The sequence below is a fragment of the Rhyacophila brunnea genome, unplaced genomic scaffold (assembly GCF_057557595.1).
Source record: "Rhyacophila brunnea isolate RB1 unplaced genomic scaffold, BYU_Rbru_1.0 scaffold_20, whole genome shotgun sequence".
In the NCBI taxonomy this organism is placed as follows: Eukaryota; Metazoa; Arthropoda; class Insecta; order Trichoptera; family Rhyacophilidae; genus Rhyacophila; species Rhyacophila brunnea.
In genome coordinates this window covers 32,746,085-32,867,980 of record NW_028232860.1, presented here as the reverse complement: position 1 = coordinate 32,867,980, position 121,896 = coordinate 32,746,085, and the positions used below count along the sequence as shown (strand labels likewise).

General features: G+C 34.2%; 5 protein-coding genes across 6 annotated transcripts in view; 3 read left to right on the top strand and 2 right to left on the bottom strand.

The window, feature by feature from the left end:
* Nucleotides 1–4,709: 4,709 nt before the first annotated feature.
* LOC147071550 (CLIP domain-containing serine protease HP8-like) lies at nt 4,710–20,179 on the bottom strand. The gene is made up of 7 exons (XM_085948395.1): nt 20,051–20,179; nt 15,468–15,649; nt 14,309–14,480; nt 12,016–12,121; nt 10,333–10,523; nt 7,988–8,092; nt 4,710–5,147 (listed from the first exon to the last, which is right to left on the bottom strand). Exons 1-7 carry the CDS (start codon nt 20,169–20,171, stop codon nt 4,831–4,833), a joined length of 1,194 nt encoding a protein of 397 aa, XP_085804521.1. The 5' UTR covers nt 20,172–20,179; the 3' UTR covers nt 4,710–4,830.
* Nucleotides 20,180–23,951: 3,772 nt separating this feature from the next.
* Nucleotides 23,952–47,829, top strand: LOC147071549 (CLIP domain-containing serine protease B4-like). The gene is made up of 9 exons (XM_085947967.1): nt 23,952–24,168; nt 31,949–32,082; nt 34,089–34,242; nt 35,869–36,165; nt 38,314–38,491; nt 41,580–41,810; nt 43,785–43,936; nt 46,064–46,253; nt 47,589–47,829. Exons 1-9 carry the CDS (start codon nt 24,066–24,068, stop codon nt 47,827–47,829), a joined length of 1,680 nt encoding a protein of 559 aa, XP_085804093.1. The 5' UTR covers nt 23,952–24,065.
* Nucleotides 47,830–51,060: 3,231 nt separating this feature from the next.
* Nucleotides 51,061–77,930, top strand: LOC147071548 (uncharacterized). Of its 2 annotated transcripts, none has more exons than XM_085948394.1 (18): nt 51,061–51,479; nt 51,579–51,734; nt 53,769–53,869; nt 57,366–57,537; nt 59,418–59,591; nt 60,093–60,221; nt 63,102–63,199; nt 65,072–65,210; nt 65,609–65,709; nt 66,583–66,748; nt 66,857–66,952; nt 67,309–67,379; nt 68,244–68,354; nt 69,519–69,682; nt 72,465–72,630; nt 73,943–74,236; nt 76,216–76,393; nt 77,546–77,930. In XM_085948394.1, exons 1-18 carry the CDS (start codon nt 51,289–51,291, stop codon nt 77,778–77,780), a joined length of 2,742 nt encoding a protein of 913 aa, XP_085804520.1. In that variant the 5' UTR covers nt 51,061–51,288; the 3' UTR covers nt 77,781–77,930. The 2 variants fall into 2 exon arrangements, with proteins under 2 accessions (XP_085804520.1, XP_085804519.1); XM_085948393.1 differs by having other exon boundaries at nt 65,030–65,210.
* A 7,729-nt stretch (nt 77,931–85,659) lies between these two features.
* On the top strand, nt 85,660–112,643 carry LOC147071547 (phenoloxidase-activating factor 3-like). The gene is made up of 6 exons (XM_085948396.1): nt 85,660–85,930; nt 99,961–100,106; nt 102,907–103,132; nt 105,918–106,211; nt 109,160–109,337; nt 111,462–112,643. Exons 1-6 carry the CDS (start codon nt 85,834–85,836, stop codon nt 111,700–111,702), a joined length of 1,182 nt encoding a protein of 393 aa, XP_085804522.1. The 5' UTR covers nt 85,660–85,833; the 3' UTR covers nt 111,703–112,643.
* Nucleotides 112,644–117,591: 4,948 nt separating this feature from the next.
* LOC147071546 (melanization protease 1-like) overlaps nt 117,592–121,896 on the bottom strand; it is an 11,493-nt gene continuing 7,188 nt past the window's right edge. The window contains exons 4-6 of the mRNA XM_085948397.1: nt 121,736–121,896; nt 119,373–119,568; nt 117,592–117,896 (exon numbers count right to left, since the gene is read on the bottom strand). The exon at nt 121,736–121,896 is cut by the window's right edge and continues 118 nt beyond it. Coding sequence (XP_085804523.1) covers nt 117,653–117,896; nt 119,373–119,568; nt 121,736–121,896 — 601 coding nt within the window. The 3' untranslated portion in view covers nt 117,592–117,652. The remainder of the gene's footprint in view (nt 117,897–119,372; nt 119,569–121,735) is intronic.

Genomic DNA, 121,896 nt, shown 5'->3' with positions numbered 1-121,896 from the left:
CTGAACTGAAGTATCTATTGTATTATAGTGTTAAATGCTAATACAAAAAAAATACGCTTTTATTAAGACGGACAACGGTGAATATTGTTGTTAGATATTGATACCGACCAATTAGCGAATAAAATTTGTGTATGGGGGTGACAATTTTTTTAGATGCGCTTCACAATGACTAGTACAGGACCGGTAGTATTCTAGGAGACAGGAAGAAGTGTGTTAAAATGTCCCATAATGCATAAAGGATTAAAATGGTAGGCTAAAAATATTATGATGAATTTGATATGATTTTTTTAATGGGTATTTAATATTTTTAGCATACAAGAGAGATATTCAGACATGGACTCCACATCTTGAAGCGGGCCCCCTACCTATTGCTAAGGTCAAAGGCTGTGTGACAATTTACAGTTAGTAAAATGTAGGGTATTTTATAGCGATTTTTCAATACACCCACTTGAATTATGGAGACAGAACAGGTAATAAATAGAATTCCGATAGGCTATATACTCGTATCAATACAATAAATTTTGATGCAGGTTTTTGAATGTGTGAGTGTCCTACGAAAATGAACCACGCATTATAAACGTTCAATAGTGTGAATCCAGTGGCGAAGGGTGACTTTTGGAAAGAGGTAAGCTGTGGAGATCAGAGAAAAAGAGCACACTTGTCAGGTAACTTACGGGAAATAAGAAGATAATACTTACGATATTACTACTGATGAATAGGTGCACACTAATGACAACGACACACTGTTCATAGGTTTCACCGCGGAATTTGTCAAATTATTTAAATCACTTATGGCAGTAGAATTCCACGCATTCTTTTCTTTACCAAACAATACGCATCGCCAACAAAAAAGTTTGTTTAATGTATAACTGCCAGTTAAAAACAAATATTTATCATATAAATTGTTGTGAAAATGTCTAATATAAGTTTTTTTGCTGTATTCAAATCTAAATGAACCTTTTGAAGGTCAAACTTTGATAATTTTTAATTTTTGAAGAAACGTCAACCTTGGGAATGATTTTTTTTAAATGCAATCGTTCGCACATTTTCTATCGGGACACTATACAATTTAATAAATATTTATATATTTAAAGCACTGGCGACTGATTTCGGTACAATATGAGATAATTTATCCACATTCAAAACACAGTAACACACTGAATTTTGTATTATAAAATAAACCTTTATCACCGCTTTGAAATGTCAAAATGACATGAACTGTGAATAGCATGTTATGTTTGTCTATGACTGAAGTAACCTAAATAATAATCGCTAATTAATAAAATATTTATTTTTAATAACACTTTATAAATTATATGTGATCGAACACAATAGTTATTATTTTTTTTTTAATCATCCTTATTATATATTATTTGCTTTAAAAGATAAGCATAGACAATAAACAAATCAACATAGCGCATAAGCTTGTCCTGTTTACGCTTCCGAGTCGGGAACAAAAACGCAGACATGCATGAAGTTGGCAACTGAATTGCGGTAGAAAATTCGGCTTGGATTATCGTTGAAATAATTCTAAAAATAGCACTCACGTTGTGACGTTCCGTCATTTATTTTTGATTTGAAACTTGACTAAATTAAACGCTCTACTTATAAATAACGACGATAGATGACAATCAATATTTTTATTGTAACCTACAATATAGATATTTATTTATTTAAATTAAATACTTGAAAATAGAAGGTAAGCTTTAAATAATTGCTTAGTATGGAGCCTTGGCCACTGGTGAATAGAACAATATTAAATGATCGTCAATGCATAAATCGAGAGCAGTTGTCAGTATTCGATGTATGACGTATTCTTGATACGTGTTCAAATTTATCCCACATTCTTCCTTCCTCGAGATCGGTTGCCTGCTTCTCTTTACCCGTTAGGTATTTCAGTTCCCATTATTTCTGAGTTCCCTGATTATGGAGTTGTCGAATATTGACAATCAATAATTTAAAATTGAATCACACAAACACATATTTTTAATTTAAATGTTAGTTTGCTTGAAGTGAAATAGCGCCTCCGGCGACATTTTTTTACTATTAGTGGAATTTTGTGATGTGTGTTTATCTCACTAGGCTAGTCTATCCGCCACTCCGGGCCCCTCTTAAGCCCGGGCCCCCAGACTAGAGCCCTGTCATGGGGGCCATGTATTTGGGTCACTGTTTTCCTATTCTTTATACTTTAGCTTCATGATAGTGACTACTCTTAGATTCAATAGTATCTTGTGTATTTTTATTTTCTTTTAAGATTATTTATTATAAACTAGCTGAAGTACCCGGCTTCGCACAGGGTCGCTTCGTGGTTATATTTATCTTAGATATTTGAAAAATATTAAGAGGAAATTATTTTTTTAATATTAAAATATCTGTGTAATACAATATGGCAATATGAAAATAATTCTAATAGGAGTAAAGGTCAAACATAGGAACACTAAATTAAAATCGAATCCGAAATATGAAAACGTTATTAATGTTATTAATATGTAGTAAAAAAAAAATCAAAATTGGATGGAACAAACAAACAACAAACTTTGTATGTTATATAATAATAATTTAGAAACCTTCGCAGGTGTGCGCACACAAATGACTTAAGTTTCATCGCAATCGGATGAATGGTATAGGAACGCATACGAATAGTAGAATAAGATGATTTTCTAATTCTGAAATCTTCGTGGGCATGCGCATGACAACTCACCAAAGTTTCATTGCAATCGGATTAATGGTATAGGAACGCATACGAATAGAAGAAGAAGAAGATGGTTGTACTAATTCAAAAACCTTTGCGGGCGTGCGCACAACAACTGGTCAAAATTTCATCACAATCGGATGAATGGCATAAGAACGCATACAAATAGAAGAAGAAAAAGATGGTTGTACTAATTCAGAAACCTTTGCGGGCGTGCGCACAACAACTGGTAAAAATTTCATCGCAATCGGATGAATGGCATAAGAACGCATTCGAATAGAAGAATAAGATGATGGTTGTACTAATTCAGAAACCTTCGCAGGCGTGCGCACAACAACTCACCAAAGTTTCATTGCAATCGGATGAATGGTATAGGAACGCATATGAATAGAAGAAGAAGAAGATGTTTCTACTAATTTAGAAATCTTTGCGGGCTTGCGCACAACAACTGGTCAAAATTTCATCGCAATTGGATGAATGGTATAAGAACTCATACGAATAGAAGAAGATAGAATAGAAGAAAAAGAAGAAGAAAATGGTTGTATCAATTCAGAAACCTTTGCGGGCGTGAACACAACACTTAATCATATTTTCATTGCAATCGGATGAATGGTATAGGAACGCATACGAATAGAAGAAGAATAAGATGGTTGTACTAATTCAGAACTCTTTGCGGGCGTGCTCACAACAACTGGTCAAAATTTCATCGCGATCGGATGAATGGTATAAGAACGCATACAAATAGAAGAAGATAGAATAGAAGAAAAAGAAAATAGTTGTAACAATTCAGAAACCTTTGCGGCGTGAGCACAACACTTGATCAAAATTTCATTGCAATCGGATGAATGGTATAGGAACGCATACGAATAGAAGATAGAATAGAAGAAGAAGATGGTTGTACTAATTCAGAAACCTTCGCGGGTGTTGGCACAATTACTGATGAAAATTTTATTGCAATCGGATGAATAGAATAGAAACGAATACGAATAGAAGAATATAGAATAGAAGAAGAAGAAGATAGTTGTACTAATTCAAAAACCATTGCGGGTGTTACCACAATAACTGACGAAGGTTTCATCGCAATCGGATGAATGGTATAGGGAACATACGAATAAAAGAAGATAAAATGAAGAAGAAGAAGAAGAAGATGGTTGTGCTAATTCAGAAACCTTTGCGGGTGTTGGCACAATTACTGACGAAAATTTTATTGCAATCGGATGAATGGAATAGGAACGCATACGAATAGAAGAATATAGAATAGAAGAAGAAGAAGAAGATGGTTGTATTAATTCGAAAACCATTGCGGGTGTTACCACAACAACTGACGAAGGTTTCATTGCAATCGAATGAATGGTATAGGGACCATACGAATAAAAGAAGATAGAATGAAGAAGAAGAAGAAGATGATGATTTTTCTAATTCAGAAACCTTCATGGGTGTGCATACAACCACTTACCAAAATTTCATTGCAATCGGATGAATGGTATAGGAACCATACGAATAAAAAAAAATATAATGAAGAAGAAGAAAAAGGTGATGATTTTTCTAATTCAGAAACCTTTATGGGTGTGCATACAACCACTTACCAAAATTTCATTGCAATCAGATGAATGGTATAGGAACCATACGAACAAAAGAAAATATAATGAAGAAGAAGAAGAAGATGATGATTTTTCTAATTCAGAAACCTTCATGGGTGTGCATACAACCACTTACCAAAATTTCATTGCAATCGGATGAATGGTATAGGAACGCATAAGGGACAGACACACAGACATACAGACAGACAGACATTCATTTTTATATATTAGTATAGCCTATACTCTTCCCGCAAGTGCAAGCAATAAGTTTACAAAGTTTTATCGCAATCGGATGAACGGTATGGCTGCGCATTAAATACGAACAAACAAACACACAAATATTAATTTTTATATATTAGATAACAGAAAGGTGACCCATTATTGTTTCAAAAGAAACTAAATAATTTATTTTCACACTGTAGAAATAAAACGATGTGTACATATAGTAATTTTATTGTTGCTAATAAATACATAAGTATATTTTTTATAATTAAATATAAAACATTTACACAACCAAAAATTACGTGCTTCATCAGCGCTGAAATTGAATCAATGTTTTCAGGCCTCGATATTGGAGATTATCCAATTGCCATATGAGCCGACTTTTGTGTAAACACCAGGCCATCCAGGTGTCCCGCAATTTGACGGCCCGAAGCTTACAATGCCATAAATGTACCAGTTAGCCTGCCCCCCTTGGGTATCTTGGAATATCAGTGGTCCCCCAGAATCACCATTGCATGTATCTTTTCCTGCAAGACCTCCCGCACAGGCTTGCCCAATTCCAAGGTTGACTCCAAGCGAACGGTACTTAGACTGGCAGCTTGCCTGGTTTCTTATAGGTACACGAACTTTTAACTTAACATCTGATCGCGTTTCTGTGGAAAGAAGAAAAATATTACTTAAGGCTATACCTCAGTTGAAGCATGGTCTAAAAAGATCGTGGCTAGGCGATGAGCGGATTGCGGGTCGCGGCTGCAAATGACGCATGCCGAATGAAATATAATTTGTCATATAAATCCAACATGCGTTAATGTTCTGTTTATTGTTCTATTAGTAACAATAATAATATATTCATTAACGTGTTTTCTTTTTAAAGTAAATGGGTAACGTTTTTAGTCATCTTTTCACGATTTAAGAATTAAAACCCCCGTCGCCATCACGAAACAAAATGACGTATTGACACCTCGACGTTCGCTCTCAGACTGCCAGCGAGTCCAAAATATCGTCGCGCCTATACTTAATGATACACCTCCGAATGGTCCCCATTTGGGGATGTCTACTCTGTGGGTCTAAAGAGGCATGAACCATTATCAAGCCGACGCATAGTAAAGGTTGATTGCGAAAATAAATAAATAAATGAATAATAAAACCGGCAACTCTGTACTTTGTCAAAAATAAAAGTTACTGGCAACACTGCATTTTGTAGACCGCTGGCAGCACTAAATTATTTCAAAAAGCAGTGTCGACAATGCAAATATCTTGGCGCGCATTATTTCCACCATTCCTATGACTGAAAATGAGATATGAATGTAATTTAAACATCCTGAGTCAAAAATTGATTATAATATAATATAGTGGAAACAAAAGATTCACTTTACTCCGTAAACTCGAAATTGGAAATATCCGCTAACAGGATTGTGACAATAAAATTGTCGTGTGAAATAAAAAATAATTTTAGCATGGATACCCCCTAGAGACAGCCGGGAGCGGCGCCTCGGGGATGACGTGTAAACCCGCCCCCAGCAATTTATTTTATTAAAAATTTCAAGCTTTGTTTGCAAAATTTTGAAGCCTTATTATCTTTTATAGTTATTTTAAACATTTGATGACTGCATAAAGTATTTTTGTTACACAAAATAGTATCCTTTTAAACCTCTCGCTCTAATGTTTTAGAATATAGTCATATTTCGGTACATAACTGTGCAGTGGTGTTAAGATTTTTTACATTTATTAATTTTTAAACGCATTTATAAAACCATTAGTATAATTTATTACAAGATAATTTTTGTAAAATATTCACGATAAAAAATTATATTGATAATCTCTGTGATCCCAAATTTGACAAGAATTAGGCATTTTATTATTCAAAAAATCGGCAAGATTAACAGATTTGAAGATGATTCTAAAGATACTTATTATAAGCTATGTTTTTGACCATTCAAGTGTGATAAATATTTTCTGAATAATGATTGCTTTATAATAATTATTGACCTAAGAATAAGGTAGTGTTTTTTTGAAATACGCCATTTCTTTTGGCATTCCCCAGTGGTTAAGCTACAACATACGGCCATAGCCATAAATTAACAAACTAAAATTGAAGTAGGGAGTAAAATGATATTGACGCGCGTGTTTGAACATGTACCGTTTAAAAAAATTAAAAATAAATCAGTTAGGTACATGGTACAATGGTTTTATAAATGCGTTTAAAAATTAATAAATGTAAAAAATTTTAACAACACTGCACAGTTATGTACCGAAATATGACTATATTCTAAAACATTAGAGCGAGAGGTTTAAAAGAATACTATTTTATGTAACAAAAATACTTTATGCAGTCATCAAATGTTTAAAATAACTATAAAGGATAACAAGGCTTCAAAATTATATAAATAGATTATCTACAACGTTTAAGGAGTGTCCAGGATCATGGTTTGAAAATACAATAAAAACTCAATTTTGACCTACGACGAGCACGTGGGCCGTTAAGCAGAGACAAGTCGTTTATTTTTGTAGTCTTGATAATGTGCATGAGCAGTTTTTATTAGGTATGTAAGGTAAGTTCTCTTCATCAAGATGGTTTTCCGATATTCCTTTTGAGAATAATGTACTCTTACAGTTATTAATAATTTAAAGAATATATTTCCACCTTCAACACCGTTTTAGAACATTTTTTAATATAAATGTAGAGTTGTCACTTCATAACCTTGCACTCCTTAATATATTACCTATTTATTTATTACTATATATATTAATACAAGTGAATATCGTTTGATATAATTTAATGCGAGGTAATCACTCGAAGAGGCGTATCAGTGCAGTAAATTCATTTTTAAACGCATTTACAAAACGATTAGTAAAATTAATGTTATCACTATATAGTGACATATTCACGATAAAATATTATATTTTATAATCTTTCTGATCCCAAATTTGACAAGAATTAGGCATTTTATTATTCAAAAAATGGGCACGATTAACACATTTGAAGATAATTCTAAAGATATTTGATTATAAGCTATGTCTTTGACCATTCAAATGTGATAAACATTCTACGAATAATGTTTGCTTTATAATAATTATCGACCTAAGAAGATAAGAAGAAGGTAGTATTTTTTTGAAATACGCCATTTCTATTGGCATTTTCCAGTGGCTAAGCTACAACATACGGCCATAGCCAGAAATCGACAAACGATAAATGAAATAGAGAGTAAGATCATGTTAACGCGCGTATTTGAATACGTACCTGACCGAAAAAAAATATTAAAATAAATATAAAGGATAATAAGGCTTCAAAATTATATAAATATATTATCTACAAAGTTTAAGGAATGTCCAGGATCATGCTTTGAAAATAGCATAAAACCTCCATTTCGGTGCACGTCCCCCCTTAACTCAGGACTATATTATTATAAAATTTCATTACTTTCAAGCGATGTAGATAATATATTATAATGAACGCTTTTCGCATACCTAGTATCAATCCATATTTTATTACCTGTCTCAGTTTTTCCCCATCCAACCGCATACATTTCGTGGTCTATATAGTTTCTATCCAATATCTGCTGGTTGAAAATTGGCAGACAGACAGGCTGGATCCAGTCTGTAATTAAAAAAATAAAACCTATAGGATGGTTTTATTTATTTATAACATAGAAAAACGTTGGGCCCACGTTGGTCGCCAGTTATAGTATGTTATAATATTTATAAAATAGAAACACCTCTGGTTTTAGTATTTATTCCGAGTTCACAGAGATTAATTAAAAATAACAGAGAATAAATTCTTCAAACGTTACACCAAAATAGATTAACAAGATAAGATGACTCGCTCGACTAAATAACCAGATAAACTTGCCAAAAGATTAGTTCAGTTCAGGTAGCAGTGGCGAAGGGTGGAGGTAGGCTGTTAAGATCCGCCATAAATAGTGTACATTAAACTTTTTCAGACATACATATTTGTTTTCATTGAAATAAGAGTACAATTTACAGATAGTGTTGGTTAGATTTTAAAATTCAATTAAACCCTGAGAAACCAAGCCATAATAGATAATAGTCAAAAAATACATGTCTATCTATAAAATATCTAAAATTATGCAATTAAATCATACATAACTTTGAGTATTTTATAGATAGAATAATATTTTTTATTTATTCTAGTTTGGTTTACGCAGGGCTTAATGAATTAAAAAAATGAACCAACAATATGTCTAATATGTAGTTTTAATCCAACGAAAACAAATAACTATGAATGAAAAAGTGTGCACAATTTTGTCGTATCGCCCAAATTAGACCAAATCTATTATGGTTTCGTTTAGGCAGGGTTTAATTGATTTTTAAAAACTAACTAACACCATCTGTAAATTGTAGTCTTAGTTCAATAAAAACAAATACATATGCCTAACAAAGTTTAGTGTGCACTATTTATAGCGAATCTTAACAGCCTACCTCCACCCTTCGCCACTGTCAGGTAGGTATCACATTTGACAACTAGATACAACACTTATCACTAGAAATGAATATAAATAGTATAAGGTACTTAGTCTCAATATAGATAACCTGTATGATCAAAAGGGTCAGAGCTAATCAGACTAAACTGACTGGCTGTCAGACCGTGAGAGATCTGTGAAAGATACCAATTACGGAGTCAACATAGGGTTAAATCCTTATTATGAATGTGGCGAATTGCAGGATGCCGACCACATCCTCTGGGAGTGTCACCATATAATGGTTGCAAGAGAAGAGCTTCTCAAGTCGGTCCGACCCTCAGTTGGACCGGTCGACCGTTGCGACCTGGTATCTATGAGGAAAAATTTCTCAGCTATTAAAAAGTTTGCGGCATTTTACGACGAGCGAGAAGGTCTTTTATCGTCGAGAATTGACCGTAATACATTATATCGAAGTAGGAATCACGCACTATAGTACACGCTAACCTTGGTCTTGGAAAGTTGCTTCTGGGACACTTTTGGCACAAATTTGAGGATCGCCTACCATTCGTTACGTCACGGTATACTCCTGTATAACGGATGTAGAGTCGTGGCGGATGGTGGAGGGAAAAGCAAGTCACTCCGCTATATATAGAGTTAAATCATAATCTGCCTACATAGCTTGCGGCGTCCAGTCAATGGGCGGCGCCATCTATGAGTCTCTTTTCGAAGGAAAGCCGCCATAAACCATTTATTACTAAAATCTACACATAGCTGGTTTTTACTATTGACATTTTATGAACTTGGTTTTTAAGGACATACTCATTATAATATTATCGTCATGATGTCTGGTCCATCAAAAACACAGGTTCTCAAACTTATTTCGACCACCGCCTACTTATTTATTTATTTTAAATCTAGTGCCCCCCATATTTTTTAACTTACCTTTTTACATTACCATCTGTTGCGTATCTTTAAAACGGTGTTACTATTGCAAATATCATGTTTAAACATGCATTATTATATGGATATGATAGATAGGGTGTGACTCATATCCTATTTCTGAAACCAAAGAATGTTTCAGTGAGAGGAAATATAACTATTTTTATTAAAATTAAAAGAAGGTTTTTATTTTAAAACTTATCTAATGTGAAGGATGAATCTGATGCATTTCGATGAGTTTGTTAATATCTATATATACATAGGGGCTATCAGTTTGTTAAATCGCATCTGAAGCGGTGTCGTGTCTAGATTCTGTCGGATTTTTATAGATAGAATTTGTCTGCCGTCGCCCCTCTAGATTTTCTTATCGCCCCCTAATTTTCTTTGTGCCTTCTAGTGCCCCCTTGTGGGCGCGTTATTGCCCATTTTGAGAAAGACTGATCTAGAACAAGATTATTTTGATTTAGATAATAATTACCCGTAAAAACCACTGGTCTAACAAGCCGCAGCAACGCAATGTCATGACTTTGGTCCTTACTCCGGCCATTGTATCTCTCGTGGACGATGATTCTTTCGATGGGCATATCCAATACTGAATTAGCGCATAGACCATCCTGCGTGCAGTCTGGATCTGTCAGGATGTTCCATTCGCCGAGTCGGACGCTCGCCCTGAGAAAATCATAAAGTTAACTATTTATTGAAATCGCTTTATGTGCTGCTGAATTCTTCAAGATCTTGAAGACTAATTGGTGTGCTAAATCACCAACAAAAATAAGAAACTGGTTAAAAGAACAACTCAGTGAATTTATATTATTGCAGATTTAGAAAATATATCTTCCGACAGATTTTTTTTTGATAATTTACAATTTCAACTGTATCAATTGATAAATATGTATCTGAAAACATTAAAAAGATTTTTTTTAAGTCAAAGATAAACTTACAATTGTTAAAAAATGTGAATTAGTTACATAATATCATACGTTACGTTATTATTACATTATTTTCATGGTCATATTATTAAACTCATTTATCTTGTCGAACCGCCACGCCGGGCCCCCTGGCTAGAGCCCTGTCAGATCCCCTCCTCTTGTGGGGGCCATGATACAGATTGCCATGACAAAGTCCAGTGCAAGGTTTCTGTTGCTTAATAATTCATTGACCACTTCGAAATTACCGGGATTGAAATCTAGATTTTTACTCCAGGACATAATTTATTGCAGTGACGTCCCTAGACAAAATGCCGCCCCATTTGTTATACAGTATTTTTTATCACCAATATCTAAGAAATGTGTTATATGGATAGATTACTAACAAAATATATCTGACTAAAACATACAAAATTAAATTTATAAATATTTTCCCCTAAAAGTGGGGATTTTTTAACGTTGGTAATGCAGTGGATTCTTACATGCCATTTTGGAGAAACATTAATTTGCTCTATCTTGAGAAATTAAGGGTGATCCGAGTCGCTTTTTTTCTTCACAAAACTTGGCATTGTTTGTAATGACACGTTTCGCCTAAGATCGCAAAGGTTTAAGCATTATTAAATCGATAATCGATATAATGACGGCGCAACGGGGACGCTCTGTATGAAGGGGGTGCATCTTTACTTTCGACGGCCAACGCAACTTCCGTGCGCACTGGTTAATATGTCTGACTGTAGTTATTCGCAAATTTTCTCGTGTCGTTTCTAGTCACCAAGTATGATGAAAGCCAACAGAAGCAAAGTAGACATCGCGAACCCGACAAAAAAAACAGTCCTGTTAAACCTTTTACAGGATTCGAACCTGGGACCCACGGCGTTATAGTCCAACGCTTATGCCGCGCGACCACCGTGGGCAGTGAGCTATTAATGGAAAGATATTTTCGTCATTACTAAGTTTAAGTATCTATTTTTATATTATATACCAAATGATTCTCTTCGATTTCCGCCCTTCTAGTAACTACCGCCCCCAAGCGACGCTCAATCTGCCTACCCCCACGGGACTTAACTGGTTTATTGTGATATTATAATGTTTATTACCCGGTGTGGGTACGTATACATAATTATTATAAGAAGTTCCACTGGGTAACACCAAATAATATATATATATACTTACATATTTTATTAACTCACCACCTGATATCAATAAAATTACTTTATCGGAAATAATTAACTTACAGTTGATATGTTGAAGGCACTCCTGCTCCCTTGATGCAATGTGCTGCTGTCAGAACATACCGTGATGATATGAGGGCGCCGCCGCATAAGAAACTTCTTCCAGTCGCTGAAAATAGAGTAAGCATGTTGGGTTAAACAGTTAACGCTGTGACTGTATCTACAAAACTATATTATGTAAGGACCTGTGTTGCCATATTTTCCTATGCTGATTATAGTACAAAGACGTAAAAATTATAGTTTTTCTGAAAAATAAATAGTACAGGAACATTTTTCGTCTTGAATTCATTAAAATTATAGTATTTTGGTATATTTAGCGTAAAATTATAGTATTTTACATTTTTCGCAAAATCAAAATTATAGTGTTGTACTATAATTATAGTACGGTTGGCATCACTGGTAAGGACCCTAATTGAAAATAGTAACCGTAAAAGTATACATAATCTAACGTTGTCTAGTTGGACGAGGAGTGTTGAGATACTCAAGTTGTGGTATATGCATGGTGTAGCTCAGGGTGTGATAACGATCCCAATCTCGGATTGGAGGAGGATAGCAAAAAATATACCGGAATTGGGATCGTGAAGGCCGGGCCCTAACTCGGGTTGTTGTGGCACTTATGTATGTGAAAAATAAATATTCTTACTTCCCTACTATTTTCAATTGTATTGTTTTACAACATGGTAATACCTACTATCTTTGATAGTCGATTGAGGTTATCTATGAAAAACTTTTGACATTAGTTTCTGACATTGTTTACCATTTTTTTAATATAGTGCTGTATAAAATTTTCATAACGTTCCCAACGAACGTCAATCCCGATTTTGACAAAGAAATTGGAGTTAAGCAAAGCAAAATTGTCGAATCTTGGAGTATATGGATACTACATGGCGCTTCCAAGAATCAAACATTAGTGGTCAACGGCTGGTTGGTACCAAGTGGGCACATTAACACCAGTAGATGGGCGACTCTCGTGGTATAGTGGGTAAGGCGCTGGCCTTCCACCTGAGATTTCTGGGTTCGATCCCGGTGAGGGCATAATATATATGTGATTTTCTCAAAGTCTGGGTGTTTGTGATTGTTCAAAATTTCTAACAACCACCTTGTACGAAAAAGCAAGGACATGGTTATTAATAATTCTAAACAAACAAAAAACGCCAGTAGATGCACCCATTGCAAAAATTGGAAAATGCCATACTTCCATAAATTTTCATCTACGGGCATCCCCATGCTGACCTTCAAAAAATGCGAGTGACGCACCATAAAACTAGCCTCCTGGATAATGGAAGAAAACTCCTTACAGAAAAAGCTTGGCGAGCTGATTTTTAAGGCCCTCGACCTTCAAGCCTAGAGCTTGTGCTGCACTGACCATAAAATAAATGTCAACTGACGATTAGTTTTGGCCTCAATATTCGAGATGATAAACATGTGGTTTCAAAAATACGGCGCCAAATGCCATTCATCCCGGGAGACTTGATTTACTGAAGGAACATGCAAAGTCACTGGATCCATTAATATTAAAATCTATTAATATTATAAATATTCGCGAACAATTCTACCATTTTTTGTTGGATGTGATATAATGGAGTTGGTACTATAAGACAGCGCCCGGCAACCTATGCCACGCGTGCCACTCGATGGCACGCCTCGAAATTACGGTTTATTAAAATTTTCGGTTCTTTAAAAACTGTACCGTAATATTATGTGATGATACACTTTTGAACATTGAGTATGTTGATTTAGAGTTTATCGATTCAAACGATTCTGAAATTAAACTTCAAAACTGCCAGAGATAAAATTATGAAAAACGAAGACAATTTTCTTGACATGATAACCAAAACATGGAATGAACTCCCAGAACTGTTTTCGGTACAACTGTGAGCAAACATTCTCAGTTATGAAATATATTATAAACCCGTATCGAAATCGTTTAACCGAAGAAAATTCGGAAATGTGCATAACATTATAAACTTCAAACTATGAACCAAATATTGAGGTGTTAGCTTCCAAAATTGAGCCTCAAGGAAGTCACTAATGTTTAAATATTGTAATGTGTAGCGTGTATATTATAGTCAAATAAAATTGTCTTACAATAGATTTACTAGTTTTATTTCAGTGGCACGCTGAGTGTCCAGTACTTTGAATTACCTGTTTTGTGGCACGCCAATGTATTTGGGTTACCGACCGCTGCTGTAAGATATAACTGGACACGTTCAATGTGTATTTCATCGAGAATTGCATGGCTTTGGTTGGATGTGTTGTTCTTATTATTAATAGTAAAATAAGTTATTGTTATTACGTTTAGTATACTCTAATAATGCCATCCATGGATACTCGTATATTTCTGTGGCGTTTCCTCCAAATATCCTCGGTTCAGAACCGGCCCCACACACCGTGGAATCTGGTACAAGTAAACTTTGTCGTAAAGCCACGGGCAAAGTCACTGGATCGTTAACTAAAGGGCAACAAACCTGAAAACACATATTAAGGTTATTATTATATCAGTAATAAATATATTAAAAAAAAAAAAAAGCCTTCTTATTTAACTGAAGTTTAGATTAATAATGAAAAAAAATGAGTAAGTAAATAAATAATTAAAACGAGGCAAAAAAGACCACTGATTCTCATGCAAACTTTGAAATCAGTGACCATCGTTTATGTTTTTTTTCATATAATAATGCCACTTACATCGAACTTGAACTCACTTAAGCTATTGCTTATAGAAAAACCACAAAAGATTCAATCTGAAAGAAAATTCAGTATCTTAGCAAATTCAGTTATTTCTTAATAAACCATTTTTTATTCAACGAATTGTTGACAAGATTTGAAAATATTATGGGTAAATGTGTCGCAGAGGTTTACATGAGATTTCACAACATTCTTTTTAGACCAAACCAAACCTAACCTAACGTAAACTAACCTACCCGAAAATGTCCTGAATCTACCGTATGGTTTCCCTTTGGGTATCGCCAAGCTTAATAGCGCATGTACACGTGCATAAATTTACTGGCAGCAATAGTGCGTATTTTAAACTATAGTGACAATAACTGTTTACACATAAAAGTGCTGACTGTCTCTCCAATCTCATTCTTCAAGAGTTATCGGTAAATGTGCCGCAGAGGTGGACATGGGATTTCACAACATTCTTTTTAGACCAAACCAAACCTAACCTAACATAACCTAATCTAACCTACCCCAACCAAATATTACCTGATATAATCTTAGTTTGTGATAATAATGTATCAAAATGTATGAAAATTTCAAATGTTCAATTAATGATTATTGGATCGAAAAGCAAATTATAAAACCTCGCGTCCACCTCTGCAGCACAATTACCATATTATTATGTTACATTTTCAAATATTGTGAATTATTCCATTTGGTTATTATTATCTTAAGAGCCGCTCCTGTTGGTAACAATATAACCGGTAGGAGAGATTTTTGTATTGTTTACTCACTTTTGGTTTCTTATTATACGTTCCACATTGCGCCTTCCGTAAACTCTGAACGATGTGATCGGGAATAGGATTAATCCTTAGAAGATCCATCAAAACTGGACAATCCGTAAGACCTTTACAAAGTCCATTGCTTTGGGTTTCCGTTTTACAAGGAGTATCATATGGCCCGGTATCGTATAGTTCTGGAAAAAACGTATAATAATTGATGTATCAGTGGTTTTTTCACACCCACGATGACTGCACGGCTTAAGCGTTGGCCTATTGCGTCTGAATTGCGTTTGAATCCTGGGTCTGACAAGTACCTACACATATTGTTTTTCAATTTGTGTATGGTCAGAGTATGGACCTAATAGGTTGAAAATAATAGGCAGAAATGCAGGCCATCAGAGAATCCCTCGATTGGACACTGGTTAATTCCAGCAAACATCACCCCACCGAGGTAATCATATACTCTGACAGCCAATCCAGTCTTGTAGCTCTCCAAAACCCTTCATCGACACACCCACTCGTAAGAGCCAGCCTCACATTATGCTCACTCCTGAGAAACATAAACATCACCCCCAGGTTCATCTGGATAAGGAGTCACATTGGCATAGCCGGAAACGAAGAGGCAGACAAATACGCAAAACAAGCCACCACAGACAAAAGACCCACCACTTACACAAAATTCCCTCTCACGTTCGCAAAGAGGAAATTAGAAGATGACACCACATATCTATGGAACAAAAGATACACTGAATCCACCACTGGATCGACAACAAAAATATTCATACCAGACATAAACTCAGGAAAACACTTCACACACAACACCACACTCAATCATGAACTCACACAAATGCTGACGGGCCACGGGGCAATGAGAGCCTACCTGAAAAAGTTTAAGCTGAGAGCCGACGATCACTGTCCATGCGATGGAGTCGTGTCTCAGACAGTCAAACACATATTGGCCGATTGTCCTATACTTGAGAAAGAAAGGTGGACCCTCGGGGTACAGTGCCACCAGCAAAAAATCACAATCACAAACCAGACAAAATACTCAACAACAAAACAACACGAAAACTATTCACTGAATACCTAACAAAAGCGATCAAAAAAATAAAGACAGTAAACGGAGGGACATAAACATAAACACAACACAACACAGAAGGCACACACCCTCACAGTCTCATATCAATATAATGTATACTAATATTTTACTCTGTTATAATAACTAAAATTATTTCTGTGCTTTTTATATCATTAATTAACACATCTTTATTATTATTTATATTTTATATATCTCTGTATTTTTATCTCATTACTTTAACACAAATTTTTATATATGCTTTTCTTTTCTTTTATATTTTATACTTTAATATGTTATATATCTCTGTACTTTTTTTTTCTTTAACTTTTTACTTTAACACATATTTTAATATTCTTTATATTTTATATTTTCTTTATGCTTACAATACAGTGCTTAACTGTAAATTATGTAAATGAAATATGAATAATGTAATACTTAAGTAATAACCCTTGTACGAAAAAGCAAGGAATTCAATAAACGAATTAAAAAAAAAAAAAAAAAAAAATAGGTTAAGCAAGTGGCTGACATCCATTTCTCGTAAAAACAAAATCTGTCAATACAAACCTCCACTCTGTGGAGGCCCATATGATCTTATTAGGATCGGATATGGTCGAAAGAAAGAAGAAGTTTTTTCAGAATCTTTTTACATAGTCATACCTACAAAGTACAAACCATACCCTGCCCCAGGGTAGGGGCAAGTTGTGTACATTTGGACGCTCTTAGGTATGTTCCATTGAAACTGAGTCAAACAAATCCAACGAATCCAACCAACGGTAGGATTTCGGACCATTAGGCAGAATTTCCACAGGAACGCGATTTCTAACGACTAATAATTAGTGTTACCAGTACTTAAAATTAATTAAACAACTTATATGTCTCTAAAACAATAACACATTAAATTTATTGAAATGTCAACTTTTTATGAAATTCTATCGTCCTATAGCTCGTCGTCTACAATGACACATTAATTTATTTTAAATTTACAAAATATAAATAATGCTTCATGAATAGGTAGCCATTTAGTTCATTTATAAGATTTATAGGTAGGTACCTATGACAAAGATTTTTTAAATTTTCTTTTGCCCATCGCTTTTCATAATCGCCCACTTGTTTGATTATTTTCATGTCGACAATATGATATTGTGACTTGCGACATAAATTGATAAAATTCGTTAGATAATATAAAACCTGATCATTCCGAGTTGATTTAACACAGTTTGTAATTTAGAATCTCCATTACAAAATATAAATAAAATGAAAATAAATTGTTGGTCTGACATGATAATATAGGTAATAATATTAAATCGAACTCTTCGCATAGAAAATATGGCTAGAATTTTGGAATAACAATACCAAAAGCGGTTTTTTGTTTGCGTATGGTTACTTATGAATAATAGGTATTAATTATTAAGCTATAAGATACATAATTCAAGTGAACTCCTATACTTAGTTACTTCCATGTTATTACACATTAACAGTTCACGTAGCAATATAAATCAATAAATACATCCATAATATACTCGTATAATGTAAATTGTAAAAAAATCATTTAGAAACACGACTGGGAAAACTGCATTTTTTGCTCACGACCCACTTTTAAACTCGGGTTCAGATAATAAGTATGATATATTAATATATAGTTGAATTATCTTTTTAAAATGAACCAATGTAAAATAGTTTATACATTTTGATGATTTCACTTAAAAATTTAAAATATTAAAAGTATTAAATATTTATATATATTTCGTTTATAAACTTAAGTTTTATAACTATTTAATCAATAAATAGATTCCACAAAAACGAATGTTTTATTTTTCCTCTGGCTGTTCTATTTTTCCATCGTTCTTTTTTGTCATGTTCTGTTTTGTCACTGTTCCGTTTTGTCACGTTCTGTTTTGTCCGATTACCTTCCCATGTTAAAAATACATGTCAGATATTTTTATTATTGGACATAATATAGGTACCTACTTCAATACATCATTAAATAAACTGCTTATTTAATTATTTATTTTATCCATTGAAACCCGTCGCTATTTTATAGAGATATTTATAATTATTAAACAAATAAATAAAGCAATGATTGTAAATTATGTAATAACATAATAATGATTGCGCGGTACTAAAATAATTAATTAAATTAAATAATAAAATTATGCTCTATTTCACGGTGACATCTATGTATAAATTAAGAAAGCTATGGCGTCTATGTTTCGCTGACCGAGGGATGACGGGTGATTGCGCCACAAATGATGATATTTTGAAAAATATTACAGACGAATCAATCGTGTGCTTCCTGGAAAGTACGATATTACAGCATGTCGCAGTCAAAGCATCAGCATATTTTTAAAACAAAAATACAAGTTAATCAACAATAGTAATCACTAAATATTTTACAGTACATCTTTAGATATGTATTGTACACAATATTATGGAAGAAACTAATTTGTAGTTTAACCAATTAGAACAGTGTTGTATTCATCTCTATAGCTCCGAGATGAAAAAAATACGCGTTGTTCGTGGAGCATTGGAGACAATTATAATTATTCTCCTTCGAGAATGAAAACCTAACCTTACCTAATAAATAAACCAGTATGACGGCTATTTTTCAAAATTTGTTTGCCGCTGGCTTCCTGTAAACCGATTAGAGCCGTTTTTTATTTAGACATGAATTTTATCTCGGAACTATACAACCGAAAGCGGTCGGACAGTCTTTAATATACGACCATATATTTGCGATACAATATTTCACGGTGAAGTGTGATATGGTGAATTGTATATGGAATTGAAACTGTCGATATTTTAAAACAGCACTTATTTCGATAAACAAATAATTTATTATATATCCAATTCAGCTATTGACAGCGCTCGAAATGGAAAAATTTACGAACCGGAGCGCTCGACAGTTTTTTGAAGATTTTTAGATAGTAAAGTTATCAAAGTTTATGTGTTTTTTTTTCATAAAAATAAGTGTGTTAGATTTTCTATTATATGGCCTATTCAGCTCAGACGGTCAAATTATTTATTCCACGAGACGGAGCGATAATTTTACCGATTTCACGAACAGGAACGGCGCTCCGGTGCGTTCCGATCCATTTCGAGCCCTGGCTATTGACTAAACACTCACTACTCATGTGAACGACATCAGTCTCAATAAAGATTATTGTCAGTTAGTATTAAACACATTGTAAATATTTCTGTAAAGATAAAGCTGGTTAAGGTTAAGAAATAAAGACTTAGAATACATAAATAACAAAATGATGTTAGTACTTTGTGGTCGATTTATATATTATTAGTTTAGTCTTTCCAAAATTATTATAATATATATTAAAGATCGATGATAATATTGTATTTATAGTATACGTAAAATCATTATGAGCGCTGTAGAATTTTATTATTGATAACCTCAGAATGAATGCTTAAACAGGAAAATATTTGATAAAGTAATTTTAAAATACGTTTTTCAAAGGAATTTGAATACTATGAAGGCAATAATGATTTATTTTGATTCACTACTCACGTGCATTAGATCCTGGAGAAATAATAATTAAATATGATACCAAAAACACAATAAAAAACTGATTGAAGAAGTTATATAATATTCTCTCCATGATTTTACCGTGTGATCTTAGTAAATTCATTCGAGACACTGACTTGCTGATAAACAAAATACTTAGATACCTATATATTATTTTTTTATGTATAAACCACTATCTAAGTCAAAAATAAATAAATAATTACAAGATAAAAAGAAATTTTCATATACAACGTTTTTAAATTTTCTGTTGAATTATTATACTCAATATGCTCAAACTTGTACTTGATATGAAGTAAATAAAAAAACAAACAAACAAATAATATAGAATACTGAAATGTCATTTTTAAATTTCATTTTGATTTCCATAGTAACGCACGTATATATTAATAATTTAATTGTTTTAATGTATAAGTCTTTTAATTTTTACGAATTTTTCGTATATAACTTTCCATACAAAACAGAATTAACTGAAAATGAATTCAATTCTTCTTAAAGATGGCTAAAAGTATTAAAAGAATGCATTTGCATCGTGTTCTGATATATTCTAAATGTTAGAAATATCTACCTAGTCGGGAAGTTAGTTAAAAATCGATTGCAAGATTTGTACTGGATACACAACCACCGGACAAACAAGAATACGAGCTAAGAAAATCGTTGTAAAAATGAATAAATTCGTATTGCGATAGTACGAGTTCAATTGAAATTTATTTATTGATTTAAATAAAGCAAACGTTATAAAATTTTAAATTATTAGTCCACAATGAAAATAATAATTTTTCAATGATTAAAATGGCTTGCTAAAAATCGTTAGTCTTAAAAAAAGCGCCAATGTAAATACACTCATGCCTCTATTGAGATCTCCTTCAGTTCATTTATTTATTAAAAAAAACAAGACATTGTGGACATAACAAATTCAAAATTCAGGACGTTCATAACATGAAATTTAACGTTTAACGGCTTAGTGACACGTTTAAAGCGTCATGGAAAGAGGCCGTGCATATCCACGGCTGTGCATATATGACGGATGGTGGTGAGAACTTTAACGTAGTCTTTCAGCCAAACTTTCTTCTTTAAGCACTACAGTGTATAGTTGTAGCATCAGTCCCGTGCGGCTCCGTTTCGGGACGGAATGAGCACTTAAAATCACTTCTTCCAGACACATTTATAGCGTCATGGAAGGCAGCCGTACATACATGACGGGTGGAGGTAGCAAAACAAAGTAGTCTTACAGCCAGTCAGTTTAGTCTGATTAGCTCTGACCCTTTTCATCATACAGGTCCGCTATTTTTGAAACTAAGCACCTTACACAATCGAGATTCGTTTCTAGTGACAAGTGTGGTATCTAGTTGTCAAATGTGATACTCACCTAAAATGAAATAATCCTTTGGCAAGTTTATGTGGTTATTTGGTCGAGTGAGCCATTTTATCCTATTAATCTGTTTTCGTCTACCGTTTGAAGTATTCTCTGTTATTATTGATTAAATCTCTGTGAACTCTGAATAAATACAAAACCGGAAGTGTTTATATTTTATAAATGAGGCGTCTAATTACAAAAAGCGACAAGTCCACAATTCAATATTTTCAGCGTACAAAGTTTTTATGTTTCAAGCTTTAATTATTTGTTTTAACGGGAGATTATTTTTTCCGTTGTATTTTATGTCGAAATTAGAACCAAATGGCAATTTGTTTTAGGCGATTAACTCTAAAATGTTATAAATATAGGCAAAATAAAATTGGACGTAGCGCTATTTGTATCTCACTTTTTAATTTACTCCGCATAAGGCACATATTTCCGTGGCACTGTCATGAGTTTACCAGATGCTACAGTATGGGAGACGCCCTTTTCAATATTGAACCTTCCCTTATTGGTTGACTTAAACACTCGCGAAATCAATCAAGCTTTAAATAATATGAAACACTGACTTGGCGCTTTTTGTAATAAATCGAGACTTCAAATATTTTTTTTCGTAGGGTTATGTTGCATTTTGGAATTTATAGATCAATGCATATTGTGTAAAATTATACAAAGAATACGTGCGTACTTTTTTCTCGATTTTGACCAAATGTGGACTTATCGCTTTTTGGAATTATGGACGCCTCAAATACTATTACTGGCGACCAACGTGGGCCGAAAGTGTTTCTATGTTATAAATAAATAAAACCATCCTATAGGTTGTATTTTTTTTATAACAGACTGAATCCAGCCTGTCTGTCTGCCAATTTTTAATCAGCAGATATTGGATAGAAACTGGGTAAATACTGAGACAGGTAATAAAATATGGATTGATACTAGGTACGCGAGGAGCGTTCATTATATTATCTACATCGCTTGAAAGTAATGAAATTTTATAATAATATAGTCCTGAGTTAAATGCAATTTGTTCACTGCTTCCATAACACCATCATATAGAGCAGCGATGGCGAACCTATCACCCGCGGGTCAGACACTGACCCATGCGTTGATTTTTACAACGTTTTTCTTAGGTCGTATTCTTATTTGTCCGGTGGTCGTTGTCCAGTACAAATATTGCAATCGATTTTTAACTAACTTTCCGACTAACTAGACATTTGAAACTTTTAGAATATATCAGAACACGATGCCAATGCATTTTTTAATACATTTAGCCATCTTTAAATGGAATTGATTTCATTTTAAGTTAATTCTGTTTTGTACGAAAAGTTATTTCGATAACATTATTGGTTGTTAGGGGGTCCTAGCAACTAAATTATTAAATAATATATACGTGCGTTACTATGGAAATCAATATGAAATGACGTTTCATTTCATTATTCAGTATTTCTATCAAGTACAATTTTTTTTTTGATCGTTTAAGATAGTCAAGTCAAATTTATAATATGATTCAACAGAAAATTTAAAAACTTTGTATGTAAAAAGTTCTTTTTATCTTGTAATTATTATTAACTTATTTTTTATATCATAAAAGAGAACAGTCAATCAAAAATATAAAAAAAAAGTATATTTCTCAAATTATTGTGTTCTAAATATAAATATTTTAAATGTAGCCCTTTAGTTAAAAAAATAAAAACAAACGATACAAGTTCCAAACCACATCAAACAGAATGGTTTGATAAATATGGTGTGATTGAAAAGAATAAAAAGAGTGTGTGCAATTTTCCATGTAAACAATTTTATCAAAATGCAGGACCGGATTCGTCAGATTAAATGAACATTCTAAAATAAATCAATTGGTATCCAAGTGGATAGTAACCAAGTTAATTAAATCGAGTTTATTGATAAATTTGCGTTTATTTATTTTATTCTACACAACTATTTTAAACAATCGATAAAAAGGAAGGTTGGTATTTAAATAATACATTATTCCTATATCGACAAATACTATTGTTATTATTTTTTTATGTGTTTTAGTATTCAGAGGGGTCAAAATTGCCCCAACAATGACAGGGCTCTAGCCTGGAGGCCCAGCATGACGCGTCGACTAGTTAAATGAGATATAAACCAGAATTTTTCTCTAATAAAAAAGTATGTGACTCAGTGACCCACGAAAAAAAATAATGAACATAATTTGACCGTCTTCTCAAAAAGGTTCGCTATCCCTGCTATAGAGTCTACTTAGTTCATTTGGTGTACTTCCGTGAGCATTTTTAATGTTATTATAACCATGTATTTGATTTAAATATATTATTTATTATCACTTTGTTTTTTTATTGTAATTTTTCATGTTTTATATAATTTTTTATTTGAATTTGAATTAGAACACCTCTGAATACATAATATTTTGCTTAGGAAACAATGCCAGCAGCAAAAAAAGAAAACCAACGTACTGTCCACTAGTCCACTGTTGCTTATCAATATAAAAATGTTTCATCTCTTCCGGTTTTACCATCATTATACCGCGACACTCGTTCTGATCATCACTCCGAGGTCCATTTTGTCACAGTTTCTTGGAAAGTTTGGAAATATTTTTTGTACTACTTAATTAACTTTCTACAATATTATACGAACAGTGAAATTACAATGTGTTCTGTGATAAAATGTATAATAATTACTGGTATAGGGTGTTTAATAGCAGTGATAGTGATAATTGGATTGATAGTAAATTCTTTTCATATCAACACTGGTAAAATTTGTTTAAAATATAATAATTCTATTTTATTTAATATGTTAACAATTCAGTTAACAAATAATAAAAATTGAAAGCTGATGAAGAAATGACATAGTTATCTATTTAACACATATTTTTTATTTTTTAGTATTATATTCGCACAATAAAATACACTGTTTTCACTTAGTGCCGACAACATTGAAAGAGATAAAATGCACAAATGGTCGACAACTAACTGTCAAATGGTAGATTTTTGCATTGGAAAAAAATAGTTCTCACTTTGTCTTGTCAATAGATTATTGTAACACTCAAAAATGATAAACTGTATCAATGGAAAATATGGTTTAACTTACTTTACGATTAAATTAATTTAAATAACACACATTATATTACAACATGACTATAATTAATTGTATTGTACCCAGGGCTTTTTTTTAAAAACAAAGGTGCCGGAACTTACTTTTTACCAAATTTCTTACCTACTAAAGAAAATTATATTCAAATATCATCATAGCGCATAAAAAATTAATCAAATAAACAACTAAAGTTGTAAGAACATCATAATATATTTGTGTATAGTGATTTTCACTGCCCTCACAAACCTGAAACGGGCCCCCAGTCTAGGATTTTTGTGCGGGCCCCCTACCTATTACTAAGGTTAAAGGCAGTATGACGCTCTATAGTAGCGTTTTTCAGATAGTGTTCGAGGTAAAATTAAAGGTGTTCAGTGTGTCAACAAACATTAAACAAAAAATGCAATTACACAACCACATATTTAAAATTGTTAATAAGCTTGAAGAGAATTAGCGCTTTTACGATTAGAGCAAATTTGTGATGTGCGTTTATCTCACTTATCTGGTCGATCCCAGAGGTCACATGTCACATCCTTGTGGGCGACATGGTGATTTCCAAAGTTCAATCCAATTTTTATCTGGCAAATCGTCTCGATTCCCTTTTTTAGTGTTAGAGTCTATGGCCAAATGTCTTCCACTGAGTAACCACCGATCAACGTATTTGGAAGGATCGAAAAGTGTCAAAGGTGGTCCGACTAGTTTGATGAACAAAAGTGCCGAAACTGTTTTGGTTTTCAACGAAGCTCTTATTAGGGTAATAGTTAGATTTATTTGCAAAAATTTGCGTTCAAATTCACTTGAAGAAATGGTAATAGAATTCAATGCACATATTATCAAACGCGATAGTTTTTTGGGATATGTTTTTTTCATATTATGAGATGATTCAGGAAAATTAACTTGTGCTATGTAAGCGCGAACATTGTTTCGTCGAATTGCTTTTGAAACATTAAAAAAGCCATGAAAAAGGGTGCCGGAACACCATTTCACCACGTTACATGACAAAAAAAGCTCTGATTGTACCTAAGTATATATTATCATATTCAGATATAATATAAGTCTATGAACAAACTTATTCAAAAGGAAATGATCAATTTGATGAAAGAATACATCGTCTCTGTTCCGGCAGAACACACTAACTGGAGAATACTAGTTTTGAGTAATTTGACTTTGAAGTTGTTAAAAAGTTTGAAATAATGGTCTACCTTGTGAGTTTATTAAGTAATCGTAAAAATTATGACTTTAAAATAAAGACTGTTTATTTATTTATTAATAAGGTTATATATAATATGTCATTTTTTCGAATTAGTGTCTTCTGCCAGAACAGTGACGATATGATATCGTCATTTTTAAGGATAACAAGAAAAAACCATTTATATTACTTACAAGTTAGGGACTTATATTTAATAAAATGTGAAATATTATTTTTAAAATTATTTTCTAAGTGTTTAAATATTTTTTGATGGCGTGAATTTTGACTAGCGCGATGTGCGAATAAGAGGACCTGTGTTAGATGGACATTGCCCACTGTTACATATTATTGTGGGTATATATGTATGTATACATGGGTTCTCAATATCCGAGTATTCGTTATCCGAGTCCACGCAGTTACAAATTTGCAGTGAAATGCAAAAAAAACTATAAAAACACATTTAAAAAACACAAAAGCGCAATAGCACACAGTCGTTAATTAATTATCACATTCAATCTTTCAATCCCACACTCATACGAGATATCTGTCTTGCTCACTTCAATTTTATTACAACGTTTTTATTAGCTCATATTCTTATTTGTCCGGTAGTTGTTTATCCACTACAAATCTTGCAATCGATTTTTAACTAACTTCCCGACTAACTAGACATTTGAAACTTTTCAAATTTATCAGAATACGATGCCAATGCATTCTTTTTTTAGCCATCTTTAACGCATTCGCTGCTGAATAGATAATGAGATTTTAATTGCCCCCTTTAAAATGCACGTTAATTACATCGATCGGCCGCCTGGTCATTACGCGGCGTGTGCGTCTTCCGCGCCCAAAGTATTAAGTAGAATTGAATTCATTTTCAGTTAATTCTGTTTTGTTTGAAAAGTTATTTCGGAAGAAATCCGTAATCCAATCCACTATCATTGGTTGCTAAGTGGGTGGTCCTAGCAACTAAATTATTAATATATACGTGCGTTACTATGGAAATCAAAATGACATTTCAGTATTCTACATTTGTTTGTTTTTTATTTACTTCATATCAAGTACAAATTTTCACAAATTATAATTTTCTTTTCTAAACGAGCCCCAATTAAACCTATTTACTAAGTAATGTTGGTCCTCGTTTTAAGCAGAGTGGCTTTCAGAGGTATTTTTTCGGTCTTAATTACCCTCAGATAACGAGAACCTCTGTACATACAAATATTTAGAATACAGATGTCAGTGCTGAATAAGTATCATAGACCTGTTAGGCTTCATTCAATAGAGAACATTGTCTCCAATGGTTTTAAGGTATTATACCGATAATTGTGTGAGGACTTTCCATTTTACTTAGTAATTATAAAATGATGAATAATATACTAGTAAAATTAGTAATTAATGTTTTTAAAATGATAAAAAGAAATGGACGCAATGATAGATAGTAACCTAATCATCGATGTCACAGCGGATGTTGACTAAATCAGTACGAAATAATCTCTTCGTTTTTTCGTTTACAGCATTTTTTTTACAATAATGTATCTTTGTCATATGGTGATATACCATATGAATGATGTCATATGAATGAAATAAAAATGTTATTATTTTCCATGATGACCCGATCGAATTGATTGCCAATAAAATAATGTTTCTTTGTCTCGAGAAAGAGGAAGAAGGTACATAATTAATAATGCCGGGCCTTTCATTTCTGCATCAATACATTTAAGAAACACGAGTGATGTCTTGACCTCCCGGGCGTATTCGTTACGAAAAATTGCACAGCCGTAACGAAAAAGCCACAAAAGTAGCGCGGCCGCGAGAGACTCCAGCCGGCCGCGAACAGTGCTTCGGGAACGACGTGTAAACCCGCGCCCCGCAATTTATTTTATTTTCTTTTGAATTTGGACAACCAGCATTCAGAGAATCAATAGGCAAAGCATGTTCCATGTTTAATAATTTTAGCCGTCAGGGTTTAACTTTTTGTAAATATTTTATTCATATTTTTTTATGATATGAGGATTCAAATTTTTATTTTTTTATAATAATTTGATTAGTTTCTTTATATTAGTAGCTACCTGTAAGAATTGAATTCATAGTATTTCATGTAACGGAAAATTCTCAACCCTCTGAAAATATTTTATGCTGATAAGCTAATTTTTTATGACATGTTTTCATTCTATTCATTTCATCAAACTCCTTAAAGAATGTAAATTATGTATGTTCAATAAAGAATGTTACATTCCCAAATCTTATGAATCCTTCGTTGAATACTTACTTACTTATCGTGTCCGGGATCACACCGCTCTTTTCCAAAACGTTGCAGCGGAGACCGCCCTGTCATTGGCCTTCACCAGGTCCTCCTCAACACACTCAATCCCAATTCGAGGGCAAACCAACATATGCTTCGCATCCTGCACCTCCCCACACTCGCATGAGACATCCTCGCCGGTTAAGACACCCCACTTCTTGAGGTTTGTCTTGCACCTTGTGACACCGACTCTTAGTCTGTTCAGTGCCTTCCAGGCATCGAAGGGAAGTTCGTGTCCCGGCGAGGGTTCCTCTGTTGGCTCTATCCAAGGATTGCAGAGTCTTTCTTTTCATTTCTGGATACGACTCTCTTCTGGGAGGCAATCCACTTCCGTTGTCTTTTTAAGGAAGTTTTTTCTGGACTTGAGCCTTGAGGTCTCTGCTTGATGACCATGGAATGGGTGTCTGGGATCATGCGTCTGCTTCCTTCTAACGACATTCACCGCTACTTCTCTTCGTATATCGGGAGGAGCTATGCCTATGATGGGGTATATTTTATCAACGAGGGTCGGTCGCAGGCATTCCGATATGATGCGACCTGTCTCGTTGATTGATACATCCACATGTTTGGTATGCACAGATGCGCTCCATACTGGTGTCGCATATTCTGCGGCTGAGAAGCATAGGCTTAAGGCAGACGTGCGCAGGGTATGTGGTTGCGCTCTCCAAGATGACCCGGTTAGTTTCTTTATAATATTGTTCCTCGCGCACACTTTGAGTTTTGTAGTAATGCAGTGTTGCTTGAACGTCAGTGTGCGGTCGAGGAGTACACCCAGGTATCTCGGCGTTGGGCAGTGGTCGATTTTATCGCCTCTCCACGTAACACGTAGTTCTCTTTTGGCCTTTTTGTTCCGAAGATGAAATGCACATACTTGTGTTTTACGTGGGTTCGGTTTGAGGTGGTTGCTCTCGTAGTACACTGAGAGTTTCTCCAGCGTGACGGATAGTTAATTTTCAACATCTTCGAAAGTCTTGCCTTGAGCTGCTACGGCCGTATCATCCGCGTAAATAAACTGCCTTGTACTCGATGGTCTTGGCTGGTCGTTTGTAAAAATATTATATAGGGCTGGAGCCAGCACACTTCCTTGAGGCAGGCCGTTTTTTTGGGATCGCCATCAGCTATTTTTACCATGTAATGTTACGAAAAAACGTCTATTTTGCAGAAATGTCCCTATGAGCGTCGTTAAGTTGAGATCGCCGGTAAGTTCATAAAGTTCTCTCAATAACTTTTTATGATTTACCGTGTAATATGCAGCGGTAAGGTCGATGAATACTACGCCAGTTATTTCTTTTCGTTCATATCCGTCTTCGATATGCTGTGTTAGATTTAGAATTTGTCCACAGCACGATTTTCCAGACTTGAAACCAGCCTGCTCTTTGATTATGTTTTCATCCAGGAAATTTGAGATGCGATTAAGCATTAGTCTTTCAAACAGTTTAAAAAGATGGCATAGTAGCGAAACCGGTCGGAGGTGCTTTAGATCATTAGCTTCTTTACCTGGTTTAAGAAGAGCAACTACCCGTGCTTTCCTCCAGATTTTGGGAATCCGAAAAGTTTTTACGCATGTATTGAACATTTGTAGTAGCCATTGCAGAGCTTTGGGTCCGAAATGTTTAATTTGTTCTCCTCTCAGTTCATCGAATCCGGCTGCTTTGTGATTCTTCATATCTTTTATGACGCTTTCTAGCTCTGACAATGTAAGGGGGTTTTGAAGAAAGTTGTTTTCACTTATTTCGTTTCGTATTCTAACTTTTTCCTTCACAACGTTTTTGTCTCGTTGAATAAAAAAAATAGTTAATTGTTCATATTAAGCATATTTATATTTCAACATTTTTCGATATTTTGGCTCATTAACGCAATCTTTCAAAAGAGTTACATTTACTTTTATTCATTAAATATAGGTTCATCGCATCTATTCTATACCCATGACTGCTTTTAGCCGCTACGGCAGCTATCTAGGGTAGGTTTGTATTGAAATATTAGCACGTATTGTAAAAAATACTATAAGTTAGTTGTAATTATTATAATAAGTGCTTTGTTTTAACAGCACCTCTTTTGGCTGTGGTAAATTTTAGAGCGAGATAGACAATTTTGACTGTTTAGTCTTGTGTATAGAATAGATGCGTATATTTAGATAAAATATAAAACAAATAGAGTGAGCTCATAATATTGGGACAGAAAACAAAAATGTTTAAACCCTGACGGCTAAAATTATTAAACATGGAACATGTTTTAGCGTGTTGGCTGCCGAATATCTGATTTTCTACATACTGAATCTCTGAATGCTGGTTTTCCAAATTCGAAAGAAAATTTATTTGCAAAATTAACCGAATCCAAAGGATTTGAACAATTATACTTTTCTACAGACGAACATAATGTTGCACTGTTAGCAAATTAGTGAACAATAACAGAATAAAATATTAGGTTGCACCGCCAGCGAGCACCGCAGCAACACTGAACACTGCTGAACGATAAGCTTGCTGGCGCAGCGAGACTCCACTAAATTTTCGTAACGATGTTGGCTCGGAGAGTAAAACATGTTCCATGTTAAAATAATACATCGTGTTTCCCGCTGTAGTACCTGTTGCCTTCAGTATTCAAATATGGTTCAGCCAACCACTGTTTCGCTTATAGATCACGCGATAAAATTAGACAATAATTATATCCAATTAAATTTATAATAAATATTCTATGTGATGTTGTACTTCCGTGTGATAACTAATATTCATAAAAATGTTGTATATTTTCACAAAACAAAACAGCATCTTTTACAGTTGACTATCGAAATGTTCAAACTGGCATATTAAAATCGGGTTTATCTGTAGAGGTTTCGTATATAAACCTACAAGCTGGTCATTGATAGACCCTAGATAACTACGCAAAAACGGAAAAGGAAAAAGTTGCATCTCGACTGTCGTAGACGGTCCTAGAGCGATGCATTTAGCCTTTCAGCAACGTAGTCAATATATGCGCGCAACAAATTATAATATAAACCTTCCAATTCAACATAAAACCAATGTGATTGTCCTTTATTAGTGGCGTGTTTATCCAAACGTTATATCTACAGTATAAAACCAAGAAAATACCACCACTGTGTATTATTCTTCACCACCCGAATTTACCATATCACGCACACTCAACGCAGCCTTCTAAATAAGATAATCTTAACATCGGGGCTTCATCACCATCCTCGATAACCCCCGATCAATGACATTAATATGGACGAAGCATCTAGAAAATAAAATGACACTCACTTTGTGTCGGGTCTGCCGGATGGCGAAATTCATATTTTAATATCGGTATCCTACGCTCAAATGAACATTCTGCTTGCAAGCGGTCTGGCGACACCGCTGGGTCTGCCCATACAAAATTTCTGACTGTCAGGTTTCGACTCCACCGTTATTATTGTGTTACAAAATGCCAATGTGCCTAGTTAAAAATTGTAAAAAAATCTACTAAACACTCCAAGAAAGATGGAATATCACTTTTCATGTGTTAGTATTATTTATTATTTATAAAATGGCATTTTAAGATATTGATGAATGTTTATTCAATGCAATTGAATGACAGGAACCATTGGACAGTCAGTCGCCTGTGATTCGCTGGGCTCACTTGCGCCTAATCTCCGAGAAGTCGTAAGTAACCGAGAATCTGTTTCTAACGCAATGAGTCATGACACTAATACGCCATTACAATAAAGGTTATATTACTATAAATTCTCGAAGCTTGTATCGCATAATGGAAACGGATACGTCATATGGTCACGTGACATCTACATATACATCTGTGAATGACTTTCATGCACAATTTCTCGTGCGCGCCGGGTATGAAGTGAGTTGTCCATTTAATATGTCATTGCCCCCGATATATATTATGGAAAAGTGTATTGAAGTTATTCAATGTACCTAATTCTTTTCATTGAATTTACTCGTTAATAAATAATATATTGTTTTTCAGATTCAAAGCAATGCGTCACGGCTGACAACTATCTAGGAAAATGTATGGAACTGAATAAGTGCTTTCCGATGATTGATGATGGAAGTTCCATTTATGTTCAAAACGAATGCAGTGACGACTCTACGACTGCAATGGTTAATCATAATTTTCTTTTTCAATACCTAGTACCCACTACCCAGTGACGTAAGGTGGACGTAGGCTATTAATATCCGACATAAATAATGCAGATCAAAGCTTTTTGATTGAAAATATTTACAAGACTGTGTAAATGCATAATATAAATGTTCACATTTACCCATCAAAACACACAAATAAGAAATAAATCAAAGACGGAAGTTTCTATGAAAAAAATATGAATTTGATATAATAATAAAATAGTATTTATAAATTTTATTGTTGCTTATTATGTTATAATGTGTTTGAGTTCTCACCGTTTGTTTTTCTTGTTTGGTTCCTCGACGTTTCAAGCCCGTTACAGATATAATTTCAAGAGATAAAGTGTTTTGTTAGGCTAGGTTAGGTTCTGTTAGCGCCGATCTCGTAAGTATGTAGAAACGGATTCTGTTAATCTGAGTGCGAATGTTAGGGCTTGTTTACACGTCCTTTGCACCTTCTAATCATTTGGGCTATTTTACAACGTTTTTATTATGTCGTATTCTTATTTGTCCGGTACAAATCGTGCAATCGATTTTTAATTAACTTCCCGACTAGCTAGACATTTGAAACTTTTAGAATATATCAGAGCACGATGCCAATGCATTTTTTCAATACTTTTAGCCATCTTTAAGTAGAATTGAATTCATTTTCAGTTAATTATTCTGTTTTGTATGAAAAGCTATTTCGGAAGAAATCCGTAATCCAATCCACTATTATTGGTTGCTAGGGGTCTAGGGTCCTAGCAACTAAATTATTAATATATACGTGCGTTACTATGGAAATCAAAATGACATTTCAGTATTCTATATTTGTTTGTTTCTTTCAAAATAGAAAAAAAAATGATTTGTTGACAATTGCCTTATTTGTCCTAAATTATTAATACATAGAATTGTCAAATTTATTTGATTCAACAGAAAATTTAAAAACGTGGTATATAAAAAGTTCTTTTTATCTTGTAATTATTTTTCATAAATTTGCACTCAGGATGAATTATTCTAAAAATACATTGTTAAAAATACATATATTTTATCATCTATTTATTTAATTATTACTACATATCATTTGATCTAATTTTATGAGAAGTAATCAGACAAAGAGGCATATCAGTGTAGTAAAAAGTGCTAAGTCATAAAACGTATTCTCTATTATCAATGGTGAATCAATAGTCAATAGAATAATTCGAAATATTTGGCACGAATATTTATTTTTCGAAATATTTTAATTCAACGCGACAATTCTATAAGCATACTTGAGGGATTTCGTTTTCTTTTTATTCAACTATTGTTGGTTTCAGTCAATATATAAAGCGCCTTGTTTCAAAAGCCCCTAAAACGATTTTTGGTAGTTCTGAGAAAAATGAGAAAAACGATTTTAGGTAGTTTTGAGAAAAATGAGAAAAAATCATATCTATTAAATCTGTGAACTTTATGTATTTATTTTTTTATAAGTTACATTCTAAAGAGTATTTTGGCTTTCCATTTTAGCGGTATTTGAATAGCACACCCAACCATTTTAGCGGGTTTTGAAATTTACCCTAATTTTTGGTCATATGTATTGACGAATTTTGGCGTTTTTTTAAGTTGAATCTTAGGCCATCATAGGCCGTGCATATCCACGGCTGTGTATATATGACGAGTGGTGGTGGGAACTTTAACGTATGTCGCAAAAATATCCATCTAACTACATATCTAACTCAAAAATTTTCAAAAACCGTTTTAGGGGCTTTTGAAACTAGGCGCTTCATATTTGAATTTTGGCAGCAATTCAATAAAGTAGTAAGTAATGAAAAATTGACATTAAATTCATTTTCGAAAAACTTAAACATACATGCTTTCTTAATACCGATAATAACGGTGTTTTGGATTTTTGAAACCGGTATTTCAGTATCGATAAATAATTGAATACCGGTTTTGAAATACGGGTATTTTAACCCCTATGTGCAAGTACGACGTATGAAAATATAAATATTGTGTGCGGTTTTCAGGTGTGCTGTCCAAAAATCTCTCCGAATATTATTGATCATCCGAACCATGACCTAATTCCAGAGAAATGCGGTAAATCAATTGGAAGAATAGCTGGAAACACTACGTCTACACTCTTCCAACACCCATGGATGGCAATTATTATGCAATCTATAAGTAAGTCAATAGGACAATGAATATTTAAAGCACACCCACACCAGAAAGTCAAGAAGCCAGCAGTAATTTTCTTTTTTTTATTATTTTACATTGGTATCAGCGAATATTATTTTCCCTGCATTAATTAATTATAGTAGAAAAGGTTAACCATGAAATTTCGCATATTGCGATTTCTTCTACTACGCACTAATTACATAATATAGTAAATTAAATGAATGGTACTGTCATTAACTCCGATTGCTTTTACATAATGAAGTCTATATTCTTCTGGATAAAAAGTCACACAGGGATTGCCGAGAACAAGGAGGCTGATAAATACGCTAAACAAGCCACAGCAGATTTAAAAAAACCTTCAACCTATACACACTTCTCTCTAAGTTACGCAAAACAAAAACTAAAGGAAGACATAACAGAGCTGCCACTGATACACAACATCCGCCACAGGATCAATAACGCAGAAATTTATTCCAAACATAAACTCTGCCATCACTCTTGCCAGGAACATAAAAATATCACACAAACTCACACATAATAATATTATACTAACAGGCCACAGTGCAGTGCTAGCCAATCTAAAAAGATTTAAATTGAAGGACGATGACTGTTGTCCATGTGACGGCTACACATTTCAAACTGTGTGGCATGTCATCAAAGACTGCCTTATACTATAAAGGGAGCGATGGACTCGTTTGCCGGCGCTCCATTGGCACGCAAGTCAGACGATTTACAGTCTTCGGACTTTTTGTGTGGAGCACCCCAGATCTGCGGACTTTTTGATCCGCAGACCAGGTTCGTTGGATTTCAAACATGTTTGATATTATTTACTCTCCGAGTTGCCAGACTTCGTTCGTCGATCACTACGTACATTCGATTTGACATCCATACGCAATCATTCGGACTGAAAAAAATCTGTACTTAATTGTTTTAAACATTTTCATTGATTAATTTGTTAATTTACACATTAGAAAATGAGAGATTTATCAATTATTTTTTTATTTATATTTATGAAATTCATAAAAGAAAACGTAAAACTTGTGTTGTTTTCACTGCTATATTATTTTATGCAAGTCTACAAATAAATAACACAAAATTATAGGATTGTCGGAAGACCTTACGATAATCGCAACTTTTGACTTTTGACAGCTCTACTTTTTTTATTCGTTCGTTGATCAGTAGCAGAACATAGACAAATCGGACGATTTATTGTCCTCGGACTTTTGGCTCGCCAATGGAGCGCTGGCATTAGGACTCTATGAAGACAGCATAACCATGATATTGACCTCCAAAAACCTTACGAAATACTAAACAATAAAACAACACAAGAACACTACACAAAATATTTAATTCTGGCCATAAAGTAAATTAAAGATATAAATGGAGGAACGTAATTAACTACACATCAATACGACGAACCCTCCCAACCACCTTGTACGAAAAAGCAAGGGCATGGTTATTTATATATATAAAAAAGTAAGCCTATAATAGGGTTATCGTTGTCTCTCGCTCTAACTATGTCATATTTTCTTTCAAAATTATCAGACTTCACGCTTATCTAGTGTGTTTATAAACCACACTACAAATGTGTTTGAATAGTTATAAATAATTCAACTTCTTTATTCCAAACAGATGGGTCTGTGAAAGAAGCCTGTGCAGGAACCATAATCAATGAGTTGTACATCCTGACAGCAGCTCACTGCGTCACAAAACTTCCTCAAGGAATAACTCTGGATAAAGTCCGAGTCGGAGATCATGACATCTCGTCCGAATTCGATTGCGTAGGGAGAGGAAAAGACAAAATATGTGCAGCAGAACCTCAAGAATTCAAGATCTTGGAGCCAATACCACACGCTTATTACAATCCGGAGACTCGCCAGAATGATATTGCACTTATCCGATTAGATGCCAGAATCGATTTTACGATATGTACCTACATATACTTTTAAAAACTATACCAGAACGAAATTTAAAATTAAAAACATTTATTATTTATAGAACAATACTGTAAACTGTACAGTGTATCTTTAAAATACCCATAAAATATAAATCGATTCCACCTAAGCCTGCGCGCTCATTACGATGGCCAGCCAGTGCTACAAGACGCGAGGGCCGGTGGGTGAGCATAACCATACGCTGTCCGTGTAGATTGTGTACTGTCGGTTACTCGTGTCGGTCCAACCAGCTGTTGGACCCATCGGGCCGTCCGACCTGGTTGCCCTAAAGGCTAATAATTATCTTGCATTTTTAAAAAAATGCGGCGTTTTACTGCGGTCGTGAAGATCTATTCAGATAAGTTTTGCTGTCCGTATGATTGACTTCGTTTTTTGCTATATTTATTAAAGTCCCTTTTTTGTTAATTCTCTTGTGCCTTTTCTCTCCCCGGCACTTTGCATTAGAGTAAAATCAGTAAACTCAGTCAAATATCAATTGAGAGCGTGGCAACCTCAGTCTCGGGTAACTGCTTCTGGGACATTACCAGGCAACCCAGGCGTAAACAACTGTACAGATGCTTCACATCAAACGTAGTGCCTCGTGATACGCTCGATTAAGACCGAGTGTGGTGCAGGGCTGGTTTGGTTTGGAGGGCGTGTTTGTGTTGTCTTGATATGAAGAGAGATGAAACGGGGCTAAGAGGGGATTACTGTAGGTACGTCGAAAACGTTTGGTGGTTAGCCAGTCGACCGAAGAGCGCTGATAGGCTATTTCCTCTAGTTGTAGAGGCTGGCCGGCTAATGGGCACGCATACTAAGTTCTTGATTATTGCCACCCCCATTAGCTTCAATACCGCATAAAAATATTGGTTTATAATTTATAATTATCTTATGCCCAAGGCGAGCATCTCTCTTGATATACCCCTTATGTCACCAGTGTTAGACTGTGAACGGAATTGTCATTGCTGTGGTTATAGTTTTTTTTATATCAGTTCATCCGTAATATGGGCCTCCACAGAGTGTAGTTTGTATTAACAGATTTTTTGTTTTAACAAGAAATGGGTGTTAACTCATTGCTCAACTTATTAGATAACCAAACACACATTGAAAAACAACATGCGTATTTGTCAGAAGCCGGTTTCACCCGGGACTCACGACATTATAAGCCGACGTATCACCCGCTCGGCCATCGTGGGCCGATATGGTTTTACACAACCCTAACTAACACTATGCTTTTTATTTTGTTTTAAAATTTATCATTACTAATATTTAGGTTATTATGAACGTAGTTATGCAGAATGTAACCAATCCCCAATAATGTTGAGATGAGATAATGGCGCTTTAGCAACAACATGATATTACAAATGTATGTAAAATTGTAAATAGTCTTTTATTTCAAGAATAATTTGTTTGCGGCTTGGCTATTTTCAGCAGAACATAGAGAAAACCTTCTCGCATCTGATCTATATCATATCTCATTTATTTTTTATTTTTTGTGGACTGGCTACTTTCTGCATAACTATGTCCATTTGAGGTTTGTTCCATGAAAATTAATTTACAATCCTCATTTCTCCCTGTCGCCATATAAGTCTACTTTACCCGTTTATATTATCACCAGCCGGGGTCGATCCACTGGTGGATGAAAGCTTCCCTTATTTTATTCCATCGCTCTTATCGGTCTCTAGTTATTTGCTGTCACGTACATCCACCGAACTATACGAGTTCGTCTGTCCAGCGGGTTTTAGAGCGTCCCTGTGAGTGTTTGTTTATTGCCCCTTGGGTACCACTTTATGACAGCATTTGCCCAGTAGTTGTCCACTCGCCAAGCGACGTGTACAGCCCATTGCCATTTCATCTACTAAGCGACCTCATGAACCATGAACATGGATAACCAGCCACTGACGGTGGCCAATACTACACTATAAATAAAGTATAATTTACTATCCTCGTTTCCCCCTGTTGTCTACGCTGTCCATCTCATCATCGTTAGCCGGGGTTGATTCACTGATAGATGGAGGCCTCCCCTAGTTCCCTCCACTCTTAGTTGTTGTTAACCCGCTCTATTTGAGTGCCATTTCTGAGGATTGATTTTTCCGTCGATATCCGTCTATTGGCTACATAAAATATATTTATTGAATTTCAGCTAGTTCACAACCAATATGTCTTCCAACGTTGGAAAGCATGGAAACCATGAACATGGATAACCAGTCACTGACGGTAGCCGGATGGGGCTTCACAGAATACAATTACACCTCTGAGGTCTTGCTGGAGGATGAAGTTTTAGTCATCAACAATAAACGCTGCGCGGAAATATATAAAAGGTATTATTTTTCTCCAACATATGAGGGCTTACAGTCTCCGCAATGTATAAACAATAAGATTAGAATTTAGCGATGCATGACAATATAATATTCTAAGCTCATAGGTATATGAAAATATTGTTTAATTTCAAAACTTACATTCTCCAACTAAATTGAAATTTTCTACATTAACACTTCCCATTACAGAGTGCTCATTGCCGACTCAAGTAGAAAACCGATACATTCACAATGAATGGTCCTACTTTTTCCACTCTTCCCGTTGTTTTATATGTATGAACTGTCATTGCCTGTCATTTTTCTATAGAGTGCTCATACTGACGCATCTGTCGTTTCACGTCTGTTCACACAGGGAATGGTTTGATTTGAATAGATAAGTTAGATGATAAATAATACACTAGCATTAACACACCTTCTACTTCATTTTTTGGAAATCGATATTACCACCGGTTTTTGTGTGAAGGACTAGTCTGACTTTGACAGTGCTGATGAATACCTAACAGGAATGTATATTATTTATTAATAACACTGATAGTTATTATATTTGATTTGAGAATTTTTTATAATTTAATTTGAAACGAGAAAGGGCGAATCAATATGTCAAGCAATCTGGGATCCGATTTTGACAGCTGAAAAGTGGACCACTCGTTGCTTGTGCAAAAAGTTATGCACAGGCTTTATTAATCTAAAGATGGCGGTGGAGTGCTATATTAAACTGTCATGGCCGACAGTTTTTGTTTACAACAACCTCCATAGATTCACAACAAACTAATATTCTCCGATATAAGTTTAAATTCAAGATGTTTTGTATTTATAACAAATGTAATATTCTTTTTATTGTAATATATTAAATTTTATGTGTTCAATACAACGACTATTTATTTGAAATTTTACAGAAAAAACGGTTTTTTTTCAATTTGCTAAAAACAATATTGGCGAATCGTCTACCTACTAGAGGCACCTAGCGGAAAAATACGAACGTTGCAATTTGAGACATTTTTTTTATAATTTACAATAACTGTCATCATCATCATCATCATCATCAGCCTGAATCTATCCACTGCTGGATGAAGGCCTGTATTGATTAATAAATATGTATCTGAAAACATTAAAAAGAAAAATATTTTTTATTTTGAATCAAAGATAAACTTTAAAAAAATGTGAATTTGTTAAAATAACCCATCTTATATTATTACAATATGTTATTTTATAACATTTTTTAAAATTTCAAGTTTGACTTTAAATAAAAATATTTTTCTTGTTAATGTGTTCAGAATCGTATTTATTAATTAATACAGTTTAAATTGTAAATTTTAAAAAAAATATCAAATTGCAAGGTTTGCATTTTCCGCTAGGTGCCTCTGGTAGGTAGACGATTCGCCTTGTATGAGAAACCAATGTAAAATAGTTTTGTATCTTTCACCATGATGCATATTATTGACTAACGGAGAACAGAAAATACAAGGTGTTACACTAGGAACTTTGGTGCTGTAGAGTAAACTAGAGATTGCAATACCGGTATATCAAAATCGGTATTCAAGTATTTACCAATACCGAAATACCGGTTTTAAAAATTCAAAATACCGGATTTTTCGGTATTAAGAAAGCACACTCGTTCATGTTTTTGAAAATGAACTACAAGCTATGTGCTGCTAAAATGCAAATATATTGAGTTAATCCAACAGAGGTGAAAAAATAATAAAACTAATTTCATCAAATATATTTATATAAGCAATTGCCGCGATGAATTATTATCATAATATAATTTTGAAATAGAAAACAAGGACAAAGACAAAAATGTTCAATTATTCAATAATAATTATTGATGACTGTACAAGCGTTGAATTTAGGAAGCTTTTACTGCAGCCGGACTTATTTGCACTTGATGAACTTTGAAAGCTTTAGTTAAAATTATTATCAATATATTCAAATTATTTGTAAAAAATTACTAGTTCTACAATTATGTTCAATACATATTTTTAAATGTCAACATAATAAATGTACGTATGTAGATTTTTGCTATAAAATAATATTTAAAAAAAAATTTCATCGCTATATTTATTGATAAGCACCTACTTCTGTCGTGCACTCATGGCTGAGGATTGTGACCACATTTAAATGTTGCCATCCTTTGAGCGACCAAGACTTTCCATCCTTCTCGATCTTCCGCTTCTCTCAGGGCAGAATGGATGGTGCCCCCAGTCAGCTCTTTCACTTGGTCGCTCCATCGCGCAGACGCTCTTCCTATGCTTCGCCTTCCCTGGAGGCTACCCAAAACTACCAGTCTCTCCAGGTTGTCCGGTCCACGCCTGACAATATGTCCAAAAAACTGCAGAATTCTTCTCAGACATATCGTCGAGAGCCGTTCCTTTATCTTCAGTCTCTGGATGAATGACTGGTTCGTCCTGTGCTCCGTCTAAGAAATGCAAAGCATTCGGCGCCAACACCACATCTCAAAGGCATCAATTGCCTTCCGTTCTCTTGCCTTCAGGGTCCACGACTCGACTCCGTATAGAAATATCGAGAACACTAATGTTTGCATAAGCATCATTTTTGTGGCAATCGAAATTCCCCGATCCTTCCATATAGTGGTAAGGCGTGTCATCGCACTTTTTGCAATCTGTGTGCACCTTCTTATTTCCGCTTCGCATCCGCCCTTTCCACTGATGGTCGATCCAAGATATACAAACTCGTCGACTGTTTCGAGGTTTTGGAGTGTACTTGGTGTTGGAAGAAGGTTGGCCCGATCTGTTTTTTTAATGTTTAAGAAATCGCGGTATTCAATAAGAAATACCGAAAAATCGGTATTGACATTTTCATTCGGAATTGCAATCCCTAGGGTATACAAACGTGATACTGCTGTGTATTTATTTGTGTGTTTTTTTATCATGACCTGAATGTGAACTAATGGTTCGTTTGTCAGGGTATCCATAGTTCTTTTTTACGTCTTTTATAATAGTTTTCTCAGTTCAACTGGCATTGTTTGTCACTGATATACATAGGAATAACCAATTATGATTTATTAGTTTATTACCTAGCTCCGTTTACTCCAGTTTCCATGTGACACTAAAAAATTTGTATTTTCTTTCAGGTCCGATAGACGGATATCCGATAAACAGATTTGTGCGGAAGGACGAGAAGGTGACAATACTTGTAACGGTGATACTGGTGGACCACTCATGATGCTCACTAGCATATATCAAACAAAGGTCATGGTTCAGTACGGCATTGAAAGCATGGTCTCCTGTGGATCCGAGAAAACGCTAGGAATATACACAAAAGTAGCACCATATATGAAGTGGATTCTCTATAACATCAAACCATGAAAAAGCCCGATATTAATGCTGATAAATGGAATGGAGGAACATGAAGACGTCAAAAATTTATTTATTGTTTTCATATTATTTATTCATAAATACTTATCAACTAGGTAATCTAGTTTCTACTATTTATATAGTTTATTCGTTAGTAACAAAATGTAAATGAAAGAGGTGGAAGCCCTGGGAATCAATGGGGAGGAAAATGATTCTAATGAGTCACATACACAATATGCTTTTGGTGACATAGCTACACAACGGTTACATGTAAGTTGTACGTATGCAGTTCATCGTGGGACCCTTATTCATGCACCGCAGTACGTGAAACATGAGTTCGTATAACATTTTATCAAATAATCTTCGTTGAACATTTCACCGTGGAATACATCTGTACGTATCTTACAACATGCGGCGATAGTTTGCAAATAGTACTGTTCCAATTAGATTAACCCTAACCTAACCTAACATAACCTAACCTGGTAAAGACATCTCATAAAATTTTCCACATATTGTAGCATACGTACAAATACCACGGTGAAATGTTCAACGAAGAACTCGTCATTTGATTAAATGTTACACGAACTCATGTTTCACGTACTGCGGCGCACGAATTAGTGTCCTGCGGTGAACTGTTTACGTACAAATTTCCGGATACGCTACCCAACAGACGGGCACCTTTTAAAAATCATCCCGTGCTTCCCACTGTTTACTTATATTTTTATAAAACGTGTTTATCGCTTGATATTATCCACTTAAACAAAACTTTTACAACATGTGTTTCCTCACATGATTATCTTTACCAAGTATGAGTACTGCTGTGATCATGTTAAATTAATAATTTGTAAGATCTATAATAAAATATTTATTGAATCACCATAACGTTATTTTTGGTCAGATCCTATCCTATAATATTATTGATAGCTAACCCTAGTTGTATAGAGAAACAACTCAAAATTTCATGGTTTTTAGTTAATAATGCCATTTGACACACAAAGGTATTCTTTTTATAATATATTTAGCATAAAAAATCTAAGATGTCTTCAATGTGTGATAAAATTGGTGTGTGTACTTATACTTACAATGTCAGCCATGAGTGCACGACCAAGAAGAGAGAAAAAAACAGAAGTAGGTGCTTATCAATAAATATAGCGATGAAATTTTTTTTTAAATATTATTTTATAGCAAAAACCTACATACGTACATTTATTATGTTGACATTTAAAAATATGTATTGATCATCATTGTAGAAATAGTGATTTTTTACAAATAATTTGAATATATTGATAATAATTTTAACTAAAGCCCTCAAAAGTTCATCAAGTGCAAATAAGTCCGGCGGCAATAAAAGCTTCCTAAATTCAACGCTTGTACAGTCATCAATAATTATTATTGAATACTAGGCAGAAATACAACTGTTACATTTCCGTTTGCGTTATTGTTTATAGTCCATTAATAGACATGTCGGTTATAGGGTTATATACAAAACCTCAGTCAGCAAAACTGCCGTCGAATTCTTTGTATGTGTCGACTGCCTTTTTCCAAACCTACATATTCATAAAAAAAGTACTTATGAAATAACACTGTACTGACCATTCTAATTTTGTAGTGTAAGTATAGAAAACTTTAAATGTCCATTTATCTCGTGAATTAAACCACACAAAAGTCTCAAAATAGTGCGTTAATCAAAATGTTAGCCAAGAAATCTTCAATGAAAATTTAATTTCTCTAGAATCTGCCGATTCGGAGCCGTTGAACTCCAGGCACACTTTGTGTTTTATAATACCTATTGACTATAGAGTACTATTATAAAAAAACATTAAATATTTTCAAAAATCTTACATTAAAAGCAATTCAATTCGGCTGCGGAAAAACAATCATCAACTCACGATACATCCTGACAGCTGCTCACTGTTTGACGGCGTTGCCAGCCGGTATGTATGAGGAGTGAGGGTTGGTGAGCATGACATCTCTAAAAATAGAGATTGTGAGAATTATGGAACCCGTATCTACTGCGTCCCAGACTTTCAAGACATTACCATCGAAGCAGTCTTCTATTACCCAGGATACAACTCGGTCAACAAGGGAAACGATATTGGCCTAATCAGGTTGAGGAAACCGATTAAAGCAGAATGTAAGTAATCGACCAGACGATTTAAATTGCCAGATCTTCCTTATTACATCTCTCATGCTTCATCTCCCATTATTTGAATGCTTAGACAGGGATGCATAGAATGTCTCTAATCACTCTAGATAGGTAAAAGTCTAGCGTAAAAGTAAACATGCGGAGAATATGACGAGTAACCTGAAAATCTGACTAGAAACATAGACATAGACATAGACATAGGCATAGACATAGACATAGACATAGACATAGACATAGACATAGACATAGACATAGACATAGACATAGACATAGACATAGACATAGACATAGACATAGACATAGACATAGACATAGACATAGACCTAGACATAGACATAGACATAGACATAGACATAGACATAGACATAGACATAGACATAGACATAGACATAGACATAGACATAGACATAGACATAGACATAGACATAGACATAGACATAGACATAGACATAGACATAGACATAGACATAGACATAGACTGAAACAAAAAGAAAATAAATAGTTTTTAATGTGAAAAATATTTTGAGCAGTAGTATTCAGCGATCGAAATAGAATTCTTTACAACCCACAAATTCCATAAGTGAGCAAAAATAAAATAAAATTAAATTCCAACAGACTTCATTTGAACCCTCCATTTCGATCCCCGACAGAAATACAGTCGAACTCGGTTATTCCGATCACGGAAATAGCGAAATCTCCGATGTAATGAAGAAACATTCGTTAAATAATTTAACTAATAAATAATTAAATAAGCTAAATAATTATTATAGTTTATGATTTTCTCCATACATTTATTCCCATTTATAACGAGCTATTAATCGGGTATACCGAGCAAAAATTTCGTCAAAAATGTTCAACTGTTAATGTGTCGATCGTTTAAAAACAACATTTTAAACCCTAAGCATTGAAGTTAATCCCTCCAAACCAAAACCCGCCACGCACCACACCCGGTCTTAATCGGGCGTATCACGTGGTCCTACATTGGCGATGTGAAGCATCTAGTTAAGTTTTAGGCCGGGAATGCCCGCGAATTTAGGAGGAGATACCCATGACTAAGGTTGCTACGCTCAGAGTGAGCTCTGACTGAGTTTAAAGTTACTTTCTAATGCAAAGTGCCGGGGAGAGAAGAGCACAGGGAAATTATGAAAATAAAAATGATTCTAGTGTATATAAAATAAAATAATGAAGCTTATCATACGGACAGCAAAAATTATGTGAAGAGATCTTCACGCCCGCAGTAAGACGCCGCAAATTTTTTAAATGCAAGATAATTGGCAACCCTAAGCAATAAAATCCGACCGGGCAGGATGCCGCCGGGATCGGATTACGTTTATGACACTAGTTAAGTGTTTAAGGACCTAGTGGTGTTTTCGCCGACAACATTGAAACAGTATCCACGCATATGGTAGAAATTGCATGTAAAAAATCCAAGTCAGCAGTTACCTACCAGCGCCGGCGGCTCATTACAATAAACAACTTCTTTTGTAGTTTATGAATGCCATGCTTGTTTCGGGGATATTTACAATGGTTTTCAGATTTTTTATGCTTTATGCTTAAATAGAACGTGGCGCGAAAAACGATATAACGAGTAATGTTTATAACGAGCAAATTCAGTCGGTCCCATCTTCCTCGTAATAACCAAGTTCGACTATATACATATTATTATATTATCAACACGACACAATTATACTATTAAAAAAACCTTAAAAATACGAATGTATGTAAACTATGAGATGCGACTACGTAACCTTCTCAATGATTGTCGACGAGAAGCTACCATCTGGGGCCATGCAGGACTTTCCATTTTGGAGGACAATAATTAGGATACGAACCGGAGTAACTACGACCAAAAACAATATGAAGAAGTGGGGATACTTCGTGATCCTTCAAAGTGCGAATGTGGCACCAAGGAAACTGCGGAACATGTGAGGGTATGCCATGACGGTATGCCTGACGTATGCCATGACGCATAGTGTCCAAGCCATGGTTGGGAAGATTGTAGGCACATCGCTTACATGGATGCGGCAGAAGAAGACTTCAGTTAGTTAAATGATTAACGTGATGTCTATGTCTTTAAGCAGTATAGTCGCGGTTAAATTTAAAAATATATTACAGCAAACTCAGCTCCTATTTGTTTACCAACTTCTCCCGAGACTTCAAATCTGGCGCTCGAAAGCCGGGCCATGAGAGTGGCCGGATGGGGCTCTTTTGTTAATGGAAATTTTGGATCTAAAAATTCTGACGTTCTCTTACAAGACAATATTAAAGTCGTAACTAACGAAGAATGTGGAAACGTGTACGATAGGTTAGTGAAAAGTCCATAAAAAAATAATAAATATATTACTAACTGTCTGGAAATACCTACTCCTTGTTGAAGCAAACGGAGATTCAGGTACTATTTGTCAGTCAGAAAAATAAAATTTTTATTGAAAACTGATTGAAAATGTATTGCAAGTCTTAATGCGTGTTGAATTTGGAATGGTTATAATATATGTAAATAAATATATATATCGGAAAATGAGTATTACATGCATAATAGGTACCTACATTTTATTTTTTATTTATTAAGGAAACAAACATTTACGTTTTGATTACACAAATATGTTCAAAAATAGAATACTTACTGAAAAGTTATTGCAACCAGCAAAGTTTCCATAAGTATATAAATTATAATATAGCCTAACAAGATAGAAAGTAAGAAGAATATAGATATAAAGAAACTACATAAGAAAAATGAGGAAGAATAATGAATAATTTATAAACAAAAAAAGTAACATTTTTTTTAAATATCTAAGTATTTAATATAAGTATATCTATATTATAAATGTGTTAAGAATTATTGAAATTTGTACATAATATGGGTGATCTAAGAAAAAGAGAATAATAAGAAACGAAAAAAAACGTAACATAAAAATTCGATCAATATCCATTATATAAAATTTTGGAGATTTTTGGCCCGTTTCAACGAAACAGGTGAATTTTGAAAGGATCAACGGTAGAGAAATACAATATATTGTAATTTAAGCAAGAGTGCCGAATTAAAGTGTTTTGTGGATAATTAGAATCACTACGACTGACATGGTACAAAGCTTGGTTTCGCGTAAATCTTGATGGACAATAGAAACCCATCCTTTCGAGTAGGTTTGACGAGTCAACAAAACCATGAAAAGAAAATACTGATCAGATAGAGAACGTCGACTTTATTTAATATGATGGCTTTATAGTGTAAGTTTTTGAAGAAAAACGCCCTATATTGACACATCCTAAATATATGAAAACAAAGCTAAAAAAAGAACCCACGCTCTTCTGATTACGTTAATCATATTGTAATCTTTTAATTTTCATAACAGAACCTAAACTCAGGCATAAAATCAATTCAATCAAAACCCCTATGTTGAACCAATTAAATCAAGAATGCAACTGAATCTTCATTGATGTCAGTTACTTATTCAGGTGAGTGTAGGGATAAATTTAGGAAAATTCAATCAAAACCGTGGAGGTCAAAAAGCAAGTAAAGAGTTACATTTCTTTTTAATAAAATTAGCTTGCAACTTTGACGACGACTACTCAGTACTCACATACATTTATATAAACTCATCTTGCCTAATAGAACAGATTAAACGATTTTGTAAATTTTCAGGAGCCTCCTGTACGGGATTAGGCACAACCAAATGTGTGCTGGAGGGAACGGAAGTGTCAACTCTTGTGCTGGTGATTCAGGAGGTCCATTGAAAGACTTAGTCAAAGTTGGAGAAACGCTCCGCTACGTTAAATACGGAGTGAGTTTTGGCTCTAATGAGTGCAGAAAACCTGGATGGCCAACCGTTTATACCAGGACAGCATCTTACATGGACTGGATTTTAGATTCTTTGAAACCGTGAACGTAGTGTTAGTGATGGGGAAATAATTATATTGTAAATAAACCGTTTCTTTTATTCAACGAATAATTCACAAGATTTTGAGAATGTAACATTCCATATTATATTGAACATAAATAACTTGAAAACTTGTGAATTATTCGTTTAATAAAATAAATGCTTCATTAAAAATTGTTAATAAGTTCAAGTAGACTTTATAACTAAAATATTTGGCGAGAGCCGGGCGTCGGTTAGTAATAAAGGTAATTAATATTCAACATACATAACTTGAAAACACTTCAGACATGTAGGTACCCACTAGAAAAAATCGTATTTGGAAAAAAAAAAAAAGAACCTCGACGAGATTTGAACCCGTATAACCATTGGTGTCGCACCAATCTGTGCATTGATCAATGCTATGAGACTCTCATCTAATAACGATAATTTATACTAGTAGGTTATACATAAAAAATGCTATCTTAACTATCGGCTTTTGTGTATTAAATTAAGGAATATTAATTACCCTAATTACTAACCGACGTCCGAGGTGTTTTCAAGCTATGTATGTTCAATATATGGAATGTTACATTCCCAAAATCTTATGAATTATTCGTTGAATAAAATAAATGGTTTATTAAAAATTGTTAACATTAACATAACGTTAACAAGACCGATAGTCAATAATAATGCGATTTGATCAACATTGCATGTATGACCTACTAGTTTAAATTGTCGCGATTAGATAGGAGGCTCGTAGCAAAATTGGTTAATGCACAGTTGGCGCAATATCAGTAGTTATACGGGTTCAAATCCCATCGAGCATCGTATTATTTTTTTCAATTAACATGATTTTTTCTAGTTAACACATATTTTTTATCTCATCTCGTGAACGCTTTGAATTTATAATTTGTCACGTTCATTATAAATGTAAAATTAATAAATTTGAATTTGAATCAGGTATTTTTTTTATTTTAACAGGATTGATTATCGTATATTGATTAGCAAAAAGACGGTAAAACATTGTAAGGTAGTGACATCGAGCACTATTTTACAACGTTTTTCTTAGGTCGTATTCATATTAATTGTCCGGTGATTGTTTGTCCGGTACAAATCTTGCAATCGATTTTTAACTAACTTCCCGACTAACTAGACATTTGAAACTTTTAGAATATATCAGAACACGATGCCAATGCATTTTTTAATACTTTTAGCTATCTTTAAGTAGAATTTAATTCATTTTTAGTTAATTCTGTTTTGTATGAAAAGTTATTTCGATACCATTATTGGTTTTTAGGGGGTCCTAGCAATTAAATTATTAAATAATATATGCGTGCGTTGCTATGGAAATCAATATGAAATGACATTTTATTATTCAGTATTTCTATCAAGTACATTTTTTTTTTGATCGTTTAAGCTAGTCAAGTCAAGTTTATATGATTCAACAGAAATTTTAAAAACGTTGTAAGTATACAAAAAGTTCTTTTTATCTTGTAATTATTTGTATATATTATTATAGTCGTTGACGCAATATTTTCATAATAAATGAAAACGCAATCGGAACTAAATCCAGTGACATTGTTAAACGCACCAAAACACTCATGTGACAGTATTTACAAAGCGGTTATCATATTGACCTGTGACTCACACGCAGCATCTGTGATTACACCATACGGTATGTTTTCTCTATTAATAATACCATTAAGGCTCGATGACATTGAGCTACTTTACAAGCTACAAGCCGGCGAATTTACAATCTGCAAGTAAACTCGCCCAGTGGCATCATCGAACTAGCTAACAAGCAGATTGTAAACAATCTACCGAGAAAATTTGAGAGCCGGGCTACTTTTATCGCTACTCGCTGGCGTGTGGGCCGATCTGCGTCTGCGCAGTAGAGCGATAGTGGCGAACCTGCCGGTAAAAAAACGAACCACTCAATACATCCTGTCAAATAATACCAAAAATGACGTTTTAAGATACATAAAGTATAATATCCTATGTACCCTATCAATATTGGGGTCTGGCGTAAATCCCAATGAACTTTTATTTACATTCACCGCAAATTAAAGAAACAACATATGGTTTCAACTCGCTAGCTTGTTGGCTTCTGAGCGAGTGGAGTGTCATCATCACAATCGCACTAGCTGACTCGTCCGCTTTTAAACTCGCCGACTAGCAGCTTGTGAAGTAGCTCAATGTTATCGAACCTTTATTGTCCGCGTATCGTGAGATACGAGTACCAACCAGATTATCGCCATAATTAAAATTTGCACCCAGGGCAATTTATAATTAAATTGAATTACTCGAATATCATAATGATTTTATACGGTATTTTTACGCAGAACAGGGGTGGATTAACTGGGCGATATTCTTTTAACTAAAATATTTCTCGAGAATTCGAGAATTTCGAGAAATCAATAAACCAAACTCAAATTCTCGATTTAAAAAATCTTAAATTCGACACAAACAGACCCCTCCAAACCAATGGCCCCGCACCACGCTCGGTCTTAATCAAGCGTATCACGAGGCCTTACGTTTAGATGTGAAGCATCACCAGTTTTTTACGCCTAAGAATGTCTCAAGAGCAGATGCCCAAGACTGAGATCGCTACGCTCTCAAATGAGCTTTGACAGAGTTTACTGAAAGACGTAATTTAATAAAAGGCAAGGAGGCCTAACAAAAATAAGTTAATTTAATGATATATAAGATACGTAAAAACAATACGGATAAACAAAACTATGTGAAGAGATCTTCACGTCAGCAATAATACTTTTTTAATTTTTTTTAAATGCAATATAATTGGCCTTTGTGGCGATCAGGTCGGACAGCCCGATTGGCTCAACAGCTGGTTGAGCAAAAAGCAAATATGTGTGCCTGCCCTTGGTAGAAGCATCTCACTTTCGCTGTCCGGTCTTCGACGCCACATCCAGCGTCATAAGACGTTTTGTCCGCTTCCTCAAAGATACTTTTTCACCACCAAGGTTTGGAGGCGGGGCAAGGTGAAAGTCGAGAATCTTGAAAAACAAAAAAATGTTGAGAAACCACAAGCGTTAGTTACGAAGAGACGTTTCACCCTTTATCACCCTGCTAAAAGATCGATCTGGCGCAATTTGGGCTTGCCCTAAACTCCAATGCTGGAATGTATCATGTGAATTAAGTAAAGTCGTCAATTTTTGTCACCGCATTTTTTTAATTTATTGATATTTTTGAAAAAAAAATACCGAATTTTCAAGATTTCATCTGGCAACACTGTGATTCAGTACATTACTAGTTTACAAGTCTCGCAGACGTTTATGCGTCATTTCATGACTGGCAAAATAACTTTCTATTATTATACAAATAATTCCGCCTCTCTGCTTGTAAAATCTTTATTTACAGAATAACTATGTGAGAAATTCAGATGTGTAGATAAATTCAACAAGTTGAATTGTGTCGCAGATTTAAGAAGTGATATTAACTTAATAATCAGTTAACCGTCTAGGAACGATGGATGTGAATTCTTTTAAAAAAACGGTCATCGACCATTTCAATACATTATTTTCTGATGAAAATATATTATGGTATACGAAGAGTCTGATAACGGTTGTGAAAAATGACCATTTAAACCAAGGACAGCCTCACTTTCAATCAACTGTAGAATCTGACCAGCAAATTGAAGTCATTGGAAGGTTTGATAGGTAGATACATATACATTTATATTTGTATAACTTAAAATTATTAAACAAATACTTTTTGTCTCCTTTTAGAACACCTTTTTTAATTCTATTTAATTTTAGTGACTATTCACCAATGAATCTTTTTACTTTGGCACAAAATGCATCATTGTATATGAAGAAAGTGATAAGTGATGTGAAAAGCCTATCTACGGACCCTATACAAAGTCATATTGCACCCAGTACGAGTGGTACAATTGTGGAGGAAAGTAAAAAGAGGTTCGACTATGCATTTATATTTTTACCACTTATTATAAAAAGCCTAGATGAAAATAGCACCGGAATCGGTAATTAAGAATTACGGAGTTCCAGAAGTTCCATTGTTATATTTTTTGGTAATCATTTAGATTTAATTACTTATACCAACTGACGCCAGATGCTCCAAAAATAATATGTAATATATTATCAAGTGTATTGTTTTACCAATAAATGTGAAGGGGGATCCTTATGCCAACAGAGAACCTATCGGAAAAACACGAAGCTTGCAATTTGAGATATTTTTTTTGATAATCTACAATTTTAACTGTATTAATTAATAAATAATATGTATCTGAAAACATAAAAAAAAATTAAGTCAAAGATAAACTTACAATTGTAAAAATATATAATAAAATGTGAATTTGTTGCAGGATCACATCTTATTATTACATTATATTTTACGGTCATGTTTATTATTAAAATTTAGTTTGTTAAGTTATACATATTTATATTTTTATAAAAATCGATGTTTTTTAAAATAAATATAAAAAATATTAAAACGAAGAATTAGTCAATAATTGTAAGTTTAACTTTGACTTAAAAAATTCTTTTTTATGTTTTCAGATACATATTATTTATTAATTAATACAGTTGAAATTGTAAATTATCAAAAAAAATCTCAAATTGCAAGCTTCGTATTTTTCTGCTAGGTTCTCTGTTGGCATATAGGATCCCCCTTAAATGCCAATGAATTGTGGAGTCGATATTCCCGGATTTTTCTTGAAAAAATAGTCAAGACAACTACACATAATGACTACATTAATAATATGCTTATGATAGTTAGATATTACAATAAGTTAAGAATATAATATATTTTGTAGAACCAGAACCAGGATTTCGATTTTTAACTTGATGAAATATATTTGTCTTTTTAATGTTTTCTGATACATATGTATTAATTAATACAGTTCAAATTTTAAATTTACAAAAAAATGTCTCAAATTGTAAGCTTCGTATTTTTCCGCTAGGTGCCTCTGCTGGAATAAGGATACCCCTTAAGGCGAAGTCTTCACTGAGCCTTTTTTAAAGAGGCACCTAGCGGATAAATACGAAGCTTGCAATTTGAGACATTTTTTTGATAATTTACAATTTCAACTGTATTAATGAATAAATATGTATCTGAAAACATTAAAAATAAAAATATTTTTTATTTTAAGTCAAAGACAAACTTACAATTGTAAAAAATGTAATAAAATGTGAATTTGTTCTATCGATCCGCACCCTATTATTACATGTATTTTATGGTCATATTTATTATTAAAATTTAGTTTATTAAGTTTTCTAAGCATCACCTAAGCGATTTTTGTCAAATTCATAGTTTTAATATTTTTATATCTATTTTAAAAAACATCGATTTTTATAAAAAATATAAATGTGTATAACTTGAAATCCTTTTTATTTATATTAATATAAATATTTTATTTCAATTATTTTTATAAATATAAATAAAATATTTATATTAATATAAATAAAAAGGATTTCAAGTTATACACATTTAAATTTTTTATAAAAATCGATGTTTTTTAAAATAGATATAAAAAATATTAAAACTATGAATTTGTCAAAAATCGCTTAGGTGATGCTTAGAAAACTTAATAAACTAAATATTAATAATAAATATGACCATAAAATATATGTAATAATAGGGTGCGGATCGATAGAACAAATTCACATTTTATTACATTTTTTACAATTGTAAGTTTGTCTTTGACTTAAAATAAAAAATATTTTTATTTTTAATGTTTTCAGATACATATTTATTCATTAATATAGTTGAAATTGTAAATTACCAAAAAAATGTCTCAAATTGCAAGCTTCGTATTTTTCCGCTAGGTGCCTCTTTAAAAAAGGCTCAATGAAGACTTCGCCTTAACAAAAGTGATCTTAACTATTGCATTCTTTAATTCTCCAAAATTGATTAGTGTCATAATAATATGACTGATACATACCTACTTGTTGTGTAGATAATTTTTCTAATGTTTTTCTATTTTTCAGTTTTTATTCTACATATTCTATAGATGAAGAATCTGAACATCATAATGATTCTGCTGCAACTAATGAAGAAAATCAGAACGATGAATTAAGGAAATCAAAAGGTAATCCCAGCCAAACCACTACCCACCAATAATAATATTATTATTAAAAATAATTTTTTGAATTCTAATGGATTTAAGTTTTGTACTATTCTATTTGAGTGATTTTTTTGCAACCCGGGTTTCGCCTTCCGTGTCTTCGGGCACTATGCGCACTCACCAATGGTAAATACACACTGACTGAATCCATTAGAATTTAAATTCAATTTCCATCAAGTACGGTCGATAGTATTAATAATAAAAACATGATATTAAATGTAATTACATTATAAATGGAATGTTATATTTAAATAAATTATCGTGACCGCTCATGCAGTGGTGCTATAAAGGTGATCTACGCAATGCAAGTCGGGAGGTGCGAGATTTGGCGATGGACTGAGTGAAGTGGCGCGAACTTATGCTTGCCCTATGCCCCAATGCTGGGACGTGACAGGGTGAATTAGTAGTAGTATCTTTAATGAATATGTATATGAATTTTGACGATCATAGACAAAGTTTCATCAATGATCAAAATTTTTTTTTTTTTTTTTTGTGATTTTACCGAGGCTTTGACTGCGACTCGCTGTCATATCGCCTCTTCTCTTCTAGAAGGGGATCCGTCGATCAGGTCCTCACTCCTATTCTGTTAAATAACTTTCCAATTTTGCCTAGCTCTTCCGTCTTACCCACCGCCAGGACACCCTTCAATTCGTCGACATTCTCATAGATATCTGCAATTCGCAGCTGTACTCTGTGAATTTCATATTTGGGGCATTGCAGTTGCTATATGTACAATGTCCTCTAAAACATGACATTCATCGCAGAGCTGCGATTCGCTTCTTCCCATGAGGACATCAAATCTTTTGCCCATGGTGTGCCCTGTTCTTAGCCTCAGAATTAACTTAAGCTCATTCCTCGTCAAAGAAGACTCTACAAACCAGGGCACCTCTCGTGGTGATGGTAGAATTGACTTACTCCATTTCCCCTTTTCTAATGATGCCCTATGGTGAAAATCTATCCACATACTATGGCACATTTTTTTTATAGCCTCATTCCAGTCCAGGTTTTCTGGTATCCACTGATGTGGTACCCCTGAATGGCCGGCTTCCTTTGCCAGATCATCTGCCCTTTCATTTCCCTCAATGCCCATGTGCGATGGGATCCATTGAAGGCATAGATCTCCTCCTCTATTTTTCTTGGCGTCGATCTGGTCAAGGATGTGGTATGCTATGGTTTTACTGTTATGTGAGCCCGATGATCAAAATTTATTAAGGAACCTTCCTGTTTAGTCTCATCTTGAATGTCTTCAAACTCATTGTCTACAACAAGCGTCTCCAACGCGTACTGAGTTTAATATTTTGAATATTTACATGTATTATTATTTATTATATACACAAATATTATTTTTATCGTATACGTTGGTGTCTGGTGTCGCTGTTTTTGATACTAGTAATAGTTTTGTTTTCTTGAGGTTCATTTTTAAACCATAAGAATTACTGACCTCATTAACCTTTTCTACCAGTTGATGTAAACTCTTTAAACTATCAGCAATCAGCACAGTATCATCGGCATATCGTATATTGTTAATATGTTTGCCATTAACCATAATACCCACCGATTCACCTTGTAAGGCTTACTTGAAAATAGCTTCCGAGTACATATTAAATAGCAAAGGTGACAATATACAACCCTGTCTTACACCGCGACGAATTTTTACCTCTCCACTGATTTCGTTTTCAATCTTTATATTCGCTGTTTGATTCCAATATAAGTTAGCTATCAGTTGAATGTCTCTTGCATCGATGCCTTTCTCCTGTAAGAGTTCGAGAAGTTTAGGATGTCTAACAGTATCGAATGCTTTCTCGTAATCGATGAAACACATATAAACATCAACATTAACATCTAGGCATCTTTGCACTACAACATTCAAGCTGAAGAGTGCTTCGCGAGTGCTCAAACCACTTCTGAAGCCAAATTGTGTGTCATCCATGTCTTCTTCGCATTTTCGAAAAATCGTATTATGGATGATTTTTAATAAGACTTTTAACATGTGGCTCATCAAACGTATTGTTCTAAACTCGCTGCACTCCTTTGCATTCGCCTTTTTTTTGGTAGAGTGATGAATGTCGATTTCAACCAATCATCGGGAATTATGCCCGTTTCGTAAATTTTATTAAACATATCAACGAGAATTTCTAATTACTAGTATCAAAAACAGCGACACCAGACACCAATACAAATTTTGTCATTAACAGCGAACCAATCGAACGTGTGACCCATTATAAATATTTAGGTACATGGGTCAATGAGAAATGGGAGCAGTCTCAGGAAATAAAAACTAGAATTGAGATCGCAAGGAGCGCCTTTCTCAAAATGAGACGCCTCCTTAGCAATCGAGATCTTAACCTAGGTCTGAGACTGCGTATGGTACGTTGATATGTGCTCTCAATTCTTTTCTATGGTATGGAAGTATGGACGCTAAACCAAGAGATGTCACGGAGACTTGAAGCTTTCGAGATGTGGCTGTATAGACGCATCCTCAAAATTCCTTGGACTGACCGGGTGACAAATGTTGAAGTTCTCAATCGAATAGAGAAGGACCGAGAAGTTCTACGTAGTATCAAAACCAGGAAACTACAATACCTCGGCCAAATTATGAGAGGACAAAAATACAGCATTCCCCAACTTGTCATTCAAGCGTGGCAGAGGACGGCGCCGCATTTCGTGGCTTAAGAACCTCCGTGATTGGTACGAATGCAGCTCCACCGAACTGTTCCGGGTAGCAGACGACAATTATAAGATCGCCTTGATGGTGGCCGACCTCCGCTAGGGGATGGCACAATAAGAAGAAGAATCGTATACGTATATCAAATTAAGCTTCAATATTTTGACCGTATGGACCTAATACGTTGAGCAAGTGGCTGACATCCGTTTCTCGGAAAAACAAAATCTGTTATACAAACCTCTACTCTGTGGAGGCCCATATGATCTTATTAGGACAGGACAAGGTCGAAAAAAAATACATTAGATATAAGTAAAAAGGATTTCAAGCTTTTTATTTTTATTTTTTAGAAAATCGTTGTTTTTTTAAATAAATATAAAATACAATAAAACTATGAATCTGTACAATATATGCATATTTTCTTAACATTATAAAAATCCTAATAAATTAATGGATAATAATAAACATAACCATTTATATACTACGTAATTATAATATGGTAGAATTCTTTATAAATTCATATTTTTTTTAATATTGTAAAGTTTATCTTTGACTCGATGCCCGTATCGATAATTTGTTTTGAATATTGAATCCAATTGTTTACGATGCATTCTTTTGTTTTTTTTTAATTTCTAAATGTCGATAAGATGGCGATAGTATAAAAAAAGACATTTGATTTATAAATAAATAGAAAAATAAGACTTTAGAAAACCAAATAATAAATAATATAAAAGGTTATTGTCGCAACGACTATTAGATAAAAAAGAATGTTTTAATCTCATAATTTCTCCCACCTAGAAACCATTGACGGGATACCTGATGTTATGAACCATTTCAATTACGCATTTTCGGATGAAATGGTATTAAATTTTGTCGTGCGCCTGCGTACGTCTGTGATAAATGACTATATAGACCTATCAGAATATGAATTCAATAAACCTGAAGATATGGAAAATTTAGGTGTTTCAAGGTATGATATACATTTATATTTTTACAGCTTAAGGGGGTACATGCTCGTCGAAGGTCAAAATTGGGTTTTTATTGTATTTTCAAACCATTATCCTGGACACTCCTTAAACGTTGTAGATAATCTATTTATATAATTTTGAAGCCTTATTATCTTTTATAGTTATTTTAAACATTTGATGACTGCATAAAGTATTTTTGTTACATAAAATAGTATTCTTTTAAACCTCTCGCTCTAATGTTTTAGAATATAGTCATATTTCGGTACATAACTGTGCAGTGGTGTTAAGATTTTTTACATTTATTAATTTTTAAACGCATTTATAAAACCATTAGTATAATTTATTACGAGATAATTTTTGTAAAATATTCACGATAAAAAATTATATTGATAATCTCTGTGATCCCAAATTTTACAAGAATTAGGCATTTTATTATTCAAAAAATGGGCAAGATTAACACATTTGAAGATAATTCTAAAGATATTTATTATAAGCTATGTCTTTGACCATTCAAGTGTGATAAACATCTTATGAATAATGATTGCTTTATAATAATTATTGACCTAAGAATAAGGTAGTGTTTTTTTGAAATACGCCATTTCTTTTGGCATTCCCCAGTGGTTAAGCTACAACATACGGCCGTAGCCATAAATTGACAAACTATAATTAAAGTAGGGAGTAAAATTATGTTAACGTGCGTGTTTGAACATGTACCTAACCGAATTTTTTTTTATTTTTTTTTAAACGGTACAGTCACACAACATTTAACATTTGATTGTACACCGTTTTAAAAATAATATCTTGTAAATGTCGCCTTCCATTGTCAATACACTGACTCAGTTGAATTCGGAAGTTTCGATTCACTCTTTCAAGCATTCCGACCGGTATATTGGAAATTTTGGCTCGGATGTTGTTCTGTAGGTCTTCCAGGGTCTATGGACGATCGTTATAAACCAGGTATTTGAGATAACTCCACAAGAAATAATCACAGGAGGCTAAATGAGGTGAGCGCACAGGCCAGTTTACATCCCCTCTCAGGGAGATCAGCCGCCCGGGGAAGGCTTGTCTTAAAAAATCCATTGACACCCTGACGGTGTGAGCTGTGACTCCATCTTGTTGAAACCACACATTGTCCAGTTCTATTCCTTTGAGACCAGGCAAATTCTGGATCATTGTCAAATAACAGTGTGAATTCACGGCTACATCACAACCGTTTTCTTGAACAAGGTAAAGGCCGATGATCCCTACTCTTGAAATTTCCACACCATACCAAGACACGATCTGAATGAAGGGGTCTCTCATGAAGTACCCTGGATTTTTTTTCACTCCAGTACCGCATAGTCTGTTTACTAACACAACCACTGAGGTAAAAATTTGCCTAGTCAGTCAGAAAAGAACACAAGTACGTCGTTGGGTAAAGTGTCAACCAGCAGCTCACATTCGCACCCTCGCAACTAAACTACCACAATCCAAAAATCATCAAACAGAGAAAATCAGCTTTGAAGTTTTTACCTTTCGCATTTTTGTACTGTGTTTTTGAAATATGTTTAGACATTGAATGAATTTTTGACTTGAATTTGATGACTTAGAGATATGAAATTTTCGGTACATATACTATGAACGATAGACAATGAAACGTCGTAATTAACTCAAAACACGTAAATTTGGACATGTGGCGGTTTAGTTGCGAGGGTGCGGTCATGATGTTTTTCGCGTTATATAATCACACAAATACAAACCTTAAATCCAGCCCATCTCACTGAGCCCTTCCTTTCCCCTCTGTGACCCCCACTAACTTCACCACGCCGTTTTAAAAAAGGAAGTTCCCACGCCCCACCCTGTACATGAATATCCTTTAAATTTATGTTATTTATTTTTTTAGTGATGATCCACACTATTATCTTATTGTTTTGGGAAAAAATTTAATAAAGTTCATGAAAGGCGTGCTAACATACGTGGAAACTCAATGTATGAACCAAGGAGACAGTGACGTCACTTCAACTCAAAATGTAGTCATGCAAATTTCAGATGTTCCACATTTGCAAGAAAAAAAAAGGTTTGATATAAATTTTTAAATTACCACAAAAATGAAAAATTGAAATATCATTTTAATTGGTAGAATTCCAGTTTACAAAATGTTAATATATATATTTTTATTAAATACTTATGAATGATATAAACAAGATTATTAATTTTAATAAAAACGCAAATATTTTTATAGTACTAATTCCACTTTTATTAAATAATTAGACCGGTTTCGTCAAGTACCTACTATAAATTTTTATTAAAATTAATAATACAATGCATTCGCACCATAAATAATTGACAGTTAACACAATACAAGAAAGAGATGGGAACCTTCCTATCTTTTACTCAGTAACCACTTATTCAGATTTAATAAAAAATTATAAACCGTATTGACTTGAGTTAAAATAGGTTATTAAATAAATATCGTATGGCTTGCTTAAATTAACAGGTTTCCGACCTCCCAGGCATATTCTTTGTAAAAATAGTTTTAGATCTTATTACTGGATCATAATGTTATTTACTTTTTTAGTGATCGTTCCAATAGAAAATTTATGACTATTATACAAAATGCATCAATGGTTGTGAAGAGTATGATAAATATGAAAAATCAGAATGCATCAACTTCACGTGTTTTAGATTTGGAGGAAAATGAAAGAAGGTATGTTGAACATAGATATTTTTACAACACAGACTACCAGCGGGTCTACTCTATACAAAAGGCGACTATCAACCGCTAACGTGCTAACGTGATAATGTGTTAGTATTTGTTACATACATTTTATATTGAAATATTATAATTGTAATTGTATTGTAATCAGTTAATCCGTCGAAACTGTCTTTCTCTCGCTCTCTCTCTATCGCTCATGCTCTAAATTTTAGCACAGGCAGGGGGCATGCCGTTAAAATATATCATTTATTGCAACAATTAATTTTTCAATTTCAATTTTAATTTATTTTACATATTGTGGACATTACAAATTATAAGTTTAAGACGTTCACAACATGATATTTAGAAACAAATAAATATTATTAAAAAAGTATTATGTAATATTGTAATTATGCAATATTAAGTTATTCTATAGTATAAATGTGTAAATACAAAAAATATGAAGTATATAGGTACAAGGAAGTACACCGGATGAGTTAAGCAGACCCTATTTTAAGAATTTATAAAATAACGTCCACCTATACTCATTCTCACGTAGATGGAATATATCAACATCCGAAGCAATTTGGTTGAACAGAGTTATTGCTCTACCAATTGGCATCACCAATGGCAGGTTAGTTCTGCTCCTCGGGAGAACAAACAACTGATGCTCCCGATTTCTAAGATAGTTATCAGGGACACACAAGTCAATATTACCAAGAATGGCAGAGTTCTCATTCACACCACGTATTAGTCGAAAAAAATACGTGGCCAAATATTGATATCTTCTAGCACTTAAACTACAGTATGTTAGCATACCTAAGAGAAAGTCAGTTGGATAAAGCCACGGATAGTATCCATATAACCTCAAATAAAGGAGTCTCAAAAATTTCTTTTGAACTCGCTCCACCATAAGGTCATATTTCAACTGATGCGGGGCCCAAACAATCGACCCACTCTCAAGCCGGCTTCTCACTAAGGAATTATTTTTTATAGAATAGACCCGCAGAAATGCTTACAGACGCATACTTTTTTCAATTCGTATACTGTCTTTCTATACGCTACCGATACGAATTATCGTCACTTTTCTTTCGATATGACATCCCTACATGTAGTTATGTTGCTGTGATTGTTACCAGTGACGTCTCGTGGGGGTTGGCTAGCCATGCGTTACACAAAGGCGGCGAATGAAGCAACTAATATAAAGTTAATCGTTATATACATAACTAAATCTTAGTTTAAAAAAATAATCGATGCATAAAAATTATGACAATATAACTATTATTATATTGCAATATCCACTGTAATACATATTGTAATGTTAGTTTATCGCACGGGAAATTTTTGCAAGAATGCCTTCAAACCTGTCAGCACCACAAGTATCTAAAACCACAACTGGAGCCATCAAATGAAGGAGCTTACTGAGGGCAGCTCTCACTCTGCCCTGATAGAAGCGATTGTATTTTCATAATACAGTAGTTGAAACTAGGGATTGCAATACCGGTATTAGACAAAACATATTGTTGAAAAACAGAAGTAATTATCAATAATTATTATAGCTATTAAAAATTTTTACAAACACTATTTTATTGCAACCTAAGGTATCTAGGTACCTACTATTATTATGTTAACCTTTATAAATAAATATCTATAGATCATATTATTTTAGAACTGCTAATTCTAACCCACGGTGGCCGCGCGGCTTAAGCGTTGGACTATCACGCCGTGGGTCTCAGGTTCGAATCCTGGGTCTGGCAAGTATCTGCACATATTGTTTTTCAATTTGTGCGTGAGTCAGGGTATGGACCTAATAGGTTGAGCAAGTGGCTGACATCCATTTCTCGTAAAAAACAAAATATGTTAATACAAACCTCTACTCTGTGGATGCCCATATGATCCTATTAGGATCGGACATGGTCGAAAAAAAATCCGGGTATAGGTACCTATACTTAGTTAGTATATATAGTTAACTTTTGTTGGTTGAAGTAAATCTAATGATTTAGTATGTTGTATTATTATAAATCTTTAGATATATAATTCTAAATGATTTATGTCTTATCGGGTAGCTACTGAAAAATCTCTATCAAATTCAACATTTGTTGGATGTACTATCATCGTTGGATTAATAGTTATAGAATAATTGGTAATATTTTTGCATGAATGTTTTCTTTTTAGAAATATTTTGATTCATCGCGACAATTTTATAAGCATATTTGAGGGATTTTGTTTTATTATAATTCAACTTTTGTTGGTTTCAGTCGATATATTTGCGTTGCGTGGCAGCATTAATCTTATATACTAAATTTAATATACAATATAGTAGTATATAGGGTACTGTTCGGTTGTACGGAATACAGCGGAAAACACATTTTGAAAATTGCCGTAAACTGGATTATTTGTTAGGTTAACCTAACCAAACCTAACCTAACCTAACCTAACCTAACCCAACCTAACCTAACCTAAACTAAAACAAACTAACAAATAATCCAGTTTATCGGCTATTTTCAAAATGCGTTTTCCGCTGTATTCCGTATAACCGTACAGTACCGTATATAGTATATAGAAAAAATAATATTAAATTCATATCAGAAAAAGATATAGTGTACGCTTTCTTAATACCGAAAATACCGGTATTTTGGATTTTTGATACCGGTTTTGAAATACCGGTATTGTAATCCCTAGTTGAAACAAACTGTTTACGAAATATCATTTTACAATGCAGTCGTAGTGTATGTATTACACTATTATACCATTATTACAGAATGAGAAAAATTAATTAAAGTAGTATACGCGTGTAATGCAGACGGTCTTCAAAATCACTTAGCGTACCTATATGAACGATATTTTTGTGTCCTATTAAAATACCCTTTCTTATGTTATGTATTTATTTAGTTACCATTCAATACTGTCCGAGGAAGAATCCGAAAGTGATAATGATTCTACTACAAGCGATGAAGAAAATGTAATATATGAACCAAGGAAATCAAAAGGTAATTCCAACTTGTTAGCTCAAAAAATCACAGAACTAAATAAAAAATAATTTAATCAAATTAACAATTTTCAAGAAGATATAATCGTAACCCTTGTTTCATACGCAGCAACTAGTGATACATACAAATTCTAATTATTTTTTGTCAATATACTGTAGTGAATAGTGACGTCCCGTGAGGGGGGGCAAGTCATACGTTGCTTAGGGGTGGCACTTAATAAAGGGCGGCAAATAAAGGAATGAATACAAATGTTTTAACTTTTGTAAAATATTAACTTTTTGTAAACAATTAACTTTTGAAAGCAGTCGCGGTTTCCAAAAAGTACCTATATCTTAGTTTATAAAAAAAGCGAACCATAAAAATCCTGGTAACATAACTGTTGTTGTAATACAAGATGGCGGTTTACCCCACGGACAAAATTCCAAAAGAGGCATCCTAATCTGTCAGTGCTTCAGACTACTTAAAATCACCGCTGTTTGAAAGTATATTTTTATGGAAATGCTCTAATCGTCTAATATTCAGTAGATTATGTGTGTCATTATTTCAAGATTTATATTGCATGTGTCTGTTTAATATAGCCAAAAATACATAATATTATATATAAATGTTGGTATCTAACGAATTTGTATACCATCTGATACAAAATAATTACAAGATAAAAAGAACTTTTTATATACAACGTTTTTAAATTTTCTGTTGAATAAAATACTGAAATATCATCTTGATATGTCATATTGATTTCCATAGTAACGCACGTATATATTAATAATTTAGTTGCTAGGACCCCAGACCCCTAGCATCCAATGGTGTCGAAATAACTTTTCATACAAAACGAAATTAACTGAAAATGAATTCAATTCTACTTAATGGCTAAAAGTATTAAAAAATGCATTGGCATCGTGTTCTGATACATTCTAAAAGTTTTAAATGTCTAGCTAGTCGGGAAGTTATCGATCGATTAAAATCGATTGCAAGATTTGTACCGGACAAAGAACCACCGGACAAATAAGAATACGAGCTAAGAAAAACGTTGTAAAATGAAAGCGAATGGCATTTATTTTCTGCATTTACGAATTCAATGTTCAATTTGAAAGCCTCTGAAAGATCCGCCTCCATCTGCGCATCTTTTCTATACACAAGACTGCTTTCGGCCGCTACGGCAGCGATCTAGGGCAGGTTTGTATCGAAGTATTAGAACTTATTGTATTATGTACAATAATAAGAATAGTCTGAGGATGTTGAAAGCAAAAACTCGTGTCGCAAAAAATGATCGAATGAAATTTAATAGTACACAACTTAAATCAATTAGAATTTAAATTAAAAATCATGAGGGTACAAGATCGACAGTATTAATAGTTATTGTTAACTAAAAAACCTGTTCATGATTTTATAAAAAATAAAAAGTAAATGTTTTACACCAGCACTTCAAGTAAACCTTGAAATTGTACGGAAGTGTTTCTTATTCAAGGCTACCCCTATTTTACACAGCAAATATTATCCCGCGACCATTGTTCGCTATCGTGTATTATATGGAAAATATTCGCGCGGTAATATTCGCAGAATGTAAAACGGCGGTTACTATTTTTGTTCGTTTAAATCATTCCCAATATACCTACATGTTAACATTAATTAAAATTTCACACGTGGAATTAATTTTTTTTAAAGCTTCTACTGCTTGAAATATATTTAATTAACAATTAACATTGCAGTTGGTCATACACGAATGATACCTATAGCACGTTGGTGTGGATTTTTACTGTAATGGAATAAACCTTTGTTTTTATCCTGAAATTAAAAACCTGTTAACGACTTTCTAGAAAATTATTTTAGGTGTAAGTCGTGGTAGTCCTCTTAGGTTAGTTGTTGTTGCAGCACCACCGAGAAACGTTTCTACAGCATCAGCGATTAGACCTGTTGGAGCTGCAGCGGGGTTTTCTGTAACTACTGATACGGTTATTGGAGTGGATGTATTTAAAACTATACTAAACGAAGATCAAATCGAATTGAAAACGTAAGTGTCGATTTATTGTTTATAATATTTCCTTTAGACCACCGATTGAAGGTTTCATTTTACATATTATTATTATAACTCCTGATAATTTCAATGAATACCTATTCCAATGATGATTAAATGACAAATCATCTTCCTAATATTAATTACAAAATAATGACAATATTTTTTTTTTATATTAAATTTATAATTCACCATTCTTGAGAATGCAATAATCTCTATTAAACATTAATTTGTAACAATGTCAGAGATACATTATTTATAATAAAAAATCTCATGTGTATCAACCATGCACAATAACAACTTGCACAAACTTTACTGTAGTGCCCCTCTACTGCAAGTTACCATAACGAATTTATATGTTTACTATTTTTCTAATGCTTTGCATTTATTTTTAGTTTTAATTCTACACCCATAAACGAAGAATCAGCGGCGATTCTGAATGATTCTAAAAGAACCAATAAAAAACATAAAAATCGGAGATCAAGAAAATCAAAAGGTAATCCCAACATAAATGAGCTAAAACAAAAAATGTGTGTGCTAGTGTTGTACATAGTGCCTGAAGTTGCCGAAAGGCGAAACTCGGGTCGCAAAAAAACGACTCAAATGGAATAGTACAAAACTTAAATCCATTAGAATTTTATATTGTATTCAAAAATATAAGAATCACAACAAATGACTTCTGTCGCGTGCCTAGCACACACATTTTTTCACACATTACTTCCGCTATGTGCCTCTAATAGGTGAAGCATTCACCTTAAAGTGACCCTGTTTTAAGTTTGAACTGTCACCCAAGTATAGTATATTGATAAACGATGCACCATATAGTGAGAGTGAATTTAAGTGGTCGTTGTTTTATAAGTCTATCAACCAGTTCACTCGGTGTGCTTCCATATAGTACTGTTATTTTTATAATTTTATTATTTACTCATATCACCCTGTATTTTTATTTCAATCTTGTTAACACTTATTTTTTATATATCATTTTGTGTGCGCTTTGAATTTATAATTTGTCACATTCGTTATATTATTATGTCAAATAGATAAATTTTAATTCGGAAAAAAAAACATGTATGCTTTAACCAACTCGCTACATTTACAATTCAAAGATAGAAACCATTATCTACAGCTTATTATGACATTTATACGACAAAAGTGTGACTATAAATGCTATATTTCTAAAACTTTGTTACAGGCACTAAAACGTAACATTATATAATTTACACAGTTGGTTGGTGATGGCTGTATCAAAATAGTTTCAAATGCAATAAATGGTTTTAAATAATTGCGATTGATAATTGGCTACTATTCACTAGAGCTTATAAGTATTTAATTTATTTAAAATTATATGATTATGTTTTAAATTTTTAAGTCAACCATAGAGAAACGACAGACGAGATGCCTATATATTATTTGGATGATTATATATCAAATTTTAGTAACTATGTGGTGAAGGTTGTGAAAGACGACGATACAAACCAATCACAAATCGAAAAATTAGAAAAGTCCGATGCATCTTTAGAAGAAAATAAAATGAGGTTTGACAGACATTTATATTATTTTAACTGTGTACTAAAAACAATTTAAATACTTTAACCAATGATGTTATAATAAGTTCTTTTTTAATAGTTTATCTATTTTTTCAGTGATCGCTCAGACTTATATTTTATGACATTGGCAAAAAATGTGTCAAGTTTTATGAAGGGCATACTGACACATGTGGAGAATCGATATATTAAAAGGTTAGATACTATAAATAATATTATCCTCATATAGTTAAAAAAAAGTCAATTAAAACGAATCGTATTTCGAAATAACAGAGAGAAAAAATCATTTCGTCTCATTCTATGAGGTTTATACTACTTAAGTAGACTATATAATAGATACGTCGCTTATTTTTGTAGTCTTGACAATGGTGTTACAATGGAAATACCTATCGACTTAACAAAAGCACATGTAGAATTAAATATAATTTATATTATTATCTTGAATGCATAACGTTCTTTAAAACTGTTTAGTATAATAATACATTATATTATTACACTATGCATTTCAACCCTTAAATTGTTTTACCTAGTAATATTATTCATATTTTTAGTGACCATGCTATGCTTATAAATGAAGAGGATAGTGACTCTACTACGCCCGGTAGATCAAAAAAATCAAAAGGTAATCCCAGCGTGGGTCGTAAAACAAAATAATAATTAATTCAAATATGTAAGTCGAAAATTTTAATATATAATTGACAATAGGCTGGGTGGAAATGTTTTTTTTTTTTTTAAATAAGACAGACAATAAATGAAAACTTACTAAAAAAATACTTAAATTTAAATGATCTCATTTATCTATAGTACCTGAAACTACTGAAACTAGAGAAATTGACCATTGTCAGTTATTTTGGCTTCCTTTCGCCGTATTTATTTTTTCTCTTTGATATGCAGATGTACTACATTGCTATAAATAATCACTTAAAGAATTTTTTTGAAAATAGATATCGTAACATAGATATCGTAAGTGTATATTGTCTATTGAAACACTCAATTATTTAAAGAAATGTATACTTACGTATATTATATAATAAATATTCCTTTAAATAATAATTAATACAGTCTTAAAACAGACAGCAAAAGTGAGCTAACCTTAGACTATAGATACATATAGACGCAGCTAACATTTGACACCCTCAAAAGAGCCGGTAAAACTGTTAATGAAATGCTTGCAGGACTGTTCATAGTCTGTCTACACAAAGAGAATGCTCCACAGAAAATTTTCCGGAGAAAATAAAATGCTATACCACTAAGAAATTTTAGAAATGTGTTGCTTTTTACATTTTAAAACTCGTAACAACACTTTTTTTATTAACACCCCCCCCCCCCCCCCCGCCTATATAATATATCAAGATTAAAAATATTCAAACATTTGATTAGGTGCTAGTATTCTTTTGAAAGATTTCAAACTCCTGATTCTTAATTAAATAATATATTTTACTAAAATTTTATTTTTTTCATATTAAACGAAGATTTTGCATTCCAGGTTCCTACCCCTCTCGCCATATTTCATCCCAGGATATATGTGTAATTAGTACTTTTTTGGTATTTGTTATCGTAATTATTGGATGGATAAGTTCTTCTTTGATCAAAACTGGTAAGAATTTTACTAATAAATAATACTATAGTGTAGATTTATGTGGACTGTATGGAAAGGGTCGGATAGGGTAGGAACAGCGAAAGTATGACATTGACAACGTCCGTAGATGATGAGAATCTCACAGTATTCACTGGCTCATTGGTAGCTTTTAAGAACACTTAAGTTTTTACTTTTAAGAAAAATACTGTACTTCGTCGAACTGACAAAGTTCGAAAGTCTTAATTTTTTTTAAATATTATAATTTCTTGCGCCATTCGGACCCAATTCATGATGCCCAATTTAACTGTACCTACTATATATACACATTATCTATTACCATATTGACGAGTTTCTGAAGTCAAATATGTGGGTGAATTGTATGATGCAAAGTTTACTTTCAATAGTGTTGTCAACAGTATGAGATCTAACAGAATGCTTGGTCATTATGAAGGATTCAAAAATATTCGTTTAATATACTTAAATTTTTTCCAAACACACTAATTACTTTTACGACAGTACAACAACTAGATTGATAAATGCCTTGCAAGCAGTCAACATTGATGCTTTCGAAAACGTTGAGGCCTTGTCCATATGGCGCGTGTGTCGCCGCGACTGCATGTGGACGGCTCAATGAAGTCACCTGTACCTCAACCGCGCGCGTGAAGTGGGGCGCGGCGATTACATGTGGGCGGCTCAGTGACGTCATATGTGCGCAAATGTGACGGAATGCGCGCGAGTTTTTACGCGCCATGTGAACAAGGCCTAAGCAATTGATGCCTTCGAAATGTGGTATTGGCGGCAAACGCTTCGTATTTCTTGGACAGAGTACAAGTCAAACCAGGCAATCATTGAGAGACTCCAGAAAAAGGAACGAGTTTAAAAAATATGTCTGAGATTCATGCTGCAGTTTTTATGCACATATATATTATAAGGTGCGGACCTGATAACCTGCAGAGACTGGTGGTTTTAGTCAGGTAAACAAAGCTAATATAAAGCTAAAGGAAAAGTTTCGGAACTTCCAAATGAAATAGCTTACTAGAAGTAGCCTTCACTCTGCTCGTAGAAAGGCAGAAGACCATGAGAGGTGGAGATCCTTAGTCGCTCAAAAGATGACTTCACCCTTGATTTGCTGCTGCAGTGACTCGACTTTAATAATTATTGTTGCAATTAATTCTTTTGCAGATTCAAGTCAATGCATGACGGCAGACAATCTTCCAGGAACATGCATGGAGGTGAACAACTGTTCTCGGATGATCAGTGGTGTCGCGCTTGACGATAGTTTCGATCCTATGGATATCCAGAGCATGTTAGATCTTAATAAATGCGGTGATGCTTCCATTCCAAAGGTAAGTCATCACAATTAAAAATAGAAATCAACTGTATTTTAATAAAATACATATTATCGTCATCTTACTATTAAAACCTCGTAAGTCTGTTTGAGAAGAGTGTAGGGGGGAAGGAAAAAACGTAATAAAAACAATATTTTAAACACATCTCTAATCGATGAATCTGTTCAATTTCAATTTAAATTTATTTATTTTTCTACATATTGGGTACATTACAAATTATAAGTTTAAAACGCTCACAACATGACATGAAACATTATTTTAAAGAAGAAAGAAAGAAAAAAGTAATAAATGGGATAAAAATGAAAATATAAAAAGAGAACATAATATAAACATACAAAAGAAGTGAAAATACAAAAATAATTATACATATTATAGAAGTTCGAAGAAATATACCGAGTTTGCTAAGGAGACCGTATGTTAAGAATTTATAAATTAACATTGGTTGTGAAATACGAGGTTTTAATTCCATGATTCAAACCACGAGACCTATAAGTTTTTAAAATTGGTTGATAGATGGACAGCATACTAGTATTGAGAACCGAGGTTTTGATATGATTTAAAATGATTTTTTGTTTAAATTTTGTCGATAAAACTTAATTTTTTCATAATATCGTACTTACGAGGTCTTAATAGTAAGGTGACGATATGTGAAGTGGACAAATTACAATTTTAAGACGTTTACAACATAATATGAAAACATATAGAAAATACTACATTCTTTACAAGATTTAAATAAAAACTGCAAAATATACTAAATCGTGAACCTACACGGAAATACACAAAATAAATTAAATGGACCGCATGACAAGAATATAATATAATACAAGCCTCCACATAAACACACTGCCATCTGACATTTTATTTAAGCACAGTTACTGCCCTCCCAATTGGCATTACCAATTTAGATCTACGACTTGGAAGTACGATTTCTCTGATAGTTATCCAGCACACACAGGTAAATAGTAGTATGAATGGTAGAATTATAATTTACACCGCGTTTGTTGGGAAATTAATTGTTAAACTATTGTACGACAACATCTTTTTGACATGCTCCGCCCATTTTTAACCGCATTTCCATTATAAACTAACAAGCTCCTCCCATTTAGTATACAACAGCGCCTAGAAGCGTAGCCAAGAAGATGCTGTCGTACAATACATACATATTGTTAAAAAAAAATCGGTTAGGTACATGTTGAAACACGCGCGTTAACATCACTTTACTCCCTACTTCAATTATAGTTTGTCAATTTATGGCTACGGCCGTATGTAGTAGCTTAACCACTGGGAAATGCCAAAAAAACACTACCTTATTCTTAGGTCAATAATTATTATAAAGCAATCATTATTCGTAGGATGTTTATCACGCTTGAATGGTCAAAGACATAGCTTATAATTAATATCTTTAGAATTATCTTCAAATGTGTTAATCTTGCTCATTTTTTGAATAATAAAATGCCTAATTCTTGTCAAATTTGGGATCACAGAGATTATCAATATAATTTTTTATCGTAAATATTTCACGATAATAATGTCGATATAAATTATACTGATGGTTTTGTAAGTGCGTTTAAAAAATAATAAATGTAAAAAATCTTAACACCACTGCACATTTATGTACTGAAATATGACTATATTCTAAAACATTAGAGCGAGAGGTTTAAAAGAATACTATTTTATGTAATAAAAATACTTTAAGCAGTCATCAAATGTTTAAAATAAATATAAAGGATAATAAGGCTTCAAAATTATACAAATAGATTATCTACAACGTTTAAGGTATGTCCAGGATCATGCTTTGAAAATAGAACAAAAGCTCCATTTTGACCTACGCTGAGCATGTCCCCACTTAAGAAACATTTTTTTTAATCAACGAATAATTTATTTTCGAATGATTTGAGAATGTAACATTCTTTGTTGAACACACCTCAGAAACATAACGATTAGTAGAAATCGTGAAACAAATACTACACATCATATTCCAATTTATGTGGTTACATGTAAATTTTACGTAAAACATTACACCGTAGCACAGATCATCGTGTGCTTTCTATCGGAAAGAGATAACCGTAAGAGGTCTCCAATTTTATTAGATTCAATATGAACATTAATTCAATTTTCATAGCCAATTTTGGCAAAATTCATGAATTCCAGAATGAAAACCATACCTAACCTAATTTAACCTAATAAATATCGGCTATTTTGAAAATTTGTTTGCCGCTGTCTTCCTGTAAACCGATAAGAACCGTGTTTTATTTAGACATGAATTTTATCTCAGTACTATACGACTCAAAGACATTGGACGGTCTTTAATATACGACCATAAATATTTGCGATACAAGATTTTACGGTGAACTGTGTTACGGCGAACTGCATACGTACAAATTTCCGGACACGAATCTAATGAATTAGTCTTGTATAAAAAAAATAGTTTATTAAATTATTAGCAAGTACAAGTACGTAAAAACTGGAATTTGGAGAAATTTGTGATGCTGGCTAATAATCAAGGGGAGTGCCTATTATTGGTTCCTTGATTTAAACGTCAAAACCCAGTCGCCAATATTAGCGAAATTTGTAAAGCGCTTCAATTGCATTACTACAAGCTAATTTCGTGGTAATTATATAGGATGGAGATTGCTCAATTTGAATAGCATGTTAGCCGGAATTCGGTGAATACAGATTCGAATCCTGTCCAGTGTATTTTTTTTCAATATTGCATCTGATAGGTATGTTTTTGATGTGTTTTAAAAATATGTATGTTCAATAATGCTATTTTTTTCAGGTATGTTGTTCACTAGAAAAAATGTCGCCGCCAAACTTTATTAGCCATAAAAACTTGAAACTTCTTCCGGAAAACTGTGGCCAAACCATGGACGCAAGAATAGCTATGGGGAGTGCAACTGGACTCTTTCAATACCCTTGGATGGCACTTATTATCCAATCTATAAGTAAGTAGCTCAGGTTATTAAAACAATATAATGAGCATTGGGGGCTGGTCCAAACTTGGACGTAGCATCGTGTTATCATTAGTAGTAGTGATACCCCCAGATTTTCAACAGGTTAGGAGACCCCCTTTGGGCGGTGGGCGGCCGAAGCCATGAATGACGCATCCACGATTGTCTTATACTTATATTTCCACGCGTAGAAATCTATAAAAGTTCTTTGCCGTAGCATCCGTATGTGTCCGACTACGTACCAACTTTCAATCTCAGTTAAGTGCCGTGAATCGTGATTATTTATTTTTTACTTTTATACAAGGCGCCCATATTTGTCTAAATAATTTCAAAATCCAGGAAATTTATTTGGATAGCTTTCTATAAATTATAGTGTAGCCGCGGGAACTCATGCGAATAAAAGAATAAACTTGTGTATAAACCTAATTAATGTTCCGCAAACTTTTGGTGAAATACCTATCGAGCGTTCATAGTGTTTGTTAATGAATTTAATAAATAAATAATTTTATAATCGTTTAGACCAACCTTAATCTTGAATGTGTACGTAGTTATAAACTATAAAACTTAATTGTGTTCTTTTGTATTGTAAATTATGATCGATCTTTCGACCATTGCGTCTATTAATTGGTGCGTTATTTTATCATCCGGTCATCCTAATTTTTCCGTGTTAACACGCTTACCAACGGTCACCATCACACATATTATATGGACTCAACTGTCAACAGTGGCCGCACACTGACGTGCTCTACCAACTTAAGCCCTTTCAAATGACCCACTCTTGAAAACCCACACTTACTGAGCTAGACCGAAGAGTTGAAGAGGGCCGTGTATTTTGCACGGAACGACCGCCGACACGCGTACCATCAGTGCCTGAACAGGTGACTGCTGCGTCCTGACCGACGTGTCTGCCACTTTACCCGCCCTTTCCCGGGGTGTCAGTATTATCACTAATTTCGCCATCTTTCTCTGTGATAAATTCTTCTTTTTAATCTATTCCATGAAGGCCGTGGTGAAACGCAGCTTAGCCATTAGTATTAGTATAAATCGCTATAATAGTGTATATTTTGTATCAATTAATAATTTCACATTGAATCGGATGAAACTGATCCTATTATTAATATATAATAAGGAATAAGTAGGTACTATATATTTTGTTTTACTTTAACTAAATACATTACTTGTATGATAATTCTGATACTTGGTATGCCATGAGATTTTAGTATTCCTTTAGTAAGAAAGGTTGCAAAACAGTCTCCTTCCTAAAGTACATTATAGTAAACAAATTGTTAATTTTCTCTACAAACAGATGGATCTCTGGTACAGGGCTGTGGAGGCACCATCATCAACGAGCGTTACATCCTGACAGCCGCTCACTGCGTCGCAAAACTTGGACAAGGAATCACTGTGGCTAGTGTCCGAGTCGGAGATCATGACATCTTGTCAGAATTCGACTGCGAAGGGATAGAGGATTACAGATACTGTGCACCACAGCCCCAAGAATTCGAAACATTGGAAGTGATACCGCACCATGATTACAATCCAGCGACTCGACAGAAAGACATTGCTCTAATCCGGTTGGACAGCAAAATTGAACTATTAGGTACGTAATCTTTTCATCCGACATTTCATAGTGCGACACTCAGTATGCGGACACATATGGCGCTTAATATCAGCGGAGAGCAGAGCCAGTCCAAAAAAAAAATTTTTTGTTCCTTTTTTAACTTCCTTCTTCAAGCACTACGGTGCATGGTTGTAGCATCAGTCCCGTGCGGCTCCGTCTCGGGACGGAATGAGTACATAAAATCTCTTCTTTCAGATACGCTTATAGCGTCATGGAACGCGGCTGTGCATATCCACGGCTGTACATACATAACGGGCGGTGGTGGGAACCTTGGTAGTGCCGAAACCACCACCGCAAGGACGTTTCTTATGTAGGAATACTGTAAGTAATATTGTGTACAAGACCGCATATGCGGCATGAGAGGCGAAGTGGACGGCGTCTCCCAAAGGGCGACACGCTTACCGTTTTTTTCCAGACGTATTCTGCAGGCACCAATCTAGAAGACTCCAACCTTCGCATTGGATTAGCCAGTTCCTCACCGGCCATAGCAACTTTGCCGTCAAACTCTACAAGTTTGACTTGGTAGTAGACAGGCCGGGTTGTACCTACGGGCATGACCACCAAGACGTTGAATACGTCCTCTGGGATTGCCCGCCTTTGGAACCTGAACAAGCGTAGCTGTTTGCCAGGGTTCGTCCTCACACGGAGCCAATTGGCCACGCATATCTGATAACAATTAAGGCCAACTTTGCAGCATTCGAGAAATTTGCAGCTTTGTATAGAGAGCGGGATAGTCCTGACTCCTCTGTAGACTCATCCATTTCAACTCGCGACACTCGTATGCGGATACATAGGGCGCTTAACGTCAGTGGACAGCAGAGCCAGTCCATTTTTTTCTTTCTTAACTTCCTTCTTTAATCACTACGGTGCATGGTTGCTGCATTAGTCCCGTGCGGCTCCGTCTCGGGACGGAATGAGTACTTAAAATCTCTTCTTTCAGATACGCTTATAGCGTCATGGAAGGCGGCCGTGCATATCCACGGCTGTACATACATGACGGGTGGTGGTGGGAACCTAGGTAGTCCCGAATACTGCCTATTGGTATGAATATAATAAACGTTAATAATAACATTATTCATAGTGATCAATGTATAATAACCCCTAATTATAAGTATTGTTATCAATTTTGCTTTCGGTTACTTCACAATGGACGGTAGAAGCTATAGGTCGAGACTTGGTGTGGTAATCGAAGATTGTTGTGGTAATTGATTATAAAGGTAGGTATTTCTTTTACGGTTGGGGTCCCATCGGGCACATTTATTTTTTACTAACTTCAACACATATTTTATATTACAGTTGCACACGGATATGTTATTATTTTTTAACATATGTAAAGGTCTGTTTAAATGGCAACTTACGGCAGTGACGTCCCTAGATAAAATGCCGCCCCTAGGCAGCGCCAAAATGCCGCCTCATTTGTTAATACATTATTTGTATCATCCTTTCATGAGTCCAATATCTAAGAAATGTGTTGTATGTAATACATTACTAACCGAATATCAGACTAATTTTATTATTCGCAAATCTGCACGTGTCGTTTTTGGTCACCAAGGACGTCGAAGGGCAACGGAAGTAAACTAGATATCGCAAACCCGACAAAACCAGTGAACTGATTTTTTTAATGGAAAGATATTTTCGTTGTTACTAAGTTAATACTTTGGACGCGGAAGACGCACACGGCGCGTAATGACCAGGCGGCCGATCGATGTAATTAACGTGCATTTTAAAGGGGGCAATTAAAATCTCATTATCTATTCAGCAGCGAATGCGTTAAGGTACTTAGCTATTTCCATATATTCCAAATGATTTTCATTGATTTGCCGCCCTTCGGGTAACTGCAGCCCCCAAGCGACGCTCAATCTGCCTACCCCCACGGGACGTCACTGACTTACGGCATACGTGTGTAATTATAGTATTGTGTAAAATCGCCTAATAACCATTTATTTATTAAATTTCAGACAGCGTTCAACCAATATGTCTTCCAACGACACAAAGAATGGCATCCATCGAGCTAAGCACACGGTCGATGACGGTAGTCGGATGGGGCTTGACTGAGTATAATTACACTTCTGATATCTTGCTGGAGGCCGAGGTGCTGGTCATCAGCAATGATCTGTGTGCAAGAACATATAAATGGTATGACTTTGTCCCAAAATATCTATTCTAAGCGGACATGCAAGGGTTTTTGCGATTTTTCGTAATTTTATATTAAAATCGTATTGGTTTTTTTTTTTTTGTGTAGCTCAATTCTTATTATTTGCAACATTAAAACGAATGAATTGAATGTTGACTGTTTTATTTTGATAAATATTTCAGTGTAGTTTTATATGATAATTTTTTATTTTTATGTTGGAGGAGGTGTGCCAAACGCAACCACTGGCAACTCAAAAAAAAATTGAAACATTTAAAACTGGCGTGAGTATTCGATTATAAATTAATGGACTGTATGGATGGGTAGGCATGGAGAATTGCTTTCGGTCCAATTTTAATACTTGTTTCTTTTCTTGTTTCTGATAAATATTTTTGTGATACAATTCAGATACTTCTCAATTATATTAAAACTATTAAAAATACAAGACAGAGAGAATTTTGATTACCAATTTTATGGTATTTAATATGAATAGATTGTCATCTTTCGGTCTGTTCGTTTTGAACTACGATAAACTTTTTGTATCTACGTTTAACGATTTTAGAGTGTTCATTATTGGCAATTTTTAAATACCGTATTATTTTTTTCCCAATTCCGTGTGTCTTTAACAATTATGTGATAAACGTCTAAGTCGCTAATGTAAGGTTCGATGTGGGATACCACTGTAGGAGTCGTTGACGTGTCGTGGGTCATGGTGCTGAGGATGATGATGAAGAAGTCGAATATGGATGCGGGAGCGAGTTTCATTAGGCGTAACGGTCGGTACAATAGTATATTACAGTAGTTATGCTACAATACTTATGATACGGGTCCGAAGTCTGCATCTCGGTACGATGAGATGTTGTGCGGGACTATACGGAGAATGAGATTCTAACAGCCCGGGAATTTATATTCGAGTGACCTCTCGATGAAATATTATTCGCTTATTTATACAGTTAAAATAATATCCTTTTCATTATAACTTAGTAAAATTATATTGATCAAGTCAACGACTAAAATGGCATTTGCGTCAAGTAGTCGAGTAGCTGGGATTTATTATGTGTATATTATTGCAGTCATATAATTTGATACTATGTTCTGCTGACACAAGTAATGAGTTGTTTACCGCCATAATTAATTATAATTGTATCTTCTACCAGGTTCGGAATTGATACAACCCATATTTGTGCGGCAGGACCGAACGGAGAGGACACCTGCAACGGAGATTCAGGAGGACCACTCAAAGTGCTCACTTGGAAACATCCAACGATGGCCATGGTTCAGTACGGTATCATAAGCGTGGGCCCAAAAAAATGTGGAGTCGATAGAATGCCAGCAATATACACGAGAATAACATCATATATGGACTGGATTCTCGATAATATAAGACCATAGCCAGATACAACCCACAACTTATATAAATTTTTCTCAGCGGTTGCCTATATTTATAGTATTACTGGGGTGCGTTTCCTTCTCCAATGACAATGTCTAAAACATGGAGATCGTCTGATTTTTTATACCTATATATTATCGTAATTGTATATTATGTTTATTATTAATATAGCAATTATTGTATTTTACCACGTTTTTATTAGCTCGTATTCTTGTTTGTCTGGTACAAATTTTTTCTTGTTTGTCCAAGATTTGTATTGGACGATTGAAGATTTTTAACTAACTTCCCGACTAGCTAGACATTTGAAACTTTTAGAATATATCAGAACACGATGACAATGCATTCATTTTTTAATACTTATGACCATCTTTAAGCATAATTGAATTCATTTTCAGTTAATTCTGTTTTGTATGTTTCGGAAAAAATTCGTTAAAAGTAATATTTACTACTCACTATTATTGGTTGCTAAGGGGGTCCTAGCAAATAAATTATTAATATATACGTCCGTTACTATGGAAGTCAATATGAAATGTCAAAATGACATTTCAGTATTCTATATTTATTAATATATAGAAATGTCAAGTTTATATTATTCAACGGAAAATTTAAAAACGTGGTATATAAAAAGTGCTTGTAATTATTTTTACTATTGATATAATTATAGCAATTGTATGTTTTACTTGCTTCGAATTTAGATCGGTAATAGACAAATTATTGCGATACCTATTATGGGACTATGTAGATTGGGTATAGCTATAGAAGTTCGTAAGTCACCTGGTCTCACCTTGGTGCACTGGTTTCGATTCCTTGTGTGTACATGTTCGCTTTTCTTCTACTAATTTAAGCCGCATTTAGACCAAGCAAACGAATGTTCTTCCCCCACTCCAGCGAAATTTTCTTGACGTAAAAGTCTGTCTGCTTGGCTGATCTGTCCTTAGTGGATTCATATGCTAGAAATCGATCAAAGTGCTACATAAATGCAGTGACGTCCCTTGACAAATTGCCGCCCCTAGGCAGCGCCAAAATTCCGCCCCATTTTTATGCAGTATTTTTTACCGTACTTTCATGACTCCAATATCTAAAAAATGTGTTGTATATTGTATACATTACTAACAAAATAATGCCACTAAAACATACAAAACTAAATTTAGATACAAAAAAGCGCATAAACACCTATAATAGATATAACTAAGTTACACTTACACAAATTACCAGAATCGGAGGTCCTTAAAAGATACACCTTACAACTGTTAAACCTTTTATGTTAATTAATAGATTTTGTTGCCAACCACTGAGCTGATTTTTTCAGTGGAGAGATATTTTCGTTGTTGGTTTAGGTGCATATTTCTATATACTCGTATTAAACCAAATGATTCTCCATGATTTGCCGCCCTTCGAGTAACTGCTCCCCCCAAGCGACGCTCAATCTGTCTAACCCCGTCACTGCATAAATGGGCGATTAAAAATTAACCAAAGACATTAATGTGGCATTTTCCTGTAAAAAAAATTATTTAAGTCAGTAAGTTATTTTTGTCGATGTGCCAAAGACAATACCTAATAGACAAGATCTCGAACAAGTTATATTATTATATAAACCAAAAATAATAATATATAAACTCATAATAATCCTAGAATAAGGTTCACAAATATGTTTTAACTAGATTATCTCAGAAGTATCATTTTGCATATTGGTGCGGGTCTATTCTATACAAAAGGCGACTATCGACCGCTAACGTGCTAACGTGATAATGTGTTAGTATTTGTTACCTACATTTTATATTGAAATAATATAATTGTAATTGTATTGTAATCAGTTAATCAGTCGAAACTGTCTCTATCTCGCTCTATCTTAATCGCTCATGCTACAAATTTTAGCACAGGCAGGGGGCATGCCGTTAAAATATATCATTTATTTCAACAATTAATACCGGCTAATTATAATTGTTACAATACGTGTTAATAATTTGATACAATCATACCCTAGTTAGCGGTTTTAGCGGACGAAAGCAGCCTTTTGTGTAGAATAGACCCGGGACGATATTATGATATTATTAATATCTTCGTGGAGCATAGACGTCATAATAATATTATGTCAATTAGCAGTACCTAATTTTTTTCACGCATTTAATTGCAATTATAATAACAATAAAGAGTACAAAAACATAATTTAAAAATAAATTTGTATACCCATGCACTTGAAAAATAAAGTGTTCGAATAAATATTTAGACCAGAACGAACGTATTTAAAAAATCGATGACTTTAAATTTATCACACAAAATATTAGATTAAGAGACTACATTATACCTACATAATTATGTCCATTTGACAGAAGTCGTATTGGTTCCCACATTCGCGATTATGGCCTTAAATTAAATCAGTCCTAATAATTACATGTTACATTATTATCAATAACATAGAGATTTTCTCAAAACAGAGGGTCTCCAGGATTTCCTGTATTTGATCAATTTGGCGAAAAGCGGTCGATTTTTTAGCTTTTTAGAGCGGAATGCAGAAACATTTGTCATAACAAAATTTCCTTAGCACAAAACACTATACAGAAACACATCCTTAGCGCTTGGCCGTAGTCATGGTGCGTGTACGACGCGGAATTGGCGCGAGGACGGGCACGGGTAGAGTGTCCGTAGTAGCCCGCGCGCGTCCGGTCGTGTTCAGCGTCAAATCAGGGATAGGAAACCATAAACACGGAAACGTTTTTGCTGCAATACTCCTATTTGAAATGGCAAAACTTTGCAGCAAAATATGGTGACAATGAAATCAATATGGAAAGCATTTTAACAGAAGAATTTTATAACTTATACAAGAAACTATTTCTACTATATATTCTAATTGATTTAAGGTTTTTACTATTCTTTTTGAGTCATTTTTTGCGATCCGAGTATCGCCTTTCGGCATCTTCAAACACCACCAATGGTGAATACACACTGTCATCTAATACAGTTAATTCCTGTTCATTTGGTAAATTTATATTTATTAATTTAAATTTAAATTCCATCAAGTACCCTTGGTCGATAATATATTTTATCTTATAATATATAAAGAAACTACGTTTAAAAATGACTTTTCGGTCCATATGGTGTGAATGTAGGTGTAGAGTATACGCTTCATAACTTTGCACCCCGGCTCTAGGATGGAAATGACGTACCTACTTAATATATTTTATTTTTATTGTGTTTATATTTTTTTATCAAGGAAAACAAACATTTACATAGATTACAAATATGTATAAAATAGACTAGAAAAAAGATATTGCAACCAGCAAAGTTTCCATATAAATTATAATATAGTTGAGCTTAACAATATATAAAGCAAGAAGAACATAAAATACAGAGAAATTAGATAAAGAGATAAATGAGAAGAGAAAGAGAAGAGAAAGAATATTGAATAATTATATACAAAAAAAAAACATTTTTTAAGTACCTTTATAAATATAAGTAAGATAAGTATAAAATATTATAAGTATGTGTGTTAAGAATTATTGAAATTTAAACATATTATTTTTACATATAATATTATTTATATAGTAAAAAGTGCAAAATTATAAAACGTATACCTATTTTACATCACTTCGCACTATCTATGCTTTGCGAAGATAATACCACAAAAAATGCACCTGACGCGCGCGGTAAGCTCATGATGGTTTGAGACACCCGCTGCTCGCTCGTTTCCCGCATTGGCGCCCGTTCATTCAGTGCGGACATCTCTATGCGCGCAGTATGGGAAGAACCCGCCGCATGTACGATCTTGTCTGCGCCAAGCTATACGCGCCAAAACAACACGCGCGAACACCCGTCCCCGCGCATTGTCTACGGATACGTCGAGACGTGTTCATACGTTTGAGTTGCCCGCACCGCCACCGCCCCGCGCCCGCCAATCCACCACGTCCGAGCACTTAGTTAAGATCATGTTGTCTATGGTTCACCTCGTCTTAAAAGCTTCGTTCCTTTTTTCTATTGAAAATAATACCATATTTAAAAATGCTCTTTCCTATAGTTTATTATAATACTCTTATGTTTCCGTTATCAGTCATTATACGTGAATTCACAGGCACCGCAAGATATTTTTTTTAACATGTTAACACTAGCGTCAAGTGTCATTCTGTGTGGCATCTTGTATTACTGCGGACTGGCGTATAATAAGTAAAATAATATTCTCCATGTACATGTTAAACGAATTAACACTATCAATATCCTTATTGAGATAAATGTTAAATGAATTTGAGTGTATGGACTGTTTTATAGACACGCGAATTGATTTTGACAGCAACAGCTGGGATGCCATGAGTGTATCCACTACTCAGTGGTATCCCAAGCCACAAGTCTTTTTTCCCTCAATGCAGCTATTGTGATACTAACGAGAGTACCGTGTATCATGACGTCACATTATTCGCTATTTCTCAAGATATCATCAATGGGATCTCGAGAATTTGAAAAATTCTTACCACGAAAATATTAAATAAATGTGGGATATAAAAGCTGCTTCGCCAACAAAACGGTGGGTTTAAAAATAGTCAAAACAAAAAATCTCAACTTCGACTTAAGACTATACCTCAGCTGAAGCATGGTCTAAAACTCTAAAAATATCGTGACTAGGCGAAAGCGAACGAAATATAATTTGTCATAAAAATTCAACATGCGTCCTTTTAATGTTATGTTTATTATTATATTCGTAATAATAATAGTATATTCATTGACATGTTTTATTTTTCAAACGTTTTTTAGTCATCTTTACGTGGTTTAAGAATATATTCCTCCGACGCCATCATAAAACAAATTGTCGTGCTCACACCTCGACTATCGCTCTCCAACTGGCGACGACTGCGAAATTTCGTTCCACATACTGTTGAAAATTATTTGCTGTTCAGTTATGTACACTCTTAAGAATTCTCGAATTTCGAGAAACTTCAACTCGATACCGACATAGGTAGCCATAAATCTAATATAGTATTGTACTCACTATTGCTTGTGCGGACGTACTGCAACTAGTCGAAACGTCAAAAACTTACTTTTATGTTGTGTTTTGTCATTGAAATTATATTCTCACTTCCATTAATTTTATTACGACAAAACCAGTAACGGTTTTATATCAATTAATGATCTCTATTTAATTATGTAAAAATATAGGTAAATTTACATGCCTATTTTATGTAATGTATATCTATTAATTATTATTTAAATATTATTTATTAAGAATGTATTGAACTGTGTATAAATTATTTTGGTAATATTAAATTTTGCTATATAACAATGAACGTTTTTTTCTTGGTTATGTTACATGTTAAGTTACGTATTACATTCGACGTGAAATGTTTTACCGCAAAGATGTGGCCGAATAGCATTGAGATCAAAAAATAGCGCGTTGTTCGTGGTTACGTGTAAATTGTACGTATTACTTTTCACCGTAGCACAGTTCCCCGTGAGCTTTCTTATTGGAAAGAGATGACCGTATACTATTCAGTCATCTCTGATGTCGGCAAAATTCATGAATAATTCAAGAATGTAAACCTAACCTAACATAATCTAACAAATCGAGGTCTTAGTGTCAAACAACACTATCTACAAAAGTGCAACTTTACAGGAGAGCCAAAAATCGTTATTTTAGATTCTTGTAACTTTACAAGGGAAATGTTTATTTAAAACCTAATGTTAATATTTTATAATTTATTGTGTATTGTACATTTATCTTGCTTATGATGATGTTAAAATTTATAGGGATAGTTTTTAAAAAATATGAAAACAAGGGTAACTTATGTAATTAGCGTTAAACTTTACTGACGATTTAATAAGAAATTAGAAAAGATTGACATAACGTTGTTTGACTACCATGTAGCCGTAAATGTAAAATAACGTTATCTCAAAAAAAAAAAAAAAACACTTTTTTGTAGATAACGTTTTCTGAATTTAAGCACTCGAAATAATCCAGTATATCGGCTATTTTCATTTTTTTTTGCCGTGGCTTTAACTATAATTAACTTTAACTAAGGAAATTTCATTTTTAGAATCTGGCCCGGCTGCTGAAAAGGTTGGCCACCCATGCTGTAAACCGATAAGAACCGTGTTTTATTTAGACATGAATTTTATCTCAGTACCAATACTACCCAATGAGGTTGGACAGTCTTTAATATACGATCATATATTTCCGATGCAACATCTAACAATGAACTCTAATACGACCGACTGCATACGTATAAATATCTGGACACACAGTACTGTCATATCTATTCCTATCATAAGTGAATGTTTTTAATCAATCTGTCAAAATCCTTACAGACCAATCCACTCCTTTTCAGCGACCGCAATCGGGACCCCATTGCATCACCCGGAGATCGAACTTCCCTCGAGTATAATATAAACAACAAAAGATGGTGGTCAGTCTGTCACTTGACCTAAGTACAAGTCTCAGAACCCACCCACCCTAGGTATTAAAAAATAAATACCAAATCACAAAGACCAAGGGCAAAGCAAAAAAGATAAATTGCTAATCGAGGGAACTGCATCAATCATCCAATCGCCGAGACCCTGAACTCATGTTCTGCACGCAGTCATGGAAGAACCTCAGATCTCGCCTGCCTTAGAGGCGATGTCTCCAAGCGAAACAGCCGAAGCCACAGAAGAGTACGACGGAATCAAGCGGAAGATGTTTGAAAGCTGCCATCAACTGCGCAGAAGCGGAAGTCAACCGGAATCGACGGACGGAAATGAGAATGTTCGAAGTTTTTTTACTAACCAACAGATGCATCCATTCAGACCACAAATAATTAGGCCTCGGGTCGGTCGCGAAGCCACCGAGGTCCAATAAACAAAAGAAGAGGAAGTAAAAAAAAATTCTAAAGCCACTCCTAAAGACAACTACTTGATATAACGGGGATAGATAAGACTATCTGGTGCCCCATAGTTTATGCCATTACCCCAAGCAAGTAATCTGTCAAAAAAGGAGACATTATGAGGACATAGTAAATTGGTGATATATTTATTCAAGAAAATCTATTCAACATTCAATTTTTATTTTTCTTCAGATAATTAAGTATACTTACCTAATACAACATTTAACAGGGTTAATCAACATATTTATAAATGATATAATCATAGAAATAAAAACTAGAAAGCTACCTACCTATTATACTTTGACCACATCATACGGCATCTCAGAAGATATCAACTGCAGTATGCAGCGCCGTTCAAGGGAAGATTTTCAGTAAACGAGACCCAACAGAAGATGAACGTCCGAACCAAGACTGATTGGTTCATAAATGAGTACCTTGGTATCAAAGTGGGACAAACGCCATCTCCCACTAATTTCATGTTTTAATGGATTATGGTAGTGCAAGTCATGCTCTTTTCAAAAAATTCACCAAAAGTATCAAAAACGATAGTTTTCATAGAGATTTTTGAGTTTAAAGTTGGTATATTATATGAAAAACGGACACTTTTCACACATGTTTGTGAGTCTACTGTAAAATTTTGTAAATGGCTTATGTCCCACTTTGATTCCAAGGTACTCAAATAAATGGCGCTCAGGCCATTAAATGCATAAAATACAAATCCCGCTGAATGTCTTCAAATAGTACCAATATTTAATGCTAGTTTCGTTTACGTGACAAACATTACTATTTATTATGATACAGGCGTGACTATCTTACAGTCATATCCACTTCCTTTGTTGTGTAGACAGGGAATCATAGAACGGTTACATAATAAATATCACCGCTACAAAAAAGGACAATCACAATAGTATATCCCGTGCTAATTTTTCTAAGGGAAATACGAATAAAAAATAAGGAAAACCAACACAGTATTCGCTGGCAACCCACGTTATAAAAAAATAACTGAGCAAGCTATAGGTACTATCTCTTCCGGTTTGGTATCATTAAACCGCGATCACTCATAAACGCAGGATCATTTTGTTGTCTAAGTAAAAAACATTGTTGAATATCATTATTGTTGGTCATAAAACAAAATTCATTGCAAAGTTTAGAAACGTTTTTTTCACAGTGTTTCATAAGTGGTTATTTATAATATACAAAACTAATTATCACAATGATGTCTCTAGTGAAATATGCAATTATTGTTGGTGTAGGGTGCTCTGTAGGGATCGCAATTGGATTGATAGCTTATTTTTCTGTAATCAAAACTGGTAAGAATTTTAAACATAATACCTAATTGATTAACATTATTTAATCCATTATACAGATATTAAAATTACAACGAATGTTCAAAGCAATAGAAAAATTAACATTATAACAAAATTGAATAACATACAGAATTAGTTTTGCCAGTTTTCACTTTAAATAGTTGATATTGTCGATTGATACAAATAAACACAATCATATTCAGACATCGTCTGTCAAATTTAATAATCCCCAATCTCCTTCATCTTTAGGGTACGTACTCGCGGTTATAAACAGCGGCGATTTTCACTAACGCAAATGACGCAACCGATTCGTCAGAGAATCTAAAAAAGTACCTCGAAACTGTTTAAACTAGTCGTATGATTATTAAACTATACCCGACAATCTTAAAAAATATGACTATTTCTTACAAATTGGGTAGGTATAAAATAGTACCCCAAAACATAACCAAATAAAAAATATATTTTTTTATTAATATTAGAAAATTCTTATTCTTTCGACCATGTCCGATCCTAATACGATCATATGGGCCTCCACAGAGTAGAGGTTTGTATTGACAGATTTTGTATTTTACGAGAAATGGATGTCAGCCACTTGCTCAACCTATTAGGTCCATACCCTGACACACACAAACTGAAAAACAATATGTATACTTGCCAGACCCAGGATTCGAACGTGGGACCCACGGCGTTATAGTCCAACGCTTAAGCCGCGCGGCCACCGTGGGCGCTAGAAAACTAATGTTAGCAAATACCTCTTTATAGTGCTGAATAAACTGTCAAAATGAACGTGATCACATTCAATTTGATGTCTTATCAATACTAGTATTGTCATATATATGCGAAAAATTGTAGAGATAACGAACGATTGTGATATTAACACACAATATAGAAATCTGTTTTATCTAACCACTGAAACAAAAAAAAAACGATTTTTAAGAAAATTGGACTTGATCCATAATAAAATTATTGTTCTTGTATGAGTGGAATAAAAATCGGTTCGTGCTATTCGTGTCGATAAGTATTGTCATGTAGGTAGTAGGTATACAATATGTTGTTTAAAAAATTCCCATATACATTTAAATTGTTCTGATGAGTCAATGTGAATGTTAAATAATTATTACTTTATGCCTAGTCAACCACTGATGAATATTAATTATAATAGAGGTATTAAGAGAGACATACGGTACAGATTGGTTATCTCTTTAATAGACAAGAGAGAATCATTGGTATCTGAATCTTAAATAAGAATTGATACAAATCTTTCATTGTCTTGGATCAGCGTAAACGTAAAGGTATCAAGAGATATCACAATTGAATAAGCTGATTCCACTCTTTTTTGTTCTATGAATAATTGCTATATAATATACATTACATAATCTACCTATTTATAATTCCATTATCATAATCATCAATTTATCAGGATCAATACACTGCTAGGCGAAGTCCTTTCCAACCTAATTACTTCCTCTCAGATCTATGTGTTTCGTCGAGATGTCTGTCACGAGTATATTTCACGGCCTTTGTATGCCGCGTAACTATTACATTTATATACGTGTTATACGTCAAATATATTATGATCACGTTATGTGCTGTCACATACTGTCCCAGTAAGCTGCCGCTACGGGAAAGTGTCTAATGTCGTTTGCTTGGTATTTAAAATTTTATCAAATTAATGCTCTCATCCCGTAGCACATGGTTTCCCAAACTATGGGTCTCGACCCACCAGTGGGTCGCGAGCGAATATTGAGTGAGCCCTCGCCACTGTATACATAAATTTAAAAAAAAAATAGGAAGTGATAAATTTGATATTTCATTCAGCTATTTATAATTCCTAAAAATTGAAATAAACTTAAGTTACGGAAAATAATGTGATAAAATAATAATAATTTTGAATTGCCAGTGCACTATTTGAAGAAATGGGTAGCCGCCATACATCTCTTCTTCTGCATACAGAAGTTCGCTGGTTATCCAGGCGAAAAGTACTGACACGATTAGTGGAATTGCGTAATAAAGTTACAATTTACTTGGAAGGAAAAACTGAATATATTAAACATCTACAGGACGAGGAATTCATTCTCAAGCTCACTTATTTGGCGGATATTTTTTTGAAATTAAACGAACTTAATTTGTATTTGCAAGGATCAAACGGATCAGACATTTTCGCAGTTCACGATAAAATTCGAGCGTTCATGAAAAAGCTTATGTTGTGGAAAAGTTGTATTGAGAATGGCAAGCATGATTGTTTTGAAACACTTGAAATTTTTATTATTGAAAACCAAGTGCAGCCTAAGATGAACGTACTGTCTGAAATTTCCAGTCATTTATCACTGTTAATAAATAACTTTGACGACTATTTTGGGGAAGCGATGAAAAAGTTTGATGCATTGCGTTGGATTTGTAACCCATTTCAAGACCAACTAGTATGTCAACAAAAGCAAGTGAAGAACTCATTGATTTATCAGAAGATACGTCACTGAAAAATAGTTTCAATCGTAAACAGTTAACGAAATTCTGGTTCTCAGTTGCTGATAATTATCTTTGCCTATTCGATGAAGCTATGAAAGACCTCCTCCTCTTTACTACCTCATATCTATGTGAGGTCGGATTTTCGGCTATGGTTAACATTAAAACTAAATACCGAAATAAATTGGATATATCAAACTTACTGCGATTAAAAGTAACTAAAGTTGAAGTTGATGCTAAAACTGTAATGAAGAAAAATAAGAAAAAAGTACATTCTTCCCATTGAAATAACTTTGTAAAAAACCTTGCAGGTGTAGGTATTTAAGATATATTTTTTTTAAGTTGTGTTTCTTATTTCAACAGTCTTTCATTCATATTCATTGGTAACACTTATAAAAAATATTTTTTTTATTTCAATTAGAACAAATAAGACAGCATTAAGTAGTTCCACGACTCGCCACTAGGGAATCTGAGCATTACCAATATTTATACCCTCTTTTCTCTAAGACAGCTAAGAGGTGGGTCCAAAGATTGGAGATTTTTCTTAGATGGGCCGGAGCCCAGTCAACTTTGGGAACCACTGCCGTAGCACATTTTGATTCTTTAAACAAACATTGTCAGTTGGAAAAATCTGCAGAAATTACCAGAACAACAATGAGGTCACCTCACACGTACTGCTATGTATCGACGCTGCGTGACTTTTACGACTCATGTCAAAATCGCGTGTTTTTTTTGTTTTTAGCGGTTGATGTATTTTCTATAAGAATGCTATCTCTTATCTATTAAGTTCAAAATATTATCTATGGATGCAATATCACAAGTAATTTTAACGTACGCACGCGTATAAACTGACAAAATTAATGGAAATAATCATGAATAATGAATAATCATTAAAAATACTAATTAAAAATTAATAATAATGGTTGGCATTATCCATCATTGAATTTATAGCGATAGTAACCATTCAAAATATTCTGCGGAATTACGAAACCATAGACTAAATTGGTCGATGAAGAGTGCCTACTATAATGTAGTAGTAATTTGAATTATTATTAATTATTCATGCTAATTTCAATTAATTTTAACAGTTTCTACGTGTGCGTACGATAAAATACTTGCGGCATGACATCCATAGATAACATTTTGAACAGAACCCAACTTACAGACTACAGATAATAAGGTAATAGACAATATTTGTATAGAAAATACATAGTGCCAACCGCCGAAAACAAGAAAACGTGATTTTGACAGGACATTCGAAAAGTGTAGGCATGTGGAATATGATAAAAACATTCAAAACGTCATACAAGTGTCGATGCAGGGCAGTTCAACGTGAGGTTACCTCATTGTTGTTTTAGTGATTTCGGCAGATTTTGCCAACTGACAATGTTCGTTTAAAGGTTCAAAATTTGCTATGGAATAGAAGCATCAGTCTGATAACAATTTAAACACCAAGAACAACGACATTACACACGTTTTTCCTGTAGCAGTAGCTTACTGTGACGTCACGTGATAGTCCGCGACATGTACCTCAATTTGGTTCGCGCTTATGTCATAGTGCGCGACGTGCATCATAATGTATTTGAACCTTTACGGTCAAGTAGTATATAGAAATCGCATTGATGACATTGTGAATATATTTAAAAGTTACTTGCGATTCCTTAAAATTTGTTTTATAAAGGCCTCGCCAAAAGTGAATTTGACTTACTGAATGTTGGCGATAGGTGTTTCATACCGAAATATTGGTAATGTGTTATAATCTGAAAAATTACCGTTTGTTTAGATAAATCAGTATAAGGTATATTTACTGAAAACATATTAAACAGATTCAAACGTTTGGTGAACTACTGGAAATATTAATTTACGGGGTTTCCCATCTTATAAACGGTCGCGCATTCGCCATTCTCAATTAAGCGACTTGAAACAATCGAAATGTCTCGATTGTATTATATGGAAGCATAATTTATGAAAGAAATAATATTTAATTACATGGAAGAAAATAGCAACGAAATTTTTACTATCTGTGTAACAAATTCATGAAAAAACAAATTGATTTTTCGATGAGTTTAGGTACCTACTTATTTCTACAAATACCTAATGATTATCCTCTATTTGCCGCCCTTCGAGTAACTGCCGCCCCCAAGCGACGCTCAATCTGCCTATCCCCACGGGACGTCACTGCTGTTTAAGCGCGAAGGTACTGACCAGGTACTGACTGTCTCGCCAATCTCATTCTTTATGTGTATTCGAGACGCGTTGTTATTTTACGGTGCTATTTTGCAAAACAAAAATAGGATTGGTTAATAAATGCTTCCCCTTCAAAATCACAATGAAAGGTATAATTATACAACTCCATATGAGTAGCTTCGTATCAAAGTGGGACAAACACCACCTCCCACTAAATTCATGTTTTGATTGATTATGGTAGTGCAAGTGGTGTTCTTTTCAAAAAATTAATCAAAAGTATCAAAAACGGTAGTTTTCATATAGATTATTGAGTTTAAAGTTGGTATTTTATATGAAAAACGGAGACTTTACACTCATGTTTATGAGTATCCTGTAAATGTTTGTAAATGGCTCATGTCCCACTTTGATACCAAGCTTCTCATATAGGTACATGCTTTTTACATGTCCACGACTCAATTTTATGAACTTACGGTGCGATTAACCAAAATTCACCTCGCGATTGACACGTTAGGCATGTCTGGTATAAAATAATAGTTAACATTGACAAGTACAAAATACACGCTGTGTTTTATTTTAATTATTAAAAAGAATAAATTCCTAAAATTATGTTAACCATGGCAGATGTTCCACAAAATAACTCGTTTGTATATATTGTATTTCATCAACTGCAGAGCTTATAACGTGTTGGAAACTTTACGAATGTTCTAAAAAAGATGCTCAAAAACAGAAAAAGAAAATAAACACTCTTATACGTTGAAAATGTATATCAGACTAGAATGATCGCTATAAATTAGACTACCGAAGTATAAACAACATCCCACTGATACTATAAAATCAACAGTTTATGGATATGGTACTTATAATATTATTGTCCTAGATGCAGTGACGTCCCTAGATAAAATACCGCCACTAGGCAGCGCCAAAATGCCGCCCTATTGTATTTTTTATCATCGTTTCATGACTCCAATCTCTAAGAATTGTGTTGTATATGTACTTTACTAACAAAATATATACCACTAAAATATACAAAATTAAATTTTCATTTAAAAGGGGAATAAATATAATAGAATTAAGGTAGACATTTACCCAAATCATCAGTCTGAGATCCTATTTGGTTGATATTTCTGACATATTTGTTTTGTACCATTTAGCAATACACAGATTTATTATTTTCACTATGCTATATATTATTGTACAACATTTAAACAACATATGTTTTCTTGGTATTTATTTAATATACCTACACCTACTTTTAATCATAAATGCGCTATTTTATTAATAGTCTCAATACTCAACGATTAAAATAAAAAAAAGTTTCTAGGCCTTTTTTCTTGCATTGTCAGTAATTGTGTCATCCAAATCTAATTTAAATGCCTCTCTGATTCAGTAGAGATGGACCATATTACCTGTAAGCTAATTTTTTTCATGTAAAGATTTTTCCGTTATTACTAAGTTTATGTAACTATTTCTGTATTACTATATTATATACCAAATTATTCTCCTCGATTTGCCGCCCTACGAGTAACTGCCGCCCCCAAGCGACGCTCAATCTGCTTACCCCCACGGGACGTCACTGCCTAGATGACATGCTACGCAAATTATTTAAGGCAGATACATAGACCAATTGTTTAGATCAGTGATTCTCATACTGGGTAACGCGAAACTCTAGAAATCGGTGTCGGTGGGTGCCAAGGGTTCCGCAAGAGTTTGCAAAACCTTGCAGTAGGTATGGAGTAAATAGTGGTTTAACATGATATATTTATAAACATTAAAGCATTTTAAATGTTTAACTTGTTTAATAAAAGATTTATCTACCCATTAGTGTGTGACTAATAATGTGGAAATATTTTAAGGCAAGTCGTGTACCTATCTGAATATTATGTATATCCGAATCGTGCACTCATATTATACTTCCCTGAGAGGGGATGTAAACTCGCCTGCGCGCTCGTCTGATTTAGCCCCCTGTGATTATTTCTTGTGGGGTTATCTCAAATCCCTGGTTTATTACGACCGTCCACAGACCCTGGAAGACCTACAGAACAATAGCCGAAGTTGCCAATATACTGGTCGGATTGCTTGAAAGAGTGAACCCAAACTGGAACCGAATTCGACTGAATCAGTGTATTGACAATGGAGGGCAACATTTACAAGATATTATTTTTAAAACGGTGTAAAGTCAAATTTTAAATGTTGTGTGATAGGCGAAAAATTTGAAAAATTTTTAAACCTGTACACTCTTTTGTTTTATTTTCAAAAAAGGAAGTTCCCACGCCCCACCTGTATAAAAGCAAGAACTATGGTAAATAATGAACAGGCATTTTTTAAATATTAATACATTTCAACATTCATTCTAGAGCCCTTCAATTCCAAAATGATGGAGAGAAAAACATCAATGTTCTATAATTACCATTTGATTTCATTGATTTTCAGTTCGGGTACTTATATATTTTATGGTGCTGAATACTAATTTGTACTTTAAAATTATATTTTTTAATTGGAAGCCCATAAAATATCAAAATGGTGGATTGATATTAAACATACCCAGGTATAATATTTTGACAGTGCTTCTGAACCTAATCAGAAATGAATAATATAGGTATTATTATTATTTTACTATGTATTTTAAAAAAACCTATTTAGTACATAACAAATTATTAATGCAAGACGTTCGCAAGATGACATTTATAATGAAATGAATGGGTAATGAAGTTAGTAGAAAAACAAGCCAAAAAATAATTGTATACTTAGTCAATGAACGATAATTTTCTAAAGAAAGAAGTTTAAAAAAAATTAAACAGTAAACTAGAATTAAAAAAAAAATACGTATCACATCACTAAAATGTCTATATTGTGTCTAAAGGAAGTGCATTGACTAGTCGTATAGCCATCGCTATTGGTGGCTGATGAGTCTGACATGAGGAAACAGTTTTTATCGTTTTACGCATGTAATAAAATTGACGGGTGTAAATAAACTCAAATTTTACAGAATAACAGGATTGGAAACTAAGACGTGACAGCATGAAAAAATGCTTTAAGAGCAGAAGTGACTTACGTGCTTCAAGAGAATGAAAAGCGAGCAAGCCTTGAAGAAATGTAGTCAGAAAATAATACTCGTTTGAGAAATTATCAAAAGGAAAATTGTTATATTATAATGGTTATAAGAAGTCGAAAAAATTTCTTCTGGACACGCTCTAAAACAAACGTATAGAAAATCTCCTATGGACTACAGATAATGGACCCTCATTCAAGAACACTCCGTATTAACGACACGTAGAGGTATATAGAATGAATGATGATTTGTAAACTGCTACTATTTACTATTATTTAAAACCATTGACATACATTGCTAAAAACCTACATGTAATCTTAAATATAAGTTATGTATTTTTTTTAAATGATTAATATGCACCATATTATTATAACAATGAATTAAATCAAAATAATGTACATGTTTTGTCATGGTCTGCGGCCGGATAATAACAATATTATGTGATAATATCATTCTAATCAGTCTCTGACACATTGTTTTTTATTACTCATTCCAAGGGGATTTTTTACGAATCTTCTATTTTTTGTTATTGCATTATTATGTGTGATTTTCGATTGCATATTTCTTTTAAATAAATTATTGTATTACCATTTATTTATTTCAATATGAAACAATTATCATTTTCTACAAACCGCCCCTTAATACACGTGCAAATCTTGGTCACCATTTCTCAAATGTTTTACCATTATTCAATATTAGCCCTTTACAAATACCTACCTCTCATTTTATTGTGTTGATAATAATCAACACCTGAAATATCAGGTGTCCTTCGCGGCCTATATATTTTGTGGATTCTATTAGAGCTGTGCTTCTCGCACACACGTGGCATTGAAGTTAATCCCTCCAAACCAAAACCCGCCACGCACCATACCCGGGCTTAATCGGGCGTATCACGTGGCCCTACATTGGCGATGTGAAGCATCTAGTTAAGTTTTAGGCCGGGAATGCCCTAGGAGGAGATACCCAGGACTAAGGTTGCTACGCTCAGAGTGAGCTCTGACTGAGTTTAAAGTTACTTTCTAATGCAAAGTGCCGGGGAGAGAAGAGCACAGGGAAATTATGAAAATAAAAATGATTCTAGTGTATATAAAACAAAATAATGAAGCTAATCATACGGACAGCAAAAATTATGTGAAGAGATCTTCACGCCCGCAGTAAGACGCCGCAAAATTTTTAAATGAAAGATAATTGGCCTTAGTAGCAACCAAGTCGGACGGCCCGGTGGGCCCAACAGCTAGTTGGACCGACCTGAACATCTCCTCTCGTTCGGAGCACATTCTAAGACATTCCCAGAGGATGTGGTTGGCATCCTGAATCTCCCCTCCGCATGGACATGTCGGACGGCTTACAAGTCCAAGCTCAAAGAGCTTGCCAGCGAACCCACCGTTTCCAGTCACAAATTGACTGGTGTGATGGTCAAGAGTCAGATATTTGGTTATCTCCAATCGCCATTTAATATTTGGAAAAAACATATATGTGTGCCGGCCCTTGGTTGATTCATCCCACCGTCGCTGCCAGGTCTTCCACGCCGCGTCAAGCGTCATGAGACGTATTGTCCGCTTCAACGAGGCTACTTTTTCAGCAGTATACCAAATATCAGACCTTGGTGAGAGAGATTTTTGTGAAGCAAGGCAGAACCCCTCGGAAGTTCAATCTGCATGGTGTTACCATCGCCATTTGCACATTATTATATAATAATTCATAATGTAACAACTGTATTCTCATTCTGCAAGAAATCTCGTCGTTCTCACAACCATACAATGTTTTTATCACTCTGAAGTCCACGAACAGCAGACAATGTCGTCAGACAGTCAACCAAGTGACCTACCTAGTACCTAAAGCTCTCTCCCTTCCCTTCAGAGGTGATAGGCATAATATGGATTGGCTTGAGCAAATCCCTACCAGTGATTCTCATAAAAGTCTAATTTGCCACTCCACTCATTAATTATTTACACAATTTCAAAAAATCATTAATTGAATAATTTTAGGTTATGGACGTTACCTACGTATACTATCCACACTCTCCTTACCTATAGTCATATTGCCTATAATATTATATTAAGTACTTACAAGATATAACACCATTGGGTACAAGTAGAGTTGGGTATTTCCCGAGAAAATCTCAATCCCGAGATTCGGGATTTCCCGAAATTGATGAATTTTTGAATTCTCGAGATTCGGGATTTCCAGAAAAGGATTCTCGAGATATCGAGAAAATTATTAAAAAAAAAACCTGTAAAAATCCAATTTCAGTGTTAAAACAGACAAATTCCAAAAAAATGATTTTTATATTTATTTAAGAAGACAAACAAGTAGAAGTAGGATAACAAAAATAATTCAAAATATTACATACTTAAAATAGAATTTCAAAAAACACAGACTGTCGATGGCTACGTCTGACAATCGCGTACGCTTTTGAGACACAAAATTCCCTTATGTTGAAAAATTGCGCTCATTGTGAGACGAAGTTGGCTTAATTATTGTGTTGAACTAAAATCACACGATCGCACACTCGCACAGACTCGAACTCAATTTTTTTAAATGTATTTCAATTAAAAAAAACGTTTTTTCAATTAATATTTGGTAATAAAGAAATCCCCAATCTTGAGAAAAGATTCTCGAGATACGGGATTTCCCGAAATGTAAAAAATTTCAATTCTCGAGATTCGGGATGGAAAATTTCTCGAGAATTCCCGTCGGGAAATTCCCGAAACCCGACTCTGGGTACAAGTCTGTTTACTGGAAGTCAGGCGGGAACAGCGGCAATTTTCATAGCCGATTTCGGAAACATTCAGGAATTATAATATCGGCTATTTTCAAAATTTGTTTTCCGCTGGCTCCCACTTAACATACAAGAACCTTATTATATTATTTTGTATTGTAATGTTACAGTGTATTTTCTTTTTCCAACTACAAAGTTTCCATTTCAATATATAAGGTGATGATGGTACTGATTATGTAATGCAGTGTCGTCATCACTCATCAGCGTACTCGTGACAAGTTCTTGTAATTAATTCATCATGCCACCACCATGTTTGTCTGTGATATCGAAGATAAAACTTTATTGTTTTTGTACTTTCGGAAGTTGCAATATCGACCGCACTGGCTACGAATTGCAATACGTACTGATCATTTTATTCATCAAGACCTTATTAATTTTCTTTTTCATAATTTCCACTCTTTTCCACGCTTTTCTCTTCCTGGCACCTTGCATTAGAGTAAATTCTTTAAACTCAGTCAGAGCTCACTTTGAGCGTAGCAACCTCAGTCTTGGAAATTTTCTCCCAGGGCATTCACAGGCAAAATTGAAATAAACGCTTCACATCGCCACTGTAGGGTCCCGTGATACGCTCTATTAAGACCGAGTGAAGTGCGCGCGGGTTTTGGTTTGAAGGGATTTACTTTAAAAAAAATTAAAAATACTTAAAACAAAACGTGCTTTTTTTGGTTTTTCGAATTGCGTATAGATAGAAATTTATATATTTACGATAATCAGTATAATTTGAGATTTAATCCGTTGCAGCTTATAGTAAAGAAATAACTTAAAATAAACAAGTTTTACCACTTTAAACACGCCGATAATACGCGTTTAATCAGATGCAGATATATAGCTTATACCTGAGTTCCCTAATGGAATACCTGGAATATTTACGAAATCCCGCGAGAAATGCTCGAGTCATAAAGTTTTCTTATATACAAATATGGAATGAAAATATTGTATATGTTTTTTTTTATTTGTATATCTAAAATATTGTGTAAAAATAAAAATTGTCTCATTTCTAAATTGTTTTGGCGGTAATGTCTGGACTGTTTTGTCCGGGCCGTTTTGGTTCGGGCGGTTTGCTCGAGACCCCGTTCACTACAATTGTACCTACCTAGGGAAGTCTTAATTATTATATTTATTTTAAGACTTCAGATTAATATGATCCTCAGTTAACCAGTCTAAATGCAACTTATTTTACTTATAACTAAACTTACTATCAAAGATTTTGGTATAATATTGGTAATTTTTGCCTCTTGATTTTCAGTCGGTTAGTAATAAAATCATCAATTATATATTTAAAAAATTACGCATCTTTAAATTATATACCGTACTCAGTTAAGGACTCTAACCTGGAACGCATGACATTATAAGCCGATGCGTTAGTCTCTCAGCCATCTGTTAAATACACATATTGTTTTCCAACGTGTGTTTGTAGTCAGTGTAGGTATGGATCTCATAAAAACAAAAATCTATTAATACCATTAATACAAACCTCCACTCGGGAATGGGACAACTGGATGGCAGGACAATTGGACGCAAGGTAAACTTGACATCAGGACAATTGGACTCCGCACTGTCGTAGACACGTATACAGATTGTAGACGAGGAATTTTAATCAGTTTCTATTTACTACTTAGTAGTTGTAATTCATTTTACTCTTAACATAATGTTTATTTTATTGCGAATTCAGCATTACTATAAGGCTTTATAATATTAAAAAAAAAACTTTTTTTCGTTGGAACTTAAACATATGCATGATTAAATCATTATTTACGTGCGCATATTTAAATTCTCATCAACTATTAAATCATAATAATATAATAAATTAAATATATATAATAATATTTAAAAAAAAATTAAAGTACCTATATGTACCTACCTAGCGTCTATTTATTTTCTAATTGCGTGGCGTCCAGTTGTCCCGGCACCAAATCGTCCTAGACCCCCTCCACTCTGTTGAGGCCCGTATGATCTTCCTAGGATCGGAAATGGTAGGTAGGTAATCAGTTAAAACTAAACGCCACCTATTTGACACTTGCATTCTGACAGTACCGCTTTACCGTAGCGAATCATGGCACCTTGCGAAGGCTCATACTTTTGTTATATATATGTTACATAGTTTTGGCAGGCCGCTAAAAATGATATAATATTATAGAGTGTATACAGCTGCTGAAATGACGAGACGAATGGCAAGCTACAGAGGCTCTGTGTGGTATCAATATACTCCAGCTAAAGGGCGGTTATTACCGAAGAAGAAGATAATTTAATAATTGTATGACTGCTTTGAACTATTTGAAGGTCCCCTTAGGCATAAAGCCCACCAAAAAAGCGCTCGATGCGCTCACTACTGAGTAGGCCCCTTCCCACCCGCGCATTACCCTTCACCTATGTAATAAGGGGCTCAAGCAGCACAAAATAATTATTATTATCAGCGTCTCTCATAACAAAGTAATAAAAATATTATTAAATTTCTCGGGGCTTGTAATTAAAATCGGACACGCAATAACTAAACAAAGAGTTCGCTGTTCTTAAATAATGGCTTCTCGCCCGTCGCATCGACGACGCTTCGAGGAGCGTGATTTTGCTCGCCGTTTTCAATGAATGAATACGTTGTATTTTCGTTCATTCGTATCGCTGAGAAGCCAAAAAACAATGACTCATGGGGCGGGCGCGCATAATGCGTCGTCAAATCCAGTGTGCGCTGGCGTATTTGATTACGTTGTATTTTCGTTGATTTACGCGCCACTTACTTACGTCATTTTATATATTTTTTAATATTCCGCCATTCTTACGGCACGACTTGACTTGACTTGACTTGACTTAGTGACGGCTATAACCTCAGATGAGGCATGGTCTAATTAAAAAGATCGTAACTATGCGACGCGCGGATTGAGCTTGACGCGTGCCGAACGGAACATAATTTATCATAAATATTCAACATGCGTCCATTTAGTGTTATGTTTATTGTTTCTTTAGTAATAATAATAATATATTCATTGACATATTTTCTTTTTTGAGTACAGGCATGACGTTTTTTAGTCATCTTTACACGATATAAGAATCTATTCTTACGACGCCATCACGAAAAAAATCGACGTACTGCCGCTCGCCGATTGGCGACGAATGCGAAATTTCGTCCTACCTACTGTTGAAAATACTCACTCGCGCGCGAATTGTAATATTTTGATGTAACCGATCTTATTCCAAAAAAATAATTAGCTCATAGAATTCTATATGACAATATAAGGAAATAGTAGGAATAAAAAATATATGATTACCGTTTTCATATCTTTACAACAAGAGGATTTAAAATATGCCGTTTGTTGTTACTTAGTGTAAACAGGCATTTCGAAAAACGCTGAAGATTTAATGATTAAATTAAAATTATATAAAAAATATAGTTATTTTTCAAGAACATAGTTCAATTTTTCCAAATGATCATAGTTTATTGCAATCACATTGTGATATGAATTGCGATTATTTGCCGTTTCACTTATGTATACTCTTAAAGCTAATAATGATTGTTAAAATAATTATTTCTAAAACAACTCGTTATTAATTATTTTGCAGATTCAAGCCAATGCACAACAGCAGACAACCTTCCAGGAACGTGCATGGAGGTGAACAAGTGTTTTCCAGATAAAAGTTCCATTCCTGGTGCAAAACAGTCGAGGCCAAGTCTTAATGGTTGTGGTGACAACGCCTCCATACCAATGGTAACCGTCGTAACTTGTGTACTAGGAGATATTAGGTTCAATAAGTAGATTTTTCCGCATAAATATTGCAGCTTGGCCTGGGTCACATTTTCTCCATGACCCATTGCTACCTAAATAATATATTTTTTATGCCAGTGCCATTTATATAATGTGTACCCGATACACCATTTCATACACATGTGCTGTTAAAATATAGCACTTATTGCAACAATTACAACCAATACTTGTAATTGAAGTGATAAAACTTTGATACAAACCTACCGTGTTACAAAATAATGTGAACTGAAATACCTAACGAGTAAAGAGATGCAGGCAACCGATCTCGAGTAAGGAAGAATCTGGTATAAATTTAAACACGTGTCAGGAATACGTCATACGTCAAATACTGATAATTGCTCTGGGTTTATGCATTGGCGTTAATTCAATATTGGTGTATTACATACAATATTGCACGTGTTTCATTTTCGTACAACACTCACACATTCAATACTCTGCATCAAAATGTAGTTGAATATAGCCTATCGGAATTATATGTATCAATCTGTTCTGTGTTCGAGATGATATGAGTGACTACTGGAAAAGGCGGCGAAAGGTCAGGTAGAGTAATAAAAGCGGTTCATATGCACGCAAAGCGGAATACTCTTAAATTAAATCTTTTAAACTTAGTCAACGCATGCCTAAGAGCCGGGCCACACCGGGCGACTCTGGTCTCGAGACCAGTCGCGCGACTGTGGTCTCTCGGGCTATTTGCTCGGGCGACTTGCAGGCGACCAGAGAAGCAGCCAATAAATAATAATAATGAATGTACACGCAAGTTATGCAAAAATACGTTCTCTCCGCGGCGTGGCTGCTCGCGAGCCCGCGATTGATCGCCCAGTGTGACAGCGCTCAATACATAGATAGCTATACGTTTTCATACATCGCTACCGATCGCCCTACCAGAGAGACCGGGAGACCAGACCGAGCGCAAAAACGAGATTTTACTGATCGCCCGACTTTATTGCTTGCGTACTGTGTGGCATGGTCCATATAACTGCATACATCGGTCTGGTCTCGGCGACTGGTCTCGAGACCAGAGTCGCCCAGTGTGGCCTGGCTCTAACCGTGGAGCGACCTCAATCTTGGATTTACTGCTCCTGAGATATTGAGACGTAAAAATTCGTCGTGGTGTACGACAGGGGTGTATATTGTTACTTTTCCTATTTATCATGTACTCAGAAGCTACTTTTAATGAAGCATCTATTCTATACATAAGACTGCTTTCGGCCTTTACGGCAGCTAAATGGGGTTAGAAAGTATCGAAATATTAACTCTTATTGTAACAATTACAATAAGTTAGCCGTCTGAACTGTCAAAACTGTCTATCTCACTCTAAAATGTATCACATCTAAGAGAGATGCTGTTAAAACATAGCACTTATTGTAACACTTATAACTAACTTATGGTAATTGTTACAATAAGTGCTAATACTTGGATACTTTCCTACCCTAGATAGCGACCAAAAGCAGTCTTGTATATAGAATAGATGCACAGTAATTTTTATGGTTTAAAAAATAACCTCAATAAAACAAAACTATTACTAGTATCAAAAATATCGACAGCAGACACCAACACAAATTTTGTCATTAACAGCGAACCAATCGGACGTGTGACCCATTATAAATATGTAGGTACATGGGTCAATGAGAAATGGAACCAGTCTCAGGAAATAAAAACTAGAATTGAGATCGCTACGAGTGCCTTTTTCAAAATGAGACACCTCCTTAGCAATCGAGACCTTAACCTAGGTCTGAGACTGCGAATGGTACGTTGTTATGTTCTCTCAAGTATTTTTTATGGTATGGAAGTATGGACGCTAAACCAAGAGATGTCACGGAGACTTGAAGCTTTCGAGATGTGGCTGTATAAACGAATCCTCAGAATTCCTTGGACTGACCGGGTGACAAAAATGTTGAAGCTCTCAATCGAATGGGGAAGGACCGAGAAGTTCTGCGTATTATCGAAACCTGGAAACTACAGTATCTCGGTCACATTATGAGAGGACAAATGTGCAGCATTCCCCAGCTTGTCATTAAATTAAAGATCAATGGTAAGCGTCGCAGAGGACAGCGCCGTATTTCGTGGCTTACGAACATCCGTGATTGGTACGAGTGTAGTTCCACTGAACTGTTCCGGGTAGCAGATGATTAATCTAAAATCGCCTTGATGGTGGCCAACCTCCGCTAGGGGATGGCACATTAAGAAGAAGAAGAGATATTCCCAGTAGTAAAAATAATGCCGATGTTCGTGATACGACTGAAATGGTGTGGCCCGTGACGTGGACTACGCAGCTTGTACGAACGTTTCATACAAAAAGGATGAGAAAGATATGCAGCATGTGGTCACTACCGGTGGCTTTGAGGTTGCGGCTCCACGCGGTATATGAAATAATTTCCATGCAAACGAAAAATTTGTAGATGATATAATGTAGAAAAAATTTGCGGTTAACCGGTTAGCTTCTAAGAAATGTAATTCAAAACCGATTTAAATGTTTGTTATTTCATTGCATTTATTGACCTTTTTATTGTAAACCTCAATAATATCAAGGAATTCTCGAAAGATGGAGGAATTCTTAACTCAATATAAATAGCTAGCACGTGCTTAACCAAATTTGAATCCAAAATTTTGTGGTTTCCGCTGTTTTTTAATGATACACTGAAATATTGTATATTTACAATACGATACAATACAATACAATAACCCATAACAACAAAAAAAATACGAGTTCTTTCGATAATATTAAAAAATTTTATGTTTTCAGGTATGTTGTCCACAAGGGACTTCTGACATCTACATAAAGACTGTGGTAAGTCCTTTGAAATCGTCAGCATCATCTGTAAAAATCTCTCCGCGGAACATTAGTGATCATCGAAACTATGGCCTACTTCCAAGGATATGCGGACAATCTAGCGACGAAAAAATAACTGGAGGATCCATAACTTCACTCTTCCAATATCCATGGATGGCAATTATCATGCAGATCATAAGTAAGTTCAACGGAAGAAGAATAATCCGAATCGTTCCTCACCCCTACAATTTTCTCTGAGAATCCCCACTCACTGCACTCAATAAATGAGTAGAAAAAGTATTATTTTTATTACTTGGAATTTTACGAACTATCTGTTTCCCACATTCTTATCTTCGCTAAAAAGTATTAATAACGGTTCCATGACAAAACAGAACATCCAGGGAAAAATAAAGCATTCATTTTTATGGAATCTATTTATTAATTAAATCTAATCTAATATATAAAAATTAATATTTGTGTGTTTGTTTGTTCGTATTTAATGCGCAGCCATACCGTTCATCCGATTGCGATAAAACTTTGTAAACTTATTGCTTGCACTTGCGGAAAGAGTATAGGCTATACTAATATATAAAAATGAATGTCTGTCTGTCTGTATGTCTGTCTGTCTGTGTGTCTGTCCCGTATGCGTTCCTATACCATTCATCCGATTGCGATGAAATTTTGGTAAGTGGTTGTATGCACACCCATGAAGGTTTCTGAATTTAAAAAATCATCATCTTCTTCTTCTTCTTCATTCTATTTTTTTTTATTCGTATGGTTCCTATACCATTCATCCAATTACGACGAAACTTTCTTCAGTTATTGTACGCACACCCGCAAAGGTTGCTAAATTAGAAAAATCATCTTCTTCTTCTTCTTCTTCATTATATCTTCTTTTATTCGTATGGTCCATATACCATTCATCCGATTGCGATGAAACCTTCGTCAGTTGTTGTGGTAACACCCGCAAAGGTTTTTGAATTAGTACAACCATCTTCTTCTTCTTCTTCATTCTATCTTCTTTTATTCGTATGGTCCCTATACCATTCATCCGATTGCGATGAAACTTTCGTCAGTGGTTGTGCCAATACCCGCAAAGGTTTCTAAATTAGTACAACCATCTTCTTCCTCATGATATCTTCTTTTATTCGTATGGTTCCTATACGATTCATCCGATTGCAATGAAACCTTCCTCAGTTGTTGTGGTAACATCCGCAAAGGTTTCTGAATTAGTACAACCATCTTCTTCTTCTATTCGTATGCGTTCCTATACCATTCATCCGATTGCAATGAAATTTTGATCAAGTGTTTTGCTCTCGCCCGCAAAGGTTTCTGAATTGATACAACCATTTTGTTCTTCTTTTTCTTCTATTCTATCTTCTTCTATTCGTATGCGTTCTTATACCATTCATCTGATTACGATGAAATTTTGACCAGTTGTGCGCACGCCCGCGAAAATTTCTGAATTAGTACAACCATCTTCTTCTTCTTCAATTCGTATGCGTTCCTATACCATTCATCCGATTGCGATGAAATTTTGACCAGTTGTTGTGCGCACGCCCGCGAAGGTTTCTGAATTAGTACAACCATCTTCTTCTTTTTCAATTCGTATGCGTTCCTATACCATTCATCCGACTGCGATGAAATTTTGACCAGTTGTTGTGCGCACGCCCGCGAAGGTTTCTGCATTATACAACCATATTCATATTCTTCTATTCGTATGCGTTCCTAAACCGTTCATCTAATTGCAATGAAACTTTGGTGAGTTGTGCTGCGCATGCCTACGAAGATTTCTGAATTATAAAATCAACTTATTTTTCTATTCGTATGCGTTCCTATACCATTCATCCGATTGCGTTGAATCTTTGGTGAGTTGTCGTGCGCATGCCCACAAAGATTTCTGAATTAGTATTATATATAATTTAAAGTTTGTTGTTTGTTTGTTCCATCCAATTTTGATTTTTTTTACTACATATTAATAACATTAATAACGTTTGCATATTTTGGATTCGATTTAATTTTGGTGTTCTTTTGTTTGACCCTTACTCCTATTAAAATTATTTTCATATTGCCATATTGTATTATACAGATATTTTAATATTAAAAAAATAATTACCTCTTATTATTTTTTAAATATATAAGATAAATATAACCACAAAGCGACCCTGTGCGAAGCCGGGTACTTCAGCTAGTACTTATAAAACTTATGTTTATAAACGAAATATATTATCTTTATATAAATATTTAATATTTCAATTTTTTTTAATTTTTAAGTGAAATCATTTACTGTTTATTAGATATATACCAATACATTTTTTTTCAAAAATTTTATTTTGAAAATAATGCATTTTCTATATAGGTATAGAGTAAATTTTTTTTAATGTAATCACTGCATGTTGGCCATTCGGCGTAAAACCTCAATTTATCTGTTTGATTTTGATAATCATGCACGACTATTATTGTCACTCGATTACTAAGGGTCTCATACATTTTCTTTATAACTTCAAGGTGACCTGTATGGGCATTGGCTAATAATAATCGATGGCAAGCTATTAAAAATGCATTATTTTCAAAATAACGGTTTTGTAAAAAAAATGTATATGTACTCGTACCTAATCAATAAACAGTTGATGATTTCATTTAAAAATTGAAAAAAATATATATATTAAATTTGTAAGTATATATATATTTCGTTTATAAACTTAAGTGTTCAATTAATAAATAGATTCCTTAAAAATGAATGTTTTTCCCCTGGCTGTTCTATTTTGTCGCTGTTTTTTTTTGTCATTGTTCTGTTTTGTGATTGTTCTGTTTTGTCATGTTCTGTTTTTTTCCGGTTACCATTTATATGTGGTCCACTGTTGATTAGGTGGAAGTTATCCGGCACCCATTTCGTAATCATTATCAATCATTCTATATACAAAAACTTCATATCGATCACTGTAGTATTATTGTTAATTGGTGAACTTTTGTGATCAAAATAGATGGATCTCTGGTAGATGCCTGTGGAGGAACAATCATCAACGAGTTGTATATCCTGACAGCAGCTCACTGCGTCACAGCGCTTCCACGAGGAATCACTCTGATGGGAGTCCGAGTGGGAGATCATAACATATCATCAGAATTTGATTGCGAAACTTCAGGCAAGCACATAGAATGTGCACCAGAGCCTCAAGATTTTTTGGGCGTGGAACCGATTCCGCATTATCAATACAATCCGAGGACACGCCAGAATGATATTGCACTTATCCGGTTGGAAAGCAGAATTGAATTATTTGGTACGTACTCAATGCATCCACATGTTCCAGCAATGGCGTTTGGCACCATCTTTATTCACAATATTTTCACAGAAACAATTAATAGTTGTCTGAGCCAAATTGAGGTCGCATTCATCCTTAGCCCCCCCAACTCAAATTCCCTTATTTAGTATTGTCACAAGACCAGACGATGAGCAATTATGGGTCAAAAAAGACCGTAATTGCAAACAACATTCAGTTACTCCAAAACCGCTGAGCGCGTAAGGTTTGCTAAAGCTGTCGAGCTATATCTGATATGATACGAACGAGGCCTTGTTAGATACAGAGTTAGTTCAAGATACTGGTGTGTGTGCCTGTTAACGCTAAACCACAGTTATTGATTAATTCAATCCTACAGACATAGCTATCCTCATCAATCATACAACTCACCATCATTCATCAACCTCATTATCATCCATAAACAACATACCACCAAGTGCAATGCACCGAGTAACCCAAACAAACAATACCGCTCAAGTGGCAGTGCAACCAGACCACGGAGCCATCATGCATCATCATAAAGGTCAGTGTCTGGCTTTCTGTTAAATCGCCCCCACCCTTAGATCCGGAATCCACCATCCTCCATCATCCTTAAAATTACAGTCCACTTGCGAAAAGCGCCACCAATAGTGTGAACCTACTTATCATTTCATGGCTATCTTTCATTATTCGTCAGACAGCCGGAAGGTAAGATTTAATTTTGAGGCTATGTGCAAAAATATACCACGTGGTCAATATGTATTTATACACAGATTTGACCATTTATTATAACTAAAAACTAAGATTTTAGTAATTATGAAATACCTAAACATAATTTTGAAAACACTTCTGAGAAAATATAGGTATTATAACCAATAGAAAAAATCTTTTTGAAAAAAGTAAGACACCCACCAGGTCGAACCTGCATCTCTCGGATTACGCGCCCATGCACATAGACCACTATGCTATAGTCGCCATACTTAACTGTGACAAATTTTAACTAGTGGCTCTTAATAATCTAAAATGTGTCGCAATTAAGTATGGCGCCTATAGCATAGTGGTCAATGTGTCCACAGTGCTTGTTACGAGACTCTTTAAGGGATCTGTAGGAAATGGAGGGTAGATAAAGAAGTAGGATTATGGATGGAACCTATTCACATGGGACGGGTGAGGAATGCAATTAATGGGTCGTGGATAAGCTAACTAAACTTACCGTATAATCTCAGCTCTCCGGTCGGCGGCCCATAAAATGGTTGCTAGTGTAAAAAACAAATATAGGGCTGTGGAGAAAGGGCGCCATACTAAGAGATCATTTTAGAGCAAGTAGAATCAATTAAATGAAAGTCAGCTGAGGTATTTACAAGAAGTTATATTTTAACACTACAGTATATTTAAATGTAATTTTAGTATAAAACAATAAAAACAAAAGAACGATAACGAACGCTAACCTATATTTTTGCAAAACTCGTGGACAACGGTAATGAAATAAAATAACACTAAAAGTTGGGGTAAATGTGCCGCAGAGGTGGACATGAGATTTTACAACATTCTTTTTAGACCAAACCAAACCTAACCTAACCTACCCCAACCGAATATTACCTCATATAAGATTCTTCGCGCGATAACCCCTTAGGTCACCACGCCTGTCCTCGTCCAAGGGCCAAGGCACTGGTTCCAAGAGATCGTAGCACTGTGAGTAGAGAATGAAGAGTACCGAAAGAAAGAGGCCGGCTTGTCATTTCCAGCCATATTCAACACTTTTGCAGCGAAAACAGTAAAAGCGCTGACTTCACGTTACAATTCCGTCGCAATTCGAAGTCTGTATCATTCAACCTCAATCAAAAAAACGAAATGGGACCGTTTGGTTTGGGACCGTTTGGTAAATGTCCACGGAAACGCTTTTCTGACGACTAATTAGTGTTGCCAGTACTTAAAATTAATTCATAACATATTAGTCTCTAAAACAGAAACATATTTATTGAAACGTCAACTTGTTATGAAATTCTAACCTCCTATCGTCGTCTACAATAATACAAATTCGTATTCATTCGTTTTAAATGTACAAAATATAAAGAAAGCTTCGTGAAGGTAGCCATTTAGTTAATTTATAAGATTTATAGGTATGATAAGTTTTTAAAAGTTACTTTTGATGAGATCTTTTTATAATTGACCACTTTTTCATGTCGACAGTATGATTTTGTGACTTAGATGACAATGGAACATATTAAATTGATAAAATTCGTTAGGTAGGTAATATAAAGATCATTCCGGGTTGATTTAACACAGTTTGTAGTTTAGAATCCCCATTACAAAATATAAATAAAATAAAAATAAATTCTTGGTCTGACATAATAATTATAGTAATGATATTAAATCGAACTCTTTGCATAGAAAATATGGCTAGATTTTGAGATAATAAGACAAAAAGCGGCGTCTTGTTTGCGTATGGTTACTTATGAATAATAGGTATTGATTATTAATCTATAATATTATACATAATTCAAATAAACTTCTATGGTATAAATGTCTAACATATTAATATGAACACCTCACGATATATAAATGCCGGATAATGCTTATCAACACTTTGACAGATTGCCATTAGTCTATGGATCCTCCGAATCGGTTTGACGTTTCATGTCAAACCGTTTCTGATGGTCCGAGAACGGTTTGATTTTCAATGATACATTGAACCAAACGTCAAATCTCAAAGCATTTCCGGTCTACTTTCTACTCATACAATTTGTACGTATATTGTCTATGCTTTAATTCGATTTGTTTCGTTCGGGTTGAAAGATACGAACCTTCGATAGTGTCCAATTTGGCCGCGTTTGGCGCCATTCGAGTTGCCAGTGCGTAGGATTCCAAGTATCCATAGTGGGTTAAATATCATTACATGCTATATAAATTAATCACTTTCAACTAATAACTATTTATTTATTGAATTTCAGCGAGTACTCAACCAATATGTCTTCCAACGACGGAAATCATGAGAACCATGGACCTGAATAACCAGTTGATGACAGTAGCAGGGTGGGGCCTCACCGAATTCAATTACACCTCTGAAATCTTGCTGGAGGCCGATATTCCAATCGTCAGCAATAAACGATGTGCAGATATATATATAAGGTATAACATATCTACCACTATCTATATTCCTAAGCCTCAATGACATTGAGCTACTTTACAAGCCGCTTGTTGGCGAATTTAAAAGCGGGCGAGTCAGTTAGTGCAATTGTGATGATGACACACAACTCGCTCAGAAGCCAACAAGTTAGCGAGTTGAAACCGTCATTTTTGTACTATTTTGACAGGACGTATTGAGTAGTTCGTTTTTTTACCGGGATGTCGCTACTATCGCTCTACTGCGCAGACGCAGTAGACCCACACGCCAGCGTGTAGCGTGTAAAATTTACCGGCTTTCAGCTTTTTTCGGTAGATTATTTACAATCTGCTTGTTAGCTTGTTCGATGATGACACTGGGCGAGTTTACAAGCAGATTGTAAATTTCCTAACAATCAGCTTGTAAAGTAGCTCAATGTCATTGAGGCTTAAGACCACAACACTTAAAATACACTCCAAAATCAATAGAAATAGTGGTGAAATGTTATTACGCTTTCCAAAAATAAACTATCTCAGGGTATGGACTCTCAAATTGTTGACAACCTCGGTAACTACATAGAGCGATTATAGAGGACAACAAATACAATTACAATACAGCAATTTTCACAATTAGTCTTCACATCCCAACGCTTGCGCCATCGCCGCGCCTCTAGTAATAGTTGCCGTATTAGGTACATACCTACCCACTAGCTTTCAATTGTTATTCTAAAAGCAATGTATGTATGTCCAATGTAATACAATGGCGTTATTATTATAAACATGGTATTAGGTATATTAATTGTATAATACGACACCAATTACTTACCGCGATAAAGCGTATATTATATTATTATAATTCCAGTTTAACAGTGTTAAGGGAGAGGTTTCTACCTAGCAGATGCAGCAAGCGGAAAAATACGAAACTTGCAATTTGAGACCTTTTTTTGATAATCTAGAATTTCAACTGTATTAATTATTAAATATGTATCTGAAAAAAAATATATATTTTAAGTCAAAGATAAACTTACAAATATTATAAAAAAATGTGAATTTGTTACATATTGTTACATACATAGTTACGTTATTATTATACATCATATTTTTTGTTCATATTATTTATTAATAAAATTTGGTTTATGAAGTTTTCAATTTTTCCTCGTACAGATTTTTTACTAATTCATAGTTTTAATATTTTTATATTTATTTTAAAAACATCGATTTTTATAAAAATATTTTTTTTTTATTTATATCAAATCTTATTAGGTAGGTATGGTCCCAATATTTAAGCTCGATTTGATATAAATAAAGTTTAAGTTACATTCAAACATGTAGGTACATATTTAAATATGTTTGCTATAAAATAATAATATTTTTAAGAGATTTTTGAAGTGTCTATATTTATTGATTTTTGTTTTTTTTATATTTTTCACTTATTCCGGTGTTAATACCGGTATCAATTAGAAATACTGAAATACCAATATTTGTATTTTCATTCGGTACTGCAATCCCTACGATTAACCGATTAGCTTCATTTTAATCTTCTTCTTATTGTGCCATCCCGTAGCGGAGGTCGGCCACCATCAAGGTGATCTTAGCTATATGGAACAGTTCGGTGGAGCTGCACTCGTACCAATCACGGAGGTTCTTAAACCACGAAATGCGGCGCCGTCCTCTGCTACGCTTACCATTGATCTTTCCCTGAATGACAAGTTGAGGAATGCTGTACTTTTATTCTCATAATGTGGCCGAGGTACTGTAGTTTCCTGGTTTTGATACTATGCAGAACTTCTCGGTCCTTTCCCATTCGATTGAGAACTTCAAGGAATTTTGAGGATACGTCTATACAGTCTCCTCGATATCACTTGGTTTAGCGTCAATACTTCCATACCATAGAAAAGAATTTAGAGAACATAACGTACCATACGCAGTCTCAGACCTAGGTTAAGGTCTCGATTGCTAAGGAGGCGTCTCATTTTGAGAAAGGCGCTCCTTGCAATCTCAATTCTAGTTTTTATTTCCCGAGACTGGTCCCATTTCTCATTGACCCATGTACTTAAATATTTATAATGGGTCACAAGTTCAATTGGTTCGCAGTTAATGACAAAATTTATGTTGGTGTCTGGTTTAATAATTAGTTTTATTTTATTTCAGGACCGACTTAATTATATCCGATAAACAGGTGTGTGCAGGAGGAACGGATGGTAAGGATACCTGTAATGGCGATTCTGGAGGACCACTGAAGATGCTCACTAGGAATGGAGCAACCTTGGTCATTGTTCAATACGGCATTGTAAGCGTTGGCCCCGAAAATTGTGGGACTGACGGAAATCCAGGAGTATACACCCGAGTATCGTCATACATGGAGTGGATTCTGGATAACATGCGACCTTGAGTAATTATTAATGATGTGGATAATATAGATTGAAGGAATATGAAGTCAAAATATGATTTATTACAAATGTATCCATTAATATTATTCTAGTTTCTAGAATACTTATATTCACAATTCCCATATGAACATAAAAGTGGTGAAAATCCTGAGAATCATTGGGACAGAAAATTTAACCTGATGAGTTACCTACATTTCACACACAGCAAATATTAACACGTAACTTAGGTTGCGTATGAAACAGGCATGGCCTCCACATCCTGAAGCTGGCCCCCAGGCCAGGATGTATGGCGGGTCCCCCTACCTATCAATAAGATAAGGGAATTGTGATTTTCGACAGTAGTGTTCCTCAAATGGTTTCCACTGAACCCCAGATCTAAGGTTATTCCGTGTATTCTTAGCGATTTTTAAATAAATCCAGTTGTCTGCACTTATCGTTATAATATTATGAAGCACTGATCGCGATCTACTTTTGTGGTAGCCAAGTATCATTATCATGCAGCCATTTTTTTAAATCAGGAAACACTTCAAATAATTAAAAAAATAAAATTCTACACATGAATTGTCATTTAATTATATCAATCATCTTTCCAGCACAGTGACAAAACAGAACAACGATAAATATAACTATGACATTTCAGGAAAAATATAAATTTAATATTGAAATTGTCCTATCTCTATTATGTTGATAGATTTTCAATAGCAGAGATTTTCAATACGCCATAATAAATCAAATTATATACCTAATTTCTGCATTACTAATCGCTAGAAAGCCTCAAATAAACTTAACTCGGTGTTGCCGGCAAGCTTAAGATGGGTTTGGGTCAAAATCCCGAAGGCCGAAATTCCGAATGCTGAAATACCGATTGGCAGGAATCCCGAAAAATAATTAAGAAAGATAAAAAAATGCTTTTTTGTCTCTCCTGAAAAAATTGTGCAATCGTAACTCTTATCTTGTATTGCGCAATTTTTACAAAATGTATGATTTTTTTGACTCTCTTGTAAAATATGCGCAATTCAAAATAAGTGTTAAGGTTGCGCAATTTTTCACAGGAGAGACAAAACCCATTTTTTCTAGAAAAAAAATGTTTTTTTGTTTCCCTTGTAAAATTTGCGCAATTCAAAATAAGTGTTACGGTTGCGCAATTTTTTACAGGAGATACAAAAAACCATTTTTTTTCGTGATTTTTGATTTCGTCCGGCACCCCGATTATTATTAACTAGTGTTCATACAGGTCGCCTTGAAGTTATAAAGAAAAAGTATGAAACACTTAGTAATCGAGTGGCAATAGTCGTGCATGATTATCAAAATCAAACAGATAGATTGGGGTATTTACGGCAAATGGCCAACGTGCAGTGATTACATTATACAATTTTATATACTCTTTATATAAAAAATGCATTATTTTCAAAATAACGGTATTGTAAAAAAAAATGAAAGTATACCTTGATGATTTCACTTAAAAATTGTTTTATTTTTTAAATATTAAATATTCGTTTAAAATTTAATTAATAAATAGATTCCACAAAAATTAATGTTTCATTTTTTCCCTGGCTGTTCTGTTTTGTCATGTTCTTTTTTGTCGTGTTCTGTTTTGTCCAGTCACCGACTAACTACACCGGTGCAACATTCGGTGCATTCGGGAAGTTTTCACACTTGATAAGTCATACAATCATACACACAGTGACGTCCCGTGGGGGTAGGCAGATTGAGCGTCGCTTGGGGGCGGCAGTTACACGAAGGGTGCCAAATCGTGGACAAAAATTATTTCTATTATATATTTAGAAATAGGTACCTAAGCTTAGTAACAACGGAAATATCTTTCCATTAAAAAATACAGCTCACTGAATGGAAACAAAGGGTATTAATAAACATACAAGGTTTAACAGGACTGTATTTTTTTGTCGGGGTCGCGATGTCTAGTTGACTTCCATTGTCTGTTATAATGTCTTAAATAGTATAAATTATACTAGATTTATTTTTGACCGATTTTATCAATGTTATTTTTAAATATAAAAAAAATATATTAATTTCCGGGATCAGAATTTTGGCTTGGGATTGGATTCCCTAGTGGGGACTATAGTATGGATTATTTATTTTATTTTGTAAGAACCATATCCTTTTTATCAAAAGCTACTGTCGGAAGTAGAACTTCTCCCTGAAAAGACTTCAATACTTTGCGATCTATCGAGCGAATTTCGCAAACCGACATACCAGAGCGGTATACCGACTGCTCTTGTGGATATACCACCGCTGTGTGGAGTTCCCAATTACGGTAATGTAATCAGATATCTAATGTTTGATGCTTTCACGGTTGTTTTTTATCGTAGTATATTCTTGGATTTCCTTCGAGCAACGTTTACATTCACATACCTACACTACTCTGAGCAACGTTTGCTCTTAGCTAATCGGATTCCTTTTGACATTCTTAGATCAACGTTTACATTCACATTCCTACACTACATTTTCATCATAAAACATATCATCTCTTGATAATGGCCTCTGCAACGAGCCCGAAACGTCGAGTAAAGAAGGAATAAGGAGACACGGTGGAAACCCAAGAATATACTACGATAATCAAATATCGAACCGTTCCGAATCTAGTATCACGTCTGCTTGCGAGAACCTTCAAGGTGTACCACTTACACAAGAGAAAAATAAAAGAGCCTTTGCGACTCTTAACATGGAGTGCAGGTATAATCCCAAAATTTCGCATTGGCACATGTGCAACGGCTATTTTTTCATTCATTTCGGATGGCCGCGTGACGTCACTGTCCCGGGATGGCCTCGCCTATGCTAACGGAACATTAGGGCAAATTTTGATTTGTAACTATAGACATGTGATACTAAAAGACTCGTGGCATTCATAAATTGTTGCAACTATCTGGGTATACAATGTTTGCTTTTATATTCCGATGGGACATAAAAGACATGACAATACGGAGGACGCAAATGGCACTTACGATCCTAATAATTATGTCAGTTAAGCCACGCGCAATCGACTCAAAATGCGGACTGTCTGTGTATGAGGAATGTACATAAATAATGCACCTGCTACATTTTCTTAACCCCGCCCTTTTCCGCAGCCTTTAAATTCTATGAAATAATAAAATTAACTGATATATTTTTCAAAATGAACCTTACTTGAGCTGAGACAATCATTGCAGTTAAATCCTGGTAGAGTGGTATGGTAGCCAAAATATACATTAATTAAACTCGTAGAATTGCATGTAATTTATATCACTATTGTTTTTTTCACTATTACTTCTTGGTGGAAAGACATGTTATTGAGAAATAAACAACACTGAACAATTAATATATTAGTTATTACATTTTATTTTGTTAATATTTCTACAATTTTTGAATGTTTGTTTTTTTCTTTATATGATTTATTAATATTATCATTATTGTTATCTCTAGACCTCCCCTCCCCTTTCCTTGCCCTGGTTGCCAGTTGAACACACCCAGGACAGCTTCTTCCCCACAGACACTGTACATAATATTATTGTGAATAGACCGACACCGCTATATTAAATGTACGATACGTTTTCTCCTAAATACCATGTGCTCAAACACCGTCAGTTTGTAATAATTGTTGATAAATACCGTCCATGTCTCGACTCCATAAGACAGCATTGTTTTTCCTGGATAACAATTTTAATTTAATATAGTTACCGTATATTTTTGTATAATATTAATACAATCGACTGAAGGTACCTGTTGGAATTTGAATTTAAATTCTAATGGACTTATTTTTTATACTATCTGAACTAAACGATGTATCAAATCAAATCAAATTTATTTGTTTTACATATAACAAATTATAAATTCAAAGCTTTCACGACATGACATAAAATAAGTGTTAATAATTTAAAAAAAATGGAAATACAGAGAAGTGTGAGTTAATAATACAATAAGTAATAAAATTACAAAATAAAAGTAGATAGAAGCACACAGAGTAAACTTTGATAGACCCTATCTTAAAAACTTATAAAACAACGTCCACCTAAAGTCATCCTCACGTAAGTGGAATATATCAATATCCGAAGCGATTTCATTAAACATTGTTATTGCCCTCCCAATTGGCATTACTAATGGCAGGTTAGTTCTGCACCTTGGGAGAACAAACAAAGGATGCCTTCGATTCCTAAGGTAATTATCAGAGATACACAAGCCAACACCACCAAGAATGGCAAAGTTCATATTTACGCCGCGTATAAGTCTGAAAAAATATGTAGCTAAATAAAAATCCCTTTTAAATTTTAAGCTACAGTATGTAAGCATACCTAAGAGAAAATCAGTCGGGTAGAGCCACGGATAATATCCATACAGCCGAAAGTAAAGGAGTCTCAAAAAATTCTTTTGAACTCTCTCCACCATAAGACCAAACTTCAACTGATGCGGGGCCCAAACGATAGACCCACTCTCAAGTCTGCTTCTAACTAATGAGTTATAGAGAATTTTTAGTACCGTAACATCCGAAAAGACCAGGGGAGTACGCAATACAAAGCCCAACATCTTTAGCGCCTTTTCACAAATGGTATCTATATTACCACTAAACGTCAGTTTACTGTCAAACGTAATTCCAAGATCTCTTACATTCGCGAGAGAACTCTGCCATGCATCGAATACTGGAAAAACAATACTCGTGAGGCTTTAGTAAACGATAAAACATTGCATTTATCAATATTGAAGTCCAGTTTGTTACGCCTGCCAAAATCTAATATATTATCTATATCAAGTTGGAGTTGACGACAATCGTCCAAGATGACAACTTCCATGAAGAGTTTCAAGTCATCAGCAAACAATAAAAACATAGCATTTTGAATTACCAATGCTATGTCATTTATAAAACTCGTGAACAGCAATGGCCCCAAGCTTAAGCCCTGAGGCACACCAGAAAATGTTTCAAATGTCTGTGACTGATAAAGCCCGTACGATACGTATTATTGACGATTCTTAAAATAACTCCCGAATAATCTGAGAAATCGATCAGACAATCCCATTAGTTGGACTTTTTCCATTAGAATATCGCGATCGACTCTGTCAAATGCCTTCGAGAAATCATTGTAAGAACAGTCAACCTGGCTGCCTCTATCTAATATTCACGACACATAATCAGTAAATACCATCAGGTTTGTTTCCATTGAACGGCCTGCTCTAAATCTATGCTGCTCATTCATTATAAATGACTCAATCCTTGGAGAAATCATGCTGTGCATGATCATCTCAAGAACTTTTGCTGATGCAAAGAGAACAGCTACCGGCCTATAGTTTTCCACTGATGACTCGGTACCACTCTTATGAATTGGAATAACCTTCGACATCTTCCATGCTTCCGGAAAGATACTCGTCTCCATTGTCAGGTTAAATATATATGCAAGTGGGCCCTTGACAAAGTCAATACAGCCTTTAAAAAAAACGTTGGGACATTATCCGGTCCCAAAGAGCGTGTATTCTTAAGTTTTTTATTAAATCTAAACACAATGTATGTTTTTTGCGACCCGAGTTTCGCCTTTCGGCATCTTCAGGCACTGTGTACACTCACCAAAAGGCAAATACACACGTACAACGAATAAACACTAATAACTCATATCATATTAACTTATATATCAAATCAATACAATAAAGTAGGTAATTTTTTTTTCACCTACCTATTAATTGAAGGATCAAAATAAATATATATATATATATATCAAACAAATTATAAATAGTTTTAGTTTTAAGTTTTTTGTAAAAGAAAAGAAAATACTATTTTCAGGTATCTATAAGATAGAATAACAATAAGTTCTTCCGGGTTTGCAAAGTGTTCCATTGCAGAAAAAGTTTGGGAAACCCTAATCTAGAGATCAAAATAATTTCGTTTTGTATATGAAACAATCCAACAAACATAAATAAACTTAGTCTACAATCAAATAACCATAAACTCATTTTCCATTGTTAACAGTTTATTCATGGTTTCAAATTATCCATGATCCAATCCATGTACAATGATATCCTAGTATAAACACTCGGTTTATTGATCTCTCCACACGTATTGGACCCCAGGCTGATCACACCGTACTGGACATAGCGTTTCGTTTTTTCAACCGTTACCCTCATTTTTAGAGGACCTCCTGAATCACCAGCGCAAGTATTGGTATTTGTTTTCCCTCCAGCGCATATCTGCGTGTTTTCAATACCGTACAGAAGGCTCCTGTAAAGTTATACAAAATCATTAAATTTGTTTGGTTTTTATCAAATCTGGCCTAAATCGTATAGGTAGGTTGTCGTGGTTCAGGTTAGGGAGCTTAAATTCAGCAAGTTCTTTTGAGTTGCTATCCTGTTTTAGAGGGCTCGCACAACAGAACTCGCCGCATGCGTCTTACGACGAATTCGTCGATGTGACGTCATTGTAAACCAAGAAACAAACGTTATCAAATGGAGCTTCGCAGATTGGCCGATGCAACTGCGACGCTGCCGCATGCGTTGAGTTGCATTGGCCAGAGCTTGCATGTCAATATCGGCCAATATCGATTTAGCGCATGCGCACAGCCGCATAATCGGCCATTTCTCTCCAGACTGTCGCCGCGTTCGGAGCAGCCGTGATGCGGCGAATGTCGATCTCGCTAGGCAGATGTGAGAGGTTGTATCATGCAACACCGGCCGCCCATTCTCGGAAGTTTTGAAGAAGGAATGCACTTCATAAAAAAACAAATATCGAAGCCAGTTGACAAATGTAAACTTAGAAGCAGCCATGCGGCTCGCATTGAAAAAAAGGAGTATTGAGGGATTTCCATTTGCATTATTTTTAAATAAATAGATATGTAACATTATATAATTTAGAAAAACACTAACTGAGAGAGTATATCACAACCAATAAAAAAAACTTTTTTTGAAAAAAGTAAGCCAACCGGTCGGGAATCGAACCGGCATCTCCAACGGGTAAACGCCCCAAACTCGTCGCATTCAGCCATTATGCTACGGAAGACATACTAATGACGACAATATTTAAGCTATTGGCTATTAAATACCTACCACTCAGCGCTCTTCGAAATCATGTTACTTCGGCAATCGATTTTTGTTTATTAAATCAAAGTAGGTAGTTATGTTACTATTACAAAGATTACTAACCGACGTCTAGGAATTTCTCCAATATTTTTTAAGCAAAATTAATTTAATTAATTCAACTTAATTTAATTAATTAAATTAATAAATTCTTAAATCTTGTGAATTATTCGTTTGAATAAAAGAAATAGTTAATTTAAAATAGATATGTACTAAAATATTCAAATGTCTTTTATTAAATGGACTTGTCTATAAATAACTCATTTCTAACATGTAAGTTTATCTTCGACTTTAAATAAAAAAAGACCTTAGCATTTTTAGATATGTACATGTTGATTATCAATCAATAAATAATCTAAAACTGCAAGCTTCGTATTTTTACACTCATTCATAACAGCAACAGATATGAATGGTCAAAATCAAATTATTAATGTCTGATTTAGACCATTCATCATAATTGTTTTTATTGTCGTGTTATCCTCCGCTTAGGGTCGAACCGTATTTCACTTTTTTCAGGCCCACTTTCATTTATATTTAGGCGTCATCAATAAAGCATGGCATTCTTCAACGACTTACATTTGAATTTTCAAGCGGTGGTAAGTTATATTCTGAACGTTTTACTGACCCATTGTATATGACTGCACATTGCTGATTAGCCACGACTTGGAGATCGGCTTGAAGGAGTACATTAGAACGGTTCGTTCCACCACGAAGAGCTCCAGTCCATGTGGATCCCCATCCAGCTACTTCCATCGTCTTACCTTCGAGCATCACATTTGACGTCTCGGGAGAAGTTGGTAGACAAATGGGCTCTGCGTTATCTGTAACATATTATTTACTTTACTTATTCAAAACTACTGATACTCCACGACTTATATAAGCGCGCGTCCCTGTAGCCGCATCTCATCTCATCTCACCACTACACATTTGCTAAGTGACCACGTATTGGTCAAATACGTTAATTTTGTTTTTCTTTTTACTTAGGAAACTTCGGAACCACCGAAAAATGAAACTTTACTAATAATATACTTAGGTACTATTAAGCTGTGCAAGTTTTATCAATAGTTTCCAGTAGTTACAATGCAACAAAGAAAAAAAACAGACATACAGACAATGAAAAAACGGTAACCGGACAAAACAGAACATGACAAAACAGAACATGACAAAACAGAAAATAACAAAACAGAACATGATAAAACAGAACAGTGACAAAACAGAACAGCCAGGGGAAAAATGAAACATTAATTTTTGTGAAATCTATTTAGCTTGGGTTAGGTCATTATTTCGTTGTACCTAGTCACCCAATAATTTTTAACATATTATATTGATTAAGATGAGATATCCTAAGCTTGCCGGCAACACCGAGTTAAGTCCCGTTTATTTGAGGCTTTCTAGCGATTAGGAATGCAGAAATTAGGTATATAATTTGATTTATTATGGCGTATTGAAAATCTGTGCTATTAAAAATCTATCAACATAGGACAATTTCAATATTAAATTTATATTTTTCCTGAAAGGTCATAGTTATATTTATCGCTGTTCTATTTTGTCACTGTTCTGTTTTGTCATGTTGTGTTTTGTCATTTTCTGTTTTGTCATGTTATGTTTTGTTACTGTTCTGCTTTGTCATGGAACCGAAAAAACTATATTTTGCGTTTAGGTATCATGGAAATAGTCAAGCCGTGATCAAAGTGCAAATATATAAATACTTTAATCCGGCTTTTGAATTACGGCAAAAAGTCTCTTCACAGACTAGAAAATAGTACCTCGGGGATCAATACATAATGAAAACATAAATAACGGTATTTGTTGAATAATAAATACAAAAACAGAAATCTTTATCAGTCAATAAAATTATAAAAATCTTTTAAGCATATTAATATTTTACACTTATAATATTACATACCTATTACCTACTTATAGATCTTTAAAAATATTGATAATAATGGAGAAGAAGTAGGTACTGATTTTAACAATTCTTCAGAGTTTATTAACGATCTTAACTTAAATATGCCCTCGAAAAACCACAACTGAAATGAACATAGGCATGAAAATATAGATGTTAAAAGTCGACTCACTAAAATGAATATTAAAATTGGCTACAAGTCTAGCCAGATCGATTTATTGAAAATTTCACTATATTATCTCCCATATAATAGGTATATAAAAATAGAGCATCCGTAGTGATTTTAACAATAATTCTTTTGATTTTTTTTAAGATTTTTAACTAAAATATGCCCTCGAAAAACTGAATCAACAATAAAATTAATAGTGTTGTCGTTGTCTACTAAAATATTGCCAAGGCTAGGGCATTTCAAGTAGCCGTCAAGTTACACGTATTTTATTTTTTTTAGAAAAAATGATATTTTAAAATATTATAATGCCGTGTCCACACTGGCAACCTCATTAAATTTCGATTGAAATAATTTTTGGTCAAACAATTTTTGAAAATTCTCTTGAAATTTAATGAGGTTGCCAGTGCGAACACTGCATAATAATTATATCAAAATGATGAATCAATGCAAAATATTTTTACCCGTAAAATAATATATGTAATAATAAAATGGGATCATTTTAACGAATTCAAATTTTATATAATTTTTTTTAATTGTAAGTTTGTCTTTGATTTTATTTGTTTTTAATGTGTTTATTAATTACCACTTTAAAATTTAAAGTATCATCGAATGTCTAAAATTAGGAGCTTCGTAGTTTTCTGCTAGGTGTCTCTGTTAGAGATGGCGCCATTCGCCTTAATAATGAGTTTTTTATTACATTTAAATCTGCAATGGTGACTGAACTGTAGGCCAGAAAAAGTGTAAAAATTAAATCTAATTCATACATAATTAATTATACTTACTCCAATATTTTTTTAAAGATTTCTAAAAATTTCTGAATTCAATATAAGTATACCCCTTACCATTTCTTTATAAATGTCAAATGATTAATAATTTGCTTTTTTATAAATAAATTTCACTTTCCTTTACTCACTTTTACGTTTAATTGGTGTTTTCAACCTGATAAGGCCAATATCGTTTCTGTAGACATCGGTGTAGTACTCTGGGTGAGGGATGGTCTCTTCTATGTCAATATCTTGATAGTCTGGAGCGCACCCAGCTATATCGCAATCTTTTGAACTCGAGATGTCATAT

Bases quoted from the DNA above. Each gene is read 5' to 3' on its own strand.
- LOC147071549 (XM_085947967.1), top strand. From the start codon at position 24,066: ATGTGTTCTGTGATAAAATGTATAATAATTACTGGTATAGGGTGTTTA. The intron at 32,083-34,088 runs GTTAATCATAAT...TGCGGTTTTCAG, and splicing joins ACGACTCTACGACTGCAATG to GTGTGCTGTCCAAAAATCTC. The intron at 41,811-43,784 runs ATGAAAAAGCCC...CTCTAAAAATAG, and splicing joins ATTCTCTATAACATCAAACC to AGATTGTGAGAATTATGGAA.
- LOC147071547 (XM_085948396.1), top strand. From the start codon at position 85,834: ATGATGTCTCTAGTGAAATATGCAATTATTGTTGGTGTAGGGTGCTCT. The intron at 85,931-99,960 runs GTAAGAATTTTA...ATTATTTTGCAG, and splicing joins TTTTTCTGTAATCAAAACTG to ATTCAAGCCAATGCACAACA. The intron at 103,133-105,917 runs GTAAGTTCAACG...TGATCAAAATAG, and splicing joins AATTATCATGCAGATCATAA to ATGGATCTCTGGTAGATGCC.
- LOC147071550 (XM_085948395.1), bottom strand. From the start codon at position 20,171: ATGAATTTACTAAGATCACACGGTAAAATCATGGAGAGAATATTATAT. The intron at 15,650-20,050 runs GTGAGTAGTGAA...CGTTTTTTCCAG, and splicing joins TTCTCCAGGATCTAATGCAC to AACTATACGATACCGGGCCA. The intron at 10,524-12,015 runs GTAAGTTAATTA...TGATTTTCTCAG, and splicing joins GTGCCTTCAACATATCAACT to GGCGAGCGTCCGACTCGGCG.
- LOC147071548 (XM_085948393.1), top strand. From the start codon at position 51,289: ATGGATGTGAATTCTTTTAAAAAAACGGTCATCGACCATTTCAATACA. The intron at 68,355-69,518 runs GTAAGAATTTTA...ATTCTTTTGCAG, and splicing joins TTCTTCTTTGATCAAAACTG to ATTCAAGTCAATGCATGACG. The intron at 74,237-76,215 runs GTACGTAATCTT...ATTAAATTTCAG, and splicing joins CAGCAAAATTGAACTATTAG to ACAGCGTTCAACCAATATGT.